At 36.2% G+C, this 144,179-nt stretch overlaps 4 protein-coding genes and 2 pseudogenes across 6 annotated transcripts; 3 read left to right on the top strand and 3 right to left on the bottom strand.

Moving 5' to 3' along the window:
• The first annotated feature begins 21,616 nt into the window (after positions 1-21,616).
• LOC143616688 (trihelix transcription factor ENAP2-like) lies at positions 21,617-23,598 on the top strand. Of its 2 annotated transcripts, none has more exons than XM_077089446.1 (2): positions 21,617-22,497; positions 23,344-23,598. In XM_077089446.1, exons 1-2 carry the CDS (start codon positions 21,627-21,629, stop codon positions 23,364-23,366), a joined length of 894 nt encoding a protein of 297 aa, XP_076945561.1. In that variant the 5' UTR covers positions 21,617-21,626; the 3' UTR covers positions 23,367-23,598. The 2 variants fall into 2 exon arrangements, with proteins under 2 accessions (XP_076945561.1, XP_076945559.1); XM_077089444.1 differs by having other exon boundaries at positions 23,334-23,598.
• Positions 23,599-26,223: 2,625 nt separating this feature from the next.
• LOC143617235 (uncharacterized) lies at positions 26,224-28,632 on the bottom strand (annotated as a pseudogene).
• Positions 28,633-57,037: 28,405 nt separating this feature from the next.
• LOC143616922 (phosphoenolpyruvate carboxylase 2-like) lies at positions 57,038-64,257 on the top strand. The gene is made up of 10 exons (XM_077089621.1): positions 57,038-57,208; positions 58,308-58,699; positions 58,797-58,881; positions 59,339-59,561; positions 60,116-60,219; positions 60,410-60,497; positions 60,590-60,744; positions 61,317-62,315; positions 62,933-63,319; positions 63,879-64,257. Exons 1-10 carry the CDS (start codon positions 57,038-57,040, stop codon positions 64,173-64,175), a joined length of 2,901 nt encoding a protein of 966 aa, XP_076945736.1. The 3' UTR covers positions 64,176-64,257.
• Positions 64,258-68,240: 3,983 nt separating this feature from the next.
• LOC143617214 (uncharacterized) lies at positions 68,241-68,624 on the top strand. Its single transcript, XM_077089846.1, has one exon. It carries the CDS (start codon positions 68,241-68,243, stop codon positions 68,622-68,624), a length of 384 nt encoding a protein of 127 aa, XP_076945961.1.
• Positions 68,625-71,224: 2,600 nt separating this feature from the next.
• Positions 71,225-91,353, bottom strand: LOC143616914 (uncharacterized; annotated as a pseudogene). The gene is made up of 17 exons (XR_013150743.1): positions 91,049-91,353; positions 89,260-89,463; positions 89,085-89,130; positions 88,820-88,974; positions 87,603-87,862; positions 87,415-87,534; positions 87,196-87,285; positions 86,496-86,591; positions 86,094-86,174; positions 84,637-84,712; positions 73,390-73,666; positions 73,148-73,271; positions 73,033-73,052; positions 72,213-72,369; positions 71,809-72,097; positions 71,637-71,709; positions 71,225-71,334 (listed from the first exon to the last, which is right to left on the bottom strand). The product of XR_013150743.1 is annotated as an uncharacterized LOC143616914 (transcript).
• A 26,857-nt stretch (positions 91,354-118,210) lies between these two features.
• Positions 118,211-122,546, bottom strand: LOC143616906 (ras-related protein YPT3-like). The gene is made up of 2 exons (XM_077089603.1): positions 122,324-122,546; positions 118,211-118,775 (listed from the first exon to the last, which is right to left on the bottom strand). Exons 1-2 carry the CDS (start codon positions 122,542-122,544, stop codon positions 118,340-118,342), a joined length of 657 nt encoding a protein of 218 aa, XP_076945718.1. The 5' UTR covers positions 122,545-122,546; the 3' UTR covers positions 118,211-118,339.
• Positions 122,547-144,179: the final 21,633 nt, after the last annotated feature.

Raw genomic sequence — 144,179 nt, 5'->3', positions numbered from 1 at the left:
CTATGACACTCTGTTTAAACTCATAACAAATAGATGTCTACTTACAAGAGAGGCAGGACAAAAAAAAAGTTGCCCAATGGTGGATTATAAAGGAATAATTACTGGGTTAGTTGTGACCTGCATGTAATTGTTATAATGTGTACTTGAATAGACAATGATAGTATGGTATAGTTATGTATATCATCCTTTTGATACTTCATGCGGGCATCTAATAGTGTGCTATGCTGATATGGAGGACAATTTGGACCTTTCGTTACAATACTGACCCTTACTGGGTTAAATTTCTTGTCACTTGATGGCAAATTTTGATATATATATATATACAAATGTTGGCCTTTGTTAGGCTAAATCTATATACTATCCTTAGTATGTAGACGCAAGAACAAATCTGTGCGATACATATGTGCTATTTGAAATACATGATTACTTGCTAATGTGATTTCTTTTGTGATGAGTTATGTAGTGAATTGTTATTAATTGCGATATGATTGGGTAACGTTATAGACTGGCCCTGGAGAAAACAAACACATTATCTGAGGCAGATGTGACTAAGATGATTGCTTGGCAACTGCGTACAGTGATTCCGGCAATAGGCACAATTCGCTACCGGGATTGATACAACTATGAATACATATAAAATGCCGAACACTAACGCGGCCATGAATACTAATCCCCTGAAAAATACTAATATAAATACAAATACTCCCTCGATAAATTACTAACAGTGTCACAACTAATACTCTCCCGTTGAATACTATTGCTAATGTCAATAATAATACTCCCCCAGCGAACTTGAACAATAGTCATAACAACCTAGATCTCCTACAACAGCAATATCAACCTAAGAACTTCATGTTTTGTAAACCTATAGATTTTAATGGAACTGAAGGACCAAATGGACTGGTAAAGTGGATCGAAAAGACTGAATCCATTATCAATATCACCAACTGTCCACCCAATTGTATTCTCAAATATGCTACTTCTACATTTGTGGACAACGCCTTAATGTGGTGGAATACTATTGTACAAATTCGGGGACAAGAGACAATCAACCGTATGACTTGGGTAGAACTTAAAAACCTTATGACGGAACACTTTTGTACAATAAACGAAATTCAGAAATTAGAACAAGAACTTTGGAATTTGGAAATGAAGGGAGCACTTTCTTACCCCGCGAACGGTGCTTCATGCAGCCAGGAACAGCATCAGCAAGTATCGCCAAAAGAATCCCCTCAGCTACACGAAAAATAGATGTTAAAATATGATGTCTCAAAAAAGAGAATAGTGGAAATACTTACATCCATCAGGTTTCCGATAAAAAGGAATAGAAAAGGCCCACAAACGACTCATTCCAGCACGCACTAGCACGGCCTCAGGTATAGGGCGCATCGTTGTAGGCTTGCGGGTCAGAACTGCCCCTCGGGGTAATCCACAAAGGGCAAGTTGGGTAGTTTCATTTTAGGTGAGAGGTGTGTCATGGATAGAAGGACAACATCTTCCTGGATCAAAAAAAATCAATCGCCATTCAGGATCGCTGCGGGAAGGTTCTATCCCGACCACTCCTTTCCGATGGGCATGCAGTAAACCACCCGCCACGACCGTGCATCTTATAAAAAACGGTAAACTTTTCCACGGTAAGGACAATGCCATGTGCCTTACAACATAACTCAAAATGGCGCATGTGCATTAACCCCAAAGGATGTAGCTGAGAGAGATGGATCATGTTCCCAGTCAACAAGTTTCCAATAAACTTGGTTATCGGAAAATGGATATCCCCAAGGGAGAAATATTCAGCATACATGGCCATCTTCCCTTCTGGAGGTTTGTCGAACATGGAACCAGAAGCAAGAAACTTCGGGCCTCATTCCGACGCAAGACCATAGACATTCACGATTTCCCGTAATTCTCTTTCCTTCCAATTGATCAGAATACGATCAATTGTAGGATACGCCTGTTTCATAGCCATCAAATAGTCGGCCAAAACCCGGATACAACGAGCTATTGTGAAAATTAGGGCTCAAAAGTAGTATCCAGTTTCCGGCAAGGAAGATAGAAAGCAAAAGGCTAATATGATAAGAGAAAATGGGACGAAAGAACTCTTATTTATACTAATTGCAATAAATGCGACGTACAATAAAAGAAAGGGAGGTCCAATAGAATCGTGACACGTCAGACAGGAAAGTGGAAAGGGTTTTAAAACAAATCCCAATGGCAGCCGTCAAAACTATACAACTGTCATATCACTGCCCAGCAGGCACGGTTCCGTCACATCAGTCACGCCAAAATCAAGCAATCAATGAAATGAGTGTACACGCGAGAAAGTAACAAAGACTTCAAGTTACTCGCATGATAGATGAGGCGGATTAGCACATTACACGAAACATATACATGACAAAACATCATGATCCGCATATTAGTAGGTACATGTTTAGAAGTAATACAAGGATTTATAAATAAATTTACAGAAGAAAGATGCAGACAAAAAGATATCAATCGTATTTCATCAAAAATCAATTACTTATTTGTACAAGTTATTTACACACAGCCCCTACAACTAAGCATTATGATTCAAGAGTTAGGTGGGGGCATGTCTTCCTCCGAATCGCCTCGAAGAGATCGTAGATGCCCACGTTGGCTCGCTATGCCATATTCATCAGCATATCAATCTTTTATGAAATCTTTAATGGTGAAAGTCGGATTGCCAAACTCTTGAAGGCTTGTATGGTACTCAGCATCTACATCTTGATCATGAAATTCAAATTTGGAGGATGCGCGACCTTCGCGAGCCATTGTTAAACATTCCTCAAACCCCGCCTTTCGTCCGGCCTAAGAAGAATGATGAAGGAGCTTGGCCAGACAATCCCCGAGCTCAGGACCATCTTTGATATGATCAATAACCTTAAAAGAAATACAACAAAGGGTTAATACAACATCATTAATCAAAAATAATAAAAAAAATTAATTACCTGGGGAAGACCATACCTCATAAGCCATTTCCTCTCAGCGGTAGCCTTTTCTTCAACGGCTTTCACTTTGGTGTGCTCTTCGGAGAGGCGGGCGTCATTGGCGATGAGCTCAGCAATCCGCTTTTCCTTCTCCAAAGCCTCAGCCCTTAACCGCTGAATTTTTTCTTCTTGGAGGGCAATAAGATCACCCAGAGAAAAGACCTGCTGTTCCAAAGCATTGTTGGTCTCTAAAGACTTGATGAACGCAACGTCTCTCTCCCGGGCGTATTCACGAGCCGCGTCCCTCTCAGTCTCCCCCTTTTTCAGCTCCTGCCTTGACCTCCCAAGTCAACCTCCCCCGCCACCCACTCCTTAAAAATCTCATGCCTGGTAGACATGACATTGGCAAGATGATAATTAAAGTAATTCGCCAAGTCGACCCGGGAGCGTGCATGCTGACGTTTGCATTCGCTGGGTGGGAGGCAGTGATTAGAAATTCAAGGTAGGCGTCCACATCTGTAAAACGTGTATTTAGACCAAGAGTCCATTGTGGAATGTAAACGGGGGGACCCCCTTGATCAGAAGTTGCTGAAGTAAAAACTTGGTAGGGTCCACCTTCACCTCCAGTGACGGAAGGAGGAGCTTGGGTTGACTCCATTCGTATTACCTCCTCTCCTCTCGTCAAAACCCCTTCTTCATGAGATTTCCCCTTGTCATGGATCATCATACGGTCTTGTTGGGGCGGCGGAGGTGGAGGCGATGGTTGGGGCAGTGGAGACGGAGGAGATGGCTCATTGATCACCTTCCCGGGTCCTTTCAAACACGCAAAGCGTTAAAAGCATATGCAATTCTATTAAGAAATCTTTTCCTGGATCAGTCTTGGTGAAATCTTGAGGATCCAGTCACTTAGACGAACCTTCTTGCGGTTAGGAAGATAAGTCTTCTTCGAACCCTCAGGTTGGTCCTGGGTGGTTTCCGGGGCTTCTACATCAGCAGGATTCTCCTCATGATCGGAACCCCCACCTTTGGTGGATCCACCGGTGGTATCCTCTTTCCCTTTTCGTTTGCGGGTAAGATCTGCAATAGCACACAGGACTCCCGCATAATCAGATGGCAAAAATTCCTTATCACAGGACGATGACCCTTCACTAGTTGAAGAATCTTCACTAGAGGAAAGAAGGATAATCGTCCCATGCGAATCAATAACAGTAAGGGGCGAGGGTTTAAGATAGACATACCTTGAGCAAATATGTTCTAGTTGAGAACAGGCTCGAGACGTCCACGCTCAGGAAAATGGAAAACTGATCCCTTGAGCAAATATTTTCTTTAGTCTTATTGAGGATGGGTAGGGCCCCGCACTCGAGCAGGCAGCGGTGCATACCACCAGAGATGTTGTTCACCAGAATGTCGAAAACTGATCCCTCCATTGAAAAAGAAAACACATGTAAAAAAAAGTAGAGAAAAAGGATTAATACAACACTTACTTCCGTCATCCCTGGAGAAATAAGGATACTCATCCGGGTATGGCCATAGGCGGCACATTCCCACTAGCATGAGCACAGATTCTGGAATCATATCCATCGGATTGGGAGTGCGGGTAAGGGTTTCGTACTATGGCTGATATTTTAAGTCAGCTATGGTAAGATCCGTGAACTTCTCCGTCAAAGAGCGGTGCACCATCGTCGTTGGTATAACACACTCGTTAATCCAGAAGAACTTCGTCTTCCACTCGTGTGCGCTTCGAGGTGGCTCGGTCCCTATGGGCTTCTTGTTAATAGCAGAGCAGCTGAACCAGATCCCGCGAGCCTAAACCTTGTAGAATACAAAAAATTTATCAACAGAAGGAGCCACATCCAGGGCTTGACAAAAAAACACGAAATGTCTGAGCTTCATGAACCCGAAAGGGTGCATCTGGGATATATGTATCCCAGTTAGCGTCAAGAATCGGCTCACGAACATAGTAATTGACAATCTAAAATTGTCGGTCGTAAAATACTCGCCGTAAAGGGCAATCTTGCCTTGGGAGGATTATAGGCAGTAGATCCGACGGCTGGAAATTTTGGCTCCCATTCCGAGCCAACCCGTACAACCCAACTATATCCTGGAAGTCCTTCTCCTTCCAATTAATCATGATATTTTCGACGGTGGATGGAGGACCTTCTCTTTTCCCACCTGCCATTAGGGCGTCACAGAATCTTTCATAGGGAGCCATGGTGAGAAACAATAGGAAGCAAGATGCAGGAAGAGGAAATCGCCAAAAGAAATGTGCAAGTAAATGGAAAGTGGAAACGATCCCCCCCCCCTTTATACTCATCGCAATTAATGAGGTAAAAAGAGGAACAGTAAACCAACAGCCATCGCCCAATCAGTAGTCGACACGCTAGGCGGGAACCGATCAACAAAATAATTTTGAAATGACCGCCTAAAAATGCGTGCATACATCTCGAAAAAGACGTCTGACACAACTTGGACTAAAACCGTCACATCATAACCTCCGAAAGTCACCCTATTCTAATAAAGATAAACATGAAGTACGTGCACAAGAATAAACCTCATGCCCAGGGAAGAGTAGAGAGTCCAAAATTCAATTCTTGATATGATGTTGCGGAAGAAACAATGGACTGGGGGGACTTATAGATGTAGGGTAGTAAAACAACCCGCAAGCTAAGGAAGTTATTCCCAGATCACCAATATAACCTGCGGGTTGTTAATAGATACCCACGGGAGGAATCCGCAGATCACATAAGGAACCTCAAACGAAAGAGAGATAATAATAATAAGTTCCCACGTGATAAGGAAGAGCAGTTGTAACAAATTGTTTCTAGAAGATTACCACAATATTCCCTGATAGTGACACCAACCAATGAAAGAAAGACAGCTCAACACCTGGTAACCCCCTTGAATGTGGCCAGACTGTCACATCCTATAAACACGCGACACGTGTTTATTCAGGTAAAAAAGGAATATCCTAGATAGTGATAACCCCACCAATCACCTTCCTCATCCGTGGCTATAAATACTTCTATCATCTTCATGAGGTATTCATTCACTCCCCACTGATTACATCAATTACTGGTACTTCATACTTTCTTCGTTCACAGTACAGTACTTATTCTCACGCCGGATGGTGGTTGCGGGAAGAACCCCCCCCCCCCTCTTGTCCTTCCGTAGTGAGTCTCACAGTGTCTGTTTTGCGGGAACTTAGCTGGGATCTAATTTTGTCTGACTTACTGGTTCGTATAACAAATCCTTACTTGTGGAACATTGATTAGATCCTACTCGAGTTTGGTCTGTGCTTCTTCGGGAATGGAAATTAGTTGAAAGATATACAAGATAGAGCAAAAATTAGTGAATTTAGTAACGAGCGGGTGGGGTCAGGCTAAAAACCTATGGCTTTAGATCGTTTATGATTTTTAACATTGACAGTATTAAACGGATGGGATCATGTGGTCTCTGGTTCGAAACCTGACTCATGTGAGTTTTCAGGCAACGGTGGGTTTCCTTTTTGATGATGTCCCTGGTTGGTCAGTTCTAGAGCGTTAAATCAGTATGAACTGTTGATATCCCGTTTTAGATAGTTGTATTCATGTGTTCGATATAGTTCCAAAATGGTAAAAAACATATATCAAAAGACAAACATAACAATAATAAGAGCCTAAGAGGGAGGGAGGAAGGAGGTAGAGAATCGATCGGATGATGACATGGCCATGTGGAAACGTTTGAAGATTTGAGTGACGCCTATGTATCTTAGAGTTGAAAGCATTGCCATGCACATGTGGTCCATGTGTTCTCTATTATTCTTATTATGCTTTACAGTTTACATCCACCCTCACTTGGAGCCCTCTCCAAGCTTCTCCATTTATTTAATCCAACACTTGTTGCCCACTAATCATAACTATGAAAGTTATTATTTGTTTTCAGTTGAATATATATTTTTATTTATATTTGGCTTTTTAATAAGTTAGGTTGTTTGTAAGATATTTAAGATCGACTTGTTTAGATCTAAAATCAAGACGAATTATAACAAAAGCAAGCTTAAAGCTAAAACTTATTTTAGAAAAAACAACTAAAAGCCTAATACCAACAACCAAGTCTCACCATGCTCTCAAATTGAACAATATTTATATAAATAGAGTAATAGTTATTTCAACAAAACAAATATATAACTACATTATATATATATATATAGGCTAAGTATAAAATGAAAACCCACTTGAGTTGTGAAACTTTAGAAACTCATTCTCAACCACATGTTTTTAATTAATGTTTTGTGGTCCACAATTAAAGTGAATAAAAATGTAAATATAAATATAACTTTTTCTCTCTCCTGAAAACATATATAAAAATTAGTAAAAAAATGTTGAAAAATAGCAAAACATTTTTTTTTATGTTTCGATGTTTTGTATTAAATGTTACAACATATATTACATGTAACAAAAAAAAAACGATGTTACATAGGGTTTTCGCGGGTTTTCACAACTCATGTGGGTTTTCATTTTAACCTTACCCTATATATATATATATATATATATATATATATATATATATATATATATATATATATATATATATATATATTATATACTAGTTTTAGAGCCCGTATCACACACGGCCACACGGGATAATTCAAATTATAAAATTATAAGTGAACAAATAGTTACATAACGTATATGAAAAAAATGTATTACATCTATGCTTGTATCTATACAATGCGTACATAAATTGATTTTATTTATATCATAAAATTATTTTTTTAAATGAACTTAATAAAAAAATACTCGTGCAAAAGCGTACCCGATAATATTTCTTTCTATTGAAAAATTCATTCTCGATGCCATACTGCCATATGTGTATAATTGAAAGACTTTTTGTTATGAACCAATATCGGAAATAAAGCTTCTCATACGATAGTAGTTCTAACTACTTAGCCTAAATACAAAAGGAGTGTTACCTTTATTGATATATTTATCAATTTACCACTCATTAAAGGAAAGTAGAACATTAAATTGTAACAATTGATGTTCTTCATGAGCTATGTTTTTTTGAGCTACACCATGAAAAAGATTTTAATAAGTTTCAGAGGGCTTCTCGATTTTTTCATACTGACAACATAAAATATATCATGTTAACCCATCCAATTTTGTGAATATTTTGTTTCATTTGAGCATAGTTTTCCTTGACATGTTTCCCATACAACGTTCTGATCACCATTGAAGGAAAAATTAATGTTGACATAAATATTTCAAATCTGATAAAAGTTAGAATCATTGATAGGTATGAGGGTGGCACGTCGAAAGTGTTCGCAATCTTTTCTTACATTTTAATAGTTGAGGGAAAAATAGTCAGTTTGTCAAATCCCGAACCTTTTGATTATTTCAAAAAACGCCCTTAAAAATAAATTTGAAACCGAATCATGTTTAAAATTCTAACTTTCATACTTTTGACATTTTAAAGTTAACACTTTGAACCCATAACAAATTTGACGATAAATCTATTTTGCATTCTCAAACTTTTAAAAATACTCAAAATTTTCATTTTTGACCCGTAACAAACTTTGATCTAAATGCAGTTAACTTGTATCAAACAATCTATTTACCAACTTTTTACCCATAAAATAAAATTTAAGTTCCAAAAAAATCCGAAACAATTTTCATTTGAGAAACATGATTTGCTATTGATTTTTGAAATTCACCAAGTATTTTGAAATATGTAGTAAAATAATATGTTAATATTTATATTTACAAAAATATATAGATATTATATAAATATAGTGTAAAAGAAAAGTGAATCATTATTGATTTATTACATATATTAGGGTATATTAGTTTTAGAGGGAAAAAATTGTGAGAATTAACCAAAACATGACAAGTGTCTATATTTATTTTACTTTATTAGAATAGGTAGATATATATATATATATATATATATATATATATATATAATGCTAAATACTATATATGCTATTATATATGTACGCATTACCATATATACTATAATTGTAACTATTTTATATATAGTTATAAATGTATGCAAATAATAAAATAGTTAAAAAAAGATGAAATTTGAGTCACACACTAGTCGAGCTAGAGTTTAATTAATAACGAATCGTTAGTTGAGCTTAAACTTTGAACAGAAAATATTTAAACTTGAATTTGAGCTCTTTTAAGTTGAATTGGTGAGCTTGAATTCGGTGAACTCATTTAATGTTATAGAAACGTATATCTATTGTTATTTGCATCTTACGAATTTTATTCTTTAGCCGGTTTTGCTAAATTTAGACTTGCCTACTATGGCAATTTTGCATCTTTGAGGGCGAAAATCATTATTGCCAAGTTTCCACTCTAAGTGCTTTGTTAAACGCTATATTTTTGTTGCTTGGTGTCACATATGAAAGGAAATTCATTTTACAACCTAAACCCCCATGAGGGATAAGGACTTCATTAGACCATGTATAATGAGAGAGTTGTGAGTAAAGTTATGGCTCCTAACTCTCTCCTGCACAACACCTCTTAAAGTTATGGGTTTCAACGTTATCACATAACTTTGAAGGTGTGGCGTTTTGTGAGAGAAAGGTAATCATTGTATGAGAGTTAGGGCTTTTTACCATTACACCACTTTTAAAAAAACTCTTCAATACTAACTGGACCGTCACGTGTCGCGAAATGCTTGAGTGTGGAAAATTTTGACTATGCGTGTTCTTATACAGTTTAAAATGTTTAGTAGAGGTGTTTATCCAAAGGTGTTTCATTAAGTGGAATTGGCGAATTCTCCGGTTGCAATATATATATGATTCCAATTCAACATCAACATCGATTTTGTGTGTCATGATTTAGTTTTAGTGAGAGTAATAATTAGTAATGGATGTCTGGCCCATCTGTTGGGCTTAGAGGATGCTCTTGGGCCCAATGTTTATGAGTTCTCAAATATCTGGTGCTTGTTTATATGTTTGGATCTCTTCGGTTTGCTTTAGAGGGATAAGTCGTCTGTTTCATGTCAGCTTGTATTGTTTGTTTTCTTGTAACATCGTCTTGGGTTGAACAGTTTTGATTTTGGTTCATCGTTTTCTGACATCTCCTCAATCAAGTTGTGAGGGTTCAAAAACCCATTTTGGGTATTTAGAGCATTCCCAGTATTGTATTTTTAGGAATTTAGGGATTGTTTTTTAGTGTTTGTCCACATCACTCATTTTTGTCTGTTGTAGGTGTAGTTTTTATGATGCATTTTTTAGAGATGTTTTTCCACAAAATATGTGTTTTTGCATGTGGTGGGGATAGGTGTGAGAAATGAGTCTTGAATAAAAATATTTTGTGTAAAAAGTAGTGATGAAGTGACAATATTTTCGGATGTTTTTAGATTTCTTATTGAGTTTTGAGTGTTTTTTAAGAATAATGTTTTTTTATGACGTGGCAGATGACTATGCATGTTTTTTTTTTTTGTTTTCTGAGTCGTTATTGTGAATGCTCTTAGATAGATTTTAGATGGTATAGAATTAGGGAATGAAGTACATAATTTTAATTTGAACGAAAAGTCAAAATTGTTAGGACATTAGTAACCAAAATTAAACCGTCATTTCAAATATTATAATATGGTTTTTGTAGTGTATTTTGAGGATTTGAATGTAGAAAAGTTGTTTTAAATATTATCATTATCAATGAGGATTTGAGATTAAACTATGAAATTCGGCTTTTGTGCTGAATCATGGCATTGAATGTAGAAATGTTTGCCATTACCCCTTTTGTGTGTGATTATGGAGGTTTCCCTGATAGTTTCCTCCATAGGGAGGTTATAGTGTCAAGGTTTGAAAGAGGAATTTTGCCTGTTTAGGATTAGAGTGTTTTTGTTAAAAAAATTGTAGGAATTTTATTTGTAAGGATTAAAACTGGTTAGAAATGTACAGTTACACAAAACTATTATAATCAACAATGAACATCTTTTTGATGAACAATCCTAGTGATAAGACAATTAATTGTAAAACTTAAATGAAATAAGACTATTTCCTTGAACTTGACCCTAATTTGTTAAATTTGTGATTTCATTTTTCATTTTTATTGACAGCGTTTGTAAATGATCTAAAATAACTTGTTTTGTGATTTCAACCCAAAGCTTTGTTATAGGTTTAAACATGTGTATTTGCTAAGTTAAATCAAAAAACCACTTCAATGCAAGTGCGCTGGTACTTAGTATTATTCTAGGTAGAGACCGGCTAAGTTTATGTAACCCCAATATGTGAACTAAAATCATTAGTCCATAGGTTAAGTGCTTAATGTAACAAGTTTGATATACTATAAATAGCCCAAAGTATGTGTTTTACAACTAGTATACATAACATGAGACTTGTGGCCATAATTCATTTTATAATATAGAGTTATTTATTTGCTGAGAAAGTTGTTGCCAAATGGGGATAGCACAAGTCGCGACATCCACAACTAACCAAATTTGTGATGAAAAACGAAGTAATGATGACAAAAGAATTTGAATCAGGATGGATAATGGAACGGGCATTTGGGTATGAGACGGACGCAGATACAGTATTAGTTTTAAAAATTCCGCAATTATATAACTGGTTTGGTTCTTTATTACTCCACACAAGACGCCCACAATCTATAGGTCATAACACAAGAATATCACATACCTAGCTCTTCCTTCACTATGGTTGATGAGTACACAATAAGCTCTTGATTATAACTTCAATTTGATGGATCTTCATTTTTTTGTTTTGATTTATTGCTCTATTGTCATATTTACTTCACCCGCACTCACACACACATTTTGCTTAAGACACGATGACTCACTTATTGATCAATTCCCTATTTTTTTACTAGATTATACCATCTTTTAATTGGCCATATTTACATTTCGGATTTTTCGTATTTGTATTCGTTTATGTTTAACCCGACTCGGAATGTATTTCGGATCTTTCGAGTTATTTAAAATTTGTATTTAACTTATTTTATATTCTCATAACTTTCAAGCTCGTCAAACAATGCTTAGAAACTCTTAAAATCGCTTAAAATGCCTAAAAAACGCATTTACAAAAGTTTGGGGACTAAAAATGACATTATTGAAAATCTAGGGAATTTCTCGCGACATATCGCGAGATGCAACCAAAATCTCGTTTGCAGCACGTTTCTTGGCTTTTTCGACTTGTTTGACTTGTTTTTTGATCCTTCAAATCTCTTCCTAACCGACTTAAACGATACGTAAGCCCTAGGTAACGTATCTAGACCTATTTTAAGTACCTAATTCGTTTCTTGTTCCAAAAAATTGTATCTTTGTGTTTGATTTTGTGATTTACTTGCTAAAGGGAAAAGTTAAAATACAAAGGGAGACAAAAATGAGAAGTGTGAGAAGGATTTGTTGACAAAAAAAAACCCCCCTAAAAAATTCCAAAAAATTAATAAAAAAATCATAAATCAAAACATAAATAAAAACAAAAAAAATAAAAAAAAAACAAAAATGTTTTCCTCGTCATTCTCGTTCAAAAAAAAAAAACAATACAGAGACAAAAGACACAATGACGAAAATGAACAAAAGACACATCATCATCATCATCATCGTACTCAGTATATCTCACCAATAACAAAGCTATGGTAGGGTTTGAGGAAGGTAAGATATAGACAGTCTTACCTCTACTCTGTAGGAATAGAGAGACTGCTTCCAGTGAGACCCCCAGCTCGATAGTAGTTTTGCATCAAGCCTTGGACATAAGGCGCATAACACTCAACCATCGGCACACTGGTTGATTGGTGCATGTACCCTTGTCTTTCGGCTATCAACGCCACCACATGATGCCTGATTAACCTTCCGCCACTTTTAACATTATTTTCACGAGATTAGTAAAATAACGTCAAAATTAGTGCAATTTCACTTTTGCCCACCCGAGGGTTCACACATATATACATTATATGCGCGCACCGCAAGAAGGGCGTCAAAGACCCAATAAATCGCAAAATATAACACAGTGTTGATAACACAATGTCAATAAAAAAAGACACAATGTTAAGGAAAAGGAACACAATCAATGACGAATATAAACACAAAACACAATGATAAACAAATTGGCTCTCCATAAACAATTTTAACCTTTACTATTTAAAATAATCCATCATAAAACCCTAAAGGTAACTGCAGTATCAGCTATCACCATCCCAAATCCAAAAATTTTTTGGTTCTATGTGTTTATGCTTAAAGACTTTCATCTTCGGTTTGACTTTGGTGTTCAAGATGCTTTGACTGGTATTTCCATATAATTCCTTTATCTTTCCGGGTAAGTTGTCTTCATGAAAAACGCTTATTTTTGTCTAACTAACAAAAACCCTCAACCAATTTATTGATTGATGGGGTTTTCTCGGTTAATTGTTCTCCGACCCATTTAGGGTTATAAAAGTCAATTTTAATAGTTTTTCAATTACTATACATTCTGGTCAAAACTAGTTTTCGTGTCATAAGACTTTTGTATTTGTCATGAAATTTAAGTGTAATGGCCAGAACCCAACTTCAAGTTCGAAGTTCGGGTTATGAACAGTATCAGCTCGTTTAAACGTTAAGTATTTCATTTCTTGAGTTTTATACATCCGTTTGACTTGATTCCAGCGGCTGTGTTCTTATTTTTAATTGATGTATCAAAGTTCTAGTCAGTTCATGTTGGATCAGTCAGTATGTTAATGGCTCGTAACTCGTATATTATTATTATTATTATTATTATTATTATTATTATTTTATTGTTTAGTTCACCAATCACTAAGGTGAGTAACACTTCTTATTTTACTGATTTCAAAACCGTTTTGGGAACTTTATGTATACCATATAATTTTAAATATATTATTATCTCAATTGCATATCTCAAATATTGTGTAGTTGATCAATTGAATGCTTACATGCTATTTGCTTACTTACTCATTCGTTTATTTATCACATTCGAAGAGATCCATCATAACCACATTATAGTATGATCATAAGTCGTTTCTGTAGCCATCGATTGTGCTTGATTAATCATGGCTAACCGGCACCTTATATGTATTTTTTTTGTCTTAGTAGCCAAAGCCCGATTCGTTAGGCAATAGTCAACCCACACAAATTATTTTCTCATTATTTGTTTAATATTTAATTGTTGATACTCATGATATTGATTTGCATAGTTTTATTTATGATATATTATTATCTCAAAAACTGGTAATTACTTACTCAGCATGTGTTGTTGACAAATATATCTATTTTGTACGTATATTGCATGTTATTCTTTGGTTTGAGGTAAAGGTTAAAGATCATTTTATTAAAGACTTTAGGTTATAAAAATAAAAAGGCAAGTTGATATTACATTACTTGTTTTTGTTATATTTGTAATTGATTGAGACTCGTGTACTTGATTTTAAATTAATAAAGTAATTTTAGATATTGTCATTTAAATTGTATGATAGTGTCTTGTGAGCTGTGAACCAACAGTTCGCGCCCCGGCATATTCCATCGTAGGTTGGGGAGTGACATTCAGCCCCTTAAGTTACAAGTGTGTTCAGTAATTATCCATACTAAATTCCCATCATTAAACCCCTTAACCTAGCATGTGTTATTTTATTAGCCTTTAACACTTAAGTAATCACACTTAAATAAGATTCTCAATGTATATACAACAATCCACATATATCAAATATTTATACATAGTAGACTAAAAAAATATGATGTAACAGCCTCACTTCAATCAACCTCTTATGTCATGAGCAATGACAAAGTAAAGCTTCTAATACCAAGTTGTAGCCAACTAGCCATTACACCTCTTCAATCACCACTGATATAATGATAAATATATATATATATATTTCTCTTGTATAGTTTGTTTAATATTTTATTAGTTTTTATTCGGTTTTATTTAGAACTTATATACTACTAACATATTTGTGTAATCTATGTTCCAAAACTTGATCGTGGTTGAAAATGGCGAAAAACGAGCTAAAACAGAGAACTGGAAGGATCAGGAATGAACTAGAACGCGCCAGGACCGGGCCGGCCTAGTCTCCCCCCCCCCCTGAGCACACCGCGTCACGCGACTAGAGAGGCATAGGCTGGTCGCGCGGAGCCTAGAGCCTCAATTTCCAGATTATTCTACGATCTTGTCAGTATTTTGGGCCCTATGCACTATATAAGCACCTTAAACCTTAAACCTGAGAATACCTGACAAATACCAGCCGTTTGGACGAAATTTGGAGCTCAAGATTGGAGTTTTGAAGCTTTTGGAAGGCTCAGAATCATACAGTGACGTGCTAATTGATCAACAATGAAGACTACGAGTTTATGCCTTCAACCTTTCATTTATATTGTTTTTCACCATGATTTCCTTTATGATTGTTTTGATTAATTTTATGATGCTTGGCTAAACTTTATAGACTGCCTAGGTGTGATGAACCTTCGTTAAAGTTTGATTTTTGATTGGGATTTGTTTAAGTTATGGTTTTATGAACTAAGTAAATGGTTTGATTATATTGAATTGATGCATATGTGTGCTTATGATTGTTTGATAAATTTTATTATTTCATAGTTGCATTGGTGATTGTTTATTATATAATAGGTCATCTATGGTGTGTTTTTGATAATAATAATTAATCAGATAAACCTAAGTGTGCTGCTAATCTAAATAGCTGTAAGGTGCTAGATTTTTGATAGGTCTTTGTTGATTAAGAGTGCTAGATTTAGTTCTTCGTAAGGAGTCTGTCTAGGTTTGACTGGTCAATTTGTTTATCGAGTCAATTAAGTATATTAAACTACCATTGATTTCCGCGCTGTAAGGTAGGATTTCATATAAAGGAACTTGTTAATAATTAATTAGGTGACCTTAAGGAAACTTAATATTTAAAACTGGTTTGTGTTAAAACTTATTTGAAACCCATAGGTGTCTTTTTGAGAAGGGTCAGGGGTCCTGTTCGGGTTTTATTTTAAACGTCTATTTTACGATCCCGGTTCCATAACAAATATTTGCCGGTTAATTGACAACTGAAACTTAGGGGATTCTAGCCTAGGTGGTTTTTCATCACCATTTGATTAAAATCAACTTAATTGCCTTTCGTTTAAATTACTTGTTTTCTTATTTAGTTTTTGATAATTGTAACACCATGAAAATACCCCATCTAAGTTTGGGATAAAAACGTCAATTCTGAAAGATAAAGGGTTAAAAATGAAAATTTCTGAACTACGCGAAGTAGCTAATCTGAAAAGGGTCAAATTCTAAAAATTTCTTATTTAGTTTTTGATCATTGTAACACCATGAAAATACCCCATCTAAGCAGACATTTAATCTATTCTACGCTACGCGAAGTAGCTGGAACAGAAATCGAGATAATGATATTTCGCGCTACGTGAAGCAATCCTTCGCCCTATGCAAAACCACGTTAAGTAACCGGATGCACGTGTCCAACTACGTGTCAACACATGGCACGATTGTTCAGGCCACGCGTCATGATGTGGCAGAACGCTACTTCGCGCGACCCGAACGGCTAAGATTCTTGTCCTTCGCGTCGCCAAAAGCGACTATAAAAGGGGCAGCTACGGGTTGAGTTCAATTCATCCCAAAACACCTTCTATTGCACACATACAACCTAGAAATCCGTGCCCTAAGTTTCCCAACTTTCCGACGGCTTGTTTTCTCGAAGTTTGTGCAAGAAACGAGGTTCCGAAGCCCTGCTAACGTCCAATCATCTTATTAAAGAGAAGCCATACGACGAGTTGCTGATCTTTTCTTATTCTCATTCTCGAGTGATCGTTTAAGGTAGGGATTATGCTTAAGTTACTTCATTATATAGTTATTTAAGACCTACTTAAGAGTATAGTCGTTAACTGTAAACAATTTCTAAATAATGTTTTTACAAAGGAAATGACGTTTGTTTTATATAAAGTAATGTTATCAAAACTATATATTTTGACGGTCATGTAGTAACAGGGGGATATCATTAGTTGTATGTTTCTTTCCAAATGAAAAATAAGTTGTACAAATCCCAATCAACCATGGAACCTGTTTACTTACCTGGAGAAACTTACCAGCATGATAGAACCTATTGAGCCAAAGCATGCCATTCCAAACACCTATGTAAATACAAGTATATTTTCATAAAACGACTATAACTCTATCATGGTTAAATCAGACCTAAGGTCTGCAGATTTATCAAGAAACACCGTTAAGGTATTTATGCAAACCTATTTCAAATATAGGTTAACAGCATACAGACAGAAAAGGTTTCCAAACGACACCGAACTTATAATCACAGGTGAATACGTTAAACATTTTACAGACATAACAGTTTTTACTCTTGTAGTAAACAGGTTGTTTATTGCAAAGAGTCCGATATATGTTTGCATGAGATTACATATCTCTAAAATCGTTATAATACAAAATATAAAATAAAAGCAACTCAGACCGATTACATATGTGTCTGGATCCATACATAACTAACCAATTGGCATACAAAACCAAGTCAGCCATAACTGGTTCTCCAATTAGGGTCACATAGTTTGGGGAATGTTGTCTCCAAACAGGGGCTATGTAACTCGGGGAACTCTTGAATTGTGTGTGTACGATAGTGCTACAAATCCCGGGAATGGCCAGCATTCTTGCTGAGATTCTGAAACAGAAAACTATGTTTGTATTTAACGACGGTTATAAATTATTTTAAGAGTCAGTCAACGTTTCACCAGCTCATCGCTGACGTATTTTTCCCAACCATTGTAGGTAATTAAGTGCAGGTAGCAATAGACAAGGATTAGAGTCTTTGAGATAGATGAGTGCAAAAGTAGATGGCTCAATTTTGAATATAATCCTTGTAATACTATAAACAATATTTTGCAACCGAATACTCGGGTGTTTAATTCCCGAGTAAATTTTCAATGTAAATTAATATTTTATAAAAGTCTTCTGCTAAAATAAACCCGCAACTATGATATATTTACAAAACAAGTACCAACTGGGTATCACACTCTTAGGCCCTAAATCGGGGCATAACAATAATAGTTTAATTTTAGTATTTTTTTAAAAGCCCCTTAATAATAAATAAATAGTCATGTCTTTAGTTAAGTCTAAATTTAGCTAGTTAACGTAATTTAAAGAGTTCTGTGGGTTCGATATCCGGACTTACATAGCTGTACTAGAGTCGACCGGTTCACTTTTCAGTCAGTTGTTTTAGTTAAGTTAACAGTTTAAAATTATTACTTAGTATCTAGATTAGCGTTTATCTATCCATTCTAATAAAGTAAAAAAATTGTGGACACTTGTCATATTTTGGTTTATTCTCATAATTCTTTTCCCTCCAAAACTAAGATTTTAATTGACCCTAATAAATGTAATAAGTCAATACCTATTAACTTTTCTTTTATACTCTATTTATATTATATCTATACATTTTATAAAAATAAATATTAACATATTATTTTATTATATATTCCAAAATAGTTGGTGAAATCCAAAAATCAACAACAAACCATGTTTGTCAAAGATTGAAAAGAATATAGAATATAATTTCAAATGTTATCATTAACATATTGTACTATGTATATTGTAAAAGATTGTAAAGAAAACAATACTCGAAAATGCTTTCATTTTACACAACAATTTTTTTAATCACTAAATTATAAATATATGCTTAAAAGTCGATCCATTTTTTTGAATCAATAAATTTATCTATTTTTATTATTATTGTAAATCGTCATATAAATTTATAAATTATAAATCTATGCTATCTATCCATTTATTTTTCGGTTAATTTAGTAAACTATATATATATATGTGTGTGTGTGTGTGTGTGTGTTAAAATGTAAGGATAGTATATGCCAATCATTTTCAGATATAACAAAGTTTATCATATTTAATTTCTTAGTTTTTTTTATCAAGGATTGTTTCGGGTTTTTTGTGAACTTAAATTTGATTTTTTATGGGTCAAAAGTTGGTAAATAGATTGTTTGGTACAAGTTAACTACATTTAGATCAAAATTTGTTACATGTCAAAAATGGGAAATCTGAGTATTTTTAAAAGTTTGAGAATGCAAATAGATTTATCATCAAACTTATTACGGGTTCAAAGTGTTTGATATAAAAATGTCAAACGGATGAAAATTATAATTTTAAACATGATTCGGGTTCCAAAATTACTTGCAAGGGCATTTATGGAAATAATATAAAGGTTCAGGATTTGACAAATTGACTATTTTTCTTTCGACTATTAAAATTTAAGAAAAGATTGCGAACACGTTCGACATATCACTCCCAGACCTATCAATGTTTCTAACTTTTATCAAATTTAAAATATTTGTGTAAGCGTTAACTTTTCCTTCAATTGTGATCAGAACATTGTATGGGAAACATGTCATGTAAAACTATGTTCAAATGAAACAAAATATTCACAAAATTGATTGAGTTAACATGTTACTTTTTATGTTGTCATTATAACAAAGTAGAGAAACTCCCTAAAACTTATCAAAATCTTTTTCATTGTGTGGCTCAGAAAAACATAGTTCTTGAAGAATATTCGTCGTTACAATTTAACGTTCTCCTTTTCTTTGATGGGTGATAAATTGATAAATATATCAATAAAGGTAACACTTATTCTATATTTAGGCTAAGTGATTATTGTATGAGAAGTCTTATTCCCGAAATTGTTTAATAACCAAAATTCTTTCAATTATACATATATCACACTAAGAATGAAATTTTCAATAGAAATAGCGTTCTCGGGTTCGTTTCTGCACGTTCATTTTTTTTATTAAATTCACTTAAAAAAAATCATTTTGTGATATAAATAAAATTAATTTATCTACACATAATATAGATACAAGTATAGATGTAATAGATTTTTTCATATACGTTATATAATTATTTGCTTTACTTGTAATTTTATAATTTGGATCATCACGTATATGACGCGGACTCTAAAGCTAGTTTAGTTAATAAATTAATAACTACTTTTAGTACATGAACTACCAACACCAAAACTTAACAATCGAAATTTATTACAGTCACCCTGAATATTAAACTAATCATACATACTACATGTTGCAAATAGCCACTGATCGTGTTCTTTAAGGTTCTGGACCTTATTTCAAAAGGATTTAACTTATAGACATCGACCAATTAGTATTTTGCCTTGGATGTAGTCTTGGCTCTAGATTTTGTGACGGGATGCGCACTTGACTGGTCAAGAAGAACCAGACGCTGAAGCATCTTTCGAGGCATTGCCAACTAAAAACAAGTATTATGGGTCAAGGGGAGATTCATACATTTTCTAATATGAGCAAAGTAAAAACACATGGACGTGTAGGATATGTCCCACAAGTCCATAACATATTTAGGGTTTGGATAAAGATGAAAAATCAGAGGAAGAGGTTCACTTATTTTAAGTCCTTATCATTTCCCGGGATTTAGCGGCAATTAGTAAAAATACCAAAAAGTAGTCATACTGGGTGAGCAAAGGGACAATATACTTATTTTCTACACAAACAAATAAATGTACAATGCGAAAATATTCTATGAACCATTTATGTAATTTGCTCTAATTAAGTCATTATACATTTACAAAGATAAGTTCACATTTACCTACTAAATAAGCAACAACAATATGATAAGTTCACTGAACTAAATGTTTTTCTTGAAATCAATACGTTACAACGCAAATCATATCATACAATACATATACACGTTTTGAAATTAAATCATTAATCATGTAATACGATTATACTACAAAAAGCAAACCATTAGTGTAAAACTCCTAAAACATCCCCGACCAGGACTTTCACAAATAGTTCCTGTTAACGTTGCTTTGACATGACCGCAAGAACACGCACAGGTCTCACGTAGGGGTGAGCATAAATCGATAACACCCGTGAGACCAAAACCAGATTCAATCAATCAATCAATCAATCATACCCAGTAAAATCCCACCGACAGCAGAGCTATAGGTAGGGTCTGGGGAGGGTGGGATGTAGGCACACCGTACCTCTATCCAAAGGAATAAAGAGGTGGCTTCCAGAGAGACCCTCGGCTCTAAGAACATGTGTATGAAGCAAAAAAGGAAATCAAAGTTTAACAGTTATATAAAAAATTACTACTAATTATAATAATATTAATAAAAAGGTCACAGTTTAACCGCAATATAAAAGCTAATAATAATAATAATAAAATATGTAAGGGAAATACCATTATGGTATGTGACCTAAATAAGTTAAGTCTAAGTCCTAAGGTATTCAATTCTCTCTAAAAATCATTAACTTTAATTCTACTTCTTCACGAATTCCTATCCTCAACCATGTCCTCGGAGAAGTTTAGGTCTATCAAATCATGCCTAATCCTCTCATCCCAAGTCAATTTCGGTCGTCCTCTACCCCTCCTCTCCTCTATAGTAATGTTTTCTACGGATCTAACAGGATTCGTCGTCTGTCTTCTCTTTACATGTCCAAAACCAGATTAGACCCAGTTATTCACAACAGCCTCGATTCCAATGTCCTAAGAATACCATTAAGCGGGTCCAACTCGGGTTCCATTTGCTCCATATATAAACCAGGTAAAACCCTGAGAAACCAATCAGACCCGGTTATTTACTAAATCCTGATAATACCACTAAACGAGTCCGAGTTGGGCCCAAATATTTGTCAAAACTATTTAAAAAAATTAACAAATAACCCTTCTCTCATCAATCACTCAGAAAGAACCCAAATATGTCCGGTCAATCCCCAACCACCCACCCATCCTCCGACGGCAACTCCACCACCAGCCACCAATCCGAAACCAAACTTAAAAAACCCAAACCTAAACCACCGCCGGTCAGAGACGACTGCTGGTCGGAGGCCGCCACCTTCACCTTAATCGAGTCTTGGGGAGACAAGATCCTCAAACTCAACACCGGCAGTCTCCGTCAGCAGCACTGGCAGGAAGTCGCTGACGCCGTCAACGCCAGTCACGGCCACGTCAAAAAAGCTCGCCGGACTGACGTACAGTGCAAGAACCGAATCGATACTTTGAAGAAGAAGTATAAAGTCGAAAAGGGTTTACTTTTGCAACTGGGTTCCGATAATTACACCTCTCCCTGGCCCTTCTTCTCGCCGCTTGATTCCGTCATCGGATCTACTTTCAAACCGCCGGCGCCGCCCAAAACCAAAAATCCGGCGACGGCGCCGCCCAAACGGACCCAGAAACGGAAACCCATCTCGCCGCCGGCGAGAACTCCGCTTCCCCCGCCGCCTTCGTCGGTACCGGTGGACCGCCGGTCTAAACGACCGCCGCCACCGCCGTCGAATTGCAGGCGAAATTTCTCCGTGATGGCGGCCGGAGATTCCGATACGTCGTCCAGCGGCGGAGATCGGAAACGGAGTCGGTTACCGGAGAAGGATGATCCGTACGGTCAGTTGGCGGAGGCGATTGGGAGGTTTGCTGACGTGTACGCTCAGGTCGAAGAGTCGAAGCAACGGCAGATGGTGGAATTGGAGAAGCAGAGGATGCAGTTTACAAAGGATTTAGAGCTTGAAAGGATGAAGCTGTTGATGGAGTCTCAGGTGCAGTTGAGGAAGTTGAAGACTGGTCCAGATCCAGGTGAGTTTCGGTTATTTGATCCGAAATTGATTCGTTTATCGTCAATTCCAAGTTTTTGTTTAGGGTGAACGGAGTGCCCTTGGAACACCACCCCGTGCCCCTTGGGCCGGACATGAAACAGGGGTTACCTCACCGATGCGGGAAGGAGACAAAGAAGAAAATGGGTGGGGTGGGGTGGGCGGGATTGTGGGAACACCATCCCTGACTCTTTTGGGGCCGAAGCAAGATGATCGAGGTGGGACGGGCACTCTGTTTACCTTTAGGATTAGGAAGCACATTTGTCATAAGGCGACTTTGAGGCGCGCGCCTTATGTACGTGACATATTATTATTATATAGCAGGTTTTTGTGCAATAGGCTTTTTAGGTTAATTTAGATATTTAACTATATATAAAGGTTATTTGTGTCTAAATATTAGGTAAATGGTGCTAGAAACCTTGTAATAAATTGTGCCTCGCGTACGAAAAGCCTGCCACTTTTTGTGCTACAGTTTTAAACCATGTCGTTTTTGTGCTCTTCACCCTTTTCAAAACAATGTTTTTGTTTTTTGAGGAATTTATGAGTTATAAAACAAATTTCCGTCACCATATTGTTAGTTACATGAGAAATGATCAGTTAGATCCTTTTTGGTTGTATATACTTGTTCATCTTATTCATCTCATTTGTGGCTATAATGCTGTTACATGAGATTTATACCAATTTCACCATGTGGTATACTTATTAACCGCATCCTTAACCTTTTGAGTCTACATGTTTCAGAATTTATTATTTTTGTTATTTATAGTTGGTATGTTGAATGATGTAAAATTGAATTCTAATGATTATGTCGGTGTGCAGAATTGTGCAGAAGCGATGAGTCCGCTAGCATGAGCTGAGGCAATGGGATACGTTTAGTTGTTGATGCACATAAGTTATGTAACAAGATGGTTAATGTGGTTTAGGTAAAGCTTTAGGTTAGTGTTTATGTTCTGAAGAAACAATATCAGTTGGAGCGTGTCTTGGTTATATGAATCTTGTAGGGGCAATCTGGGGATTGTGAATGGTTTTAGTTTTTACATAAAAATTATGTTAACATGTTTATGTTTTTACATTTAGTGTCCATTTATTTATCTTCAAACATTTTTGTAGATTCAAGTAGTGGTGTATAAAAGGTACATTCTAGTCAACAAGTCAATAAATGAGTATTAGTGGAACCCGGGCGGGTATGATCTGCTTTTTGGAGAAAGTGATCGCTTAAGTGCGGTTCTGATTCTACTTTCATTTTGGTTATGATCGGTTCGGCCTCGAGTAGGGTTTAATGAGGTTGGAACCGGTTTCAGATAATAGGGCTACAACCCTATATATTACCAGTGGGTGGTAGGGTCGTGTATGGTACTGAATACCCAGGTTTTAGTTTTTATTTATCCGAGTCGGTTTTGAAAACGGTTTTCTTCCTTTTTTTTTTCACATCTAGAGTCAATTTCATATTCTCTGATAAGATATTTGACGACGAGGTCAGGTATTTATAGTTTTGGTTTTATTTTAAGGGTTATTAATATGTTTGAAGTAACATTTACTTGTAGCAAAAGCTACGGATGATGACAATAATTTGTTTGTTTAGTAAGATTCGGCTTTAAACTCTCTCTCTCTCTCTCTCTTTTATTATTATTTTTAAACTGTTATAAATATATTAATACTAGCTTTTAGCCTGCGTGTTACGCGGGTTACTTTTAAGCGTTTTTTATATATTGATTTAGCACAGTTTAACTCGTAACTTATACTATGTTTGTTAGTATACATCATGAATTCATAAAAGTCTATCAAATCCATAAATCATTGTTGTTGTGATGTTATTTTTGTTGTTGCACATCATGAATTTATAAAATTGTAATACATTGAGAAATCATAATATTGTAAGTGATAACAATTAATTTTATTTCAAATAAGAAAAATTAATTGTTAGTATTTTGTCAATCCAATGGGTAAAACTAAAATAATAACTCTCGATTGTTTTGGAAAGTGAATGGCAAAATACACTACAAAAAAAATGACATTTAGTGATACACGTTTTTAATGACATTTAACGTTTGTGTCACTAATTTAAGTTTTAGTGGCATCTTGCATGTGCCATATTTGCTTGACACACTTATAGTGTCATTTAGTTTTTGTTTTTGTGTCACTAATTTTTATTTTTATTTTTTTTGTGAAAAACTATACAATAGTACGGAGATTGATTTTATAAATTATCTACCAAAATTTACTCTCCGTGTGTATAACGATTTTAATGGTCGACAGTATTTTTATTCATCTTGGAATCCTAACAGTTCTTTGCCTGAAATAAATGAGATGTCTCCCTGAGATTATTTATAATTATGAAACAATTTCGTTTCTAATATTTATATATTTTTTAGGATTTTAATATTATTTATTGTAAGGAAATTAATAATATATTTAGGGTATGATGATGAAAGGGTTTCACAAATAAATGAGATTTTATAACATGTTTAAAAGCTATCTGGGTTTGATGAGACCCGTTACCCGCTTTTTTACTATAAAATTGTTTCTTAATTATAAATAATATCTTTTTTTTAAAATGAATATTAATTCTTAGTATTCCCTATTTTATAGGATTTCCATATCAAATATTTAATGTGATTAATTTTTAATATAATGAGATGTTATAACCCGGGTAACTATCTGGGTTTGGTGAGAACCATACCCGTGAATTCGTGTCAAATGCAATATAATATGTTTATCCAAACATCAAACACTAATAAATGTGACAAATAAACCAAGAATCAGTTCCAAAACTTCTTTCAAGCACTCCCAAAAAAGAAAGTACAGTGCTCGTTCTTGGGTAATATGTCGGCTTATATTCATTTGTGCTCGTTTGTCTTTGTTTGTGTCTGTTCAAAAAGTTAACGAACGCACACAAACAACTTCATTTCCTTACGAACGAACAGAAGCATGAAAATTTAAGAACTTGTTTACAGCCCTAACCATAACTGTGACATTTCTTCCTTCTGTCCATATGGTATTTTCTATATTCTTCCATTTTCTATTATACCAACAGATCAATTATAGTGAAGATGAAAATAACATATATGAATTACATAAACTTGTAATGATCCCAATCATCAATTCATCATCATCAACTTTTTTTTTTTTTAAAGAAAAGTTTAGATCACATCGAAATAGAAGGCAAGCGGGCAACAAGCTGCGTCGCTACCTCTTTTTGAATCGCAAAACCCAATCTTTTAAAAACTATATTTGCTGATCTTGGAGTCATAACATTACTATGCATGACCCGCTGAACACGGGTAAGTAGCTCCACAGCTTCAGGCGCGAGGAAACCAAAAGTGTCAAAAGCAAAAAGAATAAATACATGTTGGTTGTCAAGACACGCCTTTTCATGTTTTGCCACCCTACCTGAAGCAGCTTTTAATGTGGCTTGACCGACTGCGAAACCACTGCTCCCTAAGCCCACCAAAGGAGAGACCCCTGTTAAATCCACACACACGTGTTTCCCTCCTATCAATCCAAACACCAAAATGTCAGCCGGTCGAAGAGATGATCTTCCCTCCGACGGGTCAGTCAGGAAATTCACAGCTGCTTCTTTAGTGAAGTTCAATGATGATAATGATGATGATGATAATAATAGATGTCCAATTCGGGCCTATATGATATGACCGATCAATAGAAAGACTCCGACACTCCATTATTCCATGCATCATAATAATAATAACAGTTAGAATAAAGGAACCTTCAATGCCTCAAGACGATCACCAAGTGATGGCAGGCCTTCCAAAAGCTTACGTCTAATAAACTCATTAGATCGAGCTTGTTTGAAAAAGGAATGCTTAAGTAGCTTCTTTGCAGTAGGACGTTTTGAAGATCTTTAACCAAGCACATTGCAATCATCTGCTTAAAAGACTTTGAACATATAGCAAACAATACTGATATCAGGCAATATGATCGATCATTAAGTGGTAAATTAAAAATTACAATTCGCCTATTAGATTACCTTAGAAAACTTCTTGTTCCTCTCATAGTCAAGACCAGGAGGTGGGTTTTGCAATGTCATGAGCAAATCCTAGCATTTCAAAAGTCATTGAAGTTTTGATTACTTATGAATACAAAACCAATCAATCTGATGAGGAGTTCATCTAAGAGTTGACAGACTCTTATTTGGACCAGATGGACAGGAGAAAACATGGCAAAAATGAGCCAAACATCAAATGAGCATAATGTGGGCTAGGAGTTGAGTTAAGAGGCCCATAACCAGTTAACAGAAGGATGAGTCAGATCATCTTCCGTTCTGACGATGCGTAAACCATTTATTGACATAATTTATTGAGTTACAAGGCCCATAACCAGTTAATTATTACAGTATTCAGTTTATAGTTTCTAATTTCGAAAATTTGACAACGATGCCAAATTAAAACTCCTAAAATAGGGCACCTTACGAAATAGCTCAGTGAGAAATTAATCAACTTTCTCTACAAAATTTATCTCGATCTGTTGCACATGCATGTACCTTCATTGGAGGATATTTTGAGAAAGGAGCATGACCATGAGCCAAAAGACCAAATATCAGCCCTGCAAAAGTTGTTAACGAATATATATTAAAGTTTACACTATTTGTGCCTTGTTAAATTGATGAAATATAAAGAAAATTACTAACTTGAAATCATAGCCATTCAGTTGTTCCATAACCTCAGGTGCCATCCTATAAAAATTTAAGACCGCAGTAATTATAAATCCAGATAAAGCCATATGTACACGGTCGTCCTTTATTAATTAAAAGTTGTTTGCATATAGTATTTATTCAAGTATAAAAAAAATGATATACCAGCATGGTGTTCCAACAAATGTATTCCTCGTGCGTTGTCTATCACCAGAATTAAACAGGCAAGCAGAAACACCAAGATCTCCCAGCTCAATTGAACCTCGCTCACAGATGAGAATATTTCCAGCCTATTTAAACAGCCAAAAAAATACACATGAAAACATGGTTTAAACCTCTACACCAAGTAGAAGTGGTTTCATATCAATAAATTAAAATTCCTATAAAAAAGAGGGCACTTTATGTAATAGCTCAAGCATTTAGAAATTAATCAACTTTCTTTGAGAATTTTATATCTATGTTTTATTTGCTTCTGTTCTACTTAAAAGAAAAAAGTAACAGAATTGTTACAGCATAAGTATAAGGCTTCATAACAATTCATAGTCAGCATATATATATATATATATATATATATATATATATATATATAGGAGAAGTATAGTTTGAAAACCCTCTTGAGTTGAGAAAACCCGTGAAAACCCTATGTAACATCGTTTTATTTTTTTTGTAACACGTAATATATGTTGTTACATTTAATACAAAACATCGAAAACATAAAAAAAATGTTTTGCTATTTTTTTTTACATTTTTTTAGTAATTTATATATATGTTTTTAGGAGAGAGAAAGTGCAAGAAAACTTATAACATTTTTTATTAACTTTAATTGTGGACCACAAGATTAATCTTTAATTAAAAACATGTGGTTGAGAATGAGTTTCTAGAGTTTTCACAACTCAAGTGGGTTTTTATTCTAACCTAACCCTATATATATATATAGAGAGAGATATAGATATAGTTAAGGTTAAAGATGCGCATACAAAAGCAGCAAAGCATGTCCTGATGTAAACTCTTAAGACACTTGGGTTAAATAGAAAAAAGAAACTCACTTGTACATCGCGATGAATGATACCATGGCCATGAAGATACACGAGTGCCTTTAATATCTCGTGTAGTATAGTTGCAATAACGAAGACTTCAAAACATGGAGGCAAGAACCACCAGGCATATAAGGCATGACAAACCATACATCATGGTCATTTACAAACAAACAAAGCGTGTCTTGATGTAAACTCTTAAGACACTTGGGTTTAAATAGAAAAAAGAAACTCACTTGTACATCGCGATGAATGATACCATGGCCATGAAGATACACGAGTGCCTTTAATATCTCGTGTAGTATAGTTGCAATAACGAAGACTTCAAAACATGGAGGCAAGAACCACTAGGCATATAAGGCATGACAAACCATACATCATGGTCATTTACAAACGAACAATGTGATTTGAGAACATTAGTCACAATTAAATTCATCTACTTTCACCATAAAATGGATTTTGACTCATTTGGTTTCGGTACGCATCAGGTGCACTGATCTCCAATAATATCTTATCAAAAAGCACCATTTTCAGCAACTTATTCGCCTTACTTTCTTTTATCCCGTCTGTTAAAAAAACGCAATCATTTATGTAACGTAAGTAAAAGTGTAAAAAGTTAGAATACATACATTATAGATGCTTTTAAAATACTTCAAATTAACTATAGTTAACATTTTCTACTTGTTAATCAATGCTTCAAAATAAGATGATAAAAGAAATACACACAACTTAACAATCTAAAAAGCATGAACTATCCTATTTGTGAGATTTGTATCCCTATCTATAACCAAACAAAATCAGTATACAACTAACTAAGCTCTATGCAGCAATAAAAAAAAAGTTCAAAAAACAAAACAAATTAGAAAAAAATATCAAAAAAACATCAACGGGCTGAGTTATTGAATTAATTTTGGGTCGTTTGACTACTAAACAGACGAACATCTAACTTTCTTCTTATTATCCATTCACTGCATAACTTCACTGTGAGTTATTAGTACATATATTATTCATAGCCTAACTTAAAAAAAGACAAACAATCTTTGGTTTTTCACTCTAGAACTGCATTCAACTGCCATTGTAAATAATAAACTAATTATGCATGACGAATCAAGAATTAATGAAATACATGTCGTAGAACAGATGCAGGCCTCAAATTTGCAAAAACTTTAGATCTACACGAAGCTGAAGCAATCCAGTCTTGGGCTTCAAATGCTTGTCATTTTTATCCCATTTATATCTTGAAAACATTTATAAAGCATGGAAACAAAACACCAAAGATAGATGAGAAAAATCCATATTTTCTTATCACATATTTATGTAAGCTAAAAATCAAAATGATAAAAAAAATAGAATGAGTATGTATGACCAACCCGCCAATAGCACCGAGGAGAACGGCATGAGAATGTTTGGCGGCGGAGAGGGTTTCCTCGGGCAAGGGAACACTGGTCAAATCTAAGGCAGCTCCTCCCATAGGCATCTCCTTGAACTTAAATTCAAGCCCTAAAACAAACAAACAAAGAAAGAAAAATCACATACCAACACACAAATCAACAACAATCTATGTGTGTATCTTCTTATCGAATTAGTCGGTTGATTGAACCATGTTTAATTCAAACCCATTTGGATAGCATACATCAGCTACAAAAAAATATGCAGAAAAGAATAAGCAATTTGAATTAAATTATAAAACCTTCAAGAGCATGAGGATTGACATCCACCTTTAAAGGATTTTTTCCAACCCAAGTTGTCGCAGGCACCAACTAATATGTAGAAAGAAAATAAATGATACAGACGAAAACAAATGAAAAGCAGTTATCTTTGAGCCATTGTTTGGTGTGATTTCAACCATAGAGGGAGCCTAAAGTATCAAATCCAACAAAAATAAATAATTACAACATATAAATAATCGTATATCATTATTTGTTAATCAAATCATACAGCCAAAACCACGGCCCTCCATAAACACAACCAATAATCAAAGTACAAAAACACATAGCAAGAGAATGAAATTGGTACTCTACACCATCCACTTGAACCACCCACAATTTACAAATAATATGTTGAAATAGACGACATACCAGTAAGGAACTCGTCGGAGGCAAGGTTCGTTTTCATGACAAATTGTGAATCGCCGGCAGAAAGTACAAGACCATCTAAAAGCACTGATTAGGTTTCTTGAAAAATAAAAGGAGTATAGAAACTGATTTAACCTCTGTGGAAGCTGTATTTTATTTTGATCAAAGAAAGAAAGAGAAACGTCAACGATGATGATGAAGAAGGAGAGGAGCGATAGAGTTGTGAGGAGAGATTAGGGTTTGAGAGGATAGTTTAATCTGATCCAAACCCATTAGAAAACCCATGACTTACGTTTAACCTGATTTTCATTAGATGTCCTTTAATGAAAGAAATAGCAAAAGGCATAACTCATGTTTCAAATTTGTTTCACGTTACGTTATTTGTCACTAACCCAGTTAATTTTTCTTGTTAAATCTAGTCATGTGTCTTGCACGTGAGGGTAGTGTGGTCCTTTTACCCCTTTAAGGGTTGTTTGTGTAATTAGACAAAACATTTGACCTTTTGAAAAAATACTTTTATTTTTCAATAAAAAAAATACAAATAACCATCTCTCTCTCACACACACCTCTATCACACATGCTATCCACCATCACCATCCCTTCCCCATCATCTTCATCATCACCATCACCATCACCATCAAACCAATTACTATCAAAACCGGTTTTCTGGCAAGCATCGGATCTAGTTACACAAACAAACGGTTTCAGATCATCTTAAGTGGTGGTGGTTGTGCATCAGATCTGATCCGGCTTGCAAAGGGGGCAATATCATCCACGCTGGAGAACACAAATACGATTGACTAAGACTACCTTGTAGCAGGCTTGGCATTTTCCGATTGGAGCTGCCGGAAACACGTCGTTTTCATGGCGGGTGTGAAATCAAACACGCCGATTGGACCCAACCCCCCCTCTACTCGGTTCTGCCACCACATGCTATAGCCACCGCCAGCCTTCAATTGCGACTGCGACCACCAATTTCCACCAACAATAGAACCTTCCACCACCAACCTTCAATTGCCACTGCGAACACTAATTTCTATCACCAGCCTTCAATTGCTACCGTGATCTAGACCCGCATCGTCACTTCCCCTCCTCGTTGTGAGCATGGAGCCTCACTGCAAGTCGCCGAGCAAGTAGAATCGAACATATCTGGGTTCTAGGGTTTCTAATTTTGGGGGGGAATATGAAGCAAACCTGGTGGTGGCCGGTGGTGGTATGCACCAGTAGCCTGTGGTGGTTTCTTGAAGGTATAAAGACAGAGAGAGAGAGAGAGAGAGAGAGTAGAGAGAAAGAATGATTTGGTTGAGTTTTAAGAGTTTGATTTGAGGGAAATTTGAGTGATTAGTAGAATTGTGTTTTTTAGGGTTTGATTTGGGGAATATTGGTTTAATTTGCAGGTTGAAAAGTGTAGGGAAGAGAGAGACGACGGGGGGGGGGGGGGGGGGCGTCGGAGAAAATGGAGGCGACGACGGTGGAGTGGATTTGCAGGTTTGGGCAGAGAGAGAGAGAGATTTATATATATTTTTTATCTTTTAGTTTTAATTATTAATTAAATACATAAAATTACAATACTACCCTCATGTGCAAGGCACATGGCCAGATTTAACAAGAAAAATTAACTGGGTTAGTGACAAATGACGTAACGTGAAACAAATTTGAAAAATGAGTTACGCCTTTTAATATTTCTTTCATTAAAGGACGTCTAATGAAAATTAGGTCAAACGTAAAAGACGTCTTTTGCCATTTTGTCTATTGATTAGTTTCATCCTCAAGTTTTGATATCCTATATATGCATCTAATTATCTCATTGTATTACACACCTAATGAGTAAAATATCACTCTTTCTCCTACATCTCCTTCTCTTGTAGCTGTTAGGCTTGTTTCACAACACGCTATCAGTACGAAAGTGTTTTAGCCAAAAACCCTATATAGCTGTGGCCATGGATTATTCCTTGAGCGATGTCACTGCCACCGGTTACAACAGCCTCTCCAATCATCCCACTATGTCTCAATAGATTGACCCATTTAGCAACAGCAGACAATCGCAAGTTCGTCATCTTTAATACAAAAATTTTAGGTAATGATTTTCTAACCCAATTCTATTCTTTAAACATAATTTGAAAAGTGAATATTATTTTGGGTGTGATTGGATTGGAATAAGAACCTTTAAATTATCTTTAATTATTATTTACATCATCGGAGCTTGCTTCTTCCTCTCCGATCTCAAACTAAAGGGTTTTCAAGGGTACAACAATCAAATAGCTGTGATCCACCGTGCTCGACGGTGCTCCACCATACTTGCTTCGCCGCCATATTCTCTTCTACTCTATTCACAACCGCGCTTACACTGCCACCGAGTAATATTTGGCTTTGAAACTTTATACTGGTGAAACAAATTAACCCCAATTCCGTCCGGCCACTGACGATACGAAGCTCCTTCTTCAAGATCCGGTAACAACAGCCCTATTAACCCTTACCGGAGCTCTCCAACACGTCCATAACACCACCGCAGCTCATTATTCTAGCTGTACTGTTGTTTCCGGCTACTGTTGTTAACTGCCGCCGCCGCCGTAGTCTATTGCCGCTGCCGGAAAAACGATTAAGGCTCTGTGGAGGTTGCTGGGTTGCTGCGAGGTGTTATCATTGAAGGATCTTAGCTTATTCACCCTCTGCCGCCACAGTAACACGTCGCCGGAGCTCCGCCGTCGCCGCCGCTCAACGCCGCCGCCGCCGAAACTCAAGGGTTGTAGATTGTGTCACGTTTCTAGCTTATTCTCGTTAGCTCAAGGTGTCTCGTCCCGGTTTCAATATTGGTGACTTGCTAAAATCCCGGTGAGATCGTTTCATATCTTTTATTTTTGTTGGCAATAGGCCTTGATGCTGCTAGAGTAGTCAGTCCAATTTATCTGTTACTGTGTGCCGTGTGTCTATTATTATTATTATTAGTTTTTGTTACTACTATTATTATTATTATTATTATTATTATTATTAGTATTATTGATTTGGTGTTCTATTGCTTGTGTTTGTGTGATTAGTTGCAACCATAGAGCGTAGGAACCATGCCTATTACCTGAGACCATGTCCTGATTCGAGGGGTGTAGGAAAGAGTAAAGATAGGGAGCGTATATTGCGTTTGGCTTCTTGGAATGTAGGAACATTAAATGGTAAGTTGTTAGAATTGGTAGATGTGCTAAAAAGACGTAGGGTTCAGATAGCATGCCTCCAGGAGACTAAGTGGAAAGGACATAGAGGGGCTGAGTGTAATGGGTATAAGTTGTGGTACTCGGGGTCTGATGGAGCTAGGAATGGAGTGGGGTTTCTAGTGGCTAAGGAAATACACACTAGTGTGGTGGAGGTGATAAGACATAATGACAGGATTATGGTGTTGAAATTAGTACTAGGAGAGGAAGTAGTGGCAGTAGTCTCCGCCTACGCGCCTCATGTAGGCCTAGGGGATCAGGAAAAGAGAGAATTTTGGGATTGCCTAGACGCAGTGGTAGGGGGCATACCTAGGGGGGAGAGGATTTGCATAGGAGGTGATTTTAATGGACACATTGGTAAGGCTAACGATGGTTTTCAAGCCGTACATGGGGGTTTCGGTTTTGGGGATAGGAATGAGACCGGAACAGATCTTCTAGAGTTTGCGGTGGCACATGACCTAGGTATTATAAATTCTTTTTTTAGGAAACGAGATTCTCATTTAATCACTTTTAGCAGTGGCGGACGCGACACGCAAATTGACTACCTTTTGATGAGGCGAGGAGACCGACGTTGGTGGAAGGACTGCAAAGTCATACCTGGGGAGGCAGTTGTGACTCAACATCGACTACTAGTGACTGATATAGCCTTCAGAAATAAGCTGACTGTTCGAGAGAAGAAAGGTACACCGAGAATTCGATGGGGAAATTTGAAGGACGAAAATCTCCTACTGTTTAAGGATAAACTCATACGGCATACGCGGGCTCGACTAAATGGGGACTCAACTCATATATGGGAAGCTATGGAGACAAAGATCATCCAAGTAGCAAAGGAGACTCTCGGGGTCACAACAGGAAAGTCAAGTGGGCATAAGGAGTCTTGGTGGTGGAATGACGCAGTGCAAGACAAGATAAGGGACAAACAAGGATGTTTTAGGGAGCTAATGAGGTGCACGAATGAGGAGGAGCGAGTGGAATTGAGGGACAACTACAAAACGGCCAAGATAGAGGCAAAGAAGGCAGTGGCAGAAGCAAAGAAGGCGGCCTTTAAACGGATGTATGAAAGTCTAGAAACAAAAGAGGGGGAACATGCTATGTTTAAGATTGCCAAAGCCAGGGAGCGTAGAAGGCAAGATCTAGGACCGGTGAAGTTCATAAAGGATACAGATGGGCATGTACTGGTCAAGGAGCAGGACATCAAGCTAAGATGGCAAACCTACTTCCACAATCTTTTTAACAATGGGAGAGCTTACCAAGAAGAACATGACATCACAAACTTTCAACGACAACAATCGAATAACTGCTACTGCCGACGGATCACACGAGAAGAGGTGAAGGATGCACTTAGGAGGATGGGAAGGTCTAAGGCGGTTGGCCCAGACAACATACCCATCGAGGTGTGGAAGTGTCTGGGGGAGGAAGGAGTCATGTGGTTAACTACTCTGTTCAATAGTATTCTCAAATCAGGTAAGATGCCAGACCAGTGGAGGAGCAGCGTTGTAGTTCCTATCTATAAGAACAAAGGAGACGCCCAATGTTGTGGTAACTACCGAGGAATCAAACTACTAAGTCATACTATGAAGCTATGGGAAAGAGTGATTGAGGTTAGACTTAGACGAGAAACTCAGGTTACGGTCAACCAATTTGGCTTCATGCCGGGGCGTTCCACCACAGAGGCAATACACCTTATAAGAAGATTAATGGAAAAGTATAGGGAGAAGAAGCGTGATCTACATATGGTGTTTATTGACCTAGAAAAGGCATACGACAGTGTGCCACGACAGGTGCTCTGGGAGTGCTTGGAGGGTAGAAGAGTGCCCAGGAAATACATAGAGATAATTATGGATATGTATACCAGGAGTGAAACAAGTGTCCGTGCGCCAGTGGGGGATACTGATTTCTTTCCTGTAGAGGTAGGTCTTCACCAGGGGTCAGCGTTGAGCCCGTTTCTTTTTGCAGTAGTCTTGGATGAGTTGTCAAAGTCGATTCAGGGGACTCTCCCGTGGTGCATGATGTTCGCAGACGATATTGTGTTACTTGCTGAGAAAAAACAAGATCTAAACATGAGGCTTGAGGAGTGGCGAACAACCTTAGAGACAAAAGGTTTAAAGATTATCCGATCTAAGACGGAGTACCTACACTGTGATTTTGGTGAGATAAACGACAGTGAAGACGCACACATCACAATTGAAGGGCAGGTGGTCCCGCAGGTAACGCAGTTCAAGTATTTAGGATCATTTGTACAGAGCGATGGGGAATTAGACAGTGATGTGACCCACCGAGTTCAGGTAGGATGGTGTAGATGGAAAGCAGCCACAGGTATATTATGCGACAAGAGTTTCCCGACTAATCTGAAGGGAAAATTCTATAGGGTGGCAGTTAGACCTGCAATGCTATATGGAACAGATTGTTGGGCCATTAAGAAGGCACAAGTGCGGAAGATGGAGGTAGCAGAAATGAGAATGCTACGTTGGATATGTGGGCACACAAGGCTAGACAGAATAAGAAACGTTGTGCTTCGCGAGAGATTAGGGGTGGCGAACATAGCAGACAAGATAAGAGAGTGGAGATTGAGATGGTTTGGACATGTAAAGAGAAGACAGACGACGAATCCTGTTAAATGATATAAAACATTGCTATTATTCTACAAACGGGTGGACATGTTTTCTTAGATCTAAATGAGCTTCCAATTGTAGAAGATGCTATTGAATTTGTCGGGATACTTTGTCTTCATGTCTTGAGTGTTCTTCTCCATACAGGCTATTTTGAAATTCCTTTTAGTTATTGGCTATCACAATGGAGTCGAGAAGAGGCTCAATTCAATAACGTCTCTCAATCATACCAAGAAGGAACTTAGGATATTATATCATCTTTTGCAAAAAATAGTGATCTATAACTTATACAGTTGAGTTGGTTCAATGCACTATTATATAAAAACAGAGGGACGACCTAGGCAAAAGCTTAATGAAAAGTAGGAAGGAATTAGCGAGACAAGTAAAACATTGCAAACTTTATAGATCCTCTAGTCACAACTTCAGCACATGTCCAAATCGGTATGCTTCTGATATGTATAGTGAAGTAGATTGCAACCAAATCTTTCATTATAAATGTTGAAAATGCCTTTTCTTTTATTATCATATAATAATGAAATTACTTCTTCTTTTGGTGCCCTAAACTTTTATATTTTAATATGGTATTAGTAAAGTTACTGTTAGTTTAAGTGTAAAACAAAGCCACTTTCATATTTAAATTTTTTTTTTACATATAAATGAATAGAAAAATGGTGGAAAATTAGAAATGATGAAAGAGTAATTTTAGAGAGAATTAATAAAAAAATATTTTGGTAATCATAAATGGAAGGAAAAGTTATGAGGAAATAATAAAATGTTAAATATGATAGTTATTACAAGATTAATGAAATTAATGTCAAGTATGTTATAATATTTTACCACTAAATTATAACAAGATTATCAATGTATTCTTTAAACTTGAAGATGACAAAAAACAAAAAAATATGAGAGAGATATATATAATCACTAACTTTAAATTGTATGTATTTTCAGGCCCGTCTCCGAAAATAATAGAAGAAATTTAGGCCTCGTGCGAAACAAATTTTGGGCCTCTTCATTATAATATAAACTCATCAGTTATATATCATAAAACCATAAATCCCCCATACGAATACAATTGTTATAAAATAGGCAAAACAAAAGTAGTGTATCAAAATGATCTAACTTAAGCAAATTTTGAGGCTCTCCTAGCGTTTTGGGACCTTAACCAACTCATTAATCAAGTTTGGAGTAAGCCCATCCCAAGTTCTAGAATCAAATATATCAATACAAGGATTAACATTAGCATCATCTTCACCCACATTACCTTCATCTACATTAACATTAACATCATCTTCACTCACATAAGCTTCATCCGTATTAACTTCATTAGCATTAACCATCTTTACCCATGTTAGCTTCATCCACATTCGAACTAGAGCTTTAAGGTAGTTCTGAGAAAAAACTTGTTTATGCGTGACCCTTTGTCAGCTTTTTTTTTTCTTCCTTTAGCTTCTCCTTTTTGGGCGCCAGCTGAGAGGTATTTGTATTTGGGGACGGGAGGCATGATTTCTGGACAAAAACAAAAAAGAATGACTAGAACAAACCCAAAACTCATATGAGATATAAGAAATTCGTCATGAAATTGAAAAAAAGAAAAAACTAACAGATTTAAAAATAAAACAAACTATGGTTTATTGACAAACTCCTATTAATCAAACACAACACTTTCTCTCAAAAACTTAATAATAAAAAAAATTAAAAATCTCCAAAGAAATGGTAAGAGTTTGAATTTGGAAGAAAGTTGTGCTCGGATGAAACAATCTTTCTCAACGAATTGACAAAGTGCTAGACAAATTTCATCATCAAAAACCCATTTTATTTCTAGAACTAAGAAGAAATTAAGAGCAAAATTATACTTTTGTTTCAAGCATAACAGAAACGATTTTGCAAGCATAGTAATCATACAGTTTGACTAAAATAATACCTAAAATCAAAAAAACAGATTGGCAGATTCAATTTTGCAAGAAAAAATTAGGTCATCGACTAACTGAACAAATAGAGCTCATACCTTCGATTTCTAATCGATGATCGCTACACACGTTGGCCCTTGCTTGATCTCAAATCGATTATCAAATTGCCTCAATCCCATTTGCGTAGCTTTCACGGCCTTATTTTTTGCCCTGCAAATCTACTAAAAATATATTTGTGCCCCCTTGAAATTTGGGCCTCGTGCCACTGCACAGGCCACGCGGCCTAAAAACCGGCCCTGTGTATTTTTATTGTTACAAATGGTAGATATATATATATATATATATATATATACACTTTACAATCACTATTTAGGGAACATAGGTAATTAATAACTTTCATCAATTCACATGTAAATGTTTCCATCCATTCACATGGATAAAACGTTTATGACACTCCCCCTTGGATGAAACATTTTCAAATTTCGGGATCTTGAATTACAGCCTCATTAAAAACCTTGCCAAAGAAAACCCAGTGAGAAAAAAACTTTAGCTAAGGGAAAAAGAGTGCAGTATATAGCTCCCCCTCAAGTTGTAGGTTGTTACATTGTTCGTACATGTCGCATGCCAATATCATGAACATGTTTCCTGAAAGTCGTTGTAGGGGGTGCCTTTGTGAAAAGATCAGCTGAATTGTTGCTAGATTGGACATATCTTATTTCAACCTGTTTATCTTTGATAAGGTCTTGAGTATATGAGAAGAATCTTGGAGGTATATGTTTTGTTTAGTCCGTTTTGATATACCCTTCTTTCATTTGTGAGACACAGCCTGAATTGTCTTCGTAGATTGATGTTAGACTTGCTTCTTTCTTTAGTCTATAAGAGGTTACTATGAGTTGTGTCATAGATCTTAACCAAACACACTCTCTAGAGGCTTCATGTAGTGCAATGACTTCAGCATGATTTGAGGACGTTGCAGCAAGTGTTTGTTTATGAGAGCGCCATGAAATTGCAGTTCCTCCATTTAAACACGTATCTAGTTTGAGATTTTGCCTTATGGGGATAAGATAAATAACCTGCATCTGCATAACCAACCAACCCTTCTTTTGAGTCATTAGAATAAAATAAACCTAAATCAACAGTTCCTTTTAGATACCGAAAAATATGTTTAATGCCATTCAAATGTCATTTAGTAGGGGATGAGCTGAAACTTGCCAACAAATTACTGCAAAAGAAATGTCAGGTCTCGTACAGTTAGTAAGATACATAAGCGCTCCATTGCACTGAGGTATGGTACTTCTGGACCAAGAACCTCCTCATTTTCTTCACAAGGACGGAATGGATCATTGTTGACATTGAGTGATCTAACAACCATTGGGAGTACTTAAAGGATTTGCCTTATCCATATTGAAACGTTTTAAGAGCTTTTCAGTATAATTCGTCTGGTGGACAAGTATTCCATTATTCATATGCTCAATCTTCAAACCAAGACAATATTTGGTATTTCCAAGGTCTTTCATTTCAAATTCTTTCTTTAAATGAATGATCGTTTCATGGATTTCGTTATGCGTCCCAATTATATTTAGATCATCAACATATACGGCTATGATCACAAATCCTAATGCTATCTTCTTAATAAAAACAAATGGACAAATAAGATTATTTGTATACCCTTTGCTTATCAGATAATCACTCAGACGATTTTACTACATCCTTCCAAATTGTTTCAACCCATATAAAGATCTTTGTAATTTGATTAAACACATTTATTTGGGCTTTGAGTTTAATGCTTTAGGCATTTCAAATACTTCTGGAACTTTCATATAGATGTCACTATCAAGTGATCCATATAAGTAAGTTGTAACAACATCCATAAGATGCATTACTAAATTTTTAGAAACTGCCAAGCTGATTAAATATCTAAACACAATAGCATCCATAACAAGAGAATATGTTTCTTCATAGTCAATTCCTAGCTTTTGAGAAAAACCTTGAGCTACAAGTCTAGCTTTATATCTTGTAACTTCATTTTTCTCATTACGTATTCTCACAAAAACCCATTTATATCCTACAGGCTTTATTGACTTTGGTGGTATGACAATAGGTCCAAAAACCTTTCGATTTTTAAGTGAATTTATTTCAGCTTGCATGGAATCTTTCCATTTGTTCCAATCTTGTCGACTTTGACAATCATCTACAGATTTTGGTTCAGGATCATCAGTTTCTTCCATGATATCACTTGCCACAGAATAAGAAAATATATCATCAATATTTTCCATTTCATATCGATCCCACATTACATGTGTTTGACCACAGTTGATTGACAACTCTTTGTTGGAATCATTTATTTCTTCCTGAGGGAAGGTTATATCATTTACCTTTTCCTGAGGGATGGTTTTTCCATTTTCTCTTTCTTTATGGTCAGTATCCTTATCCTTTTCAGAATCTTTTCTTTTTCAAGGATTTTTATCCTTTGAACCGATTGACCTCCCACGTTTTAAATGTTTTTGGGATTCATGAGGTGCATTATCATGGCTTTGCTTACTTGGAATTTCAACTCGAGCTGGAGCATTAGCAGCTTGTATATGAGATTTAGTGATCCTGTTTGTATCAGTAAATGCATCAGGTAACTGATTTGCAATTTCTTGTAGATGTATTATCTTTTGAACCTCTGTCTCACTTTCTTTTGACCTTGGGTCTAGGTGTAATAATGATGGCACACACCATGATATATCACTTTCTTGCTTATTCATTTCTCCCCCTAATGCCGGGAATATTGCGTCATTAAAATGGCAATCAGCAAAATGTGCTATAAATACATCACCTGTTAAAGATTCAAAATATCTTATGATGGAATATGTTTCATATCCAACATATATTCCCAACCTTCTTTGAGGACCCATTTTTGTGCGTTGTGGTGGTGCAATAGGAACATACACAACACACCCAAAAATTCTAAGGTGGGAAATATTTGACTCATTGCCGGAAACAAGTTGTATGGGAGAGTATTTATGATTTGCACTTGGTCTCACATGAATTAATGATCCAGCATGTAGAATTGCGTGCCCCCAAATAGAAACGGGGAGTTTTGACCTTATTATTAATGGTCTAGCTAACAGTTGTAGGCGTTTGATCAACGACTCAGCTAAACCATTTTGCGTGTGCACGTGAGCAAAGGGGTGTTCAAAAACAATACCCACAGACATGCAATAATCATCGAAAACATGCGATGTAAATTCTCCCGCATTATCAAGCCTTACTCTTTTAATGGTATAATCGGGAAAATGTGCACGTAATTTGATAATTTGAGCAAGAAATTTTGCAAAAGCGACATTACGAGTCGATAATAAAGAGACATAAGACCGTCTGCTGGATGCGCCTATTAAGACCATGAAGTATCTAAATGGTACACATGGTGGATGAACTGGTCCACATATGTCACCTTGAATTCTTTCAAGAAACATCAGTGACTCTTTATCAACTTTTAATGGCGAAGGCCTTGCAATTAATTTCCCAAGAGAACAAGATGTACGTTGAGGCATTTTATCTATTTTGTGGATCTTTTGATCTTTCAATGGATGCCCATGTGTATTTTCAATGATCCTTTTCATCATTGTGGATCCTGGATGGCCTAATCTGTCATGCCATAAGTTTACGATTCCAGAATCACAACAGTTTTCTTTGACTACCATATGTGCTTGAGGCACATTTATATATGTATAATGCAAACCAGAATGAAGCATTGGTAGCCTTTCCAATATATGACTTCTCTTTACAATATGTAAATATTTTTCATTATCAACAGTCCTCGACTGGGTATCATATCCATTATGATAATATTCTTGAAACTCAACAAATTTATGGTTGATTTTGGAGAAAATAGAGCATTTTCTACTAAAAGCTTTGTACCATTCGGTAATTTTAAATTAGATTTTCCCACTCCTTCTATTATGTTTGAAGGACCTGATATTGTGTTAATATTTCCCTTTGTTGGTTTTAATTCGTAAAAATATTTTTGAGATTCTAAGATAGTATGTGTAGCACCACTATCCGCTATGCATAAATCAACATCATTTGATTGACTTTTGCTCCAATGAAATTCATTTTAATCTTCAAATATAAAGAAAAAACAGCTATGCATATATTATACATTTTTAAATTTATTACAAGAAACTTTTATTTTTGCACGAAAGGAAATGTAATTAAACATAGTTAAGACATAAACGTAAAAGGAAATACATAATTATCATTATGATTTCACAATATCACTTTCAGGGTTCAAATTCATTGATAAAATCTGAGACATTCAATTCAATATCGATATCATTAATTTTGTCGATATGATTCACTTCCTTTTCCTTTCCTCTCAGAGATGCTTGATATAATTCACATAGATGTGAAGGTGTTCGAAAAGTCTTTGCCCAATGATTAGTACTTCCACATCTGAACATGAGCCTCCATTATTTCGGGACGTACCAGCATCATTTTTAAACTTGTTTTGCTGGTTAGCGTGGTAATTATTAGCTCTTTGGCTACGACCACGACCACGACCACGACCGTGTCCACGTCCACGATTATTATTCCATTTAAATGAGTGGCTGCGACCACTAAAATGAGTTTTATTTAAATATTTTCGGCCACTCCCACGGCCTCGCCCACGACCTTGTTCCCATTCACATCCAGAATTCTTATGATCATTATTATAAGCAATATTTGCTTCTGGTATGACTAATGATCCCGTGGGACGAGCTTGATGGTTTTTCATTAATAGCTCATTATTTTTCTCTCCTATGATGAGATTTGTATTCAGATCAGAGTATGTTTGAAAATTTTGCAACCGTAATTGTTGTTGCAAAATTATATTTGATGCATGAAATGTAGAGTAAGTTTTCTCTAACTTATCTCCCTCAGACATAATTTACCACAAAATTCAAGACTTGAACAAATATTTAATAGAGCAGATGTGTAATCATTCACTTTTTTAAAGTCTTGGAACCTTAGATTGTTCCATTCAACTCTAGTAGTAGGGAGTAATGAATCCCTTTGATGATCAAATCTGCTTTTTAATTCTTTCCATAAAACACTTGGGTCATCATAATTAAAATAATCCAATAGAAGCATTTCATCGATGTGCTTATGAATAAAGACATCAGCTTTTGCTCTATTGTATTCATCCAATATATTGTTTTCATTAATTGCACCTAACACATCCATTGATTTGAGGTGTCTTTTGACATTCGTTGTTCATGGCATATAGTTCTCTCTAGAACTTTTGAGAGCCAAAAATTCAATCTTTGCAATATTCGTTATCTTATTACTAAACACAAATTAGATAAATATTAGGATTACATACTTATTAAAATTGAAAGAAAATGCAAAGGTAGAGCAATAAATAGATAAAGGAAAAAGAAAAAATTAAACTCCTTAGGTGGGAGATTACAAATTAAGAACAATAAGATTATCATCATTACGGTGGCTAACATCAAAACTGGACGAAGCATCTTTCAAAAATATTATCTTCGGTATACCTGAGAAGAATAGTTTTGTATTTGTGAAAAAAATTGAGATTGATAATTGGTTATTTGTAGTGAAAAATTTATAATCGTTTTATAACGGCTATATGACCGTTTCATCAAAGGTTTTATATATATATATATATATATAGGGGATGGTTCAGAAGAGAAATGAGATTACTGTGAGAAATGTGAGAAGTGAATATAGGCCACTAGTTTTATTTTATGTTTTAAATGCTTAAAGATAAATGAGGAAAGTATTAATACATGCTCTCTCTTCAATTAATATAACTAATAAATATAATAGTTATCTATTCAATTAACATAACTAATCAAATTATTATAATTGGAAAATAATAAGAATTCATTTATTTTTATAACTTATTTTTTCTCTCTTGAATTTTTATCCTACACAAGTACAATTTATTCATACATTAAAATTTCTTTCTATCCAAAACCAATTTCTTCCAACTCAATATATTAATATCCATCAACACTTAGTTATATTGTGAAGAATAATACGAAAAACTATCTTACACGTGTTTGCATTAAATATCAACAAAAAAGTACACAACCTACACAAAAACATATAACCTACACTTGTTCCAATAATAAGAAAACATATAACCTACACACGAAAAACATATAACCGACACACAAAATTCAGCATCAATAAACTAAACACGCACACGAAAACGTATAACCTACACACGAAAAATATATAACCTACATTCGAAAATTTTATCCTACACAAATACAATTTATTCATATATTAATTTTTTTTCTATCCAAAACCAATTTCTTTCAACTCAATATATCAATATCAATCAACACATAGGTACATTGCGATGAATAATACAAAAAACTATCTTACATATATTAGCATTAAATGTTAATAAAAAATATACAACCTAAACACAAACATATAACATACACTTGTTCTAAGAATAAGAAAACATATTACCTACACACTAAAAACATATAACCTACACACGTATAGGATATGTGTATCCATAATTAGGGAGTGATTTATTATGGTTATATTAGTTGTATTAATTGAATAGAAAGAATGCATTTATTGTTGCATTTACATTTTTTTCATTTATTTTTAAACATTTTAAACCTAAAATAAAACTAGTGACTCATATTTATTTCTCACATTTCTTACAGTAATTTCATTTCTCTCCTGAACTTAAACCCCTCTCTCTCTCTTTCTCTCTCTCTCTCTCTCTATATATATATATATATATATTATTTTGTAAGTAATAGAATAAATGAGATATAATTGATAATATATTAAATAAGATGTAAAATTAGTATGTAGAATAATAATAATGATCTTGTTTATGATACATAAATAATCATTAGTACATGAATAATAAAAGTTATAGAGATAGTAAGTAAAGGTTAGAGAGTTATTAGTTTCATAATTAGTAAAAGTTTATAATAATATGTCTTTTATATTTGTTTTGTTTTATCATTATAGTTATCTTTTTAATTATTATTAATGATATGTTTACCTTGTTTATGATTGACGTCTTCTTACTTGGTTGATCTTCTTGATTAAGCCACAAGCGATTCATGCAGATAACGTGTTATAATATTACCACTAAATTATAACAAGATTATCAATGTATTCTTTAAACTTGAAGATGACAAAAAACAAGAAAATATGAGTGAGAGATATATAATCAGTAGCTTTAAATTGTGTGTACTTTTATTGTTACAAAGGATAGATATATATACACTTTACAATCACTATTTAGGAAACATAGGTAATTAATGGAGTTGAAAAACTTTCATGAATTCATATGTAAATGTTTCCATCCATTCACATGTATAAAACGTTTATAACAAAGTAGTAGTTTTAATAAGAATATATATTCTCATAATAAATGTTTCTTACATGTGCCCTTAGGGCACATGTTAGAAAATCCTATTTAATCACTTTAACCAATCGAAATAGAAGGAAGTTAATGATTTTATTACAATATAGAATCACAAAGACAATTTTATAAATAAGAAATGTGATTTAGCTACATATAAAGAAATATGGTCCCTTTATGAAAAAGATTCATTGGTGATATCTTTCTATAAGCCTTTCTAGTATGTTTGACGATATATGTCTTTGGTATCTTTGATATTCATGCATGACTTGTATTAGGATTTATAATAAATTGTGTATGTGTGTTAACTGAGCATAACATATTTCAATACATTAAGATGGAAATATGCTTTCATAATCCCTTCACTACTTTAACAGTCAACAAATTTAATTCGTTAGTTGTTACGATTGTTTTGACAAAAAATTGTAAGATTTTAATAGCAATGATACATACCAATTTACTAAATGAAGTTTGAATTAAATATATCGATATCAAACTAAACCTCTTTTTGTAATTGGTAAATATATAAAAGCAATTCTTTGATTGAAAAAAAAATTATAGAAATTGTTTTCAGCTTTATATATTCTGATTAATAATTTGGTACATGCTAATATACGGTTGTTCTATTTCTTTAACATAATTTTATTTTGAGATGGTTTTTGAGTTGAGCATACATTTACGGTCTTTGTTAATAAAATGTGAATAACTTAACGTTGTACTATATTATTACTGCTGCAATTGCATATGCTTATTTTACTTGCTATTCATTATTCATATATAGATTATTGGAAAAATAAAATGAAAGATTATAGTTAGCTATTTTATTAATGAAAGAGTAAATATGCTTAGATATGATACTTGATATATTTGTTGATATTTGAAAGTATGACAAATATTTGTAAGATATATTTGTGGTTTGTTATACCGTGATAAGTTAATACGCTAGTTATGTAAATATTTGCTTGAAAGTGATCAAAATTTATTATTTCTTGGCGTTTCGTAACAACTTGTTTTATATAGTGACATGGTATAATTCATGTATATCTTGCATTCTTTGTAGTATTATGTTTATTTTTATATAAGCAATATTCAGTAGAATAACTAATACAAAGTTGTGTTTTATTATGACTCTAATAAAAGAGTATAAATATGTTTGATATGACTCCTGAAGTGTCATACTTCCTAAGTCTCATTATCGTCTTACAGGTCAAGATTTTAGCTCAGATGATCTTACATAACTTAGCATGCAATTATTTCTCAATTTATATTATGTGAAGATAAATGCAATTTATAAGGAAAATTTTGATCACAAAAATTTAATTTGTCACACCTGAGAAATACTCCTTAAGTAGCAATATCATTAAGAGAGTATGAAAAGTTTAAAATGATTCACCATATGTGTGGCCGAGTAAATAATGAAAAACTATAAAAGTTTTCTAGTTTATTTCCATTCCCTGAAGTGAATGTGACTATGAATAGATCGTTGTGATCATGGGCATATTTGAGTAAATTGTTATGATGGTCATGTTAATAAGTGAGATCCACCATCAAATTTTAATAATGTTTATGTTAATAATGAGATTAACCACCAAAAGTGGAAAAGAGATTGATCGTATATGAGAAGAAAATATAGAAATACCAAAATAAAATCACAAGATTGCTTGAAACGATAATACAATGTTCTCTCACATTGATAGTTTGTATTAAAGAAACACAATACATATACGATCATAAACCTAAAGTTTATGAATCATGATTATCTAATGGCATGACCGTCGGGTTTGTGAAAGTACATGTAGATATGGTGTTTGAAAGATATAAAGCATACCCTATTTTGACCGAGACTGAAATTCCAAATGAGGTAGAGGGGGATATGTTTCACACAGAAGGTTAATTTGTTCAGTGGCCTTTGAGTGCAATAAGGGTATGTTTAAATCATAATCATATACTACCAATTTTCTTTCATAATTTAGTAATACATATATGTATATATTTTATTTACAGATTTTAGATTCTGATGAAACATCTCTACATGTTTCTCCTTACAGGCCAACGGTAGGCTTTAATGACAATACACTTTTTATAATTATAACAATTGGTTCATATAAAAAAGATTACATTTTATCAACTGATTGATTTTGAATATGACGGGGCCAGCTAATGAAGGATTTGACCATTATAAACAAATGAATAATTAATTGGTAATTAACCCGTTTTATTTGTTGATTATACCTTCACATACATATGTATACAATTCAATAAATAAACTGTTTGTTGATGCATGTAGTTTACACCGCCATTGGATCCGGATCCTACTGCTCCTGTGCATGGGAATCAATATGCTGTCTCAACCGTGACAGATGCTGCTACTAAGACCGTGGATGATCTTACCTCAAGCACGCCTATACCTACCAATGTTAAACCGCGCCAGCCCAATAAAGAAGAATTACTGATACAATCTGCATTGGGTAAAATTGAAAAACAATTTGGTGGCCAGGAAATTCATACGGTTGAGAATGATTTGGCGTTTTACTTTAAAAAGTGGGATCAGACGGGTCTTACATTTGATTTGCCCACAGGGATGTATCCTCCAGATGATAATGCTTATTTGTCTAGTGTACTAGAGTTATGTCTCAACCAATGGGCTGAGATCGGAATTTTGACTTGGTTTAGCACGCATGTTTGATTTTTTTTTTCACTTTATTCAATTGTTTTCTTAATAAGTATAACTTTTTATGTTTTGTGATCATAGGCATCTATATATAAAAGCGGTGATTCAAGGCTTGAAAAATACAGGATTTATTATACCGGATGCTATTTCGATTGGTGTTATAAAGAGTAATAGAGATTTCGTGGTTAGGCACATCAACGATGTCATAGTACATAACAAAACTAGAGAATTCTTTTTGGCTCCATATCATTTAGGGTATATTTATACTTTGCAATATTGTAATATAAATCTATTTTTATTATAATTCTAATTTTCTACACAAAATTCATTTATGTTGGTCAAATATTCAGCTTTTTTATATTCATCGCAACTAGGCTAAGATGCATTTTTATGTAAATATTATAGATTCTTTGGAAAAGAATAAGTCACCTGCTAATTATGCATTAACGGAAGTAATTAAGGAAGCCATAGGGGGGGGGGAGGGGTAAAGAGAGAGTATCATGGACAACGGTTAACGCAAGTTTTATGTTTTGATTATTGCCTTGCAATTTCATTATTTTTTTTTAATTTTAATTAGTTTAGTTGCTTTTAAAAGTAGTGCCCGCAACAAAAATCAGATTGGGAATGTGGTTACTCTGTTATGATGGCCATGCACGAGATTGTGATTACATGCGGGGATCATCTTGTAAGTAATTTTATATCTATTTGATATATATTATTCTAATTTAGGAAATGTGTTATAACTTTTATTTCAATATATACTTTTAGGTGATGGACTCTTCTTCCCCTGTGGCCAGCAACCACTTACAAATTTTGTGAGTCTTACACTAAAAGACTTTCAAGCCTACCTAATATCAAATGATGAAAATGATAAGTTAGAGAAGAAATTGTAAAGATGGTTAAATATTTTTATAAAGATGCTAATATATTATTCTAAATGTAAATTATATATATTTTTTGGTGCTAATTAATATATTTTTCTGGCAGTAGGCTTTTAATTATGTACCCATTGTAAATACATAGACCGATGTATATACTTTCAAATAGAGTAACGGTTCAATATTAACAAAACACCAATGCACAAAAGTTGTAAAAACATAAAAATACCGGTTGTCTTTCCATTGTAAAACCATTATAAATACCTGTTACAAAACCGTTGTAAAAATATAAACACACTGGTTCGTTAATCGTTGTATTTAAAAAGCGTAGCAGTTTGTAACCCGCCGTAATCACTTTCTTGCACCAGTTGTTTGTTCGACGTAAATACTTTAATAACAATGGTTAACAACACGTTGTATTAGATTCTTTATACCGGTTAAGAACCCGTTGTAAATAAAGCTTTATAATGGTTACCAACCCATTGTTAAGTATAATATATACCGGTTACAACCCATTTTAATACCTTATAGGATATACACCGGTTTTGAAACCGTTGTGTAACATCCGACTTTTGAAATAATACATAAAAGAAATTTTATTATTTAATTTTGTGCTATTATTTAATTACGATTATATAAAACAATAATAAATGAGTAGTGGGCTTAGAGTAAATATGGAATTAGGGAATGGTTATGGGCTTGGACTATATAAACCCTTAAACCCTTCCAAAAACCTAACTTTCTCTCATTTCATCTTTGCCTCCACACACTCAAACACACACAAACACTCATCTTTCATTCCGGATCCAGATCCGAGCTTAGATTAAGGCTGATTTGTGTTCAATCTTCGTCAAATAGCAAGAAGCATATCAAGATTTACGAGTTGATTCAGAACCGATCCAAACCAATTCATTTAAGATATGTTTTAGTTAAAAGGTTATGTTGTTGAAGTCAAATTTGCATAATACTTAGTAAGATGTTAAATCAGACTAAAACTAGTTGGAAAAATGTAAACCTTACTAGAAATGAGTGTCCGGGTGTATACGGGATTAACCGGGTAACGTTCGGACCCTAGAAAGCTAGATAAACGAGGTTGGTTCGACCCAGAACTCGTTATGATTGTAAAACGAGTCATAAGGAAAGGATGGACGGCAAAATTGGTTGAAGGAAATGACTAAAACGGGAAAATAAACCCAGTTCGAATCGCATGGGCGAAGAATGCAATTGCGATTGCGATCCTGCCCGGAATGCGATTTCGATTCAGGTGAGGATGCGATTGCGATTCTGTCAGAAATGCGATTGTAATCCTAGCCCCATGCGAATGCGATATGTGTGGCCATGCGACTGCGATCCGTGGGCCTTGCGATTGTTATTGGGGTATAGCATGTGCATGCGATTCGGGCATAGCATGCAAATGCGATTCGGGTATAGCATGAGATTGCGATTCAAAAGAACGAAACCCATTCGACTAAGTAAGATTAGTTACTAACTTAGATAGAATTGCTTAGTTAAAATAATAGTTATTAACACCTATGCTTGTTAAAATAGGTAGTCGTGCCTAGCTAAAGAGAGGTGTTACAATTAGTTCTAGCCCCTTTTCTTTATTATGTTTTCAGGGCTGTGTGCATACTCAATGTGATAAGTTAATACACTTTAACTAGTAAGTGTATGCTATGTGAATGTTGTATGAATATAGAAAAGTTAAGATATGTATCTAGATATTTAATTATTTATATAAAGAAATGTATGTATGGATGTATAATTGTATGGAAACAAAGGGTGAGCAGAAAACCGAAAAAACCAAACCAAAACCGAATTAACCGAAAAAACCAAATCAAAAAACCGAACCGAAGCATTAACCGACGGGTTTTTTTTTATAAAAACCAAAATTCGGTTTCGGTTCGGTTACCAATTTTTAAACCGAAAAAACCAAACCGAACTGATTAGCTGAACCGATCTATTAATCGAACTGATTAACCGAACCGTATTGCTTCAGGACCCACTAGAATATTTTAATTGTTTAGCCCAACTTTGTTTGTGGTCCATAAGTCTTTGTTTTATATTACCAAGTGTGGCCCATTTAGCATATGGTAATCAGCAGGCTGCAGCCGTCACTCAATTCTCATACCCTCACCCTCTCAATATTTTCAAACCACTTAGCCACTAGCCAAACACTTTACACAAAATAAGGAAACCGACTATTCCAAATGTCATTATTGTAAGAAGTTTATTAAGTCGGGTTCAAAATTAAATGGTACGAGTGGTATGGGGAATCATTTGAGGCTATATTGTTGGACGTCTCCGCTTTACAAAAAGGTAGATAAGAAACAATCTACATTAAGTTTTAAGCCTGAAAATTCGGGGGAAGGTAAGGGTAGTTTTACTACTCACACTTTTAATCAAGAACGATGTAGAAAGTCTTCTGCTCGAATGATCATAATAGATAACCTTCCATTTAGTGTGGTTGACAATCAAGGGCTTAAAGAATATGTGTGGGATTTGAATCCAATGTTTAAGTTTCCTTCTAGATGGACGGTTGCTAGGGATGGCTTGACAACATACGAAGAAGAGAAAAAGAAGCTAAAATGTTTTTTAAAAGATCAAACCGTATCTTTTACCACCGACACATGGACATCCGTTCAAAATTTTAATTATATGTGTCTTACCGCACATTGGATAGATGAAAATTGGGTTTTGAGGAAGTGAATTCTCAACTTTTGCCAAATTTCAAATTACAAGGGCGAGACCATTGGAAAGTTGGTTTATCGTTGTTTACAAGAGTGGGGGATAGATAGAATATTTACGGTGACCGTTGATAATGCTTCATCAAATGATGGAGCAATTAGGTATTTGAAAAAAATGCTTAAGGGTCTCATTCAGTGCTAAATTTCAAGTATTTGCATATGAGATGTAATGCTCATATTATAAATCTTGTAGTAAAGGATGGTTTAGAAGACCAAGTTGCTTCCATAGCTCGGATTTGAAATGCGGTGAGATATATAAGATCATCTCCTTCTAGGTTTCAAAACTTCAAAGATTGTGTTGAGAAAGAAAAGATTGGTGGCAAAAGGAAACCATGTCTTGATGTAGATACTCAATGGAATTCAACATTCTTAATCTTGGAAACAACACTCAAGCTTTCAAGGGTGTTTGATAGGTACTTCTTATTTCTTATTGTTGTTCATATTTATATTATATTATTGTTTGTTTAATACTAATATGTTATGTCATATTTTTTTAAGGAATATTGGTTTTAAATAATCCTAACTATGGCCTATTGGTAAATATCAGTCCCAATTTTACACTTGCCTGCTGACAGTCCCAACTATTGTTGTATTTGTTTTTAACGGTCCGCAACTAACGGATGTTAACTTCGTTAGTCTAATGCTTACATGGCACACTCTCTTCATTTTATTACACACACACACACACTTTCTCTCTCTCTCTCTCATCTACCATTAACCAACTTTGTTCAGAGAATCCGGCCATCATAAACACTGACCACCATCATTGGCTACCACCACTGTTGTCGTTAACATGTCATCACCATGTCCTCACGTTGAACTTTCATGTCATTATTAGATCTAGGTTTATGATGGTGGGGATTTTCATTAGAACCCTAGAAATAGTCACCAATCAGAACCCGAAATTCGTGTTAGTTGATTACAGTTTGCAATTAAAATCTTAGGGCTTTTATTCGATTAATAAAAATGAGTAAAATTATATATTTATTACCTCAGATGGTGTTCAAATGGATTGCCTGCAGCGCCTTGCTGGAGTTCAAACGCAGTAACGATTTTTTGATTTTCTGGTTCAAACAACCCGCTGGAAAAACAATTTTAATTTTATCGGTTCAAGAAACACATTGGTGTTGTGGTGATTCGTTTATTCACCGGAAAAACATGGATGAGGGTAGGGATATTAGGTGGGAGGGAGGAGTCGGAACACCTGCAAACCGGCATAAAAGACATGTTAAAAGAAGTGTCGGAATGGGGATGGTGGTGGTAGTAGCTGCTAGTAGGGATGGCACAGAGGTGTCGTGGTAGCTCCTGGAGAATAAACGGGGAGGAAGAAGATGCATATGAATACATACATATTATATATTACTTTCATTGCCACCTAAGATCCTTAATACGCAGTTAGCCGCCAAGCAATCTTCCACGTAAGAAGTTTTTTGATAGCTGGGATGGCCAACTCAGTAATGGACTAACGGAGTTAACATCCGTTAGTCGCAGACCGTTAAAAACAAATAGAACAATAGTTGGGACTGTCAGCAGGCAAGTGTCAAGTTGGGGCTGATATTTACCAATAGGCCATAGTTGGGATTATTTAAAATCAATATTCCTTTTGTTAATAGACTTGAAGAGGTGGATTTCAATTATAGATTATATTTTGATAGTGAAGTTGTGGATGGAGAAATGACTACAAAAAAACGTAAAACAAAGTGATAAAGCTTTGGAGCACCCGATTGAAAACGATTGGGAGAATGCGAGGTAAAATTTGTTTTTAATTTTATTTTTATTTTTTCTAAAAATGTTATTATATATATTGAGTTTAAAAGGGATTTATTTTATTGATTTGTTTTAATAGGCTATTTATAAAGTTCTTGAAGGTTTTTGTTAATGTGACAAAGAAGATTTCGGGGTCTAATTACGTGACCACAAATTTGTTATTTGTTGAGCTTTGCAAAATGCATTCAAGTATAACAAAAATGCCTTTACGTGCCGAAAAGAATGAGAGGGAAATGTGTTTGTCTATGAAAACAAAATTTGACAAGTAATGGGATAATTTGGACAATATGAATGTCTTGTTATATGTTGCACTGGTTTTAGATCCTCGAAATAAGATGAAACATCTTGTTCTTTAAGTTTGATGTATGGTAAAGGTTCTTTAAGAATTGATGAAGTCAAAGATAAAGTGAAGGAAACATTAATGGATATCGTCATTATAAGTCAAAAATTGAGAAAACAAAATAGCGAAAGAATACATCATCTTTCACACCTAGTTTGGTTGTTGTTGTTGATGATGATGATGATGATTTGAAAGGGCTTATTTAAAGTATTTAAAGGAACAAGGAGAACAAGGGGTTCTTCATGATAATGAGGTAGAAATATGTTTGCGTGATGGGACCGAAAAAAGGGAGGAAGAATTTGATGTTTTAGGTTGGTGAAAGATAAATTTGGTTAAATTCCCTATTCTCTCTTAAAATGCTAAGAATGCTAAGAATGCTTTGGGAATTCCAATGTCAACCATTGCATCGGAGTCGGCTTTTAGTACCGGTAGCAGGTGCTGACCTACGCTTTGCCGTAGGGGGTCGGCCGACCCCTGTGAACAAAATATAATTAGTGTTATATCTAAGATAAAATCATGACTGGCCCTTGTAAAATTTTAACACCGACCCCTATGAGATAACGAAAGAAGAAGAAGAAGAGAAAAGTATTATGACAAGGGTAATTGAAGAAGTATGAAGATGAAAACTGGTTCTGTGCATATTAAAAAGAAAGAAGATAAAAATTGTATTTATCTCTCTTCACTATTATTTTTTATTAGATATTGGAAAATGTGCATACAGACTAAACATATAAACTTAGTTCACCACTTCAATTTAGAATTGATGCCATAAAACATTTAAAATTAAAATTATGTTTGTTTTCTTTACTAGGTGTCTTGGTTGTTTAATTTTTATTTGGTTTTTTATTTTATGTTTATTTATTACACATTCTAATGCATAGTGTTTTTTATTTATTGAATATGTTTTAAGTTTTATAATTTTTCATTTTACTTTTATAAACATGCTACATTTCGTCAATAGATAAAGGTATACTTCATAAATATAAAACATGGTTTATTTGTATTTTAATTTAGTTTCATTTTATTATGTGACCCAATCTGATCTGTTCTGAAACCGAAAAAATTTATCATATAACAATAGACAACCAACACTCTAAAACTTCCGACCCCTGTAAAAAAAATTCTGGATATGCCACTTACCAGTGGTAGGGTCATTGATAAGTATAGGAGCCCTCTTACCCCTAAGACCACCGAGGCATTGATTTATGCTCAAGATTGGTTACGGTATTCCCCAGTGGATTTGCAAGATTCAAATGTGTTTGTAGACTTTGATTGAAAAGTTTGAGAACATAGAAATTGGTAATAATGTTTATTTACGTCGTGTTTTAATTTTTTATTTTTTACTTAAATATTAACACAATTGTTATATGTGTTTTTTTTAGATGTTATGACTGGAAACAAAATACCAAAAGGATCTATCGTTGATTGTGATGAAGATAATGGAGATTATGAAGATGATGAAGATTGGGAGTAAAATTTGAAGATAAAGAATGAAGATTTGAACTAAACTTTTAGTGTTTTTTGATTAAGAGCTTTGTTAAATTTTAAACTTTAGTACTCTTTCAAGTTTGTATTCGTTTGGTTTCACATAACATATGCCTATTTTTGTGTTTTAAATCTAATATGCATTTTCATTTTTTTGCAATGTCTACAAACACACACGCACACACACACACACAAAAAAAACTGAATATATCCGAACCGAAAAACCAAAAAACATAACGGTTTGTATATTTGAAAAACCGATTTTTTTGGTTTTGGTTTCATATAAAAACCCAACCGAACCGTACTCAGCCCTAATGGCAATGTATGTATGGTTGTATGGTTTATGGAAAAGAAGGACTAGACCTTAACAATATCTGAGAGGATAGAGCCCAGACCCTAATAATATCTGAGAGGATAGGACCAGACCCTTATTATATATGAGAGGATAGGACCAGACCCTTATAATATCTGAGAGGTTATATGACAAAAGACTCTTTAAAACGTAGAAATAATTATGTATGTACTACGTTAGTTAAAACAAGAAAGTATGAGAGTATAGAAGTATGAAAGTACGATTGTATGTATGTATGTATGAAAGAAAAAGCAAACAGGTTAGGTATGTAATATGTATCTTCGGATAAGTATATGAAAGTATGTGAATGTAATGTATGCTGCCTGATTAACTAAAACTCACTCAGCGTAGCTGATTTTTAGTATGCACGCGGGCAAATAGAATGACGAAACTGGCTTGAGAGAGACACATTGCATGGATTGGAGAGAATGACATCTATGAAGAAATGATATGATGTTTTATTTATAATGTTTATGTTAAGACAATTTGAATGTTTAAGACAAGGATTAATGTTTTGTAATATATTGTTTGAAGTTTTATTATTTTTCGAAAATTTTTAATTCACTATGATATTTAGAACTGTGCTTTTGAGTAAATCTAACGGTCAGTGTAGGGTGCCCGGGCTTGGGGCCTTACACGTTGTGTATATGCTATTTAACCGTTTTAAAGTGATCATTTTCTGTACTAGTGGAACCACTTTTCACAGCCGAACGTGTTTGCTCGCAAAAACCCAGTTACAAGTAGCTATTGCTAACCCAAATGAATGCGGAAAAGAACCATCAATTGCTTCACACACAACTATTATGTGTATTTTTCGTAGCACGCAAATTTTCAAGACACATGATCGATCAAACACTTCATTATTGTAAAAGAAAACCAATTCAAAAACTCGTTACAGTAATTTGTTATTGATCAGACACATCTTATATATCTAATCAAACCCTATATTTATAGTCTAACTCTTACTTGGTGACCAAAACATTACCATAATAATCATATTATAATTAATTAATAAACTAAAACAGCTTAGCCAACTTATCAACTTAGATTCTTCCATATTCACCGACTTGTAAATACGGTTGTGAAATACCAACACTACTTCTATACACCTGTATACAGGGGTACCACAAGCAAGCATGTCTATTAAAAAATTTTGATAGATAATATTTTAACTTTATTAGGAAAATAAATAATGATAATAATAATAATATATCAAAATTTGAAAATTATTAGAATCATACAAGTATACTACTGTTTAGAAGCAACGCGAGGATTCCACTGTAAAGGGACATATGCATATACCTTAAGAAGACCAACACGTACTAATCTCCATCACGAGATTCATTTGAAGTCACTTCAACCACTTACCCCGTGATCGCCTTCGGCTGTAATATCATCCTCCGTGATTGATGAGATGATGGGAAGTCGAAAGTTGGAGAAGATGGGGTCGATTGATGCACAACTGAGGCTGTTGGCACCGGCTAAAGTGTCCGATGACGATAAGTTGGTCGAGTACGATGCGCTCTTGTTGGACCGCTTTCTTGATATTCTTCACGACTTGCATGGAGAGGATATACGCCAAACGGTATCATATATCTACATTTTGTTACTGATCTAGGCATCTAGCTTGTTAAACCGACCTTTTTAGTTAGAAAAGATTGGACAAAAACAAGTAAATTTACACAACCATGGGGGTTGTTTGCGGCTGCTGTGGTGGTCCAAACTAAGGTTTACAACAAAACCGATTCGGATCGAGTCAAAACTAAGGTTTGGGAGCCAAACCCACAAAGGATAACTCCAGATTAATTAATTTGTGTATATTGCAGTTACAATGTTTACCATGCATACCTTCTAGATAGTTGTGTGCATGAAACTGATATAACCAAAAACTGACAGTTTGGTTTTATGTTTTTGTAAAAACTGAATTTAGTTTGGTTTTGGTTGTGGCCTTAAACTGTGGATCAAGTTTGATAAAATGTTGCGGGCAATTCTATGATTAGTACAAAGTATAGTTCAGGGTGCTTTATGCAACATTTGAAGTTAGAGAGCCTTGATGTAAATAAATATTAGGCGGTCATAAAGTTAGTTATATAACTGCCGTGGTAGTTATAACCGCCAGAGGTGGTTAATTAACCGCCATAAGGAAAACTATAAATAGATGCTCAATGTAAACATTTGTATCGTGTGTTTTCGATCAATAAAGTTTGTGTTTCGGGTTAATCCCTTGTTGTTCTTCTTCTTTTTTATGTTCTTGATTGTTGGTTGAATCGTGATCTTTTGGGTCTTACATTGGTTTGCGTGTAATTAAAACCAAAATAACCAAACAGTATTGAACCGAACTTCTAGATTTTCATTTTTTATTTTGAATTTTAAATAATATATATTAATCTGATATATAATTTAACCCAAATATTTTAGCCCAAACATATAATAATCAAATAAGTTACTAACTAACAAAAAAAATTTACACCTAAATTCATTATTTTTGGCCAACTTTTTTTCTGGCCCGCAATTTTGAAGCCCAAATGGTAAAGTCGAAATCAAACTGTTTTTAAAAATCCAAAAACCGAATTTCAGGTTTTGTTCTGTTTTAGCCAAAATCCGAACGGAACTAACACTACAAAAACCTTTCTCATTACCACCTATTTGATGTTGGTTTTTTGCACGTGTGCATTTATGGGCAGGTACAAGACTGTTATGAACTTGCAGCTGAATATGAGACCAGCATGGACCCCACAAAACTAGATGAACTTGGGAGAGTGCTCACAAGTTTGGATGCTGGAGACTCAATTGTTATGGCTAAGTCTTTTTCCCAAATGCTTAATCTAGCCAACTTAGCCGAAGAGGTTCAAATCGCATATAGGCAGCGAACCAAGTCAAAACGAGGCGATTTAGCCGACGAGGCGTCTGCACCAACCGAATCAAACATCGAAGAGACGTTCAAGAGGCTCGTGGGACAACTCAAGAAAACCCCTCAAGAGGTTTTTGACTCGTTGAAGAATCAAACCGTGGATATTGTCCTCACCGCGCATCCTACTCAGTCCATTCGTCGGTCTTTGCTTCAGAAACATGGGAGGTATTTATTTCGTTCTAGAGCATAAGGCCGAAACTGTTTAACGCAATTTAATGTATACATACTAATGCCAAGATATACTGCTTGAATCATTTTATAGAATTCGGAATTGCTTAACTCAATTATATGCCAAAGACATTACTCCAAGTGATAAACAGGAGCTCGACGAGGCTCTACAGAGAGAGGTACATATATGTAACAGCATGTTCCGGTTTTGTTATATAAGCCTTACACGTGTCTAACAAGATTTTCATGTTTGTATAATGTTTAACACCCGCAATCCTTTATATAAACCTGAAAATCATGTCAGACGCATGAGTCCAAACACTGCACACAAGTTCACAAGTTGACATAGAGCATGGCTCATTAACTTAAAAATATATTTTAAATTAAAGTTCAAATATGTATAAAAGAGTTAAGTTTAAACTATAAATCCTAATGCACATTACTTTTTTAACTTGAAAACTTTGCATGAAAGTTTAAGTTAAAACATAACACATATTTTCCAAAAATTATAAGAATGAACACTTCATCCAATGAACGAACCTGATCAGCATGTTCACTGGTTCGTGATCCAAATCTTTTAGACTAAACCGTGAAGTTGGTGTGAATAAGGATCCAAGGTCATGTGTGATTTTGTAGATACAGGCAGCATTTCACACTGACGAAATCAGGAGAACCACTCCCACTCCACAAGATGAGATGAGAGCAGGAATGAGTTACTTCCATGAAACGATTTGGAAAGGCGTTCCAAAGTTCTTACGTCGTGTTGATACCGCTTTGAAGAATATTGGAATTCATGAACGGCTTCCATATAATGCCCCCCTTATTCAGTTCTCTTCTTGGATGGGTGGTGATCGCGATGGTAACTATCGTTAACTTAAATATATATATATATATATATATATATATATATATATATATATATATTCTAGGAAAACTTCATCCAATAGTAAACAAGTGTTCCACTAAAGTCACTCAAAGTTATTTTTTTCTTCCAAAGTCATCAACTTTCATTGTGTGTTCCAGTTCACGTATTTTTTTTTAAATGTTAACTTTTTTAAAAATAATTGAGATTAATGAAACATATATAAATCTTAACTAATATTAAATGATAGTTTTTTTTTTCAATTAACTTGAAGTAGGAAGTAGTGGTGAAGAAAATAAATCACTCTAAAATAACCAATTTTCATAATTGCTAAATTTAAGTCAAATTGTAGAAACATAATCACTAAATTGTAACCAAAATTCATACATGTTTTATATATTTTTCTCATTTATTTATTTTTTTAAAATGAACATTTATGAAAAAGATTACTTAGAACTGCGAATTTAGAGGAAAAAACAAAGAGAGACTTTAGTAAGACCTTTAAGAAACTTGGTTACTATTGTATAAACAAAACTCTTCTCATGAATCAGGAAACCCAAGGGTAACTCCCGAAGTTACAAGGGACGTGTGTTTACTGGCCCGGATGATGGCTGCAAATCTTTACTTCTCTCAAATAGAGGATCTCATGTTTGAGGTAATGAACTCGTTTATTTTTCCCCCGGTTATTATCTGACTACAGGTCGGGTAACATGTCAAAACATGTTTACGTCTTTAGCTATTTTTTATGTTTGGCCCGTTTCAAATAAATTATAGCCCGTATAGCCATTCATACATAAACGGGCCTAAATTATTTCCCTTTTATGTTATATTGTCACTTGTTGCAGCTCTCTATGTGGCGGTGTAACGATGAACTCCGTACACGTGCCGATGAATTGCATAAAACCTCAAAGAGTGATGTGAAGCATTATATTGGTATGTTGTATAACTTATTAAGTACATTTTTAAATTAGAAAGTATGTTTTTGTATACTGTTGTAACATTGGCATTTGGTCCACATGGTCCAGAATTTTGGAAGCAGATTCCTCCAAACGAGCCGTACCGTATCATTCTTGGTGACGTTAGGGATAAACTGTATCATACGCGTGAACGTGCTCGGCAGTTGTTGACCAACGGAGGGTCTGATGTTCCTGAGGACACGACTTTCACAACCATTGAGCAGGTCTGCAAGTTTTAATACACACAACAATATTTTTCACAACACTGATTGGATGGACAGTCAAATAGTCACAAGTCACATATAAAGTAAAAAATGGAAACAGTTTTAGGGCTTACGTGCCAAAATCTCATTGGTTAAACAATATGGTCGCATTATTTTAGCTTTCTTATCCCAAAATCACACTATTTTTTATTTAGGGGTGATGTGTCTCATGATCCCATCTGTCACACCATTTTCAATTTTAAGGTCAAAACCACGTCGTTTGCGATATATTCTCCGTGGCGTCTTTTGATCGGGTTATACTTTCGTGTGAAAATCAAATGGTTATTTAATCAAGGGTTAATATTTTGAAAAACCAACATACTTTCTGATTTTTCACAAAATAGCCTTGACACAATTTTGACTTATAAAAGCCCCTTGACGTGTAAGAACACACGAAAAAGTCTCCCAACCGAATTTGCTAGACTAAAAGTCCCCTATACTTTGTGAAAAAATAATTCTTATCATTTTCATTAATATTAACTTATCTTTTGATTTTCTAAGATACTAAAGGCTTGTACATCATTTTCTTGGAGTTTCTTGAGCCTCTTGAGCTCTGTTACAGATCACTATGTGCATGTGGTGATCGCCCGATCGCAGACGGAAGCCTTCTCGACTTCCTCCGTCAAGTTTCCACGTTCGGACTTTCACTCGTGAGACTTGATATCCGCCAAGAATCCGACCGTCACACCGATGTTATTGACAATATTACAAACTATCTAGAAATTGGTTCATATAGAAGTTGGTCAGAGGAACAAAGACAAGAATGGCTTTTAGCCCAACTAAAAGGCAAGCGCCCGTTATTCGGGCCCGATCTTCCCAAAACCGGGGAAATGTCCGATGTTTTAGACACATTTCGGGTCATATCGGAACTCCCATCCGACAACTTTGGTGCTTATGTAATCTCAATGGCAACCAGCCCATCTGATGTACTCGCGGTTGAACTTCTCCAACGCGAGTGTCACGTCAAAAGCCCGTTAAGAGTCGTACCACTATTCGAAAAGCTAGATGATCTTAAAGCTGCACCCGCAGCCATGGCCCGCCTTTTTTCAATAGACTGGTATAAAAACCGAATAAACGGTAAACACGAGGTCATGATCGGGTACTCGGATTCTGGGAAAGACGCTGGGCGGTTCTCGGCTGCTTGGCAGTTGTATAAAGCCCAAGAGGAACTAATGCTTACGGCTAAACAGTTTGGAGTAAAGCTCACAATGTTTCACGGGCGTGGTGGGACCGTGGGCCGAGGTGGTGGCCCAACCCATTTGGCTATATTGTCACAGCCACCTGACACGATCTGTGGGTCCCTTCGGGTTACGGTTCAAGGTGAAGTTATCGAGCAGTCGTTTGGGGAGGAGCATTTGTGCTTCCGAACACTGCAACGGTTCACTGCTGCTACGCTTGAACATGGGATGCATCCGCCTATCTCACCTAAACCTGAATGGCGTGCACTTATGGATGAGCTGGCGGTTGTTGCTACTAATGAGTATCGGTCCATTGTTTTTCACCAGCCCCGATTTGTCGAATACTTCCGCCTCGTAATATACTTAACCTCGCTATTTATTGATTTATTTGTTCTAACATACAGATAATGGCATACTGTAAAGGTGGAAATGGGCAGGCGAAGAGGTTCGGAAACGGGTCAAAACGGGCAGGTCAGGGCCAGTCTATGAGCTTTTTGTATTTAACAGTATTTAGATTTTGGACCATTTGGCCCGTTTCTTTAATGCAAGCAACACCTGAGTTGGGAAACGGGCCAATGGACCAGGTCAGGCTGGGCTAGTTGAGGCATTTTTTGGATTCAACAACATTTAAGATTTTTGCCCATTTGACATGTTTTCTTAATGCAGGCAACACCTGCGGAGTTGGAAAACGGGTCAAAACAAGATGGGTTGGCCTAGTTGGGCATGTCTACGAACTTTTTTGAATCTTATAATATATTTTGGCTCGTTTGGCTCATTTCCTAATAGCAAAACCTGAGTTGTGAAATGGGTCAAAACGGGCAAGGCCGGGCCAGTTAGGCCCATTTACAAACGTTTTTCCCATTTCCCATAAGTTGATAACTATAACTTCATTTCATAAATCGGTTTTAGAGGTTATATGCATTTTAACAATATTTATGTTTTGGCCCGTTTGACCCATTTCCCTAATGCAGGCAACACCTGAGTTGGAATACGGTCGGATGAACATCGGTAGCCGTCCATCAAAGCGAAAGCCGAGTGGTGGAATCGAATCACTTAGAGCGATCCCGTGGATATTTTCATGGACTCAAACACGGTTTCATCTTCCCGTTTGGCTTGGTTTTGGAGCTGCATTCAAGCATGCTATCGAAAAGGACTCAAAGAACCTCGAGATGATGAGAACGATGTACAATGAATGGCCTTTCTGTAGAGTAACTATTGACTTAGTTGAAATGGTGTTTGCCAAAGGGAACCCGGGGATCGCCGCATTGTATGATAAGCTACTTGTGTCTCGAGAACTCTTACCATTTGGCGAGCAGCTGCGGGCCAACTATGAAGAAACTAAACATCTTCTCCTCTTGGTAACTTAAACTGCACATAATCTTTGGTTTTACAGATTGAATAATTAAAGGTATCTGACTTAATATGGGTCGATTCAGGTTAGTTTTAGCTAAACGCGTCAAATAAAAATATTCAGCTAAGGGACCGAATCAAGTGGGCCTAACGGGTCAACTCCTAAATTGCTTTTTCTAATAACAATCTTGTTTACAGTCTTGTTTGAGTGCATGAGTCAGTTCGCCTATGGGCTAAAACCGGACTTATAACCGTTATTTTAAACTTTAGAGTTTCATAACCAGTCGGTTTCAGTTATAAATGGTTCGGTTAATTCAGTTACTGGATAAGGTGGTTCAGTTTACTAGGTTAACTGTTATCTTTAACCATGGTATTTCTTTGTCACCTCTATTAAACACAGTCAACAATTTATTACAAATTCTAAAAATGGAGAAAAAATGTTTCCGGGTCAACCCAACCCGACTAATATTAATGAATGAAATATTTTGAACTGTTACCCAACCCGACCATCTCACCATCTTTAGAAAAACTTTTCTAACTATTTGTTTTTCAACTATACTATGTAAGATTGCTGGGCACAAGCATTTGCTAGAAGGGTATCCTTACTTGAAGCAAAGACTCAGACTACGTGACGCCTACATCACAACACTTAACGTTCTCCAGGCGTACACGTTAAAGAGGATACGCGATCCTAGCTATGACGTAAAGGTGAGGCCACATTTATCCAAAGATATAATGGAATCAACTAAACCGGCTGCTGAGCTCGTGAAGCTTAACCCTGCAAGTGACTACGGGCCCGGACTGGAGGACACACTTATATTAACCATGAAGGGCATTGCGGCTGGAATGCAAAACACGGGTTAAGCCGTGACTCTGCGTGCTACGTAGCCCGTTACTATGTATGCTTTTATTTAGTTGTTTGTATACACGTATATTGTGATGTATAAAGTGGAAACCTGCGTACGATACGTACCTCTGGATTGATCATTCGCCTATATGGCAGTTGACTGAGTTATGAAATAAGTTATATTAGATATTGGGTATAGTTAACAACTATTTTGGTTATGTTAAAATTAGGAATATAATGTAGTATATATATTAGATATTGAGTCAAATTGTCCAAAAACTAAACTGTAAAATGATTGTATCAAAACAAACTTAAACTAAGAACTTAAGGACTCTTAAACCTCAGCATTCATAAAAAATGAAGGAATTCTTACAAATATTAAGAACCCTATATTTGAAGTGTAATGGAGAGGCTAAAGTTAAAATATAAAGGACAACAAAAATGAGAAGGGTGAGAAGGAATATAATCATTGATCTTATATTTGAATGGTGGAGATTAATTTAAGAAAATAAATTGATGAAAAGGACATAAAGGTAATAACCCACTTTTGTTGACTTTGTCTTTCCACATGCAAGGCACATGTCAATTCTCCCACCATTTTAAAACTTCCATAACTTTTTCATGCAACAATATTTTTTTAAAAAAATTTCACCATAATAACAAGTGTTTTTTTATCTTCAATATGAGTACCATATTTTTGTATAAAAAAATAGTGAGTTTTTTATATTGTGTTATTGGTTGTTCATAATGATTTTTAATTGGGGTTTTCTATGCATTGTGTTATAGATTTTGGTCATTATGTTATCAATTGATACTCATATTAAAGATAGCAATTAAAACAAAGATTACGTCATTGTGTCTTTGTGCTCCTCATTTGTCTTACTACTTATAATAATTGTGTTTTAGTCATTGTGTATCATGTTCATGTCATTATGTAATATGTAGTTTCCATTGTGTTTTACGTTTCAGATCATTGTGTTATATGTATTCACCATTGTGTTTTACGTTTCAAGTCATTGTGTTATATGAATTCATCATTGTGTGTTACGTTTCATGTAATTGTGTAATATGTATTTATCATTGTGTTTTATGTATTAGATAATTTATTGTTATTTTATCATTATATTTACGTATTATTATTACACAACCATATTATTAGCATTTAAAAAAACACAAATGATTTGAAAAACACAATGATGAAGAAAACACAATAACAAACAGATAGACAAAACGATGAAAAGACACAATGACGTAATTTTTTTTTTAATTTTTATATAACAAAGTCATACTCATATTAAAGATAAAAAAACGCTTGTTATTATGGTGATTTTTGTTTTAGAAATTAATATCATATGATAAAGTTATAGACGTTTTAAAATGATAGGGAATTGACATGTGACTTGCATGTGAAGAGAGAAAATATGTACTATTACTTTTGTACCCTTTTACCTTTGGTATTGTTACAAGTATAACTACAGGGACTTAATGTGTCAAGTACTGATTCTATAGTTTGGGTCATTGCTGTAATAGTTGTAAGTGTGAGGACTATTGTGTCATGTTAGTAGTTGGTTAGTGGGTTACTTAGTTGTGTCTGTATAAGTAACGAACTGGTGTAACAGAATAAACTAGCTAAGATTTGATGATTTCTCCTATCTGTATTCTTTTCTGATTCTGTTAGCTATCAGTGATATCAAAGCTATTCGGTTTTACCGGAACACGCTCCGGTGACTAATTCCGTTCAATCGCCGTTCAATTCATCTCGAAATTCCGGTTTTAATTCGAGCCCATTAAGGTGGGGGACATACTTTTTGAATTAAAAGCCATTGATTCTAATACAATGACCAGGTGCTCTCCAAAAAAGTTACAAGGGTTGCTGAACCAACCTACCAGCCTAGCCAGTGCTCAGTTGTTTAGCCTACAAACACATCACATTGGTATTTTTCAACACGAAACTAATGTTTCTGAGGTAAAAGACAATTCTGCCCTTTTGTCTTTACTTCATAAAAATGAAGATGTGTTTGATATTCCCACTACATTACCTCCTAAGAGATCTTGTGACCATAAGATTACTCTTAAGGATGAGGCTGCAACTATTAATTTGAAGGCTTATAGGTACCCTGCTCTACAAAAAGATATTATTGAGTCCTTGACTCAGGAATTAGTGGAATCAGGAGTGGTGAGAAATAGTCAGAGTGCTTTTGCCTCTCCTGTTGTTTTGGTTAAAAAAAAAGATGGATCTTGGAGGTTCTGTGTTGACTATAGGCAGTTAAATGCTGCTATCATTAAGAACTGATACCCTATTCCACTCATTGAGGAACTATTAGATGAACTAGGACATGCTACTATCTTGTCAAAATTGGATCTCAGAGCTCGTTATCACCAGATAAGAATGGCCAAGACTGATATACACAAGACTGCATTCCGAACACATTAGGGGCTCTTTGAGTTTGTGGTGATGCCCTTTGGGCTCACAAATGCTCCAGCCACATTCCAGTCACTTATGAATGATACCTTCAAAAGTACTATGAGGAAATTTACTCTAGTATTTTTTGACGACATTCTTATTTATAGTGCTGATGCAGTTCAACATTTAAAACATCTGGAAGAAGGCTTATCACTGCTTAAGAGCCAATTCCCTCTTTGCTAAGAAGTCAAAGTGTTCATTTGGAGGGTTAAAGGTAGAATATTTGGGCATATTATTTTTGGTAGAGGGGTAGCCACAGATCCCAACAAAATATTAGCAGTCCAACAATGGCCATGTCCTCAAACCCTTAAACAGCTAAGGGGATTCTTGGGTCTTGCAGGGTATTACAGGAGGTTTATAAGATCTTTTGGGGTTTTAGCCAAACCTCTAACTGATCTTTTAAAGAAGGATTCTTTTCAATGGAATGAGTCAGCACAATATTCATTTGAGCAGCTCAAGCATGCTCTAACCACTGCACCTGTGCTAGCATTACCAGACTTTGATAAAGAATTTGTGGTGGAGACTGATGCTTCATCTAAAGGGCTAGGAGCTATCCTTATGCAAGACAATCATCCCATTTCTCATATCAGTAAGGCTTTGTCTACTAAACAGATTAAGATGTCTGTTTATGAGAAAAAGCTACTAGCTATTTTGATGGCAGTCAAACAATGGCATCATTACTTGTTGCCTAAGAAGTTTGTGATAAAGACAGATCAGAAAAGCTTAAAGTACCTACTCACCCAAAAGATAACTACTCCTTTACAACAAACATGGTTGGATAAACTCATGGGTTATACCTATGAAATATTTTACAAGCAAGGGGCAGAAAATGTGGTTGCAGATGGTTTATCAAGGGTCAGTGGTATGGCTTTGTTTACTATGGGGATGATTTCTATTGACCCTTTGTTATTAGATAGAATTAAAGCTACATGGGTTTCTGATCCTAAAATGCAAGAAATAATACAATAGATAGAACAAGTTATTGCAGTTCCTCATTATCAATGGCAGAATCAGCTTTTAACAAGAAAAGGAAAATTGTATGTAGGAAAAGATACTTCATTAAGAACTGACATTATGCAATTATGTCATGCCTCTGCAGTAGGAGGACATTCAGGTTCTTATCCTACTCTTAAAAAACTCACTACTTTATGCTATTGGAAAGGGTGTTCTAAGGATGTTCACACTTTTGTGAAAGAGTGTGCAGTTTGTCAAAGAAACCATATCATATCCTGGTATATTACAACCAGTACCCATTCCTGATCATGTCTTCAGTGATATTTCTATGGATTTCATAAGTGGTTTACCTAAATTCCAGTGTAAAGACACTATCTTTGTTGTGGTAGATAGATTGACCAAATATGGTCATTTTATTCCACTAACACACCCATTCTCAACATCTCAATTGGCTCAGGTTTTCTTAGATCAGATCTTCAAGTTACATGGCAATCCAGTGACTATAGTATCTGACAGAGATCCTATTTTCTTGAGTAAGTTTTGGCAAGAATTTATTAGACTGCAGGGGATAAAATTGTCTCTATCTACTGCCTATCATCCCCAGAGTGATGGACAAACAGAAGTCCTAAATAGGTGTTTGGAATCCTATTTGAGAAGTATGACTATGGATGTACCTATGCATTGGGTAAAATGGCTACCACTGGCGGAGTGGTGGTACAACACCACTTTTCATTTAGCCATAAAAATGACTCCTTTTGAAGCTTTATATGGGTATCCACCACCTATTCACATTCCTTTTATACCTAATGACACTCAAGTAGCAGATGTGGAGACTATGCATAAAGATAGAGAGCTTATGATTCAAAAGTTAAAAGTGAGCCTACAAGCTGCAAGAAACCGAATGAAACAATATGCGGATACTAACAGCTCAGAAAGACAGTTCAAATTGGGTGATTATGTTTATTTGAAGCTGCAACCCTATGTGCAATCATTAATTAGGAAACATAAATATTCTAAATTGGATCCATGGTCCATACATGGTTATTGAAAAGATGGGTACAAATTGGACCTGCCGGCAAACTCCCAATTCACCAAGTCTTTCATGTGTCACTGTTGAAACGTGCTCAGGGATCCAATTTAACCGTCAAACCCATTCCAGAAGATTCAAGATTGTTGTATCAACCAAGGGCAATTGTTGATCATCGTGTGATTCGCAAGCAGAACAAGATGGTTAGTACACTGGGAGTCTTTTACCGTTGGCTGAGGCTACATGGGAAGATGCTGCTGAATTCAAACTACGATTTCCCCAATTCAATTCTTGAGGACAAGAATTTCTTCAAGAGGGGAAGTTATGTTACAAGTATAACTACAGGGACTTAATGTGTCAAGTACTGATTCTATAGTTTGGGTCATTTCTGAAATAGTTGTAAGTGTGAGGACTGTTGTGTCATGTTAGTAGTTGGCTAGTGGGTTACTTAGTTGTGTCTGTATAAGTAACGAACTGGTTTAACAGAATAAACTAGCTAGTGGGTCCCACCTTTTAACTATTTTTGTCTCACTGGTCCTCTGTTAAAAAATACTTAACGTCGTTATGTTTTTTCCCTAGTTTCAACCGATGTTTTAGGGCTTTTGATCGGAAGAACAATACGAGTCGACCGATGTAAAACTTATCTTGAAATGGTGATCCAAACGACAAAACAATGTTTCAATTCGGGTGCTTGAATTTTCAATTAACAAAAATCAAGCCATTTGAATCACCGTTTCGAAATAAGTTTTACATCGGTCGACTCGTATCGTTCTTCCGATCAAAAGCCCTAAAACATTGTTTTGAAACTAGGGAAAAAACATAACGACGTTAAGTATTTTTTAACGGAGGACCAGTGAGACAAAAATAGTTAAAAGGTGGGACCATTGCTATGATTTTTAAAGGTGGGATTATTATCGGCCAATACACAAAAGGTGGGATTATTTATTTCCAATTTTCCTTTTTTAAATAAAGAGTGTTCGTGTTTTTTGTTTTTTTTTATGAAAAGTAGAAAAGAGTCTTAACATTCATCCACCCCGAGGACCAACGAATAGGGGTGCAAACGAGCCGAGCTGCTCGCGAGCTACTCGAGATCAACTCGTTAAAAAGCTCGAACGAGCCGAGCTTAATCGAGCCCGAGCCCGAGTTCGAGTCTAAAAGTAAGCTCGTTTAATAAATGAACCCGAGCTTCACTTATCGAGCTCGAGCCGGCTCGTGAGCCTAAACGAGCCTGCCATTTATATAATTTTTTAAAATATATATTTAATAATTATTAATTAATATATATAATGTTATAAAGAATACATAATAATAACTAAATAATATATATTATGTTATACAGAAAATCATAATGGAAAATATATATAAAAAAAACAGTTATATTATTTAAAAAGTAATTTATAAATTGTAAACAAGCCGAGCTCGAGCTTGAAAATCTATTCACGAGCCGAGCTTGAGCTTTAGAAATAGAGCTCTAAACGAGCCGAGCTCGGGCTCGAGCTCTATGTAAGTTAAACGAGCTAAGCTCGAGCCTGGTCGAGCTCGGGCTCGGCTCAGTTCGGCTCGTTTGCACCCCTACCAACGAAGCATAGTTTTAATTTTAGGAAAATGAGAAGTAAGCATTTGTGTACTGACTACAAATGAATATAGAAACTTCGTTATTGTTCTATGTTTCTATATTGAAAACTAATGAATATGAAAACTCGGTTAAGTTCATCCACCATAAGGACAATCTATATAGAATCGGTGCGGGTACCGTACCAATACCGAAAATACTGATACTAACCTATCGGTACGGTGACGTAGGAAAGAGCATTTATACCGATAGATGTTGTACGGTATTCAGTATCACTTTTCTAGAAATTCGGTATCGGAATTTTCGGTACCTGTAGGGTGCTGATACCATATAGAGATGAGCATTTTGTAACAAGTAGTTGAGTATGTACTGAGAGATTTGGTACCCACTTTTCTAGAAATTCGGTATCCATATTTTCGGTACCAGTCACAACCCAACGTCCGATTCTCTATACCAAATGCTCATCTTAGCCACAACAGGAGTGCAGCGAGTCATATACAGTTCAGTTTCCCCATATATGATATACAATATAAAGCAACACAAGTAAACCAAAGATAGTTGCAGAAAGTCTTTCTAATTAATAATTAAATAATTATCCTAACAATATGTAGTTATAAATAAAATTAATCTTTTATTATATATCAGAAGAAAAACTTGAAACGTAAAATGAACAAAAAGAGTGCTTAGTATTATTCAGAATTTCAGATCTAAGTTGTTGACACTAAAGCCGACAAATCCATATTTGGACAATCAGCAACTCACTGATACTGTCTTTTTTCTAAAACGACCGGTTTTAATTCGAGCCCATTTAGGTCAAAGCATGTTTTGACCCGAACCAAAGTGATACAGTGTGCTGTTCACTGTGACAAAACATGTTAAAAGAAGTCTTGAAAGAGTTCTATGATTGAGAAATATTCTAACTGTAACCACTTATATTAATCCAAATAATTGGACTTATACAGAAATCAAGTACTATATGAAGAGCCGACTAAAGTTTTGTAAAATCTCTACCGTGTCTTTTTGTTGTTTTGTTTTTAAAAATGATCAGTCTCCTTTAAATCAATATTTGATTTGCTCAACAAAGGGTGTACTCGCAGTCCACTAGACGAGTGAGAATGTCCTCACAACTTGGTCGCTCGTTTGGTTCTGCCCAGCAATCTGCAATGTCAATTTTAAGATACTGGATTCAGAACATATATGTGAAAACTGATCAAAAGCAAAACAAAACAGACGGGTAGACCGGTTTTAAATTATAGTTTTGTTTAATTGTTACAAGACTTCTAAAAAATGGAAAATGATGTGCCACATTTACTACCATCAGCTGACCCACCAGACTGGCCTTTTATGCTCTTATTTTGATCAGTAAGAATGAATTTGACAGTTTGACTAATAAAACCTACAGATTCTACTGTTGTAAACTCTACCACCATACATGAAATTAAACCAAGAAAAAAAGGTACCAGCAATCAGCCTGCCAAGAGGACCTTCAGGGATGTCCAGCCGTGAACCTGCATTGGTGACAGAATACACAACCTGCACAACATACAACCGCGGACCCATTTTGTCACTTTTAATATATCAACTTACTTATATACAAATATCTAACAAGGTTTTAACTATCAGGAAACTTACACGTTCAGGAGGTAAACCTTCCCATGGTCGACTGAGAGTGCATAACTCCCACATGATGACTCCAAGACTAAAAATGTCACATTTTTCAGTGAACGGTTCGTTTCTGATAAGTTCAGGAGCCATCCATTCAGGTGTGCCTGCTGATGATGTGTCTTTCATAGGTGATTCTGTCATTATTCTTGACAGCCCAAAATCACATATCTTTACGGTCCAATGCTTATTCACCAAGCAATTTGCACTTTTTATGTCACGATGAGCTATCTTCATTCGGTGAATGCACATCAACCCTCTTTATTGTTTGATCAAATGCAAAAAAACAATAAACAAAAAGTCAAATAAAAATTCGAATATTTCTTGTCATTGAAGAAACACTATTTCATAGTGATGGTGAAAAAATGGCAAACCTGCATATGTCACGAAGCATTTTAAGTCGTCTTTGCCAGCTAAGCTTCTTCTTCTGTCCACTTAAATGGATCAAATAATACAATGAACCCATCTCCATATACTCGGTAACCATCAACAAGTGTGGAGGTTTTGTGCAGGCACCAAGAAATAATATAACTGAAAATAGTTATTATTAACTGGATTAGCAGCATGCCAATGTGAAACCATGTGGACTCGATCATTCTACATTGCACTAGCTTGAAGAACTAAAGGAAACGTGAATTTGGTGTTTAAAAAATCTTGGGAGTCTTGGTGCGTGCTATTTTACATCGAGGGGTGTTTGGATGTGTGAAATGAAAGTGATTCTTAGTTATAATCATATAATCAAATGTTTTGAGTGCTTGACAATTTCTGGTTATTTAAAAACGCAACACATAAAATGAACAAAAGACACCTTTTTTGTGAAAAAGGAAATGAAAATCATTATGAAAATAAAGTATAAGGCCTTTGTTTAGGGTTTAAATAATATGGTAAACTGGTTATTTTGTTTAACCCTCAAATAAATCCCTTTTCTGCAGCTGGTACGACTGTATCTAACTGATTATATGGCCTCTACATAATGAAAAATAAAATCTATTTATCCAAGCAATATTTTGGTGACTTTAGAAAGAAATAATTAGAATCTGTTTCAAAATGCAAATCCAAACACTCCTTTAACTACAAACAGTCGTGTCTTCATTGAAGCGTTTCTTGTAGTTAAAGACTTAAAAGACACAGAACGTAACATTATTTGGTGAAGTAATTTGAGATACACAAAACATAAAAGGGAAAAAGTAATACCATTCGGATGTCGAAGGCGACTGTTAAAAACCAAGGGAAAGAAAATGAAAGTTGGGTCAGAAGAGTATAAATATATAAATAATTAAATAAGTAAACGACTTTCACTAACAGATACCTGAGAATGGATATTTCATTACAGAAATCTTCCACGTTCTCAGCTGTGAGATCTTGTTCAAGAAAAACCTTTATTGCCACCTCCGTTCCGTTCCAAATGCCACGGAAAACTTCCCCAAAAAATCCTATAGACAAAGAACACAAAGCAAACGATAATGGCAACCAAAGTTAAACAGAAGTTGCAAAACACCTCGTAAATTATTTGATAGAAAAAAATGCTAAATATTGAAAATAAATATATACCAATTCCAACTCGAGTGCCAACAGTAAGTTCAGAAAAATCATTATTCCATTCTTGATAAGGAAGAAGAGGCTTATTTTGATACATGGGTGAATCCAAAATTTTGCTCCATGTTGAAACTGCATTATCACGAACCATGACATCTGAAATAATAACATCAGAAGCTTTTGGATTCCTGAATTCATGAGGAGATGTGGGTAATGACATTGCCTTTTGAGAATTCATGTGTTCCCTTTCCAGAGAATATAAAGGTGTTCCGTCATGCTCATGCTCCGACTCCTAAATGATCAAATTACACTATATTAAAAAACAATAATACAGATTTGAAAGATTTAAATACACCTAATCAGGACTAACAGACACAGGGAAGTGTAACTACATACTACATACACAAACACACAAGTATATATACACCTGCATGAACAAAAATGTAACTACATACTGCATAACATATTTATTCACTTATATGACCCATTGCACATAAATACATACAACACGTAGACATATTAACAGTGACAAAGCTTAGACGAAAACGCAAAAATTTAGACTCAAAGCTTAAACTCACGCGTGCGCGCGCGCAAAGGGGGGGGGGTTGCTTATAATATGTACATACGCCATACATACAAGTATAGACCCGTTTCATAGAATGTAGCCGATCATTGTGACTCATGCTTGGATTCGGTAGCCAGGCGATAAGCCATTCAATTATATGCTTACCAGTTTCATAGACACTTGGATGAGCTGAAAGGGAATGTTGTCGCAGGTAGATTTTCCAACTTATAATATCTGTAAGAACCGTAAATGCGGTCGGTACCTTTATTGAGGGCCTTGCAATAGGTCCATCAGACCTGCCACAAGGAACTGATAAATCTCTTGCAATGGATTGTAGGCTGATTTCAACCAAATTGTCTTTGTGATTCTCTTGTTCTTCCTCTGCTGGACTGGTTTGATCTTCTTCATCTGCAGCCTCTAGCATTTTCAATGTTTCCATTTTACATTGGTGACCTGTACTTGAAGGTGTAAAGGAACCAAGTAACTTGCTATCAGACATGATGGACAACGATCTAGAAGGAGCCCAAGGTGACTCTGTTCTTGAGAGGCTTTCTCCCAACCTGACTTCATATTCCACAACAAGTCTCATGGCATTGTAAACCGTTCGAGGTTTATCAATTCGAAAATTAATCTTCAGCTCGTCTTTAAGCCCGTTTAGGAGCACCCAAGTAGGCAATGGTCAGGCTAATCAAACACTGGAGCAGGCTGTTTGGCGAATTCCAGCCTACAGTCTTGAACGGTTCCAGTTTGTTTGATGCTGCATAAATATTCGTCTAGAGTTTGGAATTTTGGTATTTTGCAGGGACAAAACTGCTACCCGATTTTTCTTTAAAAAGACCTTGTGATTTGAGTGCTGTGGCATCTTCTTTGAGAGACTCCAGAGATTCAAGTTTAGCAGCGATTACGCTCAATTGAGTGTCAATAATCTTTGAATTCAATCCACCTCCATCTGGGTTATTCCGGGTTGAATCAGAGTATAAAGCTTTAGCCATATGATCGCCATCTCGGTTCATCGCCCTCGTCGGCCCCCCTTTGGGCCGGCCCTGTCCCTTAACGTGACACAATGGTGGCCATTTCGACATTTGGATGTTCAAAATGCTTTCTTGCATGGTAAACTAACTGACACAGTTTATTGCCAACTGTGCGGTTTTATTGACCCACGGACACCGAATCATGTCTGCCTACTTCACAAATCCTTATAAGAACTTGAGCAGCCCCCCCCCCCCAATAAGCCCGGTTTCATTGGCTGTCTAGGGGCCTTGCAATCTCTCGGTTTTACATGGTCTAATCCTTCGGTATTCATTTATTCATCTTAGGGCACCCTACTTTATAAGCTAGCTTATGCTCATGATTTAAATATGAATGGCAACCCCTCAAGCGATTGATAAGGTCATTAAAAGACTGAGTCAGACAACTGTTGTTCAAAATTTGGACTCTTTCTTGTATTTTTGGGGTATTGAGGTGCTATTAAATAATCATATATGATCTTGTCTCAAAAGAAATACATTTTTGGAACTTTTACAATGGGAAACCTCACGCAGGCTAAACCGATCACTACCAACTTATCTCTCAGCGACAGCCCCTTATTTGAGAACCTGGTTCGATACAATCAAATAGTCGGTGCTCTCTTGTATGTCACCTTATCATGACCAGACATCACCTTTGCGGTCAACAAAGTATGTCAGGTTATTTATTCCTTGATAGAAAATCATTGATCCGCTATCAAAAGGATTATCCAATACCTTCAAGGCACATCGGATTATGGTCTATTGATCACATAACTCTGGTTCTACTCTTCATTTGTCATCTTTGCACGCCTTCTTGGATGTTGACCGGGATTGCTGCCCTGATGACCGCCGATCCACCAGTGGATTTGCCACATCATAAGCCAGAAAACAACATACTGTTTCTTGATCATCTATACAATCAGAGTATAAAGCCTTAGCCAACCCGGTGGCTGAATTCACTTGGCTTGTAGCCCATCCACGTGAACTTAAGGTTCCTACGGCATTGGTCCCTGTTTTATGGTATGATAACTTAGGGGCTACATACTTGTCAGCCAACCCGGTGTTCCATGCGCACACAAAACATGTAGAGGTTGGCATCCAGTTTGTTAAAGAAACAGTTGCTACAGCATAACCCTCAATTCAATTTATTTCCACTAATGATCAAATAGTCAACATGTCTACCAAGCTCTTGTCATCACAATGATTTGTTCATCTAAGGTACAAGCTACAGATCGCTACCCGGCCTTAGCTTGTGGGGGAATAATAGACAAGTATTAGACATGCATTAACATTGTTTAGTATTAGATGGGCTCAATGTGTAACTATGTAATCTATTTATACCCTATGCAATCATCAGATCATGATATACAATTAAAATAGAGTTACCAAGTTTATCTCAGGCATGAAGGCTAATTACCGAGTTAGGCCAAGTGGGCAGACCCGAGATGTCTTAGCTAGATGGGCTAGGGTTATGGGTTTTATGGTTTGTTAGTCTTTCATATAAATATGTCTTAACCGTGTTAGGGTTTAAGAACAAGAAAACAATGAGATAGTTTGTAATAGGGTTTTTGAGCTATATTTCCGTAATAACAAAGTGAAATCTCTTAATGTTTGTGTGTTTATTGATTATCGTTTAATTCCTTTGAAGAACTTGAATTGGTATCAGAGCCGGTTCAAGGAATCTGAACGATAATCACCAGCCGCCACCACTGATCACAGCCGTGCACCGTCGCTGTTGTGCACCGCTGCTGCCGTCAAGCGTTCAACCAGAAACCGAGTTGCTGCTGCTGCTGAACTCGCGATTAAACGAGTCAGGTTTGATCGAGTTATTTCAGATCTAAAACTGTTGTTTTGTTTCGATTATACAAGTTGTGTTTAATCGAGTGGTGCTACATCTAAGTACTGGATCCCACTACACCACTTTCTACGTACAGCCATCGTAAGAAAGATATGGGGGATTATGTACCGCAACCGAAGGGGAAAGAAGCCGGATCTACGTCCGTGCACTGTCCCATGTTAACTGCTACAAATTACACCGTATGGGCCATGAGAATGAAAGTTGTTTTGAAGGTTCACAAGGTGTGGGATACAATTGGGTCGGATTCAGCCGAAGACGAGAAGAATGACTTGGCAATAGCATTTTTGTTTCAGTCAATACCAGAAAATCTAATTATGCAAGTAGGCAATCAGGAGACTGCAAAAGATCTGTGGGATGCAATCAAAAGCCGTCATTTGGGGGCTGATCGGGTTAGAGAAGCTCGTCTCCAAACCCTAACCACAGAATTCGATAATCTGAAAATGCGTGATTCAGAATCGATTGATGACTTCGCCGGGAAGTTATCAAGTTTGGCCTCAAAATCAGCAGCCCTAGAAGAAGAGATTGAAGAGACAAAGAGGGTAAAGAAGTTTCTAAAGGCACTTCCTCGTTCTAAGTACATTCAAATAGTTGCCTCGCTAGAACAAGTTTTGGATTTGAACAAAACCGGGTTTGAAGATGTTGTAGGAAGGTTGAAAGCCTACGAAGAACGAATCAAGGAAGAAGGTATGGAAACACAAGGAAATCTATTGTTTTCAAATGGTGAGAGCTCTTATTCAAGACGGGGAGAAAACGGGTCAAGAGGCTGAGGCCGAGGGAGAAATAACCGAGGCAGGGGAAGAGGTCGTGGCAACGGGCCGAACCGAACCGATTTTTGTTCCGAGTTAAGAGGGAAGGAAAAGGTAAAGAAAGACCACTCCAAATTGGTTTGCTATCGATGTGATCAAATGGGGCACTTTGCATCGAAATACCCAGATCGTGTACAAAAATTACAGGAAGCAAACGTGGCAGAAACAATGGAGGACGATGCTGCCTATGTACACGAGGTAGTGTTTTTGAATGAACAGAATCTAATACCCAAGAAATTCGAAACCGGTCAGGTAGAGAATAATGTGTGGTATTTGGATAACGGGGCAAGCAACCATATGACGGGAAACCGGTCATTCTTTTCAGAATTAAATGAAAGCATAACCGGAAATGTAAGATTTGGCGATGGGTCATGCGTGAAAATCGAGGGTCGAGGCTCGATTAGTTTTCAAGGAAAACCGGTCATTCTTTTCAACGTACTATGTACCCGGGCTTAAAACCAATATTATGAGCCTAAGTCAAGCTACCGAGTCTGATTGTGATGTAAGAATGAAAGACGAATTCTTGACTATGCATGATGGGGGTGGAAGGTTGCTAATGAAGGTAATGAGATCACCGAATCGGTTATACAAGATACGTTTAAACGTGGGTACACCGGTTTGTTTATTAGCCAAGATTGGTGATGATGCTTGGCGTTGGCATGCAAGGCTTGGGCATATTAGTTTCGATACGATGAAGTCGATGGCTAAAAAGGAGATGGCTCATGGTTTACCACGGGTCGAGCACGAGAATGAGACGTGCGAGTCATGTTTGGTGGGCGAACACACACGGAAGTCTTTTCCATCGACCATGATGTTTCGGGCTAAACGAGTTCTCGAGCCTGTGCATGGGGACTTGTGTGGTCCGATTACCCCCTCCACCATATCGGGTAATAAATACATTTTTGTATTAATTGATGATTTTTCACGGTATATTTGGTCTATTTTGTTGAAAGAAAAAAGCGAGGCATTCGAGAAATTCAAGAAGTTCAAAGCCTTGGTCGAGAAAGAAACTGAAGCGACCATTAAAGCACTTCGAACCGATCGGGGAGGAGAATTCACCTCGAGTGAATTTAAATGGTTTTGTGAAGAAAATGGAATTTCGCGACACCTAACGGCCCGTTATACGCCTCAACAAAACGATGTTGTAGAACGCCGAAACCGTACTCTTTTGGAGATGACAAGGAGTATCTTGAAGGCTATGAAGGTACCAAATTGTTTGTTGGGAGAAGCAGTTCGACACTCTACGTACTTAATTAATCGAGTGTCAACAAGATCGTTAAAGAACCGCACACCGTATGAAATGTTCAAGGGGAAGAAGTCGACTATTGAACATTTAAGAGTGCTCGGTTGTCTTGCATATGCTAAGGTTGAAAAACCTCACTTTAAGAAGCTTGATGACCGATCGAGACCTCTTGTGAATCTTGGACCAGAACCAGGTTCTAAGGCGTACCGGCTTTATAATCCGAAAACCCGAAGAATTGTCGTTAGCCAAGACGTGGTGTTTAATGAAAAGGTTGGGTGGAATTGGGAAGAACCGAACGGAGATGAAGATGGCGAACCGGGTATGTTTAAGTTTGTTTGGGGTAGTTTGATAGATGTTGGAACCGGGCCTGTTATGATCAGCCCCATGCTGACTGAGAGCTCCAATTTCGACTCAAACGAGTCACCCGACAGCAGCCACAGTGACTCAGAATCAGGCCCGCACGACGGTACTCAAACGGGCCCAAACAGCCCAAACAGTGCAGGCCCGAATAGCCCAAACAGTGCTGTTTCTGACAGCAATACTTCAGCACATTCAGCAGCCCAAAAAGGACCTGTTTTGCCAACCCAACAAGTCGAAACAGTCATACCAGAACCGAGAATATCAGTGCGTGTTTCGGTTCCACCACAGTACCTTGATGACTATGTTTTACAGGCTGATATTGATTGTGAACAGTTACTTTTAGCAATCAACAAGGAACCAAATTGTTATCAAGAGGCTAAAGTTTCAAAAGAGTGGGCTAAAGCGATGAAGGCCGAGATAGATTCCATCCACAAAAATAATACTTGGACTCTAATCGAGAAACCGAATGGGATAAAACCCATAGGTCTAAAGTGGGTTTTCAAGGTGAAGAAGAATGCCTAGAACAATTAATAAATACAAAGCACGGTTAGTTGCAAAGGGGTATGTGCAACAAGCCGGGATCGACTTTGAAGAAGTTTTTGCTCCAGTCAAATGAATCGAGACTATTCGATTATTGATTGCATTGGCCGCATCGAATGGGTGGGAGATTCATCATCTTGATGTAAAAACAGCGTTTTTACACGGTGAGTTAAACGAAACCATTTATGTAGCTCAACCAGAGGGATTCGAGAAGAAGGGGGAAGAAAATAAGGTATATAAACTGTCAAAAGCTTTGTACGGTTTAAGGCAAGCACCACGGGCTTGGAACTGTAAACTCGATCAGATTTTGAAAAATATGAAGTTTGTTCAGTGCATGAAAGAACAATCGGTGTACCGAAAGGTTGAGGGAAAGCATCATCTGATTGTGGCAGTTTATGTTGACGATCTATTTGTAACCGGAACAAGCCATTGCATTATAACCGACTTCAAACAAGGTATGTCGACCAAGTTTGAGATGTCGGATCTCGGGAAGTTAACGTATTATATCGGTATTGAAGTCTCACAAAGCAATGACGGGATACAAATTAATCAAGAAGGGTACGCCCGTAAAATTCTAAAGGATTCGGGAATGGAAACATGCTACCCATCTCACGTACCTATGGCTCATGGCTTACGGTTATGTAAAGCCAAAAACGAGGTGGAGATTGAAGCGACGGGATACCGGAAGATTGTCGGGTGTTTGAGATACCTATTGCATGCGCGACCTGACTTGTCATATTCGGTCGGGGTTGTTAGTCGCTACATGCAAAGTCCGAGAGAGTCACATGGTTTGGCGATTAATCACATTTTGAGGTATTTGAATAAAACTTAAGTTTTGGGTTAAAGTTTGAACGAAACGGGTCAAAGAAATTGGTTGGTTATAGTGATAGTAGTCACAATGTGGATGAGGATGACGGAAGGAGTACAACCTGTCATGTTTTCTACTTCGGTTCGACTCCCGTCACGTGATGTTCACAAAAACAAGCAACCGTGGCACTTTCTTCTTGTGAAGCTGAATATATGGCAGCTTCTGCAGCCGCGTGTCAGCCAGTTTGGCTCCGAGAATTATTGAGTGAAATAACAGGTGACCCGTTACAAAAGATTAAGTTGAAGATTGACAACACCTCCGCGATTGCCTGTTAGGATTAAACGCACACACGAAACTGAACACACACACGAAAGCAGTAAACGAACACGAGGATTTAACGTGGTTCGGTCTAAACTGACCTACGTCCACGGGTGGCAACTAGGTATATCTTTTTTGAGTGACCAATATTACAAGTACATAATGTTGTTTATATAGAGACTGAACTAGGGTTAGTAAATTATTATGCAAGAAATCTAAACCGGGCCGGGCTTGGGCCCGACCGCCCACACCCGTCTCCTCTTTTGACTTCATATAATAAACCGGGCCAACAAGGCCTACGAACCCAACAATCTCCCACTCGGAGGCCTTGAGTACTCTCGTCTGCACTCCTGATTGTTCTTCTGTAATCTGAACATTAAACTTCTTCTAGTTGCCACTGCCTTCTCATCAATTAACCTGAAGGCCCGTTGAAGCTCCCCGGAGCTCCAACACGTCAGTCATGGCTGAAACTGCCCCTGACCCGTTCTCTGTCCCTACCGGCTCCCACTGTAACGAACTACCGGATCCTGAGGTAACCTGAGAACAAACACTCTCCATATTCAGCAAGTAATTCATTGGAGAGACTTTTACAGCTGGAATACTGGTTTTCTTAATCCACTGTCGACCTGGAACTGTAACTGAAACACGACCTGTGCTCCCACTGTCACGATGTCCCCCAACTGATTTAACCTTCCTAGCTCGTTCATCCTGAATCTTCACTTTGGCTCTGGGTTTGTTACTTGCAAAACGAACCTTCTTCTGCCCACGAGATTCTGTGAACCGGACTTTGTCTTTCACCAAAACTGGATCCACTCCTTTCGGTGACATATCGACCATATACAACGAACCCATTTTCTTGCCACGAGCAACCACGAGATTCCCTTTGACTACTTTCCACTGCCCATTCCCGAACTTAACATCGTGCCCTTGGTCATCCAACTGCCCAACTGATATCAAACGTTTCTTCAAACTTGGAATAACCCTCACGTCTTTCAAAGTCCAAGAAGTACCGGCTGAAGTTATCAAATCAACGTCTCCCATACCCGTAACCTCTAAAATATCATCATTCGCTAGTCGAACCTTTCCAAAATCCCCAAATTTAAGATTCTTCATCGTTTCACTACAGTGAGTGGCATGAAACGATGCACCAGAATCCATCACCCAAGCATCAACGCTACTCTCAACACTACAAACCAAAGCCTCATCACTACTGACCCCGTCATCTGTGTCGTCTTCTGTAACGTTCACCTCTTTCTTACCATTCGGACACTGATTCCTGAAGTGTCCTTTCTCTTTACAACCCCAACATTCAATATCCTTACGAGTCTTAGACTGACTCCTCTTCCTGCTCCCACTGCCTCGCTGTTTTCCCCTACCTCTACCTTCTGTGACTAGCATATTGCCTGATGATTCACCTGAACTTCTGCGTCTTGAATCTTCTCCCAGAATCAGATCTCGAATCCCATCGAAAGTAATATTTGTAGACGAACTACAAACTGCAGTCACTGTTTGCGACCAACTGTCGGGCAAAGAGGATAATAACAAAAGGCCTTGAACTTCATCATCAAACTTAATGTCAACTGACACTAAGCGGGACAAGATCGAATTAAGATTATTGATATGAGTTGTAACTGACCCACCCTCTTTCATTCTTGTTGTCACTAGCTCTCGGATAAGATAGACCTTATTCGCTGCCGAAGGCTTCTCATACATGTTGGATAGTGCGTCCATCATACCACGGGCTGTGGTTTCTTTCATGACGTTAAACGCCACATCTTCCGACAACGACAATGTAATACAAGCCCTAGCTTTCTTGTCTAACTTCTTCCAATCTGCTTCTGACAACTTTTCTGGTTTTTCATCCTCGAACACTACATCCAAGTCTTTCTGACAAAGTAGTGCCTCAATCTGCATCTTCCACCAACCGAACTTCTATCCGTCAAACTTCTGTATCGAAAACTTTCCGTCTTCTGCCATAACAATGACTAAAACGAAAAACTGGATAAAAAACAGAGACAGACACAGCAACACGAGCCTGAACTTAACGACTGTTCTACTGAACTCTGTTAAAAATCAACCTATTTAAACCGCAGCGGAAATACGAACTGTAAATCAGAAACTGAAATTTTAAACTGAAACGATAAAACCTGACAAACGCGGTTGGCAACTGGTTATCCGTTTCTTTAACGCTTCTTCTGACTTGACAACTGTTTTTCAACAAAAATAGGATCTTGATTCAAACTTTCATGTCTCGTACTATGCTTCACCGGAGCTGATCAGAAAAAACGAACCAGCAGCTGCGGAACCCGAATCGGCGGCGGCGGAACTGTAGCGGCGGCGGCGGTACTGTAGCGGCGGCGGTACTGTAGCAGCGGAGCAGCGGCGGCGGAACCCTAGCGCAGTAGGGTGGCGGCGGCTGGATGATTTGGCGGCGACTCGGCTGGTTCAACGTGTTCTTCGCGTTATCTGAACCTAAGCTTTGATACCACTTGTTAGGATTAAACGCACACACGAAACTGAACACACACACGAAAGCAGTAAACGAACACGAGGATTTAACGTGGTTCGGTCTAAACTGACCTACGTCCACGGGTGGCAACTAGGTATATCTTTTTTGAGTGACCAATATTACAAGTACATAATGTTGTTTATATAGAGACTGAACTAGGGTTAGTAAATTATTATGCAAGAAATCTCAACCGGGCCGGGCTTGGGCCCGACCGCCCACACCCGTCTCCTCTTTTGACTTCATATAATAAACCGGGCCAACAAGGCCTACGAACCCAACATTGCCCTCGTGAAGAATCCCGTGTTTCATGGTCGGGTATAACAAATCAAATCTCGATATCACTTCATTCGAGAATGTGTTGAGGCAGATGAAGTTGAAGTTGAGCATGTAAGCAGAAATGAGCAAAAGGCGGGCATTTTGACAAAGGTACTCGCAAGATTCAAGTTTCAAAGGATGCGCGAGTTACTACATGTTGAAGACCTCCCGAAATCCAACTCGGAAATTAGGGGGGGTGAATGAAGGCTAATTACCGAGTTAGGCCAAGTGGGCCGACCCGAGATGTCTTAGCTAGATGGGCTAGGGTTATGGGTTTTATGGTTTGTTAGTCTTTCATATAAATATGTCTTAACCGTGTTAGGGTTTAAGAACAAGAAAACAATGAGATAGTTTGTAATAGGGCTTGAGCTATATTTCCCTAATAACAAAGTGAAATCTCTTTACGTTTGTGTGTTTATTGATTATCGTTTAATTCCTTTGAAGACCTTAAAGGCAATCATTATTTAGAAATCAAGTTTGGATTGATCATTGTTATTGCTCATTTGTTGTGTTCATCTAGATCTTGGGCAACAATTTCTATGTTTGTGCATATGCATGTGTATATGTGTGGGTGTGGGTGTACGATTAAATGCATCCATTAATTAATGTACATATAAAGGTATGTATGATTGTGTATATGTAAGCATGCGCACTTGTGTAAATACATGTGTATGGAAACATGTGTATGTGTGTGCGTGTGTGTATTTGCTTTTGTGCATGTCTACGTGTGTTGTAATTACTAAACACTTGTGTGTATACATGTATTTGTATCTATGTTCAGACTTTAAAGGTAAGAATGTGTTCTGCAACCTACTATCCACCTGCTCTCTCAGTTTACACAAAAAGAGAAACAGAAAAACATAAAGAGAAACACGCATCTTTCGTAAACAGAATACATACGACTTATGCAAATAGAGAAACAGAAAAACGTACATCTTTCTTAAGGTCTGCATTCTGCTCTCTCATCAGTCGATTCTGCTTTAATGTTTCACTCATTGCCCTTACAGCCCTGCATGTTATAGGAAAAAGAATTATCATGAATGTAGCCTTCAAGAAAATATTACATCTTAAAGTAAGTTTTTGTAACTTCTTTTCTGTCTTCAATCATTACATAAAAGAACAGTCAAATGTTCACAACACAAACCACTGAGATTATAGAATTTTTTATAAACCACATTTCATATATAAAACGCGCCCTGCTTGCGGTCCGCGCATATAAGGTATATGTGTGTGAACCCTCGGATGGGCAAAAGTGAAACTGCACTAATTTTGGCGTTATTTTACTAATCTCATCTCGTGAAAATAACGTTAAAAGTGGCGGAAGGTTAATCAGGCATCATGTAGTGGCGTTGATAGTCGAAAGACAAGGGTACATGCACTAATCGGTCGGTGTCCCGATGGTTGAGTGTTATGTGCCTTAGTCCAAGGCTTGATGCAAAACTACTATTGAACCGGGGGTCTCACCGGAAGCAATCTCTCTTTTCCTACGGGGTAGAGGTAAGGCTGTCTACATCTTACCCTCCTCAGACCCTACCATAGCTTTGCTGTTGGTGGGATATACCGAGTACGATGATGATGATGATGATTTCATATATAAAACACATTAATATACGCCTAACAACTAAAACACTAAAAGTATATATCATAACTGTTAGAAAATATATATTAGAGTCAGCCATCAATAGAGTTAGGGCCATTAGCTACCCGTTGGGGGCTTTGGATCTCTGTGTATATATACACATGTCCACATGTATTAGAAGTAACATAAGTTAGAAATCAGAATCAAATTGCTCAAAAAGCAGAAAAGTACTAAATAAAATATATTTAAGTCTAACATTATCTATTACATTATTTATGAATAGAGAATACAGATATGTTAAATACTAAAATCTAAAAATCAAGTCAATTACTTGACATTTAATGCAAATAATTCCGACCATTAATGTAGTTAATATTCAATTATTTAACATTTAATGTTCAATTACTTAACATTTAATGAAATTAATTCCCACCACTTAACTCACTCTATAAAACTATTTTAGTTCTGCTTAAAATTTCAAACAGAACTACAAATTACCCAGCAAAGGCTGGGACTCGAGCCTCACAAGAGGCAAAAGGTGGAGAATAAAAAAATTAGCTGTCCAGAAAAAGAAAAAAAAATGGTGAGTCTGGACTCCCATTTTTCATATGGCATGCATGGACAACATATATGGATCTAAGGAACATGATGAATTAAATGATAATAGGTTGCATTAAACTTTATCCTTTGTGAAACTTTTTTTGTACTGACCACACTGGTAAGAAACTAAAAATGTAAACTTATCAACAGAACATGAATAATTACTTAAAAGCACAAAAGAAACTGTGTATTGTAACTCATAAATACTAACCTAACTATGTCATCACTGATTTCTGGAGTATTACTAATGCTTCGAATTCTACGATGTTCAGATCTTGATGTGCCTTCCGACCTGAGGCATAAACATTTAATATGCTGAAACTAGTTTTTCTTTAAAAAAAAGGGATTAGTTGTTTATTGCTGGAGGATATTCTTCCTTTTCAAAAGCACCACAAAAGACTTTTGTGTGTTATGATGCACGTCTCACCATGCTTTTAAGATAATACTTAAATGGAAAAGACATAACATAATGCACCAATGATTTTGCAAAAACATTAGAAATAAAAAATAAAAAATAAAAAATAAAAAAAGAAGCATAAGATGTCCATGTCATGTTTTCATGTAAGCTTAAAAGATGTAGAAGACAGATATAGAAGTTGTAAAAACTAAGAACCTTGATGGACCAATATCATCAGGATAATCTCTAAATGATCTCCTGTCACCACTAAGCATGGACCGCCCGCGTGCTCGAAAAGAAGGATGTTCTGGACTGCAATACTCGAAACAAAATGAAATATCTAGATCATAACACTCTCTTTATCTTTTTCTTCATCCAGAAAGGTAAATAATAGCAATTTGAAAAAATGCAAACTGCAACATTTTAAAAGCAATAACGGTTTTCTAACTACTTCAGCCTAATTAGCTTCCCACTCGGAGTTTGATAGCCAACTTCAGCTTACAGAAAATGCAAACGAAACAATTTGAAATACAGAGCATCCAGCTTAAAAACAATTAATATAAATGAAAACTTGAATCCTGCTGATTTATTGACTTCTTGCATTTACAACTGAGGCATAATTATCATATAACTATACATCTATATTTTTTGCTTTATGTTGTTGGCAAAAAGACTGAAGTTGGTAAGGTACCAATATCTTTTACACCTCTTACCCACAGGAATTATGTAAGATCTTGTCTTTTGTAAAACTAATACAGAAATACATTTATTAATAATAATAATAATAATAATAATACAGATCACTAAGAGTTTATTGTTACTTACTGAAACCCAGAGACCAAATAAAGAATGAAGGTAAACGAAAACCCAAATGTGTATACAAAATAACAATGAAGCACGGGAACGGATAAAAAACCTTGAACTTGATGTCCTTGGTTCATTTATAACCTTCCTTCGGCTCCTTCACCAGAATGAAGCAGCAATATCAGGTTCGCTACGTGATAAACTGATGCATAAGAAAATACAGTTTTTAAAATTTTCATTGACATTTCATAAAAAAAATAATAAATAAAAAAGTAGCAATCCCAGATTCCCAGTATAAAGAAAATTGAAATATATTTTTTAAGAAAAATACCTCCATTTTCCATCAATCGATGAAGCAGAACGCATCATGTTACTCCTCAATGAAGGTCCAGGGGCATTAAAAGATGATTCCAATCTCATCTGGTAATGGAGACTGTCATCTTTCTCAGAACTGCAGAGATAAAACCATATATTATATGGGAAATTGGGAATTCTAAAGGAATACTAAAAAAATCTAACCTGCCATTGTCAGTCCTCTCTGAAAAACCATATAATGGGCTGTTTGGTTCTAGTGGTGAATCACAAGAATCATTTTCTGCAGAATCACTTTCTCCCGCACCAGAAATATGGGTCATAAAAATCGCCTTTGTTGATTGGGGTATGAGTTGACCCGGATATCGCATTAGGTCAACAAGTAGTTCTACAGAGTTCAGAACAACTACTACAGACATATGCTTATATGAATCTACACACTCACCAACTCCATCTTCGGGCAACCCCTAAAAATCAAACATTGAATTTTATGCCTGGATTTGCATTTTGGAACCGATTATCTAAATCTTTCCAATTCTTGCCATAAGAATCAGTTTTTGATGTTCAAATAAACAGATACTGCTTCTAGTTATCTTACTATTTATGAATCATTAATTAACGGATTAATTTCCTGTTTATAAACCTGATTTGAGAGACCTTTTTACTCTCATACAACCTGTATTTTCCGTCTTCACAAAATGATTATTTTGGTCATTTTATTCATTCATTTCTTTAGAGCTAATCAAATTTTCCAAAAGCCCAAACGGTTTTGCATTATTTTGGTCATTTTATTAAAACACTATCTCCTATGCCTGTTATAATAAATGGATTAACAGATTCTAATTGTTTTGCATTATTTTGGTCATTTTATTAAAACACTATCTCCTATGCCTGTTATAATAAATGGATTAACTGATTCTAATTATCCAAAAACACACAATCACTTTAAGAAAGCAAATCCAAGCACCCCTTAAACGCCAGATCATCAGGGGATTATATAGCATATATCATCATCATCGTACTCAGTATATCCCACCAATAGCAATGCTATGGTAGGGTCTGAGGAGGGTAAGATGTAGACAGCCTTACCTCTATCCCATAGGGATAGAGAGGCTGCTTCCGGTGAGACCCCCGGCTCGATAGTAGTTTTGCATCAAGCCTTGGACATAAGGCACATAGCACTCAATCATCAGGACACCGGCTGATTGGTGCATGTGCCCTTGTCTTTCGGCTATCAACGCCACCACATGATGCCTGATTAACCTTCCGCCACTTTTAACGTTATTTTCACGAGATTAGTAAAATAACGTCAAATATAGTGCAATTTTACTTTTGCCCACCCGAGGGTTCACACATATATACATTATATGCGCGCACCGCAAGCAGGGCGTGGATTATATAGCATATATGGTATTATAATGAACGTAAGCTTACTGCTAAACCAGTCTACTTTCAAGACCCACAGTATCAGCTAGAACTTTAAACAGTATTGTTTGAGGGCGGCATGAACCATTTTTAATATGCCCCAGCAACTGAACACCTCGACTACCAATCACATGAGAAGCATCCTCAAGTGTAGCTTTCATTGGACTATATAGTTTTTAAAAGATTGGGTTTTGCGATTCAAAAAGGGGGTAGCGGCGCAGCTTGTTGCCCGCTTGCCTTCTGTTTCGATGTAATCCAATAAACAATTAATTGGACTATCAAATTGTGGCCACTTACAAAAATCTGAGACCTGTAAAAGATTTCCAAACACCTTCTATAAACAACAAACTAAGCTTTCAGATATATAATAAACACAAGAGCTAATTCAATTCGATCAATCAATAAAAACTGCACAATATAAGCGATGTTTAGAACTCACCAATACAGCAATCTTTTTAATAATAGCTGCAGGATTCGAGTTCAGACCTTTCACTAGTGTAGAAATAAGTTGCTTTAACATGGAAAGCTTCTTATCTTTTTGTGAATCAACAAGAATGACATCTGCTTTCACACCTTGAAGTTCCAAATCATGGAGCTCCTCCAATGTGGGAATATCATCAAAAAGATCTTTGATCCTCTTATCCTGTATAAAGTGTAAATCAGTAGATTCAAAGCAGATTCTTCCAAAAAAGTTTCCATCATTTCAACAAAACTTAGATGTAACTCTGGATGTTCATACATGGAGGTGCTTTGTATATCAGACGATATGGAGTTTGCAATTGATACTCAAAACTAAAGTCATACAGAACAAATAACTTCAAAAATGCATAAATTAGTATTTTTTCTGTTTGTTGCCATAGAGTTTAATCTCCCAAGCATCGCAAACTTTAATTTCACATTACTTTAATGTGAGAACATTAAAGTATGATCATTCACTTAGGCTATGTGTAGTGGTTGATGGCTGGGGTGCCGCCCTAAGCAACAGCGGATAGTTTATCAAAAGAAAGAGCTCAACTGTAAACCGCCCTAAGCATGTTTACCTTGTTTGGAAGACAGGGGTCGTTTACAATATTTATGACCTTTGTTTAAGAATGAATGAAGCCCTGAAAACAAGGTGAGATATATCACAATTTCGGGGCTTATGTTTGAGCATCATCGACATAATATAAACCTTGCAAAGCATTAAGAAAAGCCAGATATCAGAAAATAATAAAGATGGGAAAAAGGAAAGGAGAAAAATAAACAAAAGTAAGTCAAAAAGATGTTCATTCAACACTAGTCTGTAAAGAAGGAAGCAAGAGAAAGACGCAACTCATAAAAAAAGGTTTTGGAATCAGTTTTATTACAATTCAACACAAAAATGATGATAAAGAGTTTCAATGACTGTATTAAAGAGCTGGAAGCCTGGAAATAATGCAGCAAGCATGTACAAGAGACTGGAATGTTGGATGACCAACAATGAGGTGATCTTAAATGCGTTCAATTGGCAATCCAGATTCAGAAACAAAAACGCATACCAGCAAAAAAAGACATGGTAATTACAGTTATTCGTGATGCAACGGGAGGACTACAGATTTGCAAACGGTGATTCATTTTTGGAAACCCTGCGCTACCTTGTTATAAAGAGACTAAGAGAGCATCTAATGGCATATTCTTTAATAAAAAAGTCGGAAAAACAAGAGGGTTTACATAATCACATTAAATGCGTCAAAAGTTTAGCTGTGAAGAAAAGCTTAATAAAGATGAAATATAGAAGATACTTTACATGGGTTCAAAATTTAGCTAGTATAAGCTTTAGAAATCTAGTCAAATGTTATCTCATGCACACATGCTTCTTATTTACTATCTGGATTACAAATGATGTATTGTAACTGGTTATCACGCGACAAAGTGTATTTCACTATTATCAATGAAAAAAATGTAGATTGAAAATAAGGCCAAAAATAGAAGTGAAATACACTCCAGAGTTTATAAGTCTGTTTTCCACAATTCCACGTGCCTTTTATTCAGCATTAACTTAACTCCTTCACAATAAGCATGCATGCTTCTAACTTTATGTTAACATACATAAGACGTTTTATGCAGGGATAACCTCCAATTAGTAATACGTATTTATACCAAAACAAACATTTTTGTGAAGCACAAAAGCATTAAATCCAGTATGCAAATATCAAGCAGAAATTATGAAAGTGGTATTCTATCATAACTAGCAAAGTCTAAGTGCTTACATGAATGACCGAGTAAAAACCATTTGGAATAGGTATAGAAAGCTCTACGGTGCTCCAGAGGGTTTGTGATGCCAATTGAGATTGAGATAGAAGCCTGTCATAAGTACTGCTGCTCATAGATCTTCTATGAGCTGGCGTTTCTTTCTTCACGTCCAATGAAACAGACTCAAACTTATCAACAAACTCTGAAGGGCACCATGTATTATTACTAGAGGAACCTTGCTCTGAACTCGCTGACTCGTCATATGCATCAGCCATATCTATCTAAGGATGATCAGATTACCAGAACAACCCTGCTTATTCCATAAAAGGCCTTTTAATTTTGACCGCAAAATCTAACGGCCATGTGACCTGCAACAAGAAAAACGGTTAGATTAACTTAACCATCCATCAATCAGGCTAAAGTAAATAACATAAACAAAGTGACATCAGCCCTAGGCGAAGCAAACGAATCCAAACATAAACAATATCAATCTATGATACTTTCAAGAGGTTTACGAGCAGATAATAACTACAGATTCTGTTCTACCTAAAATTCTAAACAAAATCATCAGAATCAACAATTTGGTTACACGAATTACATTCCATAAAACCTTGACAACAGCACTAGCATTTCCTTCGAGCTTAAATCACATCAAAAATGCAAAAGACAGTCAGATGTTGAAATCACAATATTAGTAATCACACTTTATACCTAGATCATCAAAATCGTATCTAGAATGACAAATTCGATGAGTGAAGTTGAATTGAATGAGAACAAATCTGAATATAAACATAGGAATTAAAACCTTGGGAATGATAGTAATATAAACAAAGTGGCAACAGAAACAATATCATGAAACTTGTATCAATCCATACGGATTCTGTTCTGCCTAAACTTGCAAACAAAACAGGCACATTGTGTTACGGACCGAAACATTCCAAGGTATGGTACTTGTCCAACATCGGTTATATGGGCAACTGATGTGGGGTTTATAAGCCAAATAGGTTTCCTCACCTACAGGATTAACCTTTTGGGTTTATAAGCCAAAGTTGAATATTACTTCTCTAATATGAATTATATTGTTTTTATATATATAATAACATTTACAGATATATGAATAATTTTTGCCTTTAAAACTTACTCGGGTTCATTGTTAAAAATACGTGGATTTTTAACTGAACTCGACTCGCCTTCTTTTTCTCCGTCCATCTATTGTTAATCAAAACCATATCGATTCTCGTTTAGTGCATATTCTTTGACTAATCGAAAGCTTTCTTTCACTGATCATAGGTTCGCTTTTTTCCGATTGTACCAGTTATGTTCTCATAATACTATTCTACTTTAGTTGCTATCATATTTTTATTGTATCATCTAATGTTGTATCGAAAAAAATATTTAAAGATTTATGATTTATTTTTAAGTTTTTGAATTATAGTTGTAATTTAACTTTGTACTTATTTAATGTAATATTCAACTTTGTTTATCATTCTTTTAAGTTGTTCAACCCGTGTAGGACACGGGTACCTAACTTAGTTTAATTATATATACATAATTTGGGATAGCAAAATTGAAAGCATTTGAACGGAGCAAATATGTTGCGGGGTGTTAAAATGTGAAATAACAAAAGTTATTTGCAAATAATAACTAAAACACTGTTGTAGAAAATAATAACTAAGTCGCAAATATAAAAGTGTATGTTTAGAGCATTCTTAATCCGTTTTCTAAAATTATGTGGATGAGATTTGCAAATTATATGGTATGATTATGAGTGGGTGTGACTAAGGGAGAGAGAAAAAGTTATATGGGAAAGTTAAATTTGGGATTTCACTGTAGATATGTATAATTTTTTTAATATTTTCATAAAGTGGTTATGAGTGAAAGAGAGAGAAAATATAATAATAAAGGTATAAACGCTATTATTTAATTAAATATGATAGAAAAAATACAGTAAATTTTAATGTAATTAATATATAGGAATATGTGGTAGGAAACAGACTTTTAAAAAGGAAAAGAAAAGGGAGGAAATAAACAAATAACACTTCATTGACTTATTAGTCTTTGGTATTTATTATTCATTAATTGTACTATGTGGTGTAATATTGTATTCGTGTAGAATGTGTAGAATGTTAAGATATATGACACATGATATAGGAATTAGGATATAAGAAAAGAAGGTATTAATTAAAAGGTGTCTATGTGTGTAATATGATAAATATATGATATATGAAATAAGATGTAATAGAATTTACGTGTTGTGGCGGGGGCGTTTGAACCCTAAGAAAATGTAAACACGTTGAATGTGAGCATGGGCATTGTGGTACGTTAAAATGTGAAATAAAAATTTTTTATGGAAACATAAAACATTATTGTTAGAAAAGAATAACTAAGTTGTAAACTATAAAGATTTAGGTAGAAAAGGAAAAAAAATTAAAAGGTATTATTGACTTTTTCGTCTTCAATAATTAATTTATTATTTATTAATTGTACTTTATGGTATAATCTAAATTTTCACTTTTTACCCGTTGTAACGTCCACATTTCGATAATAATAAATAAAAGTATTACAAGTTTATTTTAGTTATCGTATCGTATGGCGCCGGTTAAATTAATTAAATAATATGTAGAGATTGGAAAAGGTTAAAAAAGGATTTATGGACTTGAGAATGATTTGGGTCTTAAAGTCTTTGGGTTTTGCCTATTTAAACCCCTAAACCCTAATTTAATCTTTATCCTCATCATTTCACCATCAATTCCTCAATCATTGACACACACCCATACACACACATAAACCACCTGCATAGCAAACATTCCAAATCCAATCATCCATCCTAGATCTAGTCCAATCACACCAAAAAGGTAAATATTATATTCATTTCGTTCATTTACTCGTTAAGATTATTAACATGTAACCGAGTCAAACCGACATAAACGAATCGGCATAAACGAACTACGACAAACGAGTTTCAATCAAATAATAATAATAACAAGAAGGTGTTTAAGAAAATATATAAATAATACAACTAATAAATTGATGTAAACGGGTCTTCAATGAGAACCGGATTCCAACGGTCGGCCAAAACTAGAACTCGAACCAGATCTGCAGTGTTGTGACTCGAACCACCGGGCCCGTAATGGACCCAATCTCCGTCAGCCGGTCCCTTATCCCCCGTAAGACCCGAACCAGCTATCAACAACTTGGTCTGAAACCCCCACGCGAACCAGATTTGGAAAACCTTATGCGAATAGCTTACAGAAACGGATTCGCACGAACCCCGATGCGAGTCGAGCAAATCATTCGTGCGAATCATGGCTTGCGAATTCTTTTTAAGATCTGGTTCGCATCCCGTGCGAATACTTGGATGCGAATGATTTCCAGAAAAGAATTCGCATACCATGCGAATGAGTATGCGAATCATCATGTGTGAATCCCTCGGGCATGCGAATTCTTTTTTTGTTGTACGCGAATCAGTGAGGTGCGAATAGAATGGATGCGATTCAGTTGATATGTGTTTAGACCTGGTCCAGCTCTTCCTCGTCGGCCATGGTGGCCGGCTTCTGGCTGCCAGAAAGCTGAAGTGGCGGCGGCGGTGTGGCTGTCGTGAGGTAAAAAGAAAGAAGAAGAAGAAGAAGAATGTGAAGGGGGGGGGGGGGGGGGGGGGGTTGGTTAGGTTAAATGGGGATAGGGTGTTTGGTGAATGCTTATAATAATAATAATAAACTTAATAATAACAATAAATCATAATATAAGTTAAAGTAATCAAATAAATAATTGTAATAAGATTATGATAAGAGGAAGGGATAAGAAACTAAATGGGACCCAAACCCGAGATACGACTCGTTAAAGACCCATAACCCGACTCCTACGAATCCGATGGCGTATGGGACCCGTTCAGAAACACTTAAACGTAAGAAGTCCGCGGTAGATGGAGAAATTAAAAGAAGGGTGCGAACGAAGGATAACTTACAAATACAAAATATTTATATAATAATAAAAATAAATACGATAATAATAAATGTCGTTGAGAACGCAAACTAATAAAGACGGTTTATTAATAAGATAACGCTAAGTATAATAAATTAATATGAATGGTTAAAGAAGATTACATGTCAGTTCCGTTAACTTAAAAGTTAACCCCGTTAACTTACTGAAATAAGTAAGGAAACAAATATAGAGATTAATACATGTGTATTATTAACAGTTAGTCGGACTCAGTTGAAGAAATGAATTACTATTAATTCAGAGAGTAATTGACTCCAGGTGAGTTCTAGCCCCTTTTATGCGTTATGTTTTCGGGGCTGTGTGCATACTACGATGTGTTAGATTAATACACTTACCTTAAATAGTAAGTGTATATTAGATATATGTTTGCGTATGAATGTGAATTATATGGATTGATTAACTAGTTTACACGTAGTTGTTATATTAGTTATAATTGAAGGAAGTAGGAAGGAAATGTAATGAAGGTAGAATTGTATGGTATGTTAAAGGACATCGGAGGGTCCAGGGGTCCGTTGACCCTCCGACCAAGCATGTTTTGTTCCTTCATCGAGTAGGTTTCGTGTTATCTTGACCATCCAAAATCGTAGTTGAAGAGCAGTAGCAACAAAGAGGAGTGAACTAAAAGAAGAAATGTAAAAAAAAGAAAAGAAAATATATGAATGTAAAAAAAAGAAAAGAAAATATATGTTCATCGGAGTATAGGAGTTGTAGATAAAGAAGATGATACATGAAAGAACATCATGTGCACATAAAAAGAGGAAGGCTAATGAAATAATTAAACCAACTCTATGAAAAGTTTATTCTAAGCCTAGGTCTATATGTCAATCAAATACTCAATGTACCACACTTCATAAAATTATTAACTATGTTATAGTATCAATAATAAAAATAGTAATATAAATAACAGTAATTAAAACTTTTACATAAGTCTTTTATGGAACTAGAATTTTACATTCTATTTATTTTACTTGTTCATTTATTTGATTTTAAAAATGTTTATATGTTTAATTTGCATCATTGTTTTAGTTTATATCAGTAAAAAATATAGGCATAATATATATATTATGCCAACACATTGACCCTTCATGTAAAAGTTTCTGGTTCCGTCACTGTTTATCATATCCAAGGTACGTAGGGACTGGACCTGATGTGCATCGGATATGTCTATAACAATGAATGACCCTCACAACTAAGCTTTAATTTAAAATAAAAATCCTAATCACACACAACCAGCAAGTGTACCGGTCGCAAGTAGTATAAACCTATGAAGTCTGAGTATCGAACACGTGGACACGTATAAACGCTAATGATCACTAACCCTAGACAAGACCTACCCAAGAATAATAATTAATTGATTTTTGATTTTTAATAATTTAACTGAACTGACTGGACTAACTGACAAAAGTTACCAAAAATAGAAAACTTAATGGGAAACTAACTGTGTTGACTTTAGATGGAGAAAAACGTCTACCTAGGTTTGAATCAAATTGTAGGTCTAACAAGCAAATGGATTGGATGATATCAAGACACCGGTTCCTAAAGATGACACGACTAAGGATTGCTCAGGCTCACTGGATTACCTCTCGGTCTCACTCAACAAACCTTAACTACTCTTAATCGGCTAAAACAACAAAACCGGAAAACGAATGTTAACGTGTTCTAATGTTGACTCACCTCTCGGTCTCACCAACACTCGACCCTATTGGTAATTAATATTACACAACCAAGGATAGAGGAACAATCTAACTTAAACCAAAATAGATCAACTAGTCACTCTAAACACCTAAACCGGACAAGAAACGAACTCGCTCTCGCACAATTCTTATTCTAGCATGCAAAGGCAATGAGACAACCCTAACTTCTTATCACCTCTCGGTCTCTAAGAAGGTGTCTAACCGCTATACTTTAACCAATAAATCATGCAACCAAACCCTATGGTTGTACCTACCGCAAACAAACCCTAAACACAAAGTCTAGAATCAAACAAGCACCGATCAATCAATACAAAACTAATTAACCAACGCAAGGGGTTTAAGCAATAAATTGATATAATTTCCAGGCATTAAACACAACCTATTTCATGTCTAAATCAAAATTTACAATAACAATTCAAGTCTATCAATCAAACAATCCAATAAACTCATCAAACTCTAACAACAATCATCATTCCTAGGTAGAACCAACAAGTTTAGCCTACAATCATTTTTGGACAGCTATGAACACTCATTAAAAACATCATATAACTCATCTCAATCATCAATTCAATCATCCAATGATCAACAATAATCATAAACAAGTCAATCTCCAAAGTAATTGTAAAACTACTTAGCAATTAAACAAGAGAATTAAAGTTGAACAATGAAATAAATGAAAGGATATGGAGTGATTCGGGGTGCACTTGGCTGTGAAAACTGATGGTAAACGATCCCGAGCCTTGGTTCTTGCTTCTTCCTTCTTCCCTAGCCACCACAAGATCAAACCCTAGCTTCACAAAACTTTTTTCTCTCTTTTTCCCTGCTGCCCAGTCCGATCTCAACTTGCTTGCCCCCCTAGGGTTTATTTTTGTTTATATATATTATAATACTAAGGCTTTGGGTTTGTCCAACTTGTAAATGGGCCGGGCTTTGAGCTTTGTCTTGAAATTGTATCCGTAAAAGACCCGTAAGCTCCTCGAAAAGTCCGGTTTCTTCATTCTTTAACCCTTAGCCTTCAAAATAATTAAAACTATGTAAAACCTAGATAACATAAGTTAAATTACATTAAATATAATATAAAAAGATAGATAATAGATGCGGAAAATAAGTGTGTTTTACAACACATTAAACATCCCCACACTTAAGACTTTTTCATCCCTGAAAAAGAATTCTACACAGGATCATAACCAAGTTTAACAGACCACTCTTGGTTTTATTTATTTATTATTATTATTTTTTTCTTTTTAAAGTATTAGAACAAGTGACCCGTTACCCAAATATTTCTTCCAACTTTCACCTAATTAGCTAGATCAGGTCGATTGCCTGTATTGATGTCCACTTAAACCCATGCCCCCAATACTTACCGTGGCAAATAAGGTGTGACAATTTTATCAGTTTGAACGACTAAGTGGGACCCACAATTAAGAACCATACCGGACCCGAGCCACCCCAATTTGACTTAAACCTTATATCTAGTTGATCAAAACATGATGTACCATTTTTAAGAATAGCTAAAGACAATCAAGGGTATTGTTTATCCACCTAAGCTTAAGCATTAAGGTCTACCTAGCAACCATTAGATATGATTAATGTATGTTTAAGTAGCTAACTAGTAAGTGTTTCCCACTACATGGCATACCCCCGTTATCAAGCAATACCCCAAAGTACATCTCCAAGGGTGAGTATGCACAAATTCATCTGTAGGGCTTACATATGGCGTGTCCTTTGTGGCCCGTTTCTTAATGATAATAAGGCGCGAGCAAGAGGACCCGATGTGACTAACAGCGTGGATGATCAAGTCAGTAGGGTATTTGTACTTTGATGTACGAGGTGATCATGTTTATTGACTTATGTTTGGCAGATAAACTGTGGGTTTGCTCTTTGAGCTCTTTTAATATTCATAAATCCACTTAGGAGATATGAATACCCAGATGATATATCGCATAAAGACCCATGGTGTCTGTCCCCCAGAGCATCCTATCAATACAGGATTTAAGGTTATAAAACCATACGCCTATGAAGTGTTAACCACTAAAACCAGAAGCATGAAATTTATGTTTATATCATAGGCTACTTTGGCATACCTTAATATTAAACCTACCCAAGCATCGTATGATTAGTCTATTCCGATTTCTATAAATTTTTTAATTTTTACGATCAAACTAAACATAAGGCTTGAGCATGACTCGACTTTTCATCCCATTTCTATAGTCAAGTCAACAACCAATCCGCCCTTTCATTCTTGGAGGCTGAGCCTTCCAGCACATCGAAAACTGAGTCTAAACCGTTCGGTTACAATACACTACGTGCGGGTCTAATGGGCACTGTTCTTATTATATATATATATATATAATATATATATATATATACATATATTGAAAACACCAAGAAGTTATGAAACAAACACTACTCGGTAATAATATCATTTCCTGTTTAACGTAGAGAAAACAAGTTTCAAGGGACAATTTTTTCAAATTTTTCAATTTTTTTTTCAAAATTTTTCTACAACTAAGTAAAATAAATCACATCCCCACACTTAGAACGAAATCGTCCTCGATGAGAACAAGGAAAAGAAATAAAATAAAAAATAAAAAATAAATAAAAATATAATATACAAGAATAAAACATAGAACGGGTTACTCCCCTGGTTTGTGTGCAGAATCTTCAATAGCTGAGTAGTAACCAAGCGACCGTATAGCATTTCATTCGCGGCCGCAACCTCGGGAGAACCTGTTCCAAAACGCCATCGTAGCTACCATGCGCATAATATAACCTGCAAAACTCAAACTCGTTTGCATGCAGCGGCGTACAAAACGGAAAACAAAAACATAAAGAGATAAACGTATTTTTGTGTTTTTGGTTTTTATGATTTTTTTTCACGTTAATAATAGAACACCCTTTAAATCGACCGACTCGAATGGAGATTGAGTACGATCGGTTTCATTTTGGAACATCCTGAAAGAGAAAAAAACATATAAAACAAATAGCATACACAAATAACATAAATACAAACTCTACAACTCAGGCAGTCTCCAGAGTGATGCATCCAGCACGTCTACATCTCGGAGAGCGAGTCAAGGTAGAATACCTCGACAGTCTGATTAGCCATCGGTTCGCCAATGTAGTGCTTCAGTCTATGACCGTTCACCTTAAATTTCCCGCTTTTATCCTCTATCTCAACAGTGCCATACGGGAAAACCTCAGTGACCGTGAACGGTCCCGACCATCGGGATTTCAACTTTCCCGGGAATAACCTCAACCGGCAATTATACAATAAGACCAAATCCCCACACTTGAACTGCTTGTTCCCCTTCAACTTTCTATCATGCAGTTCCTTCGTCTGCTCCTTGTACCTAAACGACTGTGCGTAGGCGTGATCTCTCAGCTCCTCTAACTCATGAAACTGGTAGCGAGTGCCTTCTGCAGCGGACATATCAAGATTGACCCTCTGTAGGGCCCACGAAGCACGGTGTTCCAACTCAACAGGCAGGTGGCAGGCCTTCCCATAGATCATCCGAAATGGTGTGGAATAGTTGGAGTTTTGTAGGCTGTACGGAAGGCCCACAACGCATCATCCAACTTGTCGGACCAATCCCGACGATTCGAACCAATCGTTTTCTCAAGAATACGTTTGATCCCCCGATTACTCACTTCTACCTGCCCACTAGTCTGTGGGTGGTAGGCGGTCGCAAGCCGATGGGTAACCCCATAGCGTCACAATGCCTTTTCCATCTGCACATTGCAGAAGTGAGTACCCCCATCACTGATCAACGCCTTCGAGACACCAAAACGAACAAAAAGGCTCTTGAGAAAACGGAGTACAACTCGGGCATCATTCGTGGGTAAGGCCTTGGCCTCAACCCATTTCGAAACATAATCCACCGCCATGAGTATGTACTTGTTCCCACGCGAAGATGGAAACGGTCCCATGAAATCAATGCCCCACACATCGAATACCTCACAAACTTGAATAGCATTTTGGGGCATTTCATTTCGCGACGAGATGTTGCCGACACGCTAGCAACGATCACAACTCCTAACAAACGCGTGCGCATCCTTAAAAATCGAAGGCCAATAAAAACCACAATTAAAGACCTTCTTCACTGTCAAACTCGCACCGTGGTGACCTCCTGTCGGTCCAACATGGCAATGGCTCAGAATCTGCCATCCCTCCTTAACTTCAACGCACCTCCTGATCAACTGGTCAGCACCTATACGAAAGAGATACGAGTCATCCCAAAGGTAAAACTTAACATCAGCAAAGAATTTCTTCTTTTGCTGGTAAGGCATCTTCAGGTAGTACCCGTCCGCAAGATAGTTCGCGAAGTCGGCGAACCATGGAAAACCCTCATCCTGAGCTGAAACAAACATGAGACTCTTTGTCGGAAAGTGGTCATTAATCCTGATCCCCGGCTCTCCTAACTCAGCTACCTCAAGATGCGAAAGATGATCGGCCGCCACATTCTTGGCCCCCTTTTTATCACGGATTTCAATATTAAACTCTTGAAGCAACAGGATCCATCGGATAAGACGCGACTTAGCATTCTGTTTGCTAAAGAGATAATGAATGGCAGAATGATCCGTGTACACAATCGTCTTGGAAAGAACTAGATAGGACCTGAATTTATTGAATGCAAACACCACAGCTAAAAGCTCTTTCTCGGTGGTGGTGTAACTCTCCTGTGCACCATTCAAGGTCCGACTAGCATAGTAAATCGGATGGAAGTGTTTATCCTTCCGCTGTCCAAGAACCGCTCCGACTACGAAGTCGCTCGCATCACACATCAACTCAAAAGGAAGCGACCAGTCGAGAGCAATCATGATCGGGGCGTTAACGAGTTTGTCTTTTAAAAGATCAAACGCCTTGATACACTGCTCAGAAAACACAAACGGGGCATCCTTCTCTAGGAGTTTGGTCATGGGTCTCGCGATTTTAGAAAAATCTTTAATGAACTGACGGTAGAACCCAACGTGACCCAAGAAACTCCGGATGGATCTCACAGAAGTGGTTGAGGGAAGATTAGAAATGGTCTCAACATTCGCTCAGTCGACCTCTATCCCCGCACTCGAAATACGATGCCCCAAAATGATGCCCTCGCGTACCATGAAGTGACACTTCTTCTAGTTAAGGACTAGGTTGGTGTAAACGCATTGGGCCATCATCCTCTCAAGGTTGGAGAGACAATGATCAAAAGAGCTCCCAAACACAGAAAAATCGTCCATGAACACCTCCATGGAGTCCTCGATCAAGTCATGAAAGATAGCCACCATGCACCTATGAAATGTGGCTGGAGCATTACACAGTCCGAACGACATACGTCTATAGGCAAACGTTCCATATGGGCAGGTAAACATGGTTTTCTCCTGGTCATCGGGAGAAATCGGAATCTGAAAGTACCCGGAGAAACCATCCAAGAAGCAGTAATACTGCTGACCTGCCAAACGCTCTATCATTTGATCAATGAAAAGTAAAGGAAAGTGGTCTTTCCTTGTGGCATCATTCAGTCTGCGGTAATCAATGCAGACTCTCCAACCGGTCACAGTCCTAGTGGGAATGAGCTAGTTCCTCTCATTGGTGACGCCAGTCATGCCACCCTTTTTAGGAACCACTTGGACTAGACTAACCCATGAACTATCAGAAATGGGGAAAATGATCCCCGCATCAAGGAGTTTGATAATCTCCTTCTTCACAACCTCCCGCATCTTCGGATTAAGCTACCGCTGTGGCTGAACGACAGTCCTAAAATTATCCTCCATGAGGATTTTATGAATGCAGAACGAAGGGTTGATACCCTTAATGTTGGTATCTTCCATGCAATGGCCTCCTTGTGCTCTCTCAGCACCCTCAACAACTTCTCTCTCTCGACCTCTGTCAACGCAGACGCAATAATAACCGGCAACTTCCTCTCCTCGTCCAAAAACACGTACTCCAAATGGGCGGGCAAATCCTTAAGCTCTAAGGAAGGAGGGGGACTCTCGACGGAAGGTCGGTCCATCGGATCGTCTCGTACGATCCCAGCAGACACTTCAGACTCAGGGGTATGTGACTCGGTGTCATCATCTGTTAACTGATTGGTTATGGCAACCATCTCAACCTCCGGAATGTCCCTATCGAGAATCTGAGTGTCGGAGGCAGATCCTCCACAGATCTCACTGAAAAACTCCCCAACATGTTCCATGATGGTATCGATGAAGTACAAGGAGTCATCAGCAGACTTGGGGTGTTTAAGTGACTGTCGAACGTCAAAGGTGACGTTATCATCCCCAATCAAGATCAACTTACCCTTGCAGACGTCAATCAACTCTTGTGCAGTGGCAAGGAATGGTCGGCCTAAGATAAGCGGTAAACTATCATCATCGTTCATGTCCAGAATGACAAAGTCCACCGGGAAGATGAACTTGTCGACACGAATAAGCATGTTCTCGACCACCCCTCGAGGGTATTTCACAGAACAATCAGCAAGCTGGATACACATCCTGGCAGGCCTCGGTTCGCCTAAACCCAACTTGTTGTACACGAAATACGGCATAAGATTAATACTGGCACCAAGATCAGCCAGCGCATGAATCACCGTATCATCACTCAAGATGCAGGGAATCGTGAAACTCCCTGGATCGGACATCTTCTCTGGTAGCTTCCTCTGTAAGATAGCAAAACAACTAGCACTCAAAGGGATGGAAGCGACCTCGGCTAACTTCTCCTTATTCGAGAGAATATCCTTGAGGAACTTCGCATGTTTTGGCATCTGAGTCAGTGCCTCAAGGAATGGAATATTAAGGTGAAGCTGCTTCAGAAGATCAAGAAATTTGGAGTTCTGCTCCTCATCTCTATCCCTATGGAGTCTCCCGGGGTATGGTACTCTAGGTTTGTAGACTCTCAGTGGTTCTCTCGGTAACTGCTGTTTCTCGGCCTGTACTGTACTTCCTGGGTAGCACCTCTGATACACCTGGACCGACGGAGACTCCATCTGAAACTCCTCATCCACCTACTCCTCTTTATCAACAACTGCAGGCTCCTCAACTACCCCTCCTCTAGACCTCTCCTAAATCACGGGCTCATCTCGTGCCTCTGCACTGCTCCTCGTCGTCACAGCTTTTGCGAATCCTTTTGGGTTTTGCTCGGTATTACTCGGTAGTGTACCCTGCGGCCTCTCGTTCAAACGACTAGCTATCTCTCCCATCTGCCACTTAAGACTCTGAATCGACGCTCCCTGATTCCTCATGAATGACTCGTGCTCACGAAACTTCTCCTGGTTCTCTTTATGATGGGAATCCTCTCGTGTAATAAGCTGTGACAACATCCGCGTCTGTTGTGCCATCGTCTCCTCTAAAGTGGGCTTCTTCTCTCCACTTCTCGCTCCTTCACCTGCATCCTGGAATAGACTCTGACGCTGCCGAAAACGGGGCTGATTCCCGCTTCTCCAGTTGGAATTCTGATTGCCCCTCCATCCCGAATTATAACAATTGAAAGAATTTTGATTTCGGTTTGGATTGCCTACATAGTCTACCGCCTCCTCCTGAGAACTGACTGGGCACTGAATGGTATCAGCCCTCCTCTGCATATCTCGCACAAATTGCTCTTCGTGTGCAAGTCCTTCACAATCTTCGCCAACGCCACGACCTGTGCCGTAAGTACGGTGTTCGTGTTCATCGAATGCATGCCGCGTGATATGGAATCGACGGTCTTACCACCTCTGGCGGGTGGTCGCTGGTATCCACTCATAGCTAACCCATTAAACAGAGCGATACACTCATCCGGGTCCTTTGTCATCAACATATTTCCTCCCACCGCCGTGTCAAGCATGTTCTGCGTCACGTACATCACTCCATTATAAAACTTCTCGACAACCGCCCAATCTTGTAAGCCATGGTTCGAGCACAACGCTAACGGATTTTTAAAATGCTCCCATGCCTCGTAGAAACTCTCGGTGTCTTCCATCTGAAAAGAATGAAACTGGTTACGCAAACGAGCAGCCTTAGCCGGAGGATCGTATTTCTCAAGAAATTGGGTCTGCATGGTAACCCAAGTAGCTATAGAGCCCTGTGGGAGGGACTCGAGCCACAGACTCGCCTGATCAGCGAGTGAAAATGGAAAGATGCGGAGTTTAACGGCGTTTTCGGATACGCCGGCAAGATGGAAAGTGTCGCAGATATGCATGATGCGAGTGAGATGAGAATGCGGGTTCTCGTAAAGTAACCCGTGAAACTGAGCAAAATGAGAAATGGTATTCAGAATGTTCGACGGAATCTGCCAGTTTGTACTAACTCCAATAGCGGGTGGTGAGATGCTGGATCTCGCGCCAGCATTGGCCGGACGGGCCCGGTCTGCAACTGTCCTACTCGGTTCGACCATAATCCTATCCCTATCGTCAAAGTCAGAAAAACTAGGAGAAGAAGATCGACTACCAACGGATGAAGAAGTGGATGATGGTGAAACGGTGCGACGTCTCTCATGAAACTCTCTCTCTGGCTCGGGAAATGCTTCAGTGTCAGGTGGTCCACGAGATCAAGTATTGTAACACCCCGGCTAAAGCGGAATACGCCCGGGTGTGACGTACAGATCACTCATAAGCTCATAACGCTATTAAAGCGACAATAATTATATTTATTTCATTTCAATACATCACAAATACACAGTCAAATAACAATACGATAAACATTGAATTTCATTATGTTGTATTTCTAATACCCTAATGGTCCAACTAATCTAGTCTTCAATCCTTAGACTTCAACCTGCAGCACGTTTAAAATAATATAATTTGTCAACAATAATGTTGGTGAGAATTCATATAGTTTTGCATATATATAATACGAAAAGTGTAAAATTCACAAGTCTAGATGTATAGTCTCAATCATATAGCAAAAGAAAAGTAAATACATGATATTCCTGTTCGCTTGACATAAGTCAAATCTACTAAGGAACCCCCGTTCGCCTAGCTACTTGGAGTATAGAATATGATAATGATACCACCATTAACAAATGGACGGCGCAGGTACATCCTGTCGGACCCTCCTACTATGAGTATGAGTATCCACCAACAAAAATGGTAAACAGCTAGCACATAATCACATAGTTTACAAGCAATATGATACAAACAAATACATACAAGACACGCATGTGAATTTTAGTTTGACACAAGAAAACCAAGTTTGGACGTGCTACACCCCAAAACGTATAAAAGTAAAATGGGGTTATGAAAACTCATCTTTGAGATTGGAGCGGAATTAAAGATAAAACCGAAATACGTCAAAGGAACCGAAACGAATGATCCGCATGAACTATAAAAGTAAATACGAAAATTTCAAGACTAACTAACGGGATTAATAAAGTTAATTATTTGGTGGGGATATGTTATTATTTTATTATAACTTTTACGATTTTAAGACATAAATTATTTTAATATCATTCTTTAATCTTTACCGGCATTTTAATGATTTATATTATTTAAATATTAAAACTAATGCTATTAGAATACTTATCGTATTTACAAGGCACGGATTTTATCTCGCAAAATTAACTAAGTTGTTGGAATAAAACCACGAATTATAATCTAATGGATTATTAGTTAACGAATTTTAAAGTTAACAAACGAATTAATATTAGCGGGTTAACGATTTATAAATATTACTTAATTTCAAGGCTACGTTTGAATGTTATAGCGTTTAAAAAAAATGTGGTGCTAACGATATATATTTTATTTTGAAAAAAATAGAAAGTGTTACGAATTATAAGGTTTAACAAACAATAAATAATTATATAAATATTTTATGAGTTTTAACGAAACTTGACGGTTTTAAAAAGATTGGTTTTTAGGTGAAAACGATAAAGTTAATTTATAATAAATTTATTTAATCTTAAAATAATTTTATTTAATTTTTAATGATTTATAAACATTTATATACAAGTAAAAGGTTAAAAAAATAAATAACCAAAACGGCCTGACCCGGGTCCTTCCGTTTACACTAAACAGACATAACCAGTTGAACCAACTTACATTTTCAATTGATAACAGAAACAGGAATATTTATATTAAAACTATCTTTATCATCTTCATCATGTAAACCTTAGATTCAATACTCCTAATCCGACCAATGCTCGTTTAATCTGAGTTAGGGGGTTCGTTAAACAATGAAAAACGACCAGAAACATATAAAACAATTACCCGGTATGTTAAGGTTTGACGGTGAACGACGGGGTAGCCGGAAACATACTTTGACGAGTTAAATCGTGATATATAGCGTGTCTTAAGATGATTTGAAGGTGTGAGCAAGTTTAGTAGAATGCTTGGGTCCTATTTATCAATTGCTACGTAAATTCGTTAACTCGAGTTAATTCGTTTGGCCGAAAATCCGGCGAGTTTAACGGGATTAAAAGAGCGGTTATGGTCGTTTATAACGAAATTAATTAGTAATGATATGTTTAATATCAATGCCAAATTACGTTAGGATAATTTAATGGGTCAAACGAGATTTAAAATTGGGTTTAACCAATTTCTGGTGCCGATTCCGACGGCCGGAATTAGTGGTCGGAATTACGGGGATGGTGGGGTGGGATGGGATAATTACATTATTATTATTAAATTAAATAAAGTTTCACTTTAGGTCCTCCAAGTTTTAGGTATCTTTAAATCATTTAAATTGTATTTACATAATGAACCTTGAGGTTTGGAATATTTTATAAATGAGCTAAAATTTAAATACTTGAGTAAATTTTGAATTAATCCCGTAAATTTTGCGAGTTGGTTAAACATTTAAACCCGAAATTTTGTTAATTGAAAAAAAAATAAAAGAAACGAACGAACATTAAACGAAACTTGATAAGTGTGTGTGTGTGTATCTTTATAATAATATCCGAAAATTTTAAAATGGGTCTGGTTTTTGGGTTTGAAAAGTAACGAATGTTACAAGTATATCTCACACAACTATAAAAATCAATAAAAGTAGCTAAACTATTCTAAAAAATAAGCAAAGCAAAACAAAAAATAATTACAACTGGCACACAAGGTAAATCCAAACTCGAGTCGCTCTCAAAACGCCTAAAACCGTGTCCCCGGCAACGGCGCCAGAAACTTGTTGTGCGTCGGATATGTCTATAACAATGAATGACCCTCACAACTAAGCTTTAATTTAAAACGAAAATCCTTACCACACACAACCGGCAAGTGTACCGGTCGCAAATAGTTTAGACCTAGGAAGTCCGAGTATCGAACACGTGGACACATATAAACGCTAATCACTAACCCTAGACAAGACCTACCCAAGAATAATAATTAATTGATTTTTGATTTTTAATAATTTAACTAGACTGACTGGACTAACTGACAAAAGTTACCAAAAATAGAAAACTTAACGGGAAACTAACTGTGTTGACTTTGGATGGAGAAAAACGTCTACCTAGGTTTGAATCAAATTGTAGGTCTAACAAGCAAATGGATTGGATGATATCAAGACACCGGTTCCTAAAGATGACACGACTAAGGATTGCTCAGGCTCACTGGATTACCTCTCGGTCTCACTCAACAAACCTTAACTACTCTTAATCGGCTAAAACAACAAAACCGGAAAACGAATGTTAACGTGTTCTAATGTTGACTCACCTCTCGGTCTCACCAACACTCGACCCTAATGGTAATTAATATTACACAACCAAGGATAGAGGAACAATCTAACTTAAACCAAAATAGATCAACTAGTCGCTCTAAACACCTAAACCGGACAAGAAACGAACTCGCTCTCGCACAATTCTTATTCTAGCATGCAAAGGCAATGAGACAACCCTAACTTCTTATCACCTCTCGGTCTCTAAGAAGGTGTCTAACCGCTATACTTTAACCAATAAATCATGCAACCAAACCCTATGGTTGTACCTACCGCAAACAAACCCTAAACACAAAGTCTAGAATCAAACAAGCACCGATCAATCAATACAAAACTAATTAACCAACACAAGGGGTTTAAGCAATAAATTGATATAATTTCCAGGCATTAAACACAACCTATTTCATGTCTAAATCAAACTTTACAATAACAATTCAAGTCTATCAATCAAACAATCCAATAAACTCATCAAACTCTAACAACAATCATCATTCCTAGGTAGAACCAACAAGTTTAGCCTACAATCATTTTTGGACAGCCATGAACACTTATTAAAAACATCATATAACTCATCTCAAACATCAATTCAAGCATCCAATGATCAAAAATAATCATAAACAAGTGAATCTCCAAAGTAATTGTAAAACTACTTAGCAATTAAACAAGAGAATTAAAGTTGATGAACAATGAAATAAATGAAAGGATATGGAGTGATTCGGGGCTGCACTTGGCTGTGAAAACTGATGGTAAACGATCCCGAGCCTTGGTTCTTGCTTCTTCCTTCTTCCCTAGCCACCACAAGATCAAACCCTAGCTTCACAAAACTTTTTTTCTCTCTTTTTCCCTGCTGCCCAGTCCGATCGCAACCTGCTTGCCCCCCCCAGGGTTTATTTTTTTTATATATATTATAATACTAAGGCTTTGGGCTTGTCCAACTTGTAAATGGGCCGGGATTTGAGCTTTGTCTTGAAATCGTATGCGTAAAAGACCCGTAAGCTCCTTGAAAAGTCCGGTTTCTTCATTCTTTAACCCATAGCCTACAAGATAATTAAAATTATGTAAAACCTAGATAAAATAAGTTAAATTACATTAAATATAATATAAAAAGATAGATAAAAGATGCGGAACATAAGTGTGTTTTACAACACATCAGGACCCTTATAATATCCAAGGTATGTAGGATGCTGGATCCTTATCAATTCCGAGGTACGTAGGGACTGGACTCTTATAATATCCAAGGTATGTGGGGACCGGACCCTTATAATATCCAAGGTATGTAGTTAGTAAGAAGCATGAATGTAGCTATGTATGTTTGAATAATAGATGAACAGTTAAGTATTAATACGTATCTTCGGACGCGTATTAGTAACTAAGTGAATGTAATGTATGTTAATTAACTAGAACTCACTCAGCGTAGCTGACTTTTAGTATGCACGCAGGCAAGTAGAATGAGACAAGTTGCTTGATGAGGACACGTGGCAATAAGAGGAAGACTGGCATCGCTATGAAGAAGATTCACATGTCATTTATGTTTAATGTTTAAGACTTATGTTATTTTTGTTTAAGAAAAAGTATTATGTAATGTATAAATGGTTGACTTATTTCCGCAAAATGTTTTAATTAACTCTGATTTTCCAAATTATGTAAATGAGTAAATCCAACCAGCGTGAAAGTAGGGTTCCCGGGAACGGGGCCTTACACCCAAATATAATCTGTATAGATAAAACGCGAGCTTTAATGCCGCAAACTTCTAAATGAATTACGTGGTGGCCCTTGGTTGGCCACATCAAAAGAAAAAGTTTTTTTTTAATATAAGGATTCTAGGTTAAGATCGCGTGTCGTAACGAAACCAACCGATATTTGATCAAATGTGTGGTTGGACGTTGATTATTATTATTATTATTATTATTATTATTATTATTATTATTATTATTATTATTATTATTATTATTATTATTTGTTTGGTTTAGTTGCGGTGTCATGCATTTGATTTACCGCTGGTTTAGATCCGGTATCATAATATGTTAGTTCGAGCGTAATCGATATCGACCAAATTCGCGTTGACTCGTCACCGTGACACCCATGTTTTACCAACCGTTTAGTTCCTTTGCTTTAACGAATGCAACCGATACCGACCCAATAAACTTCGCTTCAAATATGTTAATTTTTATATCATAAATTATACGAGTGTCACTACCAATTTTGGTTTTAACTAATTATGTTTTGGGTTTAGTGTCAGTAACGAATTACCTAACCGATAACGATCGAATTTATGTCGGTTTTATGGGTCAATTTTATGACTCGGGATCCTTTTCGGGATTCCACTAGGGATCCTTGTCCTGATTTCGACTTTTTCCAGGATCATGAGCACTAACGGTTTATTTTGATCATGGCTTTGACTTTTTCTTGTAGGTGACCATTGGTGACTTGATTTACTAAAAAGACTTGTTAATAACATAAGAAAAACGTGCGGAATGGGTCTATAACACCTATGAGTGATGACCAGGCTAAACTCCTATTAATTAGACGGGATCCACAGAAGTAGTTACATTTATTTCATTAGATATTAATTACTTTTATGAAGGTGACCGTTATAAGATTTAGTTTTACTAAAGACATGCTAGTTGGATGGATAAAGGCACGTAAATAATGATCTATAATGACTATATGAGTGTTTCCCAAGTTGAAGACCTAGTAATAGGCTAGATTTTCGGGATACTAGTTGGTTTCCTCCACTATATAATGAGGCTGATGCATGGCTTAGAAACACAACTTCTACTCACACACTTTTACTCACACTCTCTATAACTTAGCCGCCATTGCAATTAGTTCTCGAGCTGTGATGTTCGGGTATTTTGTATATATATTAGTGTGTTAATTATGTAGTTTTGTTTAGTATATTGTTAGAACTTTGGTACTTCATACGTGCTTTTGTATTTCAGGTCATTGATCGTTTAAGATGCTAAATTGGAGACTTGTACGAGCATGGGATGATATCTTAGGAAGACCGAAGCATAAATTGAAGTCTTAGGAAGTGTTAAAAGGATTCGGGAAGAGTTTGGATAAGAAACCTATAGCCGATGCTAAAACTGAACAAGATGGGTTCACAAAAAGCGACCAGGAAGTAAAACGAGCATAACGAGCATATCCTGGGCTAGAAAATGAGTTACGGGATGAATTTTAGGTTTCTCGACGAGAGGAATCCAAACATGAAGTTATCTTGGCCCATCGCGTAGCGCGATGGTCCAGGGAGGAGAACCATCGCTACACGATGGTTCCCACCGACGGGAAAGTTAGGGTTTTTGTTTAAAACATGTTTTGACGACCCTAATGGGGAGAATTCAGTTTCCAGACAGTTTTAGAGCAACAAGGAGGAGAACCATTGATTCCAATCATCTCAATGCCCTATACATGATTCAATCCATCATAATCGAAGACCGAGAGATGCCGAGACGCGGCTAGACCCTTCAAGTCATACTCGGGATGTATAGTTTGTAATATTTCAGTTTATTTCTCATGTACTAGAACAACTAATTGTAATTAACTTGATGTTAATCTATGAGTGTTGATGTTTAGTATGTTCTTGCATTCAGTCTGTTTAGGTTTTCGTCGATCAGAACGATTAGTTTGTTGGTTGCTATAATAATTGCTCGTAGGATTGTATTGACTAGTTATTTGAGAGGAAGCATACGTTTGCCCTTAGTTGAGTTACACTGGCACAGACCGTTTGATAACCAGTGCCGTGTGTTAGCGATCGTGGATGCCTAAGGTTTAATCGGTTAGTCAATCTGTAGTTGACACAAGATAGTTAATTTGTTAAGTTGCATGAGATTACTGTTAGTTTGCTTACTTGAACTCCCGGGTGTGATTTGCTTGTTTAATTGATTAAATCTTTGATTACTTGCTTGTTTATTATAAAACCAAATCAATTGCTAGTGTGATCAGCATTGTTAGACGAAATACTTTATAATGTTAGGAATCAGTTTCACTGCACACTGACCACAAACTCCTCGTGGTTCGACACCCTACTTACCCTAGCTTGCTTAGGTGATTAGGACACCGATTTAATAGTTTTTTACTAGACAGCGGCAGTGTATCATCAAAATGGTGTTGTTGCAGGGGAGCTAGTGCACTTAGTATTAAATGGTTTGTTTGAGCTTTCTAAAACAATTAAATAATAATAATAATAATAATAATAATAATAATAATAATAATAATAATAATAATAATAATAATAATAATACAAAAAGATTTTTCTTTTTTTGTTTTGTTTATTTTTGTTCCATTTTACCTCGGGTATTTTAGTTCTTTTTGCAGGTTATTTTTAACGGAAAATCCCGAAACCCGAGCACGCTATTGTCACCATGAGCAATGATGTTGATTTTTGTTATTGTGAAGGCCCGTATCATTATCGAGATTGTTCAGCAATTTCACAAAATTGGCAAGAGCATCAGCATGGGCGGAGATATATGATGACATGCTATGAAGATGAAGAGAGTTTGTCATATTATTCACACTATGAACAGTACACAATACAGAATCATGATGAATATTGTCAACCAGACATGGATTACCAATATGATCAAGAGCCGTATTATGACAACTGTGAACAGGAGATGCCCTATTTCTCAAGTTACCAAGACACGGTGGAATCCAAACTTGACAAAATGATAAATATGATGGTTGAGAATAACAATAAAGCGGGACAACAAAGGAAATCTCTTGTGGCTAAACGGACCAATCAAATTAATGAAGAGATTATGCACACTAAATCAGATTGGGATGAGGATGATTATGAATATTCTCATGATGAAGGTGAGTATGAATATCCTCAATCGGTTGATGAAGAGCAGCAACATATATTGAACTCTAAGCTCGATACTATCATGAACGTGTTAGTGGAACATAACAGATGGATGATGGAAGAAGAAAAGAAATATGAGCTAAGAGATAAAAGACTTGAGGCCTTGCTCAAGCAGAACACTGAGGATATAATAAAAATCAAACGAGACCAAGGGCAGTTGGCTAGTGGTACTGTGTTTGATAGTGATGAAGAGAATGAGGTTGTTGATCTTCCAGAGCAAGAAAGTGAAAGTGTGATTAAAGCAGATGACACAACTCCTTTAGAGTATGAAGAGCCTAAGGTAGCCCAGGTGTGTCATGTGTCTTCTCTAATACTTACCAAATAACAAGTATGGGGATGAAGGCTTGGTAATGAATGGCATGAAAGTAAGCCTGCATGATATTAGACAAATAATCAAGAGACGACCTCGCAACAATCATTCAAGTAGCATGCCAATCACTGTAAAGCGATTATGGACTTGGCATGTAAGCTACCGAGCGTATATTGGAAACTCAGTGGGTAAGTGTTCACTTCGACCATCATGAGGAATTAAGGTATTGTCGAGCTGCAGGCATCTAATTCAGTGCTAACCGGGAGGCAACCCGGCTTTGTATTTTGTAATTTATTTTTATTCTAAGCTTTTGTTTTTATCTTTATATATTACTAATCGTTTATTTCAAGCGTGCCATCATAGTAGAAATTAAGTGTGGGGATGCCACATGAAAAAAAATAGGGTTTGAAGTGTTCGGTGAAGATGCCAGAAAACGAGGTTTTAGCCATTCGAGCTACCCGGAGTGCGTTCATGCTTTGCTACGGTTAATCCAGGTACGTGCATATTTTTTTTGTGTTGGAACTTTGTGGGTGTGGTTCACTATAAACCCTCACGAGACCTCACTCGTCCACCTGAGCTACCGGGGGGTTTAAAGGGCTTGTTGCATACGCAAAATGCAACCGTGATTCCTATAAAAGTGAGTTAGGTCTTTTAACAGTTTAACTTGTTAAAAAAATTTATTATGAAACTAAATAACTCGACTCGGTAATTGTTTTATAAAATAAATTAAAATTTCATTTTTGCAAATTTCTTTAAAGACCTATGTCTTAGACACGGTGAGAAGCTCGCTTCTACACGTTTCGAGATTTTGAAGATTCAGTTATAGTCTTTGAGGAAGACGAGTGTTTATGAGCCACGTTAGCATTGCTTTATCATTCATATCAGGTGATCTCCGTTTCATAATTTATTTTGTTATTTTTAGTTTAAATGTTAGAAGTGTAATTGTATAATTCTTACTAGGCCCATCACATTAGTTCCCGAGTTTTAAATTGTTAAACATTCAATTTCAACCATGTCCCTCAAATGTTCGTTAATTGTTTTAAATTTTAACATTGAGGACAATGTCAACCTCAAGTGTGTGGATGGGGGAAAATTGAAAATTTTAGCCCGATAGTACCTCGAAGAGTATTCAGAAAGCTAAGTTATTAACTGTTAGTTACTGCTATTAATGCCAAGTTAGAGGTTTTTGGTCATGGTTGGTTTTCAGCTTCTCGATAGTTTTCTCGACAAATGTTTTTAAAATGAGAAGTTGAAAATGGAATTGTTTAGGCAGGGATAACGAGTCAAGGGGACGGGTATACATGTTTCATATCGGCAACCCTTATTTCCAAACATATTGTGAGATTAGCCCCTATACTTAATACACATATTATATAATAGATATAAACATGTCTTGTCATTATTTGAGGGAAACCAGTATGTTTTACAGAATTAGAACTTGCTTGTTATATGCTTATCGAGATCTTAATACCACCACCTGTATGGAGATTAGGACTTTAGAAAACCTGTTCCATATATAATTCCCTACTAAATAAAATTCCTTAACTGGCATTATCCTTTAGGAGCCCATTTGGACCTTTTACCTTTTTATTCACTAAACCCACATTACACGCCGATTCAGCCTTGGCCTTTATTTTTATATTTTCACCCGTGTGATGAAATCCAGTTCGTTATCGAGTTGTATTTAGTCAGATGAGTTGTAAATCTGTGAATATCAAAGTTGTATTTATCAGTGTTTGATGTTAGTAAAAAAATAAAAAAAAGCCTAAAAGAAGTTATTAGTTTATTGTATTCAGTTGTAAATAGCAGTCGATTGTGTAAATAGTTCGTTTGTATTCAAGAGTCTGTATATTGGGTTGTATAATTGGGTTTCATCCACTTGAGTCACTAAATATGCTTAATCCGCACCCAAACCTAAGCCTCAGCAAAACCCTTAGTCCGAGTCTTTATGCAACCAGTGGGTAATGGGTGGAGATAAAACTGACTTGCAAGCATATTAAGTTGTAATTCATATTTGGTATTTGAGGGCAGAGACATATACTGACACATCTTTTGCTAGTCCAGATAATAAACCGAGTGGAGTGTTGATAGTGTGAGGGGTATGAACATGTATATGTTAACTGGAAACAAAGTACACTTGTCTGGGCGGTTCTATAGTTTTATTGTAGCATTAACTATATTTGTGGGTTTTCAATCTAGAAAGTGTCAGTTTGGGAAACTGGGTATGACCTTAAACCTTGCTAGGATTAATGGTGATAATTGATATACCTATGATGGAGGTTGATGTTTGCTTTAAAGTTTTGCTTGAGGGCAAGTAAAAGATAAGTGTGGGGATGTGATGTTCGGGTATTTTGTATATATATTAGTGTGTTAATTATGTAGTTTTGCTTAGTATATTGTTAGAACTTTGGTACTTCATACGTGCTTTTGTATTTCAGGTCATTGATCGTTTAAGATGCTAAATTGGAGACTTGTAGAGCATGGAATGATATCTCAGGAAGACCGGAACATAAATTGAAGTCTTAGGAAGTGTTAAAAGGATTCGGGAAGAGTTTGGATGAGAAACCTAAAGTTGATGCTAAAACTGAACAAGATGGGTTCACAAAAAGCGACCAGGAAGTAAAACGAGCATATCCTTGGCTAGAAAATGAGTTACGAGACCCATAATATATGAATTTTGGGTTTCTTAACGAGAGGAATCCAAGTATGAAGTTATCTTGGCCCATAGCGTAGCGTGATGGTCCAGGGAGGAGGACCATCGCGCTACGCGATGGTTCCCACCGACGGGAAAGTTAGGGTTTTTGTTTAAAACATGTTTTGACGACCCTAATGGTGAGAATTCAGTTTCCAGTCAGTTTTTAGAGCAGCAAGTAGGAGAACCATTGATTCCAATCATCTCAATGCCCTGTACATGATTCAATCCATCATAATCGAAGACCGAGAGATGCCGAGACACGGCTAGACCCTTCAAGTCATACCAGGGATGTATAGTTTGTAATCTTTTAGTTATTTCTCATGTACTAGAACAACTAATTGTAATTAACTTGATGTTAATCTATGAGTATTGATGTTTAGTTTGTCCGTGCATTCAGTTGGTTTAGGTTTTTGTCGATCAAAACGATTAGTTTGTCGGTTGCTATAATAATTGCTCGTAGGATTGTATTGACTAGTTATTTGCGAGGAAGCATACGTTTGCCCTTAGTTGAGTCACACTGGCAGGGACCGTTTGATAACCAGTTCCGTGTGTTAGCGATCTTGGATGCCTGAGGTTTAACCGGTTAGTCAGTTTGTAGTTAACACAAGATAGTTACTCTGTTAAGTTGCATGAGATTACTGTTAGTTTGCTTACTTGAATTCCCGGTTGTGATTTGCTTGTTTAATTGATTAAATCTTTGATTACTTGCTTGTTATTATAAAACTAAATCAATTGCTAGTGTGATCAGCACCGTTAGACGAATTACTTTATAATGTTAGTAATCAGTTTCACTGCACACTAACCACATACTCCTCGTGGTTCGACACCCTACTTACCCTAGCTTGCTTAGGTGATTAGGACACTAATTTAATAGTTTTTGACTAGATAGCGGCAGTCTAGCATCAAGCTGTAATCTCTTTTTCACCATTAATAAATTGTGGCAGGGGATAATTTCCCCCTCCCAAGGTTTTTTTTTTCTGAGGATCCTCACCGAGATCTATGTTTTTTCCTCGCTACATCGCTGTGTCAACCCTTTACTTTTACCGCAATCGTTTACCATATATTTGAAGAACACACTACCTCACTTAACGAATTTATTCATTTATTGCCTCGGTAATATTTGACCTAAACAATTTGGCGCCCACCATGGAGCAAGTGGTGTTTTTCATCTCAAATCCATATTCACTTTTGTAACGCCCCGGCTTATGCGGAAACGCCTGAGTGTGACGTACAGATTGTTCAAAACACATGTGACACTATTAAGTGACAATATTATTATTAATTAATTTACAAGTTAAGTACACAAGTTTGCAATAAAGAATACAAGGAAATATAAGTCTAAAGTCTTCTCCAAGTATCATCCTCTAATGTTTGTACCTGTAGCATATGCATAAAATAATATCAGCTATATGAATAGTTGGTGAGTTCAGACAGTTTGATATAATACGTAAAAACCATACAATTAAATGAACAAGTGTTAAACGAGCAAGTAAAGTCCTTTCCCGTTTGTAACATAATGGTTAAGTTACAATTTTTTTTCTTATCTTTTCCTTCCGATCTAACTCAGAAATGTAATTAACACTTTATTTTATTTTCTTTTATTTTAACTCAAAAATGCCTTTTAATTATATATTTCTTTTCCTTTTTTCCTCTATCCAATCTTATCATTTCTTTTTCTTATATTTTAAACCCAAAATGCCGTGTAATTGTGTAAATGGCCAGTCTCGTGGCTTGTAGTGCTTACACAAGAACATTATTTGTTTTACATTTCCGACTATCCAGAGTGACATCATTATAAACCATTTCCTATTTTTTTTAATGACTAAATATTTTCTTTTCTTTTTTAACGACTATATATTTATACACGATGAAGGTTAAACTCCTGACCTCCTATTTAACACATTAACTATTTTACTATCCCACCAAAATGGGAATGTCACCATTTCCTTCTAGATTAGTTGTCACACAACTTGATACTACAATTTCGCATAAATAGAAAATAAAAATAAGTACCCAAGTTCAATAACACCAGTTCATAAATCATAACTATAACACACCCCTTGACATCCTCAACAACTCCATGAAAACACTCCCTAATGCATTCTCATGAACACAATCCAAAACATACAAACTAACACAAACCAAACCCTAATTCGAGCAACACCCGAACCGTTTAGCGCCCGACGCTTCACCCGAGACATCGATCGTTGCACCCTTTGAAGGAACCGAAGCAGAAGCACCCTCGTCTCCCGCTTCAACCGCCTTCTTGCTAACGATTCGGTATATCTGTGTAATCACTTCACTAAAAGCATTTTCAACATTAGTTGCTTCCAATGCGGAAGTCTCCATGAAATAGAGGGACTCGGCTTCGGCTAATGCTTTCCCGTCTTCGGTTGACACTGCGAGCAGGTGACGGAGGTCAGATTTGTTGCCGATTAGCATGACAACGATGTTGGGGTCGGTGTGGTCTCTTAGCTCCTTTAACCACCGCTCTATGCTTCCAAAAGTAGCATGACGGGTTACATCATACACTAGTAGAGCACCAACCGCTCCTCGGTAATAAGCACTTGTGATCGCACGATACCTGTAATATAAATATATGTATCATGTATGTAAACTATTATGAGAAAGAAACAAAAACTTTTTTTTTCTTAACGTGTAGTGTACAAGATAGTAATCCAGATAAAATGTGACTAAGGGAAATCAAAGCAACAAACATACAAAAACTGACAATTATAGTAGTAAACAAAATATCGAAGAAAATTTGATGTTATAATGTTTAGAGATGGCAGAATGGGCAGAATGGGCAGGATGGGCATATTTTCTATTTGATTAAAGAGGATATGGGTCAAACCGGGTACGGGTCAAAAAAAGACATTTTTGGATCAAAATTTGCAGGTTGGGCATGTTGTCTAATTGGTCAAACAGGGTATGGATTAAAAATATAGGTTTTAAGTTTTTTGGATCAAAATGGGCAGGTCAAATTTTAAAAGTGTACTCACTTAGCTCGTTAGAAAAAAAGAGTATAACCCACGTTGACCCGTTTATCCATAAACGGGTCTCAACCAACACCCTCTATTTATATACATTGTGGTGACAACGACACCAGTGTTTAATTTGAAACAACGGTAACCATATTAGAACCTAGCTGATTGTACATTCATATTATTGCACTCAAATTTCTTGATAATCTTAAGATATAGTTTGATCATTTACTGATTTCTGCTATGCTAGTTGATAGTTTTGGAAAGTCTAGAATAGCTTGATATGCTTATGCATTTCAACACAAGTTACATACATAAAGATCAAAATCCTCGTGCCACTAGGGTTGATTTACTCAAGTCTACAAGTAAATCTTGTTCAAGGCATCAACAAATTATAACACAAGTTAGCACTCAGCACAAAGTAATATTAACAAAATTTAACAGTTCACAACAAAAGATGACAACAGGTTATATTTTGATTCACTAGGTAGGAGTTTTTCTGATCGAAGAATCAATTGCTAGCGAGGTTATTCTTAGATCAATAACATTGATTATAAGGGTACTACGACCACAATGACCTCTGTTTGCATCTATACTTAACATCCATTTCTCGGGGATTTACACGAGCAGGAGACGTCCATGGAACATGTTTCGAATAAAGAAACACAACACAAGGTGATCAAAAGCACTACTGAATATATTTCTCAAAGGCTTAAGGAAAAACTTTTGAGCCATTCATAAATAGGTTGCTTCATATATTGTTTTTTCTAGATGACATTGACAGATTGTTGATCTTGATAAGCCTCTAAACCCATTTTTTGAGATGTCAGTGTCAAATTTACTTATTTTTTTTAATCTGTTTAACTTTTTAGCTTTTAAGTCCTTTTTGTTTATGAAACGATGATATATAATAGGTCCTATTGTAACTTATATTATGTTAATTGTACTTTAAGACTGTCACTAATAGAATCTGCTATTTCATCTTAGCATCAACCATTTTGTACTTGAAATTCAAATGATAGTATTATATGAATTTTAATGTACTTAAGCTAGAGACTAATTATATTATCAAAAATAATACAAAGGGTGGGTTTAGTGTGCATTTAAACATATTATTAAGATAAATACAAAATTACCCAACTAAACATAACCTTAAGCACATCACTCAACAGTACCATATCACATTAACATGTTTTGATGTTCCTAACATATGATGGTTATGCATGCACTTATTTTAAAGTAAATTCTTTATTTGTAGAAGTGGTTCTTCTTTTAAAAGACATTTTTTAAAAACTTTTTCCTTGGTCCCCATTTAACACAATATAAGATGATGCTAACTTTGATGCTAAGAAAGATCCACATTATGATTTTAATGTCAAGCAAGCAAGTTCCAACTTTCAAATGTAAAATGATTATCTTTTTGTAACTAAATGTACTTGTTACATATACAGTTAACTCTTTATATCATTTATTTTGACCTACAAATCAACTTTAAAGTCAAAAAATATCATGTGATACTAAAAGATCAATTTAGAGCATACCCCCAAATTACTATATATGCACCCCTTTAAAACATTTGTTATGATAGTGCATACCCTAACAAAAAATCAGCTTTTTTAGTATGATTGTATGATCATCACACATACTTTTTCAATTTTTCTCCATAAATATATTAATATACCTACACAAAAACAACTTTAAAAGACAGATCCTGACACGGAGACCGAGCCACACGACTAGCAGGTGGGTGCAAACGGGCCGAGCCGAGCCACTTGTTTAAAGCTCTAATTCTAATGCTCAAGTTTGGATCGCGAGTAGGTTTTCAAGCTTGACTTGTTTTATTATTTATTCATTATTTTACTTATTTTTTATATATTATAATTATGAATTTTATATATAATAAAATACAAATTAGTTACTTATTTAATAATTAACATATTAAACAGACATTACCTATATATTAATTATCAACTTTCTCTTGTGAGGAGAAAGCACTAATCCTTCATAGTATTTTTAATTAATGGGCCACATCAAGAAACACATTCTTTTTTGTTACTGATCTAGTCAAATACACCTAACAGATCATTTTTGTAGAATTTCCCTTCAGTCCTCAAAGTTCCATTGTTTCCAATTTCATTATAGAGTAAGTTCAATTATTCCCACTTTAAGCCCTTCAGTTTTGCTAATATCCTATATATTAATAATAATCAACTTCATTTTATGAGGAGACTTCACTATTCTTTTTTAGTGGTTTTGGCAAAACTTTTTATCCAGACATGAGCCGGTTTACGTTTTGACATGTTCAAAAATAAGTCGGGTCAAATATGGTATATCTTTACTTTTTTTATATACGCTTTCATATTTACACTCATTTTTACAATGGTCTAGCTTTTTATTGATTACCTTTGCGACAAGTGGATCAAACCACCGTAACACGCGGGTAAAATTACTAGTTATATAAATAAAAGGCTCATTTAGGCTTGAAAACCGGCTCGAGCTCGACAAGTGAAGCTCAGACTCAGGCGCGTTTAATAAACAAGCTTATTTTTAGGCTTGAGATCGTCTAAGCTTGGCTCGATAGGTGCTTTTAGCAAGCCGTTCTCAAGTAGCTCACGAGCAGCTTGGCTCGTTTGCACCCTTAAGCAAGTGCACTTAACTCACTTTAATTTCCCTAAGCATACCCTAATAAAAAAATCAGCTTTTTTGTATTATGATCACAAATACTTTTTCAATATTTCTCTATGCATATATGTAAATACCTACAGAAAAACCACTTTAAAAGACAGATCACGAAACGAGACCGAATCAGACAACTAGCAAGTGGGGTGTAAACGAGCCGCCGCTTCAAGCTCTCTAATTCTAAAGGTCGAGCCGGCCCAAGCTCGATAAGTGAAACTATATAAACAAAAGGCTTCTTAGGCTCACGAGCCGGCCCAAGCTCGATAAGTGAAACTCAGACTCGGGCACGGTTAATAAACAAGCTTATTTTTAGGGTCGAACTCGTTTAAGCTCAGGAGCGCCTTGGCACAGCTTAAAATAACAAATAAAAATGAAACTCTAAGACTTGAAAACCACATAACCAGCACGACCCACTTCCCAAATGACAAACGGGTATGGTTAAAATGAGTTAAAAAGAAATGGGTATGACCTTTCTTGGCCAGCCGTGTCCCAAATCTGAGCCTTGATGACCTTGCCGTCGAGATTAAGACTCCGGGTAGCGAATTCGACGCCGATGGTTGATTTGGTTTCTAAACTGAACTCGTTGCGGGTGAATCTGGAGAGGAGGTTGGACTTGCCGACGCCGGAGTCACCGATTAGAACCAATTTGAAGAGGTAATCGTACTCGTCTTCACCTCTGTAGGCGGACATCTCGGCCCAAACCAAAAGTTGCTTCTTTCTGTGTGTGAGTGACTGACGGACAACAATCAAGATGCTGCGGAGATCAAGGTGGTGTCTTGAATTACCACTTTACCCTCCACCCACTCATGGCCTAAAGGTTGTCTTGTCTGTCTGTTTTTTACCACATATGAGAAATAACCGAATTTTGCGATCTTCATGTTTAAAATTTAAAACCTGACTTAAAAGAGGTTTTTCGGATGATCTTGTTGACGGATGGTTGATTTTCGTTTCAAAATGGTATATTCACGTATTGGGGTGGTTTTTCAAATATTGTTTTCTTTTAATAAAAGCATAACTGAATCGAAAATCAATGAAATTAATGAAAACCCGAGTTAACTGGAAATCAGTTACCGGTTGTTTTTTGTACCCTCGGTTAATTGAAATGGACTAAATCATTCATATTTTCATATGTTTCTAGCTTTTATATTTTCATTTCATATGTTTCATGTTTTATATTGTCACACCTCAACCTACGACGGAAATGTCGGGACGTAAATAATTGCACAGTAGCTCGCAAGACACTATTAATATTAACGTGGCAATATCTAATTATTTAAATTCAAATAATACATATACATCACAAAGTCCAAAACAGAACACAATCCAAATAAACAAAACTCAAAATAACATCACGATAATTTATTGAGTTTGTTGATATCCTAAACTCCATTAATTATTTGCTTTGTCTTCAATCAACTTATGTAAGTACTTGCAACATGTATAAAAATAAACTAGTTGGTGTGTCCGCGCGTTGCGGCGGGGATACAACACGTATTTAGTCGGTACGATTTGGTTTCGGATGGAGATGCTATAGAAATTCGATGACACCGGTACGGTTCATGACTGTATCGTAGTTCGCTATAGGTCAATACAAGAGACCTTAGTGGAGGTTTAGTAAAAACAAGACAAATGAGACAAAGAGAGTGAGAAGTGTTCAAGGTCAACACAAGACAATTTGCAAGACGTTATTCGTTTATGTCAATCATATTGTGATATACTATAGAGTAATCTGTTGGTTTCCTTATTTATTTATTTAATAATATATTTTATAGTTTTATTTAAATTAAAGTTTTTGATTTAATAGTGTTAGTGTGTCATAAGCGTGACATACTTAATCAAATAACAATAATAATAATAATATTTAAAATAGTTATACTAATAATACTAATACTACTGATTACTATGAAAACAATAATAGAAATATCATAAGTTGTAAATAATCAAAATACTATTAATAATAATTTTAACCAATAACAACAAAATACACTTAACTAAGTTTTAATTGCTAACAAATATTATAAATAAATTCTAATGAAAACAACAGCAGAAATCTAAATATTTATAAATATGAAATAATTTAATTAATATTCAAATAATGCATTCCCTAATATTCATGTTATTCCGAAAACTTTTTTCACTATTGATTATTTAACTTATTTTAACCATCAAAAGGTCAGCAATTGCAGCCAGTTCCACTATACTAAAGAAGTGAAAGTTGAAAAAAAAGTAAACTATGATAGGTTGTTTCTAAGATAAATATATCAACTAATGCTTATAATTATAAGAAAATATAACGGTCTATTATGGTACTTTAAAAAAACAACCCATTTCAATCAACTATCCTGGTTATAACATGTTTTGGCCTTGAGTTAAATTGATACCTTTTTAAGACTGTCGCATGTTTCAGCAGGGATACACCAGGAATTTGTTTTGTGGCACGTCAATATGAGTTTTATTTAAAATGGCAAGAGATTAGATGACTAAAAAGTCCTGGTATAAAATCCACTTAGCAGCGGGTAAACTTGGTTTTGAATAAAATTCATATAAGAACATAGATATTTAGGGTTGCAACGGGGGTCGTTAGGGGCTTGGTTCGTTATGGTACGTTATTATTGTATATAAAATTGTGGTAATAAGTAAAAATAATATATTGTGTTATATATTAATTATCGAGCTGAGGTCGCGAGTTAAACGCAGAGTTGTGCAAAAAACCAGAAAATGCGAAAATCGAACTTGAAAAAACCAAACCAAATGGTAAATTCGGTTATCTGATCGATTTCTAATCGTATCCATATTGTGAATTCAGTTCTGTTTGGTGACTGGTTCCACAAATCTTTGTGCTCGGTTTAATTAAATAACCAAATTATAACCGGTTTAAGCGGAAAATGAACCGAATAAATCTAAGCAAATGAAACAAAAAGTGCCGAATAAACCAATATCTTTTTTATAGAAGTCCATAACTTACTAACACTTTGTTCCTCATAAAGACATAGTCATCTAGTCTCGGGCATGCGGTGATGACTCTGACAAAAAAAAAAATTAAAACTTAAAAAGAATGAACTTACATATACATTCAAAGTGAAAGCAAATAATATTTATATTATATTTTTTTCTTCATCCATGGCCTCATTACTGCAATTTGCCAACCTTTACCCGCCTACGCTCTTTAGGTTAAAGCCCCACCTCATAATCATAGCAAATGAATGCATTCAGTTACCAAGTTAGCAATTTACCACCGCTATCCAAATTAATTCGCTAAAATAATTAAAAAAAAAACATTACAGTTAATTGCTAAAATTACGAACCATGTAATCAGGTATACAATTGATACAATTTGGTAATTTGGATAGTGAATTTGATACGAAATTGAATACCTAGATAATGGCGGTTGTAGAAGAAAGCGATTAGAGTTCAAAGGCACGACAATTGGGGGGTGAAATAAGGGTTGCGACCTGAAAGGTGTAGGGATTGAAAAGGAAGGTAGGCCTATAAAGTGACACTGGTGGTTCGCATTCATCTTAACACGTCTAAAGAACGGAATTGATTGCTTGGACCGTCTTATTACATTACGTAACAGAAGTGAAATTGATGGTCGCTGGAGTAAGATTGGTAACATGAATTAGGTCTTTGCCAGAGCGTTAATGTACATTTAATTTTACGGTGTCTTAAGGAGAGAGAATGGGGAGTTGAAAAGGTCCCTATATGCATTATAGAGTAATATAGATATAGATATTTTATCAACACAAGGTTGGTGAGCAAAATCACAGTTTGATATATATAATAATAAAGAAAATTCAATTTTCATGTGGATGCTTAATCACAACAATTAACTTGAAACAATAACATCATAACACTAAGTCAAGCTACTAAGACGGGCGTAAGATCTTACTACTGAGGATGAGGATGAGGCCACCGACAATAAAACTATAGACACTTAAGCACATTACACGTAACAACTAATTGAGAAATGCACGTAAATGCATATATTATAATTGTGGTTGAGGATGTTAAATAATAATGATAATGAGGTTTATAATATACATGTTGTCCCCAAAACAATAAAAGTAAAATGGGGCGGGAATTACTCACTTTAGAAAGATGGCAAGCGAGAGAAAATAAGTAAATAAAAGAAGATCGACTTAAGCGAGCTGACCAAACCAAACTTGAGAATATCCTAAAATTTGATTATATATTCCAAAGTCAAAACTAACCTAAACCAAACAAGAATTACTAAATCTGGAATTTAACATGAAACATAAAGAAATTAAAACTTAAGCGAGTGCTCGGTTCATAGTTGGTCCAAATGTCGATATGAGATTATATTCGGGTCCAACATGTCCAAAACATAATTACAAACATAAAACATTAAAAAGTCATAAGCTAATTCGGGTCAATTCATAGTGTGATTGAAAAGCCCCAAACTAGTTCATAACCTAAACCTTAAATAGAATTTGATTTAGATGAACATGAAATCTCCCAAATATATTGAAATTAGATTAGGGCTTTCGTTCAAGGGTTGATAACTAACAATAAGCACCAAAACTTACCCAAGAATTGTTGAGGAACTAGTTGATTGAAGATTAAAAGACCTGCTTGACTTTTTATAGTCAAACCTTAAGAACACCTTGATTGTGCTTGTATTCATGAAAGAGAGTAAGGATTGCGAGTTGTGTAGCAGAGAATGAGTGACAAAACACCTTTTTTTACATAGGAAACAAATTAAAGTTGAATGTTTATCAAAAACTAGTGTTCTACTCGACGCGTTGCGCCGAGTAGTTGGGTAATGTGTCGGGCAGGTCGGATATGTTTATGTACCCATCGCGTTGCATTGGTGCACTAATGTAGGTTTGGTTGATTACCACATAAAAAATTAAAATATTTAAAACGATATTTATTCGGCCGATAAAACCCAATCGTTGGTAAAACCCTGGGGGTAATAACCTTGTGTTATGATGGCGAGTCAATGCGAACGGTCAATATCGACTACGTTCATTATGCTATAAGCAGCATTAGCAAAGCCCAAGTGGTTGACGTTGGTAAAGTCACACCCCAACCTAACGACGGAAGATGTCGGGGCACCACAATATTTGTATTATAGCTCAAAGACACTAAAATAATAAAGCGTCAATATCTAAATTTATTTATTCACAACAATCGTACACAAACAGTTCAAATGAAAAGAAATAAATACAACATTTAAATTTTATAATTTTTAGCCTAAATCTATGTCTTCACTTCAAATCACTTTCTATAATAACCCGTATTATGCGTAAAAATAATTTGTCAACAACACATGTTGAGGGAGTAACCACAGTTTAATATAATAATGATAATAGTAATGAGAAAATAAACAAATCTTTGCGTGTGCTAATAGCATCAATTAACGTAAACAAGTATACATGTCCTTTCGATCATGCTACTAAATTACGGACATGTCTACTCGGACGAATTTGCAACCAATAAACAACATAAAGTAACAGTGCCATTTCCCCTCAAACCAAATGGTGTCGAGTTACTCTAGCGGCGTATGATCATACTATGAGGATGAGATACCAACCAACCATCAAAGCATCATGCACATAATTAATATAGCGATCAATAATTATCGAGTAATATCACAACCACGCAATTAATGGAATTGTGTTTGAGTATAACAATGTATTAATATTATTTTAATACGCATAATGCCCCCAAAAAATCGAGAAAAAAGAAATGTGATTACTCACCTTAAAGAATAAGGTAGACGGTGACGTAACGACGGTTGACATGATCTAAAATATACATATTATTATATAAATATTTCCTATACTTAAAGTACTTTTGAGCTAGATTTTTAATGAAAATTATTCTTAGATGGTTCATATATGGGTTTTAAGGTTCTAAGAAAAAACCATCTAATGTGGAACATTTTTACTAAACTTGAGATCAACGAGTTAATTTCAAACTAGCTATTTATATAACTATTATACTATATATTAAAGTAAAACAAATTGCTGCAATATAAGGGCATTTCGTAATTTCCTGTATGTACAAGGGCATTTTCGTAATTTCCAATGGTTTCCTAGGGTTTCTTTGCGTGTTCCCTATGTCATCAATAGGGTTTCTGATTTCCCCCCTTTGGCCCTTTGGTTTTCATCTATCAGAAGGTTTTGAACTCCGATCAATTTCAGGCGATGTCACCTTTGATCTCTACTCCTTTGATTGGTGGTGATTGCTGACACTTCGATTTGTGCCTCCATGGTTTTGGTTGTACGCCACGAATTTTTTTGCGTATTCCTTTTGTCATCACCTCTAATTTCAACACCAAGTAACTCAATTAGTCCCTAATTCCATTGAATTAGATCATCAAGGTTTAGCAATTTCCATTAATTTGATGGTGTTTGAGGTTAAATAGAGTTCAATTGCGGCATATTCCACCTGATTAGATGTCTGTTTCTAGTAAGTTTTGTTTTTTAACTTTAATTTTGTGGATTTTTGATATTAGGCCAAGTGCTTCATCAGGGATTATGTTGGGGGCAGTTACTCTTCCTGGTCTTGTTGTTTCAAGACTGATACAGTTATCAAGAGCTTTACCAGTAAATGAAGTAGAAGTTAAAGCTACATAGCTTTTAAAGTAAAGGGGCATTACATATTTTCCCTTTCTAAACTTTGAAATTACATATTTCCTTAAACTATGCTTAAAAACATTATACATTTTGCATTAAAAACTTGTATTTTGAGGAAATATGTAATTTCAAAGGTTAGGAAGGAAAAATATGTAAAAATCCCTAAAGTTTAAATATATGGAACTGAGTAAGTAGAAATAGATGTATTAGATCTTCATCTAGACTTTATGTTATAAACTTTGCATCAAGTTTGATTCAAAATTTCAACAAATAAAGTCTTCTTCTCCATGAAAAATTACTTTTAGTTTATGTAAAAGTTACCAGAAACCAAATATGCAGTAGCACAAATTAGTGAAAAGCTATAGATATTACTTCTAACTCATTTTGGTTGAGTGTCAATTTTTTGATTATTTTCATATTTATTAATATTCATGTTGCTTAAAAGTTGTAAAAACTTTAAGATGGTTTTTTTATTTTATTTTAAACAAGCCTAATAATGTAGAAGATCATAAGAACGACTATGGATAATTTGTGTTACTTCTCTTCCTTCATTACAAAAGACAGATTACCACCTGCAACACTATCAATCACAAAGCCAGAGTCACACACAATAGGAACAAAAAGATAACCCACATTTGAGGGTTCATGTATAAAACTTCAAAATATATAGCAACTAAAATAATCCAATTCATAACAAACAATAAACACATTTGTAGTATAAGCGACACGAAGAGGTCTAGATATCCAGACTAGCCATATGCCCAAAACAAAGGACTCGCATATTAGTTTCAAGAATGGAATCACTATGAAGAAGTAAACATCTTTTGTATGCGCGGTATTATAATTTGTAAATATTAATGTAGATATCATTACCTAGAGCTTTTGTAAGAAACAACTAACAAATGCTACTACTATAGAAATCTATAACTCAAACAAAACGATAGAAAACACATAACTTAGCCTCAGCGCAACGCGTTGGGGCAGCTACTAGTTTTCATTATATAAATAATAAATATTATGATTTAATAAAAAGAAATATGGTCACATAGTAATATTAATTTTATTATTATTATTATTATTATTATTATTATTAATCCTACTTAAAATGGAATTAAATCATTATATATAGAAACTTGAATCGGTTCATGTGTGTGCAGAATTCGTTGGTAAATGTGGGCACACGTTTAAAAAGAAAATAAAGAAAGCCGACACAAATTTGAAAGCCCGCGTAAAGTTAGTTTGCAATTTTGGCTCAAGAATATATATTAAAGAAAAGTCGGACGCAAAGGAGGACGATTTTGGGAGAGGCTGCCGTGAGGGGTTCTACAATTAATTCATAAGTTGGACGGCAGCTAGAATATTATTATTGGAGGTTTTTGAAGAGTCGTAAGGAAGAGAAAGCCATTGGTTTTGAGCAGAGAGTGTTTAGGTTCAACACCTACTCATCTACATATCATTATTATTTGGTTTGAATTTATTGTTTTCGTCATGAATTCATTATTTGAACTTCTTTATTTTGGTTTATTTTTGAGTATGGTTGTTAGCTAAAACCCTAAACCGCCTTGGTTTATGATGAACTTGTGTTGATATTTGATTATGGTTTGGAATTTGTTTTCATTTATGGATTTATGACTAAGTAAGATATGACGTTAGTCATTTTTATTTGTATTTGTATTTGTATTTTTATTTGTTAAACCGACCCGTTTTGTCGTTTCAATGTATGCTTGTTTGTCGTTCATCAATAATATAATATTCACGAAAATTTACGGTTATTAAACCTTCGTTTTCTATTCATTTTGTTCAATTAACGAAACTCCTAAGCTTAAAGTTTCTATTATTAAATTTAAACAATTTGCAAACTATGGGTATAATTTGTAAACTATCCAAGTTTATAACTTCTTTTTCATTTTAACACATGTCAAAGTTCAAGGTCTAATATGTAATTATATTTTAATTTCTGATTTAAAGAACTTGAAACTTGATGTGCTAAAAGTAGTTATATAAAAATATGCTAATCTAGACACTAAGTAATAAATTCTAGACTCTTAAACTTAACTAAACTACTAACCGGCAAGTGAACCGGTCGACTCTAGTACAGCTAAGTAAGTCCGGATATCAAACCCACGAGACTCTTTTAATTACGTAAACTAGCTAAATTAGACTCAATTACAGACACGACTATTTATTTATTATTTGTTTAGGGGGGGGGGGGTTACTAATAAACTAATTTCAAACTAATTAAGAAAACTAACGACGACCTAAACTTAGAATTTGGACATAATTTAGGTGATGATGAGATAACTACCTAGGCTAGAATCCCCTAAATTTCAGTTGTAAATTAACTCGGGAGAATATTTAGTTATGGATTGGGATCGCAAAATAGACACCTAAGAGAAAACCCGAACAGGACCCCTGACCCTTCTCAAGAGACACCTATGGGTTTCTAATAAGTTTTAACGCACACCAGTGTTAAAAATCAAGTTTCCCTATGATCACCTAATTATTTATAACTTAGTTCCTTTATACGAAATCCTACCTTACAACGCGGAAATCAAAGGCAGTCTAATATATTCAATTGACTCGATAGACAAAATTAATCAATCAAACCTAGACGGACTCCTTACGAAGAACTAAATCTAGCAATCCTGATCAACAAATACCTATCAATAACCTAGCACCTTACAGCTATTTAGGTTAGCAGCACACTTAGGTTTATTTAATTAATAATTATTATTACTATGATTTTATTGCAAATCAATCATAAAATAATCAAGAACACCAAGTAATTGACCTAATAGCAACCTATCATAATGACAAACAATAATCAAGGAAACTATGGAATAATAACAATTAATCAAACAATCTTAAATATCCATATGCATCAATTTAATATAATTAAACATTTTACTAAATCATACAAACCATAACGATAAATAAATCCCAAATCAAAACACAACGTTAAAATAGATTCATCATAAGCCTAGGCAGTCTATAATGTTTAGACTAGCATCTTAAAAAAAAAATAATAGACGAAATCATGGCGAAAATAAATAAGAACGGAAGAATAAAGGCGATAAAACCCGGAGTCTTCGTCCTTGAATATTAAGCACTTCGTCGGCTGATTCCTCGATTCCAAAGCTATCGAAAACTGACTTCGGACGCCTCGGAACTCACCACAGGGTATGCTTAATGGTGAGTTTGGGGGTCTTTAAATAGACAACAGGTGTCCAAAAATACGAAATGCGGCCAAGAAAATCTGGAATCTTTTGACATTGCCCCGCCACGCCGTGCGGTGGCCTCTTCTCCCTTGGTCGCGCAGCGCTCCGGCCTAGGGGGGGTCACCTGGTCCGGTTTGGTCGGGTTCACTCCTGGTCCGGTTCGTTTCCTGATCCTTCGGTTCTCCGGTTCGGCTTGTTTTTGCTCTTTTTTCGCCTTCTTTTCACCGGAATTAAAACCCGAAACCTAAAACATAAAACCATGTTAGTAGTATACAAATCTTACTTAAAACCGAACAAAAATAATAAAATATTATATAAAAGATACACGGGATTAATGTATATTAAACGTTATATCAAATATCCCCACACTTAACCTTTTTTCATCTCTGAAAAAGTCTCATTGCAACGGGATCAGAATTGGAGAAATACAGTATTACAAACATATAGGTTATCTTAAAATTTAGAACAACGCAAAAACTGCGATCACCAATATTGTTGTCTACTTAAACTCATGCACTTGTCATTACCGGGACAAGTAAGATCCAACTATTATTATTATTATTATTATTATTATGTATATAATCTAGTGGAACCCATAGTTAAGACCCACTTTATTTTAGATTTTACCGGATCAAACCACCCCAACTTGACTTAAACCTCATAATAGCAGATTAAAACATTGTTGCACATTTTTCATGAACAGCTAAAACGATCAAGGATATTGTTTATCCACCTAAATTTAAACATCAAAGTATACCAAGCAGCCATTAGATACGATTAAGGTTCAATTATTCAACTAACTAGCTAGTGTTCCCCACTACATGACATACCCCCGTTATCAAGCAATACCTCGGACCCATTACCACACGTGATTTAACAAGTTTCTATCTGTCGGTTTAAATACGTCGTGTCTCTAGTTGATCCTGTTCTTAATGGTATGGGACGCAAGTAATAGGACTACGTATGACTAACAGCGGGATGATCACTGGATCATCAAGATTTTACTTCACTGTAATTGATGTAAGTGAGTGTAATGATTGCAGTAAACTGCGGGTTTATGCTTAAAAACTTTTATTTATATAAATATCCGAAGATACCTAGATGAACAACCGTATAACGACCCGTGGTCTCCGAACCCGAGGCATTCCATCAATACAGGATTTAAGGCTATAAAACCATATGCCTATTAAGTGTTAAACACTAAAACTAGAAGTGCAAGTTTTAAGTTTATATCACCGGCTACACGGTATACTCTAACGTTTAAACCTACCCAAGCATCGTATGATAACGTATTCAGATTTATTTAAAATTTATATTTTTCTACAATCAAACTAAAAATGAGGCTTGAGTATGGCCCGGCCTTTCATCTCGTATTTTATACAGACTCAACATGTTTCCCACTAAAATCATATTTATATCATTTAAAACCAACTATCAAACTGCCCTTTCATTCTCAAGGCTGAGCCTATCGACACATCCCAAGTTAAGTGTGTGTTCTTTAATTATATCTTATTATTAGTAGTTTTAAAAACCGATTCCCGATAAGTATCCTCATCTCCCATTTAACGCAAAAAGAAACAAAATCAAGGGACATTTTTCAATTTTTTTTATAACTACGACTCAAATGTCTTATCCCCACACTTAAATTGTGCATTGTCCTCAATGCAAGGATAAGGACTAGAATTAAAAATAAAGTCAGAATACAAAAACTAAAAACCTAAAAATAAACAAAAATAAAAATAAACAAGCAAGATAGATAATGGAAAAGACTTAGCTGGTAATATGAGAATGATGATATGATGCCAAAGTCTTCTTCCATGTATGCCCTCCAACTCCAAACGTGCGCATCAAACAATATCTCCTTCTCTTACTCATGAACGGAAGCGGCAAAAACAACAAACAATATCTAAAAATATCTTATCAATTTGATAGATGTTAAGCATTCAAAGTATGTCACCAGACCAACCAACCCAACCAATAAACATGTATAAAAGCAGCAAATAAATAATCATAAATGTATATGGTTCGGCTGCTTCATCCCCACACTTGAATTCTGCAATATACTTCATGGGGATGCTCTTCTAGCTCAAATCCTACAAAAACTTAAAAACACAAAAACAAAGAAAAACTACAAAAGACTACGTTAATGACTCGACAATTATACAAACTCCACGGAACCTCCCCACACTTGAAATTAATCAGGAGGTTTCTCTTTCACGTGGACCCTATCTAACCAGTTCAGTTCCACCCGGTACTTGTTAAACATTGAAATTTTCTTGGTGGAATTAAAAAATGATTTAAAAATCTCTAACGGGTTACCCGGCATGAACTGGATGCATGACATGTATCGAGAAGACTGGTCGTGCTTGAACTTCAATGGCTTCTTCTTTCCTGTAGACCATCTTCTGACTTACAAATTATTTCGGTTCACAGATGCTCTTCTCTTCGCCTTCTCCCATGGTTTTGATTTATGCGCAACATTTATAATAAGTGCCACGGGCCAGCTGTGGAGGTCTTCCACTACCACCACTTCTATATCTTCTAGCAGAGATTTAAAAAATCCTAAGTCACCATCCGAATCAAACTCTCCTATTTCATCGTACTCAGGCAACCCTTCTAACTCCAAATCCAAAAACTCATCCACCTCACACAACTTATTCTCAACCTCTTCCTCCACACCAAACATTAAATCAACTGAATCTCCCAAATTTACTTCATCCTCTATCTCTTCTTTCGTCATTAACGACAACTCAAGTGAATCTCTCAAACCCACTTTCTCCTCTATCTCTTCTTCAACACCAAACATCAACTCAAGTGAATCTCCCAAATCCACTTCCTCCTCTATCACTTATTTCTTCACTAACAACCTCTAATAAGCAGCCCATTCTTCTTCGTCTATTTCATCATCAGAGACACTCCAGTAATTAGCAATAGTGACCTGTGGAACCGGAGGTGGGACTTCATCGTCCATTTTCGTCTCTGTTACTTGAGTGATCCCCTCATCTGACTTGTCAATAGACTCTACTAACTCCAATCTGTTTTCTTCCTCATTTTCTTCATTTAATCTCCTAGTAATGCTCTCTAATGTACGTTGGAGATCTGTAATAATGCTCTGCCGATTTTTCAGGATGATAGCATGCTCGGCTAACTTCTGTTTTGAATCTGAGGCCAGATATTGAGTCAATATATTTTCCAATTCATTCACCTTCTCGAACACACTACTCTCAACAGGGTTGCTGCTAGAATATTGATCATTGAATTGACCCTTATTATACTGAGGGGCTGCTGATATAGATTATCACAATAATACGGCGGAGGTTCCAGTAGAAAATTTTGTTGCGGGTGCACAGGAGGGTTAGTATAATAATGGGCCAAACACCCCACATATTGAGGACATATATGCGTAAAATGGGGCCCACCATAAATCTCGCACATATTTACGAAACTCAAAAGAAATAAAAAGACACGGACAATTAGACTCCTACGACTCAAAATAAAAGAAATCGTAGTAGAGTCCTACGAAAAGACTCCTAAATAGAACTAACAATTAAATCAAACTCTATTAACCTAACTCCTACGACTCAAAAACAAAAAAAATACAAATAGCACGTATATAGCAAGTAAGTCTAATCAAAGCTAATAACGTAATTTGTCAGAACCGTGAGTCGGGTGAAACCTCGAAAGGTTGACAAGAACACACCGACTCTGTTTACCCAAAGGCCTTTTGAATATCCTGGCGGAATCAGGATATCTAACAAATGGGAACGAAGGAGTGAAAGAATAAACAACAAACACGAAACGTAAATGAATAATCAGTAAGAACGAATTCAAGACAAAGATTCACTGTATTTAATAAATCATTAATGGAACAGTGTAAGGAATGTCTAGGGTTTCGTGTGACAGCGCAAGTGGCGGCGGCTATACAAGGAAAAAAATAGAATATTCCTTTAGAACGTTTTCCGTACAAAGCGCCATGTGAAAAACCGTGCCCTAAATGGAAACCTAGGACCCTATTTATAGACCCTGACAGTCCTTCTAGAAGTTCCTAATCATTACATAATGAAATACAAAATAATACAAGTGTTGAGTCCTCGAGCAAGGTAACAATCTTGCTCGAGCAGACTCACTATGCTAGGTATGCTCGATGAATGTCCTCGAGCATACTTTACTTAGAATATCTTCAGTGAAGATATTTTCCTCCAGCAAACTTCATTCCTCTTGACTAATTCATGCTTTGCTCGAACTCGTCCATCGAGCAAGCTCATTCTTTTTGATGTGTTCAGCTTTTCTTATTCAGCAATCTTTAGCATGCTCGGATGTAAATCTTGCTCGGTAATTGAACTGTGCTCGAAGTCCTTGCTTTGATCACATGACATCTTCTTATTGCATCCATGCTTGTCCTCATGTGCTCGATCATCCTGTACTCGTAACACTTGGTTAAAACTTGTATGATCAAGCTGTTTGCTCGATTGGCAATCCATGCTCGATAGAAGAATACTCTTGCTCGTTGAAGTGTAGCTTGCTCGAGGCCTTAACACTTAGAAGAATTAACCATTTAAGGTTTTGAAGACCTTGCTCGAAGTAGTAAAACCATGCTCGATCGTCTAGGCTTGCTCGAAGTCCATACTTAGCCGTTTTCTGAGGAGGTTGAGAAGATTCCAATCTTCCTTATCATAAATCCGACCCAACAATCTCCCCTAGATTGGAACAAGCTCAGATGCACCAAAACATACCTGCATAGAGTTACACATAAATCAGACATAGAATATATATCAGTCAAGAACATGTCATTTCATTACATAATTTGGAATTCTGCCTCTTGGGCATTACAAATTAAAGTTTTCATACATCAAACACAAAATAAAAATTACAAAGATAAACAGAAATAAAAAAAATCATCAATTAGCTCCATTCTGTTATCTTCTTCCTCTGCTCCTTGTATCAGATCTTTCCTTCCACTGCTTCACATAGGCTGCTCTTTGTTTGATCATGTCTAATTCCACAGCATCTGAAGAGTCATTTGGAAATTGGCATCTATTAAGTCTTGTAAATCTTGAGGGTGCATGAATTTCAGATCTTCATCATGTCGTATCACAGCAATGGGAATTCCAGACTCGTTTCTCAAGGTGATTGAATCATTATGCTGATTGTATGTTATGTATGTGATTCTCCCAAATTGTTGTACCATTGAGTTTGGTTCCTACATCACTTCCCTCATCGTCAAGCACTCTTTCAAGGTCTTTCTTTTATGGTGTGAGCTGCTTGCTTCAGACTTTTGTCTCCTAGAATCAAAGAGGGAGAGTTCTGAGATGTGCACTTCACTGATCCTCCTTTTTCTCTTCTCCCTCTCAGTCTGGCTTTTGAGCTCTCTTTTCTTTTGTAGCAAGAATGGGAACCCCCTTTCTGCTTGTTCTTTGATAAATTTCGAGATATCATTTCTTTGTTGAACAGATGGCTGATTTCTAAATTGATTGTCATATAGTGTTAATTCAGCCATCCTGGTCAATTGTTCTTTTGTGAAATTTATCAAATCATCCCTAAAAATGATGAGATGTTCTACCTTATCTTCAGTAATGACTCTTAAGGTCTTTGATCATCTGTCAAAGAAGAGATGTGTGGGCAGATTCAAATTTCTTGGTTGTATAGGCCTCACATTCTCAGACCTTGGGGTCCTACTCGAGCTCCCTTGCTGAGTTTTCTTCATTTTGTCTAGTCCCTCTTCTTCATACCATCTTTTTATTGTTTCATCAGTCTGTACCACTAACCTTGACATTTTAACCCCTTTCTTGTGAAGAGCACCCATCATTTCAGCTCTTACTTCCTCTTCTGCTCTCTTCATATCATCTTGTCGTTTTCTCTGGGTCTCCATATATAGCCTTTGATCTTTGTTGTATATGTCGATTAGTTGGTCATGAGGCATGTTTTCAAATTGTTCTTCAGTCATTCCCTTTCCCATCACAATTTCCTTCAAAGTTTGTACCCTGTTGGGGTCTTCAAACCATTTCTTCACTTCTTGATTTTTCTTTTCAGCCTCATCTCTTTCCCTCTGTAACCTCATCTTTAACTCCTGTTCTCTCTCAAATATTTCTCGACTTGCCTGATCTTTGTGAGAGTCCTTTATCTGTTGAATTTTTCTTGTCAATTTTTCAGGAGAAAGATTTATCAAATAATTATAACTGTAGCCATACAGTTGAAGAAATTTGATATCTTTATGTTTAGATTTCAACATTTCATAGTTTGCTTCATTAGTTTATTTCTTTTCAATTCTTTTTTTACTGCTATCAGACTCCTTCAACTCCTTTTCTTCCCTCTTCCTCTTCTTTGACACCTTTTCCACGTAGTTAGAAATGTCATCCACCAGATTCCTTCTGTAGAGTCTGTCTATTTCTTCAAAGGATTGCAAATTAAGAAATTCAGACTTGTGACCGGCTTTAATCAAGGTTTCTCTTTTAGACATCCTTAGCTTCCACCCTTCAGCTTCTCTTGCCATTTGTTCTTTTGATAGTCTCTGAAGGTGCCTCAAGTCATATCCCAAACTGATAAGATATTCTTTGTCTTCATTCTTAATTTCAACATTTTTAGATCCCTCTTCATCTTTTTTCACTTCTTCCAACTCAACTGTTTCTTCAAGATCATGGAGAGCCTCAATCATTGGTTCTTCAATATTTGCAGATTGAGCCCTCCTTCTTTCTTCCAGTTTTTCTAATCTTAATTTGTACACCATTTTCTTTACAGATTTCTGTCTTTTAGGTTTTGGTGTCTCAACTTCAGATGTAGCTTTTCTTTTCAAAGATGATTGAGTTGGAGTGAATGTATCAGGTTGTTTTACTTCAGTTTCTGGTTCTTCAATTATGATTTCCTCATCTACTGACTCAGATTTTTCAATAACAGGTTCATCTATGTGAGTCTCTTCAGATTCTTCAGTAACTTCTTGAATAATGGGCTCATTTGGTTCAACATGCTCTTCAGCTCTTGGTTCTCCTTCTTTATTCAAATTAATGAAGTCTTGTTGAGCCTTTCTTGCTGCTATCACTATCTCTGGATGATGTCTCTCTGGATTATTCAGAATGAGTGTAATATCCTTCATTATGACCAATTTAACCATAGTACTTGCTGAGACTTCAATGGTTTCATCTTCTTCATGGATAACTGGTCCCAAGCCAAGTTCTTGTTCCTTTTCAGGATTTTCAGATTCAGTCACTGATTGTTCTGGTTCATTGGTTATTGGCTCTTCAGGCTCGGTGATAACTGGCTCTTCAATCTGGGTAGTCTCTTCTTCAACTTCATTTTCTATTTCAACCTCGACAGATTTAGATTCAGGCATTTCGGTTTCACTTGTTGCAGGCTCTTCCTGTTCGGCTGACACAGGTTCTTCAGTTTTGTCCTGTTCTTGTTCTTGTTTATCAATATTCATATTATCTCTCAAGGCATCAAGTGTAGCCTTGATTGCCTCATCAGCCTCTTTCAGTTTCCTTTCATCTGCCTCTTTTTTCTCTTTCATGTTAATAAGTGCTTCAATCACTTCCTGAGGAATTTCCTCTTCCTCTTCTTGATCCAAAGACTCTAACTCTCCATTTATCAATCTCATAGCAGTTTTCACAGATTCAACTTCTGCTATGTCTGGATCAATTATATTTTCTCTGTGCAGTATGTCATCAGATTGAACATTGTGTTGGGGCAGGGGATGTAGATCATCATCAGTAACTGCAATCCCCTTTCCCTTTGCTTTTCTTTTCAAAATTTCTTCTTCTGTTTCTTATTTTTCCTCATTCTCCTCCTCATCCTCCGAATCTCCCTCATCATATGCTTGATAGATCATGTTTAAGGCATTTGATGGTTCAATCTCCATATCCTCCTTTTCTGAATTTTCATAAAATTCACCAATTAAACTCAAGCCTTCTGCACCTTCAGTTTTCTCCCCCTGTTGATGTGCGTCGGATAACCCTCACAACGAAGCTTTAATTAAAACGAAAATCCTAACCACACACAACCGGCAAGTGTACCGGTCGCAAGTAATATAACTCTAGGAAGTCCGAGTATCGAACACGAAGACACGAAAGACGCTAACGATTACGACCCTAGACACGCCCTACCTAAGAATAATAATTAATTAATTTTTGATTTTTAAATTTGTTTTTATAAAATGACTTAAATGGACTGACTGACCTAACTGACAAAAGTTACCAAAAATAGAAAACTTAACGGAAAACTGACGGTGTTAACTTCGGATGGGAGAAAAACGTCTACCTAGGTCTGAATCAAATTGTAGGTCTAACAAGCTAATGGATTGGATGACTTCAAGACACCGGTCCCTAAAGATGACACGACTAAGGATCGCTCGGGCTCACTGGATTACCTCTCGGCCTCACTCAACAAGCCTAATCTACTCAAAATTGGCTAAAACGACCAAACCGGGAAATAATTGCTAACGTGTTCTAATGAAGGATCACCTCTCGGTCTCACCAACACTCGACCCTAATGGTAATGAATACTACACAACCAAGGATAGAGGAACAATTCAACTTAAACCAAAATAGATCAACTAGTCGCTCAAAACACCTAAACCTAACAAGAAACGAACTCGCTCTCGCGCAATCCCTATTCTAGCATGCAAAGGCAATGAGACGACCCTACTTCCTATCACCTCTCGGTCTCAAAGAAGGTGTCTAACCGCTGTACTTAATCCAATAAATCATGCAACAAAACCCTACGGTGGTACCTACCGCAAACAAACCCTAAACACAAAGTCTAGAATCAAACAATGCACCGATCAATCAATACAAAACTAATTAATCAACACACGGGGTTTATGCAATAAATCACCAAAATTTCTAGCCCTTAAACACAACCTATTTCATGTCTAAATCAAACTTTACAATAACAATTTAAGTCTATCAATCAAACAATCCATAAAACCTATCAAAACCTAACAAGAATTATCATTCCTAGGTAGAACTAACAAGATTAGCCGAGCATAATTTTTGGACAGCAGCAAACACTTAATAAAACCATCATTAAACTCATACCAATCATCTTAACAAACATCCAATGATCAACACTAATCATAAACAATTCAATCTCTCAATCAAGTGCAAAACTAGTTAACAATTAAACAAGAGAATTAAAGTTGTTGAACAATGTTATGAAAGAAAGGATATTGGGTGTTCCGGGCTGCTGTTGGCTGTTGTTTGCTGCTGTTATTGCTGCTGTTATTGCTGTTGTTGCTGCTGCTGTTGCTGTTGTTGTGCTGCTGTTGATGTTGTTGTGCTGCTGTTGTGCTGCTGTTGATGTTGTTGTGCTGCTGTTGATTCCGTCCAGCAGCTCTGTAGGCTGATTAGGGTTTTATTTTTTTTTATATAATATAATATAATATGGTCTTGGGCCTCCATGATGCATACGGGTCGGGCCTTGAGCTTTGTCTTGAACTTGTATGCGTAAAAAGGCTCGTAGAATGCTCGAAAAGTCCCGGTTTTCTTCTTTCTTTCACCCAAAACCTACAAGATTAATAAATGCACGTAAAACCTATCTAACACGAGTTAAAACATATAAAATATAATATAATACATAGATAAAACACACGGAAAATACGTGTGTTTTACAACACATCACCTGTTTTGGTGCATATGAGGTCTTCTCAACCTCAGACTGCCCTTCAAGGGTTTGAATCTTCAATAAAGCTTCATTTAGTGCAGCTTCCAATGCTGAGTTCCTTGCAGCCAAAATGGCGTTCTGTTCCTTTAACTTTATGTTTTCAAACTCAAGTCTGGCATTCTCACAAACAACATCATATAGGTTAGGGCTTGATGGTGGGGTTTCTTGAATTGGCTTTGAAGCGGGTTCAGAAAACTGTTCAGATTCAGCAGTTTCAGGAGATGGGACTTTATATGGTTCAGAGGATGGGGTTGGTTTAGGTAAGGGAGAAGTTTCGGTGGCAGGTTGACCTTGAATGGGATGGGTTGACTGAGTTGGTGAAGGAATGTTATCTGTTGGCTCATTGTCAGAGAAAACAGGTTCAGTGGTGGCTGGTGAAGAGATAACATTGTCATTTTCATCATTCACCTCAATGGAATCTGTGCCATCATGATAGACTGTAGGTGGTGGTGAGGCTGGTGGAGTTTTCTTGTTGACTATTTCTGCAACATCTGTTACATCTTAAGTTACAAAAGTATCATCATTCATTTGCTCAGCAGCTCGGTTAACTACACTCTCACCTTATGCAACTGCCCCTCCTGCACCTCAACTTCTGCATTACCTACCTCATATGCAGCCTGCTCAATCAAAGGCACATTTACCTCAATTGCCTCCTGTGCATAATCATCATTACCAATCATCATGTCAATTCCACCTTCCGCACCATCATCACCATCATTACTATTACCATCATCATTTGCACCATCACTATCTTCATCATCACTATTCCCTGGAGTCCTTGGTACATCAATAGCTTCTAATGCTGGTACGAGCAACCATGGTAGTAAATCCTATTCATCATTATTAACAAACTTGCTTTTAGCATCTTTCAATCCCTTGCAAATGTTTGGATTCTGCAATCTCAACACTTCACCGGTTCTCAGAAGATCAGGCAAAAACCTGTCCATCAAGATCTGTAGAAACCTTGGATACATAAGGAATCTTTGTCCTTTTGCCTTCTCTACATTGGAAACCAAACCTTGAAAGATAAGTCTGGACACGTTAAAGGGTTGCCTATAGAGTATTGCCACTGTGAGAGTCCCAAGCTCTCTGCTTAATAAAGTCCAAGTCCCTCTCCTAGGACATAAGGACTGGATCACATGGTGGATCAGGAACCTGTAGATCAAGGGAAAACTCCCCTTTTGAAATTGCCCCTCCTTAACTCCCCCCTGGTAGCCCATAGTCTCTTGAAAGACTCGTAGCAGCCTTGGGACCGAGTAAGACGGCTGAGCCCCAAAATTGTCATTTAGGACTAGTGCAGCTCTGATTGAAGCTTCTGTTATCTCAATGTCGTGATTTAGAACCGACACCTCAATTCCTTTCTCTGTTGACATCGTTGACATAAGTTGTAGAACCCTAAAAATCCGAAATATGATTCCTGTAGATTGTGGGATTTTCTGTCAATGCCACCCGCATATTAGAGTTGCTTAAGAAATTTATCATCGGCTCCAATTCGCGGTTTTCATCATCTATCTCCAACTGAGCGCACATATTATGCCGTTTTTCGAATTTAAACGCCATCAGTTCTGTTCCGTAGTAATATGCGTACCTATCAGAACATGTAAACAGTTAGTCAAAAGTTCAATTAGAAACCCTAATTTTGAAATCGGTGTGACGAATATCGAATAACGATGTCTTACCGAAGTCAAAACAAAGCTAATGGCTGTAATCGAAGTAAAATTAATCAGGTATTGAAGCAGCGAGCAAGAGGGAGATAGCACCAAGAGGGTTTTTTCGATTTGATTTAAAAGAGGAAGAGATATGTGAAAAGGTTTCTAAGTCCCCCTTTTATACCTAACGTTTGGGTGGTACAGTACCTTGGTTTGTCGTCTAGCACACGACAGTTGTCATTTAATTTCAAATTTAATTGTATCTCCCTTGCTCGAGCATACAGCCAAAGTAAAAGCTGCCCCCCTCTGTACACGAGTACATGGTACAACCCTTGCTCGATGTACTTGGAATATACTGTCCTTGCTCGAGTACATGGTACAACCCGTATACGAGACAGAGCAGTATTCCTCTAGACTTATGCTCGATTGCCTTCCCAAAAGTTTCAACTTATTGGAGTATCGAGTCATACTCGAGTAGTGTGCTCGAGTGTACTTGTCAATTTATTCAATATAAAGTCCTGAGTCATACAAGTAAGCAGACCTTATTCAACTATGCATCATGCTCGAGATACTTAGAAATATATCATCACTACTCTATGCTCGATATGTATTCCAATGTTAGAAACTTTGCTCTAGATTCTATAGCTCTATTTGCTCGACGTACTTCTATGCTCGAAGGCCTTAGCAGATTAAATCTTTCCTATTCCTGTACTCGAACTCACAGCCTAAGTGTCTAGCTCTCAATTTTGGTCGAACTATTTCACAAAATGTTCCATCAAGTTCCTTAGCTTGAATTCTTATACCTAAGTATCTAGCACACAATGATGCTCGAAAAACATAAATGTCTCCTATCATTCAGTTCTTTGTGCTCAAAAACTTAGATCTTAACTACCAACCATGCAATCATGCTCGAAACACATAACATCAATTTTCATAGCATAGCAGGTGCTCGAAGATAAGATTCATGCTTAAAACACTTAACAAAATTTTCAGTACGCTTGAGAGTAAGAGTCATGCTCGAAACACCTCATGTCATGCTCAAAACAGATATCAATTCACACGTCACATAGTATGCTTGAAGCAGTGATGCTTAAACAAGCACAGTCTCTATGCTCGAAACACTTAACTGAATATGCATGTTAGGTTGAGAATCAAAACTGCTAAGCCACTAACCCAAGACATGATTAATCATGTCTTGTGCT

The sequence above is a fragment of the Bidens hawaiensis genome, unplaced genomic scaffold (genome assembly GCF_021521415.1).
Source record: "Bidens hawaiensis isolate Kalapana, Puna unplaced genomic scaffold, B.hawaiensis_p1.1 tig00002307_1, whole genome shotgun sequence".
In the NCBI taxonomy this organism is placed as follows: domain Eukaryota; kingdom Viridiplantae; phylum Streptophyta; class Magnoliopsida; order Asterales; family Asteraceae; genus Bidens; species Bidens hawaiensis.
Note: the sequence above shows the minus strand (reverse complement) of the source record. Positions and strands in the feature narration are given on the sequence as shown.

Bases quoted from the DNA above. Each gene is read 5' to 3' on its own strand.
- LOC143616922 (XM_077089621.1), top strand. From the start codon at position 57,038: ATGATGGGAAGTCGAAAGTTGGAGAAGATGGGGTCGATTGATGCACAA. The intron at 57,209-58,307 runs GTATCATATATC...ATTTATGGGCAG, and splicing joins GAGAGGATATACGCCAAACG to GTACAAGACTGTTATGAACT. The intron at 58,700-58,796 runs GTATTTATTTCG...ATCATTTTATAG, and splicing joins TTGCTTCAGAAACATGGGAG to AATTCGGAATTGCTTAACTC.
- LOC143616688 (XM_077089444.1), top strand. From the start codon at position 21,627: ATGTCCGGTCAATCCCCAACCACCCACCCATCCTCCGACGGCAACTCC. The intron at 22,498-23,333 runs GTGAGTTTCGGT...GTCGGTGTGCAG, and splicing joins GAAGACTGGTCCAGATCCAG to AATTGTGCAGAAGCGATGAG.
- LOC143616906 (XM_077089603.1), bottom strand. From the start codon at position 122,544: ATGTCCGCCTACAGAGGTGAAGACGAGTACGATTACCTCTTCAAATTG. The intron at 118,776-122,323 runs GTCATACCCATT...TTTATATTACAG, and splicing joins GACACGGCTGGCCAAGAAAG to GTATCGTGCGATCACAAGTG.
- LOC143617214 (XM_077089846.1), top strand. From the start codon at position 68,241: ATGGATGTACCTATGCATTGGGTAAAATGGCTACCACTGGCGGAGTGG.